The following is a 104100-nucleotide window of genomic DNA, read 5'->3' on the forward strand; positions in this document are numbered from 1 at the left end:
AGAGATTTGGTTCATCCCACTCTGTGGTCTGGTGGTACATGGAATTCCCTGACTAGGTTGGCATTTTCACATGTTAATATGTTTTCCTACCCCGATTTATGACAAAATGTATTGATTATGATGTTGATGTTATGAACGATTTTCCATGGTATCTATTACGGTTATATGTTAGTTATATGATGTATGCTATCTACGGTTCTTGTCATGTTTTTATAAGTATTTGAATGGTTAATGAATGTGATTTCTAAGAGGTGTTATTGCGGCTAGCTAGAGACGTCTTTGAGTCTTCTTAGTGATTATGATATAAATACTATCATTTTATGATCAGATATAGATTCATGACCTATAGCTTACATGTTTGCCATATTTTTGATGAAACGTCTAGTGCATTCTAGGCAGTCTAGGTCAGGTTTCTGATTCAATTTTGAATACATAGCTTTGTCATCATGTAAATTATGATTATGGAACGTTACAAGAACTTCTAGGAAGTGGTCTAGATGTTGGCCTAAAAAGGTGGCACAGATCCTAGGACCACATGATCAGAGTTGGGAATTTAGGCCATAACTACATGAAAGTAGGCCTATGTGTGCGGTTGGAGGCCTATAATCACACCCTTGCCTTTTTGTGCATTAATTTGGGGTGATAGGTTAGTGAAAAATCTTTCCAACTCAAGGGTTGATCACTTGGGGTGGTTGTATAACTCATAAGTGGTCTGTAGTCCCTGTAGGGTGTCAGTTTGTGGTCATTTTGTAGGCCCCACTTTCTTAACTAGAACTTGGAGGTTGGATCATGTCATAGTGACCCTTGTCTCATGTTTACCCTGACAATCTTGTGAAATTTAGGAGGGATGATTACAGACATCATCAATAAATTGTTGATGTGTAACTATAAGGTTAGGTCTAAATAGTCGTAACCTGAAAATGTGGTCCCATAAACAAGAATGACTATAAAATATCCCAAGCCCTCCCATGGATAGAATAAAAAGGGATGCTCATAAAGGATCACCTTGCTGCAACCCCCTTGAAGATTTAAAAGTGTAAGACGAGGAACCATTACCCATAATAAAATAAAAAGGGGAGGCTATAAGAGATCGTACCCATGCAATCCATTGATATGAGAAACCAAAAGTAGTGAGGATAATGAATAAATATTCCCAGTTGAGTCTATCAGAGGCCTTATATAAATCCAATTTAATCATCATTCCTGCACACTTTGAAGACTTCAAATAATGGATGAATTCCCGATTAGTGATGACACCATCCGCAATTTCTCTACTTTCAACAAAGCTTGTCTATTTTGGAGAGATAAAACTTGAAAGTAATGGTTTCAAACATTTCATAATTATTGTCGATTAAATATTATAAATAACGTTACACAATGCGATAGGGTCCTCAGAGAAACCTGATTTAGGTATAAGAATGAAAAAGGTGGAATTAAGGCCCTCCAATATCTCTCGAGTCTGTCACAATTCTTCCACCAATTCATAAATCTCATCTCCTAAGAAATCCCAATAGACTTTAAAAAATTTTGAGGTAAAACTACCAGGTCCTCAGGATTAATTCTTCGACAATTCCATAACAACCATCTCCACTTCATAGAACGAGATTGGTCACATTAAAGCATTGTTCTGCTCCTTATTAACAATTGAAGGGATCAATTTAAGGACTTCAATAATATCAACTTTCTTCTGATAAGAGATATCTAACAAGATATTATGGAAACAAAAAACCAACTCTTTCTCTATATCATTATGCATAATCTTGTGATCCCCAACAACTCCTCTAATAGAGAAAATCCTATTATGATGATAGTGTTGTAACATCGATCTATGAAAAAATTTAGAATTTCTTTCACCCTCCTGAACCCATTGTTCTCTCAATTTATGTTTCCAAAGGAGTTCTTCATTTTTTTGCGTTGCTCCTGTTTATGAAGTCTTAGACCTTCTTCAATAATAAGTTCTTGAGAATGTCCTTCAATAATTATATGTTGTTTTAATTGTTGCATGTTATATTCTAATAAGTTGTTATGTTCAAAAATGTTATCAAAATTACGTTTATTCCAAAATTTAATCCATGCTTTGAAATATTTAAGTTTAAACTGGAGAATGTGCATTTTAGTCATACCTTGTAAAAAAATATTTAACCGCCATTTCTGTAGTTGCGTTACAAAATCTGGCAGCTGTGACCAAAACCCTTCAAATATGAAGGGGCAATTCTTGGGGGATTCCTTTAAATCGACTTCCAAAAGAATCGACCATTGGTCTGATCCAAGAGAAGGTAAAATTATTGCTTCCACAAAAATATCGTTGTGAAAAACCTCTTCATATAGAAGAAAGATATCCAACCTACTACAAATTTGGTTCCATCCACCATGCCTATTATCCTAGGTAGAGTTCCCATTAATGGTGGTAGTATCTACCAACTTTAACTTCTCAATAAAGTGAGCAAAAGAAGTTGATTCAGGATCTAATTTCTAGATACTACCTTTTTTCTCTTTAGGAGATGTGATCAAATTAAAATCTCCAACAACGATCCTCAAAAGATCAATAATATAGTGTTTAGTCGCCAAAAGGTTTCCCAAAAAAAAAAATTATCTCCAGATATGGAGGGGCCATAAACCCTACTTAGAGAGACAATTTTTGTAGAACCAAGATACACTAACCTACCTGATAAAATACAAAAAACTTGTCATCCAATCATGGAAAACCACTTCCAAGGGATTCCATAAAATGCCAAACCCCTGCACTTCCTCTTGAATCAAGGGTTGTAGCATGATGCCCCCTCCAACATTTGTCACCGATGACAAGCAACATTTCCCACCAAACTTTGGTCTCCTACAAAATGACGACAGTTGGGTTCTCCTTCTTTATTTTCTCCCTTGGATATTGTTGTTTCCCTTTATTATTCAATCCCCACAAGTTCCATGTCAAAATCTTTGTGATTGATATTTTTGAGCTGAAGAATAAAAATTTGGGATGGCATTTACTTGGACAAAGTTAACCAACTCCTTGCCTATATTTTGCAATATCTCTTTGTTTGATTTATGACGTTTTTTTTTTTAGTGTTTCATTAAGCCTTTCACCACAATATCTTTCCCTTTCTCTTTCAACTCCTTAAGGGATCATACTTATTATCCTTTGCCAGAGATTTTCGTTGTTGTGTCTTCCCATTAATATAGGTTATGGCCTACTACTCACGATGTTCCTTAGTTAATTTGCCCAAATCATTCCCTGCCCAGTTATTCAACAGATCAGTTAAGACTCATTCTTCATCCAACAATTCTTTTGAGGGTTTCTTGGTCAACATTACTACTTCCTCAATATCAGGTAAATCAAAATAATCAAACGCTTATTCATTAATTGTTCCATCCAAAATATTTCACTTTTATTTTATCTCCCAATGATATCTATTCATGCTCAAACATTGCGGTGTCATCTGAAAGATTTGGATCTTATGCCATTGTCTCAATGGTCAAAAAAGTATTTTTTATCTCCAAATTACAAATATATCAAAGGAGCATGCCCTTGTTGAGTTCTCCTTCGTGTTGTAACCCTATTAAAGCCATCATCTCTAATGGCTCCACCAGAAACTAGGTCCTCCTTTCATAATCGACAATCCTTGACCAAATGGCCATTTTCATGGTAAAATCTACAGCGAAAAGGTACATGCTCATAATTTGAAGTCTAAGACCAAACTTCTCCCTAGTAGTCCAACTCAATATATTCTAGCAAAGGTTGTCAGATATTCATATAAACACATAAGGAGGTATAAAACATGTTCTTTCCCCTATTTTTCACCTCTGAAATTTTTACAAAATGCCCCAAGGAATTTTCCATACCTTCCAAATTTTTTGGAATACAACAATCAACATGAAGCGAGTAAAGTCTTACCCAAACAGATTCTGTAAAAATTTGTCTTTATCTGTGTCAAGAAAAACTTCCCAATAATGGATATAGAGACCGACATTGTTGTAAAATTACAACCCTCCCTCAAAAATCTTGTCTTTATCCTCCAAATTTGTAAAAATAATTGTAAAAAAACCTTTCGAACCAAACCAAAGGTCAATTTCAACCTTGGGCTGCCAAGTCTATTGAATCTGTCATTCCAAATCTTTCTTAGAGGGCCAACCACCCATAAATTTGTAGATGAAAGAATGATCATGCATACGTTTGCAGTGATCCTCCAAAAAGTTACGAGGAATGACAAATCGAGGGTTTTTAGAGGCATTTGGAATGCATTGTCCCCACATACTAGCTTACCATTTATCCCTGAGAATAGACATCTTTAGAGACTTGGTACTACTACTAGGGGAATCACTTCTTCACTAGACTAAACAGATTTACATGTCACTATATTTTGTAAGGAGGGGAGAACTCCCTTGCCTTGATGCTCATCTATACCTGTCACACAACCGAGAGAAAGGAGAAGAAACTACAAGAAAAACATGAGAGAAAAGAGTACAAGGTTCAAGTTGAATACCGCAGATCAATACGTCTTAGACCATTGATTGAAATCCTTCCGTAATGCCCAAAATGTCTAGATGGGCAATGATAATGCTATATTTCATTCCTATATGTTGCATTACATTCCATTTCCTAATCCTTATGTGCATTACTTACCAATTCAAGATGCATTCACACTTAATAATTTGTGTAACAAATATTTGACATGCATCCATTGTTAAACTCTAGGACAATAATTTAGAAACTAAAAATTAAAAATACATTGTCTTGACATGATGACTTTATGGATCCATAGCAAACAAAACACTCTGTATGCAATTGGGCCAAGGATAGACAAAAATTTAGAAGAAAACAAAATTTTAGTTCTGACCAAACTTACACTTAACTTTGGTAATGACTTTTACAAGTATGGTTTTTCTGATTTTAAAAATGATCTTTGAGGTTTCATGTTTTAGCAATACCCTTCTAAACATCAAACTCTGTTTTTTCTCTTATTGTATTTTAACTACATCATCTCTAATTATAATTTGTATTGCTTATGGAGTATAAAACATGTTTAAGACATTTTTTTTGTTCCTTCATTTTGACTTTCTAAACAATCATATTCTATGTTTTGATATGTTGCATTAAATCTTCCTTCGCAAGATATGATATGTATTCACTCTTTGTTTACATTATAACATCCTTTAGAATTATGCCTATAGTAATTGCAGTGTCCTCTTAGTCATGTGTTGAAGTGGACAATTCTTTTTTTTTCAAATTTTTTTGTTCCCTTTTGAAATTTTTAATGGTGCTAACACTATTAGTACACTTTTAACCTTAAAAAAAAAAAAAAATTAAATTTATATTTTCTAATATTTTTAGCAAAATCAAATTAAAAAATATAATTCATTTTATAGTTTTTTCATCCACACATTTTAGAGTATTATTTTCTTTTATCTTATCTCATTTTTATTAGGTGAATATGTATTTTAAAAAACATATGTAATCTTATTAAATATTCATAAAAAAATTTCAAAAACCATTTGTGTCTGTGCCGAGCTATCTTTCTAATAAAAATAATTCATATATTTTTAAGAGATATACTTTATTTTTGGAGGTTATAAATTCAAATCAATAAAAATAAAATATATATGCCTTTACTTTAATAATTTATATACAAATAGTAATTTATCAAAAACACCCTCATACACCAACTTAAATAATAATAATAATAATATTTATTATTATTATTATTAAATATTTCATTTTTATATAAATGCCCATCATTATTATTTAGCTGATCCGATCCCTTTTGACATGGCCTCACAATGGCCACAAGTGCAACACATTGTGACGCAAGCCATGAGACAATACTAACAACCACAGCCAGCCAGATTTGACCTCGAATAAAAGGGAAAATTCAAGACAAACGCTAAAAATTGGATTCAAAATTGATTGAGAAACATCGGAAGGAACGGAAGATAAACTGAAGTCATGCATTACGTCTGCGCTCTCTGGTTTATTATACTTTATCGAAATTTTTAGTCGGTGTACGACTCGTCCGAACTCAGGTAGAAACTAGGTTTCGTACAAGGTCGGGACTCCGGGTGCTGCGATGCCTATATATATAACACATCCGAGAATGAAGAGGCACCAGATACAAAACTCAGAAGAGGCACAAAAAGAAAACATTCAATTTCAGTACATTTTCAGTGCAATGGCGAGGGAGGGAGAAAAGGGACAAGTGAAGCTGTTAGGTGCGACTCTGAGTCCGTTCGTGGTGCGGGTTCGCATAGCACTGGCTCTTAAAGGTATCGATTACGAGTTCATCCAAGAGGATCTGAAAACTAAGAGCGAGCTGCTGCTGCAATCAAACCCTGTTTATAAGCAGATTCCAGTGCTTGTCCACAATGGAAAGCCTGTTTGTGAATCCATGATTATTGTGCAATACATCGAGGAGGCATGGGACAATAAGGCGCCGAATCTTATGCCCAAAGATCCATATGACCGAGCCATTGCTCGCTTTTGGGCTGCGTTTATAGACGATAAGGTAATTTAATTCATTCATTAGAAATCACCTGCATTCATGTCTCATTTTTATTTGGCACTCGTCTCTTGAAAATTTATGTCTTCCAAAATTCCAATTATGTTTTAAATATTTCGTCACCAATATCCTCATGACTGTTATGTGTGCGCTCAGCTCTTTCCATCTACGCGAGCAGCTCTCTTTGGCCAAGGCGAGCAGCTACAGAAAGCAGTGGAATATAGTGTTACAAACTTTCTTTTGATAGAGGAAGCTCTGCGAACCAACCGCTGCTTCGCAGGAAAAGCGTATTTTGGAGGGGATGAGATCGGCTTGATTGACATCGCGTTGGGTGGTATGTCGACGTTTATTAAAGCCCTCGAGAAGGCTACCAATACCATTTTAATAGATCCAAAGAAAATGCCGTTGTTGACCGCATGGATGGACCGATTCTGCAAATCTGATGGAGTGAAAGAAGTGATGCCCGATCCCGTCAAGCACGCGGAATATTTATGCGCTCGGAGAGCCAGTATGATATCTCCACCTACTGCCAATTAGGGCAAACCATGCCTTCCTTATAAAATGAGGACAGAGATCGATAGGTTATATTTAAGATGGGTGTTATTGGTAGTCTTCGGTTTTTGTTTAATTTGGTAAGATTCAGCTCCTGAAATCTTGAAGACTAGCTGTTTTAGTTAATTAGCCTGAATAATGTTTTGCTGAATCTCGCCGGTACTATAGCTAGTATTCCTCTGTTCACTATGCTTTGATTTATTCTGAAAAAGTTTTTGGTGAATCTCTCCGACACTGTAGCTGGCATTACCCTGTTCAATGCGCGTTGATTACCATTGTAACAGAAACCATAATGAAATGCAAGCGTTGCTTTCAATTGCACTTCGTTCTTCAGTTTGCGTTGATTACGAATATAATACAAACTATATTGCAATCGAACGGTTGATAATAGTAATCAGAATGAAATGCAGTCACCCTTTTTTTTGGAAAGATCTTTTACAGCTAGCATAAAAGAGATCTTTCACTGAAGCCACCTAAAAAGAAGGTGACTTTGGTTCTGCTACTGTCTGTTTGTTGCATAAAATCACAAAACATCTACGATACCCATGAGAATGAGAATGATGATAGTGGTGGTAATGCTGGTGAAAATTGTAATAGCTTAATAACATTCTTAGATTTTAAATTAAGTTACATTAAAAAAAATAATAAAGAAAATTATTTATATTATAATTTGTATTTTTAAATTAATTTGTATTATTCAAATTTATATGATACTAAAGGATTATTAAACCAATGAAATCAAATTAGTACTAATAAAATTTATTGAGGTTACCTAATTCGTCTGTATGAGACTTAAGATGTTTGTATTGTGTTGGTTCCACTATATTGTAGCATGTTCATTATTACAATTTTGTCACAACCAAAAACTTAAAACATATATGTTAGTACTTTATTTCATTGCATGTCCACATTAATGCCCCATGTATTGATCCATAAAAGTCAAAGTTTACAACACATCCAACTAATTAGTCTTTGACTCTATAGAATTGCACCTAGTCTCAGTTTATTTTCTAACCTCAACCATGGTTTCTTTGTTTGTAATACCCCCATGTTGATCCAAAAGTTGTAAATGTACTCTATGTGATGATTATGCCACTAAATTGATATGATTTGGTTTGAATTTCATGTTATATATTTGGGTTGCAGAGCCTATGAGGATGAAATGCCATAGAGATTGTAGTGTAATATATAAATAAAAACTAATTAATAAAATATATCACTATTGTAAAAAATGTTAGAGAAAAGAGGAGAGAGGTTACAACTCAAGAAGATGGAACTTAGGGTTGTCAAGCATAAAAGGGGGTACATATACATGTGTTGTGCAAGTTGGGGGGAATGCGAGACTATATGTTGGAAAAATATAAGAGTTTGGAATATTGGCCTCGACACCTTAGTGTTGACAACAGTGTTAAGATTTTGAATTTTGTATTATGCTACAAAATTGTGCCTCTATCATGGATTTGTCACCCTCAAGGGGACCCTACAATCTATTTGTCTTAACCCATCCATGACCAAAGGGAGTGCTGTAACATCTTTCGACCCATTTAAAATGTTACCACTAGGAATTGCACCCCATGTTGCAATTGAAACGCCATAAGGCAGTAGTATAGGAAAGAGTAGCGTAGAAGAAAGAAGATGTTGCACCAAAGGAGCCATCGTGAAAGAATGAAAGGTGAATTATGCTTCCATGGAAGCAGGTCATTGAGGTTTCAAATATATTGATGATAAGAGTGATCAACAGGTAAACACTCCAAAAATGCTAGGAAGATGCATGAAACACACACTTCCAAGGGATGAACCCTCCTGTATCACCAAACTGTCATCAATATATATGTAACCAACATAATATGTTCACATATATAAAAAAAAATTGTTATAGATATTGAATTAGGAAATTGGGGGTGAAAATCCTTTGGTGATTGATATCAGATGGAAAAGCCTCGTGGAAATTGATTGTTCACAAAAAATACCTCCATTCAACTTGGTTGCACAGTGTAGACAGGAAGCTTCATGATATAAAAGCTTCAGCAATTTGGAAACACTACACTAATCTCTTTGGTGACACAACTTAAAATGGTCAAACATATTTAGTTCACTAACTAATCCTCTTCAGATTCAGACTTGGTACTTCTGAGCCACTCAACAAATGGCTTAACATTTTTCCACATTGAAGAGTTATTGCCTTGGGCACCCAAAGTATGGTTATCATACCATTGGAAAACAACATTTTCTAATATGTCATCATCATATAAAACTTTCAGAACCAAAGCAACTTCCTTGATTGCATCTGCATTGGCATGCTTTCAAAAACCATTAATTGCATTCAACAAAAACAACTAGGAATCTTCATTATGAAGATCTTTGGACAAGTTTTGGGTGTCTTAAGATACTGATGAGTGACAAGGGTATCCACTTTCTGAATGAAGTTATTGTTGTGATGCTCGAAGAGTATCAGGTTTATCATCAAAAGAGTATTCTGTATCATCCTCAGCTAAATGGTCCATTGAAGCATTTGATAAAATCTTCGAGAAAACATTGATGAAGTTCTGCAACGCAAATAGAAGCGATTGAGATGTGCACATACCGGTGGTCCTATGGGCATATAGGACGACGTGTAAGAAGTTGATTGGACAAACCCCGTTCAAGATGGTATATGGCATAGATGTTGTAATACCTATGGAATATATTGTGCCCAGCTTGCGGATTGCAGCATTGAATGATATGGCGGACCGCGAGACTATGGAGGAGTGCCTCGCGTAATCGTTGGAGTGAGAAGAATATAGGTTCTTAGCAGGATTTCACTAACAGGTGAAAAAGGAGTGCGAAACGACATGGCATGATCGACACCTTCAAAGTGAATGATTTGGTCTTACTTTATGATAGCAAGTTCACGAAGTCCCCTCGGAAGTTTCAAATGCATTGGTTGGGTCCCTATGTAGTCAAAGAAATTACAGATGGTGGCCTAGTTTAACTCACAAAGTTGAATGGTGAAATATTTCCGGGAAGAGTCAATGGGAGTAGACTAAAGTTATATTAAGGGGATCCTACCCCTGCCCAATGACTCGATGATGGCAGGACAGTATTAGTACTCCAGGCGACTACGAGCGAGTATGGGACTATAAACTACACCGCCCGAAGACTAAGAAAACAAGGTAATGGGGTTGCACGAGGGAAGCCAATAATGTGCCAGGAGAAGCTGCACCAAGAATCTACTATGAAGAGACTAGCATCACAAGATTGGAGATTATGAAGTGGGTCCCTAGGATTGAAGAAGTCGGGTTGTTGAATATGTTAGGGGTACCACACTTTAGCCGAACCACTATCAACACAGTCTCTGTATGCCAATTGCCTACGTTGGTGCATGATGGGTGTCTCTGGCTAGGAGAGCCCGTCACCATCACAGATTTGTTGATCCATTGGATCACAAGGTTGCCTTACATAGGGTTGGATACCACAAAGGAGTTTGGAGGCAAGAGTCAAGAGAAACAAATCGCAGATAAAATGAAGTGCGAGTATGTCCTAGTAAAGAAGTCACGTGGATACTCTATCTGTTCCATCACTGATAGGGTGGTGTAGTTTTCCACCCAAATTTTGGCTTGCAAACTTATGAGAAAGTGTAGCACGGATGAGGTGTCGGAGCTAGTCATTTCATTGGCTACACAGTGTCTTAAGGGGGTGCAGTACAACTGGGTGCAATACCTCTACAAATAATTCTCGTTGAATTGTCGTGAAGCACAGGATGATGACAAGGAATTCCACTATGCCTCGCTACTATTGTTGATTGCCCTCATCGCATGGAGGTTGCGAGAGGACAACCAGTTCCATACACAAGATGATGATATACCATAGACCGTGAAGTTCGCTTCGCTATGGGCAGCGAAGGACCCAGAAAGGGTCATGGAGATGAAAGTATTCTAGGTGCTAGTTGAGATGGACCTTCGCACCGTGATCAACCAGAGGCCAAGGCTATCACCAAGATTGTTTGGGCAATTAGACACCTACGCATAGTTTAAAGAATATTTTCATAATGTATTCATCTATGCGTGGCGATACCCTAAGAAAGTATGGTACAAGTGACCATACCTAGTAACGGATGCATATGTACACTAAGTCGTAGGACAGTGGCCAACTGAATGGAGGCATCCATCAGATCTTAGTGTAGGAACAAGCATGACCGTGGAAAGTTCCTCCATGTAGGCCACAATAGCACAAAATAAAAAGGAAGTTGTGCAGGCTACCACTCGTGAGAAGGTAGTGTAGAAAAAGAGTTGAGCAGGAAGTAGCCCAAGAAAAAGCAGAATAGGAAAAGAAGGAAGTTGTTGCTAATGTAAAAGCTCAAAAGGAGCATGTCGCAAAGGAGGACACACAGGACATTGAGGAGTTTTCTTCTCAACATACTGTAGACAAGGAAGGATCCGAGGAGGAAGGAGGCGGTGGCGGGGAGCAGGGCACTCCCTTTGTATTGTAGAAGCGGATGAAGGAGATCACTTCTGGGTCCCGGAAGAAGCATAAATCCAATAAGCATGCACATGTGATCCTATAGTGCTCACTGAGGGGGACTTGGATGAGATTGGCGACAAGGCCCGCGACACAACGATGGAGCTGTGGAAACAATTTGAGCAACAATACATGCAGACATTGGGGAGTGTGCATAAGGATCTGTGTGAGTTGCATATTCAAACAGGTCGAATTTAGGCGAGTGCGAGAAAAGAGAGCGAGATTCAAGCGACCTTCAACAAACCAACACATCGGTACTAGATACTAACAAGACTCTGGACCTCAGAGTTATTCCACTACCAGAAGGACCACTGCGTCTAGAGGCAAATGAAGAAAATGCCTAGCTTGGACAATTAAAAGATGTGGGTGTCATCTTAGCTGCGCTGGCTATTCAGACCCTCCACGTGCTTCATGAGGGGGTATCAGATGACCTCATGATCAACGAGAAGCACCCACTATCAGTCATTAGTGAGGTCAAGATGAAGAATGAGAATATTTTTGTATAAAAGGCCCAAGAACTAAAAGAAAAGGAAGAATTGGGCACGCAAAGTCAAAACTTGGAGGTAGAAATTACACAGGCATGCCAGATGCTGCTAGAACTTCACATTCAAGAGGATGCAAGAGAAACATTGAAGATTCGGAAGTTGGCTACTACAGTCGCAGAATCGAGGGATGGGATGGACTGAGTAAACTTTGACTTACAAATAAAGATCTCAGAGATGCAGTTGAAATTGCGTCCAACCACTCCACCAGAGGTCCGGGAGCAGCGCGGAGCAGCGATCCGGGAAAGCATGGGCACTTTGGATGTGACAGTCATAGGTCGCACACTGATATTCAAACATGCCATGGAGCTATGGGCGACACTGCAGGAGGATCCAAACCTATAGAAAAATGGCACAGACATCCAGGAGACACAATGACAGTTCGATGAAATGAGGGAAACTGTGCGCACTTTGGCGCTAGACTAGTGCCTCGCACGATTGTAGGAAGGAAAACGCCTACAATCACAAATTGAAGAGTTGCAAAGAAAAGAGGTCGTTTAAAGGCTAGAATATAGCATTGGACATAGGAAGCATGTCATCTTACTCTATCAATCCAGGACAAGTTGAAGACACTCTAGCAGACACAAAGAATGATGCGCTTGGAGATGGAAGGCTCGACTATAGAAAAGCTGGTAGAGGAAGTGCAGCAGGCCGCGGTACAGGTTTCTTCTAACATTGAAGCATTGTAGATCGAGTTCAGTGAACTCTGCAACAAGATAGAGGTTCCAAGTTAGTGACTCGAGGGTGAGTCACCATATTTGTGTTGGGGGCCTGTTAGGATGGGGTCTCTGGGGTCAATTTTGTTGAGTTTTGAGTCATTTTTGTAATATCTTTTTGTAGCGAAGGTAAAGTCTCCACAAAATGTGGAAAGCGGAGCGCGAAGCTAAGTAGAGTCAAAGGGGCTTTAGTCCCTTAGGTGGGTAGGTGATAGAGTTGTTTTGAGACCCGCCCATGGTCCGCGGACCATGGTATCCAGTATGAATTAGCAGTTATTAGAGTCTTTACTTCAAACTCGATCGGAAAGATAGGTTCCTTACCAAAAACGATCTAATAAGGTCAATAGCCAGCAGTGTTGCACCAAGTTGTCTAATAGGCCCATAAGGCCTTAGGAAGCTTTGAAGCCTAGTATCTTCGTTTTTTAGATATTGTCTTAGTTAAAATTACCTTTAGGACTTTGTTTGTGCTTTCCACCTACCCATTTACTTGTGGGTGGTAAGGAGAGATAACTTTGTGTTTGATATGATATATTAGAAGCGTAGAAGAAATTTTATGATAAATGAACTATGATCACCCATCAATTACAAGCTCTTGAGGTAACCCATATAAAACAAACAGTTCGAATAGAAAATTGATAACTACTTCTTTTGTGGCCCTTGAAAGTGCTACGACTTCCAACCATTTGGTTACATAGTCTGTACAAACTAAAATATATGTCTTCTAATTTGAAGGTGGATTAAAGGGACCTAAAAAGTCCATTTCCCATCTTTCAAATGGTTCCAATACAATCTATGGCTGAAGGGGTATTTCATTAGCTTGAATGGGATGACCCATCCTTTGACAATTGTCGCAACTCTAGACATATTTATTTGCATATTTAAATATCGTGGGCCAAAAATAGCCCATCTGTAATAACTTATGTCTAGTCCTTCGATTAGAAAAATGACCTCCACAGGGTTCATCATGACAATCCGTAAGGATGTCATAAATTTCATCTTCTCTAATACATTTGAAAATTTCAAGATCATCCCCTGTGTGAAAGAGGTAACCATACATCCATGAAAATCATGTATTGCATTGGATAATAAGATTCCTTTCTCAGGATGACAAGTGTGATGTGCAATTTTGTAGATGACAAGTAATTTTCAACATTATCATACCATGACATCTTGAAGGTCACAACAAAAAGATGTTCATCCAGGAATTGGTCTTCCATTGGTAGAGGGCCAGCCACATATGGGATTCTTGATAAGAAATATAATACAAGTTTCTCTTTTCCTGGCTAGTCCTTTACAGTAATGTCGAATTCTTGCAATAACAGTAACTAACGAGTTACTCTGCCATAGGTAACAATTTTTTTAGCTAAATACCGAATATTAGAATGAATAGTGTACAAAAAAACTGGATATCATGTCATATAATGAAAAAATATATATTTATAGCTTAAATAATGACCAAAAACTCTTTTTCTCTCATCTTCTTGTAGGGATTCTTATCATCTTCTTGTATGAGAACTGCTCCTATCGCCATGTTTGATGCGTCAGATGATATCTAGAATGGTAGACTACAATTTGGTCCCTGCAACATGGGATTTGTTGAAACCAACTTTTTCAGATATGTGAAAGAAATGTCACATTTATCATTCCACTCAAATTCCACGTCTAGTTAACACATACCATGGTGTTGTAAGTTTTGAAAAATGTGTTATGAAATGACGATAGTAACCAAAATAACCAAGGAAAATAAATACCTTTTCTAGTGTAAGAGAGATAGGGAGTTTAAGAATTACCTCTATCTTAGTTGGGTTTAAGAATTACACCTTATGTCATCATCGTGTGGAATTTTTCATTACTAAGGCACAACCTAGTAGCTAGACATCGTGGAAGAAGATTTTCGATATTATGTAGAGCTTGATCAAAATCATTATTGTAAGGAGTGAAATCATCCATTTATAGTTCAAGCCCTTCATTAATTAAATAAAATAAAAAAAATGTTCAAAATTTCCCTTTAAAAAGTGGTTGGTGCATTACACAACCCAAACGTATGAAAATGTTCCCCATGGAAAGGTGAACATGGTTTAATCTTGATCTTCAAGAGTAATCTAGATTTGATTACACCCATTAAATCCATCGAGGAAAGAAAAATATTTCTATTCAACAAAAGTATCAAGGACTTGGTCTACAAATGGAAGAGGAAAATGATCCTTCTATGTGGCTTTGTTTAGTTCTCTATAATCCACACAAATTCATAATTTTCCATTCTTTTTAGGGACTATGACCATTGGTGAAACCCATTGACTATCAAAAATAGGGTATATAAAATTAACATCCAGAAGTTTTTGAAGCTCTTGTTTCACTATGTCCCTAAGGTGTGGATTTAATATTCTTTGGGTTTGAAAATGAATTGAGCATCTTTCTCAATATAGATACGGTGTGTGCACATATGTGGATAAATTCCCTTCATATTAGAATATTCCCAAGAAATGGCTTGTTTATATTTCTGAAGAAATTGGATTTGTATTTCATGTTGAAGGTCATGAAGACTGGCATTAATATTGAGGGTTTTTCCAGGTTCAATTTCAATGGGGGTTTTATTATAAATTGTGGTCGTAGGTATATGCTCAATGTTCAAATCCTCTAGTGGATATCCTTGGGCTTCATTGTCAAGCATGGATTTTAACATATCACATGTTGGGTTTCCTACAGTGGAAGGCTAGTTAATAAAACCATTAATTATTTCATCCTTAGTTTGTCTTTTAAAGATAATATCTATATCAATAGTAAGGGGAGAATGTAAATTTCCTTCCTGATATTTGTGAGGGAACCATCTAGAATTGTTAGCTGGCATGTTGGGTCTAGTGAGTGGAGATAAAATGAGATTCTTAATAGAAGGTCCCTTGGCGATGGTCATGCTTCCAATTTGACACCCAATGTATGCATATGCAATGGCAAGCCATGGGCTGCCTAATATCAGAGGGTGTCCCTCCAATTTATTTTTAGTGTTGAGGACCCAAAAATCCACTAGATATTCCTAGGAGTCTACAAAAATAGTGATATCATCCAAGGTTCCTTCTAGTTTCACTACAGATTTGTCAGCTAGTTCCAACATGGTTGGACTCAGTTTAAATCTAGTTCTTCTAAGGAGGCCATAGGTTTCAAGTGTTATGATATTTATGGAAGCTCTTAAGTCCACTAAAGTATTTGGGAAGTCATTCCCCTTGATCTAGATGGTGACTACAGGGTTTCCAAAATCATCATATTTGATAAGTATCTGTTTTCCTAAGATAACATTAGAGAGTTTCCAAATAGCATGGACTGTAGGATAATCTTTCGGTTTCCTTCCAAGCTTCTTGACACAATTATTTAATGGTTTTAGCATAGATAGGTAACTCTCTGATAGCCTATTGGAGAGGGATTTTGATACATAAATGTTTTAGTTCCCCTATGATATCCGAATCAGGATATACAAGTGAATTTACTATGGCTACTCTCTCAGGGAACATGGGAGAAACTTCCATAATATTGATAGATTCATGTTGTTTAATCGATTTACTGGATGATTCTGTTTCAGTAATAATTATCGTCAGAAGAGGGTGTTCTGCCAAAGGATGCTCCTTAGAAGGATTTTCATTTTCCTTTTGCTCTTGATTCTTTGGATGGTATTCCAGAAAGATAGTCCTCCCATGTATTAGATGTAACTCATTACATTCCAAAGAGGGAGGACAATAGTCTGGGGTTTCCAAAATTTTTAAAAAATTCATAGGCCTGTTATTCGGGTTCAGATTTAGGATGTGTAGTTAACTAGGGATGTAATGGAGCTGGAGTGTTTGAAGGTAGTTGAAGTGGGGATTGTAATGGTGGTTGTGACTGAGGCAATGTTCCCATCGATTAATTGATCAGTCTAGTGGGGCATTGCCAAATCTGACACCACATTGGCCCGTAAGTAGGTTGATTTAGCCATTGAGGATGGAATGGGTTATTTGGTAAATTCTACCATAATGGTGCAGGATACTATTGATTTGGCCAAAAAGGACCAAGAACTGATTAGTTTTTACAGGTTGATAAAGTATATGGCTAAGGCTACCAGAAAGTACTAGATTGTTGCTGACCCTGCCAAGTTAATCCACAAAATAGTTGTTGAGAAAATTGTCCAGGAAAAAATGTAGAAGGGTCCTGCATCATACCTGGTGGATGGTTCTACCATTATTGTCATTTTTCCACAAAATAAAACAAATCTAGTTCTTCCTCATCTTACTTGAATACAAATTTTAATCCGGGAATCAAGCAAAAATGATCGGTTGAGAAATCTTTGGTACAGATAATGCATATCTCGACTGTGTTCAATGGAAATTATTTACAACTGTGCTTTTTCTAGCAACGAGAAGAAAAGATGGCTAATTCCTGCTCTGCTTCAGCTTGGTTTGGTTTAACCTGTAAAACATCAAACTTTGTTGTAGGTGTACTTAGGATATCAGTTTTAAAATATTCTAAAATATTACGAGTCTCTACTTGTGTAACTCCTCCTCCTGCAACTCTGCTAGATATGCTAAGAGGATCACGAGTTCCAAGCTTAGTTCGTGTACTCCCACGTGAACATCTAATGCAAAATTTTACAATATCATATTACTATTCTTTATAAATATCACCTTGCCCCACTAAATTGAGTGTTTCTATACATTCATATTTCATACCTCTAATTAAGGCAGTTTTCAACACTTCCCTACCTAAAGTGGTATATGGTGATGTTTGTAAATTGTATTGAAATATTTCAATATATACTTCTAAAGTTACATCTTCTTTTGATCTCATCTTGAATATTTCCTCTTTTAAATATCTAGATCGATAATAATCCTGGTATTTATTAAGGAAATATTATTTCATTTGATCCCATCAATTAATAGTACTGCCCCTAATCCCATAAACTATCGTAATGTTGCTCCCTTTAAAGTAGAGGGAAAAAATATTAATTTTGGGGGCTCAGTTGTGTAATCCTACCCTCAACATAAAACATCAAATTCAAACAAAAATGCATCAGGATCTTTAGAGGCCAACGCATACAAAATTGGGAGGTTTTGAAGCGAGATAGTCTCCGTTGGTGAATTATCCTGCAAATCAATGATCAGAAACTCTATGGTCAAGGTTTGTGTCCCTGTTACTAGGTTTTCCATTTGATTAAATATATTCCAATAAACTTCAATAATCCTGTAGTTAAGGGGTGCTAGCTAAAAATGATTGGTATTTTGTCGAGGTTCTAGGCCTTGATTGGGCCTTATAACACTGCTCAAGTCAAGAATTTTGGTTTCTCTTCCTGCAATGGGTGTTGCAGGAGATTTCTCAAAGAAGGCCGAGGATATGGTTCACTTTTCTCACCCCTTCCTTCCGTTAATTTGTAAGAGTTCCCCTCACCCTTGCTAAAATTACCAAGACTCCTATTAGTTTGTAAGATTCTTGGAAGCTCTACTATGATTCTAAAGTTTTATCATGAATCTTCGTGTTAGTTGCGGTAGAAAACTCGGCTACTCGAGGGGAAATAAATCTATAACCCTTCCCGGATACTGTTTCGGGACCTATCGATGCTTTAGAATATGCGTTTTGAATGATCTCGTCTATGAAGGTCGTTCTTTCAAGGTGGACTTGACCTTGGATTTTGGTGTTTTTTGGGGTAGAATTCGGATCTATCTCTACCTGATTCCTAGTCCTAGGTTTATTTCTATTCATACATACTAAACAACTTAAACAAATCAGCTAAGGGTAGGCACCACCACAAGCCTTGTTTTTCACCAAGGTGCGTGTGCATGTTCTTACCTTCCTTATTTAATACCAAACCCTTAGAGATACAACCAATGCTCTCTTTGACAGCTTCCCTGGAAACATCACCAAAATGTTGAGCCATTTAATTGTTCCTGAAAGGATGAACTAGCTACTGCACATTATATTTTTAATCTGAGGTATTGTCTTTCTATATCAAGGTTATCCGCACAATTTATGCAATATAAATGTTAGTATAACTAATAACTATTACCCTAATAGAAAGAGAAATTTCAATGATAAAAGAAGCAACCCATAACAAAATTAATAATTTCTTCTTCTAACTAAACCAGACCATTTCAAGCATCTGGTCCTAGATACTTTATGCAAGAAACAACAAAGAAAAACTAGTAAACATTGAGTTGTTACCTAAGGAAGAAAAACTATAAAATGGGAAAATAACACTATAGAAAGGTATTCAAGCATGCAAATAATAATCCTATGATTATTTCCAACAAACATCAATCCCAATTGTACGAGCTAAAGTAAATCCACTCTCCAACAACTGTAATTTTTATTTATAATAGAACATGCGATATGACAATGACTTAACCAATTGGTAATTACAAATTGGAAATGATTACACAAACAAGTACTTGAAGCGAAATAAAATAATGTAGATTTAATTATAGATATGAAGACAACGTTGCTTCTAGGATTGAGCCCAAATCACCGGAATCAAATTGTCTTGTAAAAGAAACCAACACAACTAATTAACTCTTAATGATAAAATATTTCATTGAATTATAGAGGATTGATTACACTTAATGTATTATCAGGTTCATGACTTATGTGAAAGATATTATAGCTGAACAACCTCTCTCCGAGCTCAATTTGTAGTTTTTATACTATGACTGTAGAAGATAAGAAAATTAAATCTATTTTTGATAGAGAGCAATCCTGAGAATATGAAGATTCTCAAGATGCTCATTTTAAGTTACAAGAAATCTTAATATTTCTAGATGACCAAGACGAAAGCCTATCTTTAACCAATTTACTCCCAACAATAATCGACAACATTAAGCTATCTAATTTTCTATGATCAATCCAAGGAACAACATCAAGCGTCATCTCATCGATAGATTCTTGTTCAAAATAAGGATCCAACTGTGAGTAAATAACACTTTTTTAATCAAGTCAATTCATAAAGGTAATATAATAATATAAATACATTAAATCCTTCTAAAATCCATATTATATAGATTATCATGTCCTAAATGTAGGAAAGACTTAGGAAAATAATACAAGAACTAAGAAATAAGGTAAGGAAATTATAACCATTATGAGGCCCAACAGAGACACTAAAGACACAACAATTGCTAAAAAATCTCAAGAAGTGTTAGTTTGCATAACATTTTTTGGTGTATCTGTGTTGTGTGATGGGTGGAGGAAATGAGAGCTTCACTAGGGGAGAAATACCATACCACGCGCATTCATATTGGGGGATATATATTGAGGAAAAAATGACATAATATATTGAGCATGTATTAGGGGGTAAAGAGTTTTTATATTGGCAGGTATAAAAAATGGCACTCAATGTTAATGAAAAATCCTAAAAGGGTATACAAAATGTTAATGAAAAAATGGATACCTACAATATCTAGTGAAAGTAGGGGCTTTTCTAATTGGGAAGGTGTATTGTGTTAGTATTGGTAGGGGGTTAAATAATGTGATTTTTAGAGGTATTTTCTAATATATAGTCAAATTAGAGGTATTATTTAGTATGCCACGAACACACATGATATGTCAAAGCTTCATTGAGTGAAGACCCCCATGGTGGAGGACAATTTAAAAGAGATCATGCCAAGATGGAGGTGATCATGAAATGGCCAATACCTACTAATGTTTCTCAACTTAGGAGTCTCATTGGGGTGACATAGTACATGAGGAAATTCATAGCCTCATTTTCAGTAGTAGTAACATCACCCCACACCAAAAAAAATACTAGAAAATATTTCTAGTTGGGAAAGGGTCACGAGAGTGCCTTTAAGGAGTTAAAACTTAAATAATAAAATCACTCAAGCACTAGTTTTGACATTACCAAACTTACATTAGCCCTTGGAAGTGGATATATATGCAAGTGAGTGTGTTATGGGAATGATGTTGATGCAGGAAGGCATTTATGCTACCATTCTAAAGTATTTCGTGGAGGAGTTCTTAACTATCCTACCTATGACAAGGAGCTTTATGCCCTGGTGCAAGTTTTGAAGATGTGGAAGCACTATCTGACGGGAAAGGAAATAGTAATCCACACAAATCAATGACCACTACAGTACTTGTAGGCCTAGAGTACGATACAACGTAAGAGAAATTAAAAGTGGATGGGGTTTCCACAATACTTTAATTTAGTGATAGCGTATAAGAATGGAAACAAAAACAGGTTTTCCAACCCATTTCTAAGGAAACGCACATCAAAGATCACAAATTTGGGAAGTTTGGTGCATATAGAGCCATTCAACCATGATTCATACATAGAGACATATTTAGAGTTTGAGGACTTCAAGGAGGTGTTTCCGAAATTGTAGTGTCGAAGTCATGTGCATAATGGTGACAAATTCATTAACTACCATCTCCAAGATGGATTACTCTATAGGCTCAATAAGCTATGTGTTACTAAAGGTCAATGATTATAGATAATTGGAGAGGCTCAAACCTCGCAGGGTTATAGGGCAGTTTGGTGTAGGTAAGATAGTGGAAATATTCACAGGTATGTATATTGGCCCAAGATGCAAGAAAATATAGCTAGGTTAATAGGAGGATGCATGATTTTTTGTACAACCAAGCCTAGTAACAAAAAACATGGTCTCTATCATCCCTTACTTATACCCACTCGTCCATGGGAAATAATTTCCATGGACTTTGTGGGAGGTTTACCAACAACTAGGAAGGGACATGACTACCTATTATGGTAGTTGAAAGGTTTAACAAGATGTGTATTCTGATGCCCTATAAAAATACCATCAGTAGGAAAAAAGTGGTGAATTTGTTCATTGGATAATTTTGGGTACACTTTTGAATACCAAGGAGCACGATTTCATATATGGACACACGATTTCTCAATACATTCTGTACTACATTTTGGAAGAAGATGGAAACTGTGTTGAAGAGATCTACAAATTTTTTTGCTCAGACAAATAGGAAAATAAAAGATTCAATAGGACTTTGGTGCAACTTTTTAGGGGTTAACTAGAGGCAACTAAAGGCTTAGGATAAAAATCTGGTATATATACAACACTCTTACTATAGAGAAGTCGACACTTCTATTGGTAAGTCCCCATTTGAAAATTGTTTTAGATATTTTCCACCATCACCTTTCGATGTTGCATATGGGAAACACAGAGGAATAAGGGAGGATCTTACAGGGGATGCCTTAAGGGTTGAAAATTTTCTAGAAAATATCAGGGAAATCGATATATAGGTAAACGAGACACTACAAAAGTCATAGGAAAAATACAAGGCCTTGCATGATCAACATAGAACAAAGAATTCATTCAAAGTGGGAGACAAAGTATGATTACAGTTGAATAAGGAGAGGCTACAAGGTCCTCTTAATAAAATCAAGCCTTTGTGATATGTTTCCTTTGAGATACAAGAAAATACTCAAACTACCTCCATACATGCGCGTTTACTTAGTTGAGATTATGGAAAATCTGAAGCTCTATGAGCCTTCCATGCTAGATCATAAAGTGGAATAGGTCCTACCTTCTGTACAATATTTGGCACCATATGCTCATGCAGAGTTGGTGGAGCATGTTAACACCCAGGTTGTTCCCTATGACTCCCAAGGGAATACGGCCGGGGTAACCACTAACCAGTCTTTTGATCACTGTTTCTAGCCAAACTGTGATCAGAGAGGGCTCTCTCTTTATGATTTGTATCTGTTTATGATAGGGTTTTAGGCTAGGTGTTATGCACAGGTTTTGTTTATGTTTTGGTTGAAGATTTTCTTTCAGGTCTTGTGATATAATGTTCAAAGAGTCAAATATCATTGGGCAATGGAGTCTATGGCTGCAGGTGTCTAGAAACCTTGAGGTGAACTGGTGAAACTTACAGGGCCATTTGGATACTTCATACAACAAAATTTTTGAGTTATAACACAAACAGGTGAAAACACCAGTGAAAGCAATCAAGAATTTTCACTAAAGTATTTAAGTATTTCCACCAAACTAGGCATGAACAACGGATAGATGTCTCAGGGGCAAAACTTGAATCCCTGGGAATGTCTATCACTGCAAAAGATATAGTTTTAAAGTGCAGCAATTAAGAATTACACTTCATTCACTGTATCTGAAGAAAACATGGATAATAGCTCAGATTGAGTTCAGGGTAATCAGTGATTAAATCCTGGAACTATTCTTCTACTTTGCTATTAAGTGAAAAAACATTTAAACAATAAAAGAGAACAAAAGACTCGAAAACATGTAACACAGAGTTTCAAGAAAGACTTATTGTTTTATGAAACACTCTGGAATCCTGCAACGTTCACCATTCATCACAATGCATCAAGGCACGCCAAGCTTTGGAAATTCCATTCACCCTTTGTATTATTTCTCTGAGAATTTTACAGCAAATGAGATGCCCAAAATGAAAATAACAACAACCCCTCAAGCTTCAGTCAGGGGCGAATATATACTTGCGATTGTTTACAAAATATCTGAGTTCTAAGTTATCTCAGACTTAATATTCTCACCAACTTTTGAGATATTATTATCAGAAATTTATCACAGCATTGAATACAAAATAAAGGCGTCTTGATGTTCTGTCAGAAGATATTTTAGCCTTTGGGATCTGCTGAGTCGGTCGAGATACTTTGATCAAATGCTGGAGAACCCGACTTTATGGCTTGTACGTTGTATTCTGGGTTTGTCACCTGTGATTGTGATTGCTGCTGTGGTGAGTAAATAGCCTTGCTGAGTTGGCTCAGCATCTGTCCTTTCCTTGTGGAGTTATTCACCAAAATTCTGCCTGTGCATGACTGTTCATAAACTGGAGAAAATTAGCGCTACAGGTTCTGGCCTGATAAGATTATCTATGTCAAATTCCTCCATACTTCTTGTGTGGGCAATTGGTGATTTATGATTGCCCCCATAGTCTCATCTGCTTCTGTATACTTAAAGAAATTAGGTGGTGTATCAAACAGGTGATCAATTTCATTCATGATAAAAAACAGGTTATCCACCCTATCATACAAATTTTGCCCTGATGCAGGCCCTGTTTCTGCTGATGTACTGGGTTGTTTTGCAATTTGTGCTGCAACATGGGCATCAACCCTTTTGATGTAATTTTCTAGGGTAAGCAGTCTTCCTACACTGCTTAAAATGCTGGGGAGGCCTCTGTTCTGTAATGCCACGAATCTATCCAGGAATTTGTTGATTTCAGTCTGCATGTCCTGTGTTCTCCTCTCCAGTGTTCCAACTAGGCTTCGTAGTGTCAGGACTCTTTTAACTACTGAGATTGTTTCAGTCCTGTTAGTAATTCCTATTGTGGCCAGCTGAGAGCTTGTCTTGTTATTTAAAATATTGATCATTCTGCTGGCAGCATCTGGCATGTGGCCAAGGCTTGCTCTTGCTCTGTGTATTTCCTTGTTTGCCTTTGTGATGAGTGCTATTTGCTCATCCATAGTCTCAATATACTGCCACTGCTTGGTGATGGATCGACCAATGTTGCCCCAGAGGACTGCTTTCAATTCTGCTGTTACTTTTTCTAGTGCAAGCTCTTTTTCTAGTTCAGCTATTCTCTTTTTTAGAGCTTTTACCTCTCTTTCCTTTGCTGCCTCATTCTGCTTGCTTTTGTCAAATCTTTCATTCACCTTAGTCAAAGACCTTTTGACTTCATCAAGCTCTTTCATTTGGGATTCAAGAACTTGGATCTCAGCTTGCAGCCTCTGCATGTCCAGACTAGGAGTCTGCTCTGTTGTTGGCGTAGTTGTTGCTGTAGATGGTGCTGTAGTTCCTGTCTGCTGAGGAGGAAGAGTAGTTGTTGGAGGAGTTTCTTCAAGATTGATTACTTCCGGAGGGGGCTGGGAAGTTTGGCCCTCTTCTCTCTGTTTCAATGCTGTCTGTAATGCTGCCTTTGCAGCTTCTGATTGTCCTAGCTGCTCCTGAGTCCGAACCAGCTCCTTGTACAGAGATATCATTAGATCTGTGGTATCCTTTTCTAGCCTTTGCTGAGCAACTTCATCTGTTTGAGGATGGATGGTGGCTGGGAGTTTGATTTTCTTTCTTAAGGCAGCCATGTCTTGATCCCTTATCTTTAACAGTTCTTGGATACCTTTAACATCTTTAGGATCATGTCCTATTTCTATAATTACCTCCTCCAAGGACTTGATTCTGTTGTCCTTGGCCTGTGATGATGCTCTCTCCAATTCCAGCTGAGAGGCTGTATTATCAAGGCTGCTCTTCAATTTATAATTTTCCAATGTTTCATCTGCCAATGAGGCATACACCATTTCACCGGTTTGTTTATGCAGTTCGATCTTATCCATAGGGTGTATGTCTTTAGCCATAACCTCCATGTTGGTTCTTAGATAATCCGAGGTAGATTGGGGATGAAGAGCTGTGGGCATGAAATGACTCATGATCATTTTGCCTTCACTTACATCAAAGGCAGACATGAGTCTTTGCTGATTGGTGGGAGCCAAATTCAGCAAATGATTGTACAGCTGTACTTTAATAGGATCACTTCTCTTCTTAATGTCGATAAATTGCTGTTTGATGCTTACTTGTCCTTCTTGTTGCTGGCTGGAGGAACTGACCTCCCCTCCCATAGCTCTATCATGTTCATGCTGGAAAGAACTGGCTGACACTTCTCGGCTGGGTGGGCCCATGCCCATTGCTTGTCTTATTGCTATGTCATCCTCTGGAAAGTCATTTAATCTTTGCCTTTTCTCTCCCTGATCGATGGATGAGGTCAGGGGAGTCTCTCTATCTCTTTTCCTGGTTAAGTCCTCCTTTTGTGGGGTTTGGAGGACCGAGGCATCAAAGGTAGTTTCTGCCCTAGGAGGTACTATATTCTGAGCCTGTTGCTCAGTGGAACTAGGAGTGTCAATCACCCTTTCTTGCTGCAAGGGTTGCTGTTCCTTAAGTGGCACTTCTTCTTGCTGCTGCCCCTGTTCCTGCTGTTCCATCTCTTCTTGCTGTTGCACCAATGTTTCCACTTGCTCTTCTGTTAATGGAGGTGGCTGCTCCACCTGCTTCCCTTTATCTTTGCTTGCTGTTTGTGGTGTTTTCCCGGCAGCTTGCTGCTGTGTTGTTGATGATGTAGTAGCTGCTCCAGGCCGCTTTTTGTATGAGAGGGGAACCTGTCCACAAGTTTCTAAGTCAGCTTCCTTTTGAATGTTTCTAGCTTCTCTTTCTAGAAGCTCTTCAGCAGTTATTTCTTCTTCTAAGGTACCCTCTTCCCAGCTTAATGTATTGGCATACTGTTCAATCTCAGGTTGTCTCTTGTGTGCATAACTACCCAATTTGTATTTTATCCTCCTGAGGGAGACAAAATGATTGGGATCATAGGGTATCCATTCAAAACTAGTTTGCAGTCTGAGGCCTTCCAGGATAGTGTTTGCCTCTTTCCATCCCTCCTCTTTTCTGTTATATAGGAAAGGACCCAGCTGGCTCCTCACCTTTAGCTGTGACTTCTTGTTCTTGCTCTGAAAATGGAGGTAGTCTGAGTTCCCAAACTGTCTGAAATATTCCAAGGCAAAAAGCCTCATGGGGACATACCTTGGCAACCTAAAAGGGGTCAACTCACAGCCATATATTCTGATGACTGTGTGGTTCTGGTAGAGGTACCAGTTACCAATGCTGTAGGATTTATTCAAATGGAGAATTCTTCTCATCTCATCAGTTAGTCTAGGAGGAGGAGCACCATTCAATACTGTCATGACTGGATAAATGAATAAGTCAATAAACTCAGTGTATGTGTAAGGTGATACAGAGGTACGATGGAAAACAGAGGTCCAGAACACAACTGACCTTGGATTTCCCTGGGCATTGAGTTGCTTCAAAGGAAAAGAGAATGTGGCTGGCTGATAAAACAAGAAGAGGTGGTATATGTATGAGGTGTACCTGAATAGTCTTTCCCTCTTCAAGTTCATAAACTGGTCATGGATTTTATCTGCAATGTATGTAGCATAATCATAATGCACAGCTGGGGGCTTACCAGGAGAGAATAGAGACAGCATTGCTGCTATGGTTTCATCCACATCCTCCATTCCCTTAAATCCTAGGGCATAGCTGATCAAATCCACTAACATCCTGCCCAATTCATTCAAGTAATGATACCCAATAGGAAGAGTTCTGACAGATTCAGAGCCTGGTGTTACAAACAGCTGATTGATTTTAATGAGTTGGTCGCTTGACAGCTTGCTCCCTTTCTTTATCAAATTCTGAATATGTAGTGGGGTCAATTGCTTAGCAGTATGGAAGTGCAGCATTTCATTTATACTCTCTGGGGTGATGTGGAACAAAACTAAGCCTGAGGGGCTAATGACAGATCTTCGGCTTGGGTCATAGCATTCTTGGCAGCTGTGTATCAACTCTGGCATAGGATTTACCTGGGGGAGGTTGTAGATTGGCAGGTTTGAGTCCCAAATCCCCAAGATGTCTGCTCCACTCAGGTGTTGGGCTTTCAACTCATTCAGCATCTGGATATTATACTTGGAGCCCATAAGAAACCAGTCCAGCATTTGATAGTCCATATCTCCCAGGGCTTTCCACTCCAATTCCTGGTGAGGGGCATTGAGGGGCTTGATGTTGAGAGCAATGGGAGTCTCCATGATCTTCTTCAAAGTTCAACAATTGTAGGTGGATGGTTTAATGGAAGCAACACAGAATAGAAGTAATTTTCTGTAAAACAGTTTGTATCTCAGGTACCAGAGGAGGAATTTACACAACAGCAGTTGAAATACTGTTTGTTTTAGGAGCAGGGCTTCTCTATGGTCTCACTGTGTCCTCTTTCAGCGGGAGAATTGAGTTTGACAAGAAATTTGCCGGGAATACACAGTGAATGTTGTTTTTGAGCAAAATTGCAGGTATTAAGGCTCGGCCGATGTTTTTGGACTTCACAGTTGCAAATGTGGATGTACAGAGGGAAATGGGCGGTGAAAATATAACTTTTAAGGTCTCCTTAGCCCTCTGAGTGACTTTAATTTCAATAACAGGCGTATGGAGGGCAGCAAGCGGTAAATACCTGTTAATTGACGAACAGAAGTCGCATGGGCGTGCAGGGTTGGAGCTGTGGAGGTCGCCTCGGTCAATCGAGCAGGTTGGCGAAAATTTGGACGTAAACAGCCATGCAGAGCCGAAGTAGCGACAGGAGTGAAAAGTGAGAAAAACACGGTTTTTTGGGTTAATATGGACCTTTTTACCATTTTGGCGCTTTTTAGTGATGACGTCAGCATGACGTCATTGGTGGGCCAAAGTGAGGTGACGTCAGCTGACGTCATCGGGTGACGTGGCAGTACACTGTTGGTCCATGGGGGCGATGAGGTGGCAGCCATGTCAGCGGCCAGGTGGACGAATAACAGGGGCGAGGACGAGCGGATATGACGTGGCGAAGCATTAGTGGAAGACAGATGGCGGTTAGGACCGTAGCGGTTACGGTTAAGGCTAACCGCTACGGTTTCTCGGGGCGGTTTAGGTACGGTCTCAGAACTGTCAGACCCGGCTCCGAGAGCCTTCATCGCGCGACACGTGGAGTGGCCCTGACGTGACGCAACATCACCTTCTCGGGCGGTAAAGGACGGCTGCGGGGGCTGCTCCGATATCATCGTGGATCGTCGGATCTTCGGGCCTTGATCCGACAGTGGGCGGAGCAACAACATGCTCGGGTGATATGTGGGCGGAAAACTTTGGGTTGCGGGTTTTTTTTAATGGTTTTTTCAATGTATTCATAAAATCAAACTGCGCGCTAACCCTTTGGAAATGCACCAGAGGCGGGTTTTTTGACTTTGGGTGATTCTTGCAAAGGTTTTAAGGGGTAAAAGAGGGTTTTCAAGGGTTTTCCAATGCAAATGGTGTTTTGAGGAGCGAGTTGACTTGTAGCAAGGGGGAATGGGATGTGATAGGTTCACCAAGGTGACCAGAGGTCTCTTTGGTTCCTTTTGAAGAGCATATGGCTATAATGCCAAGGGGAGGAGTATTTATAAGATTTTGGGGCTTTATACACCATAGTGTTAATATTATTAGGGGAAGGGTAAGATAAGGGAGCTATATAGTAAAATTAGAGGTTAATATGAATGAAGGGAGCAAATGAAGGGGATCTCACTGGGTTTATCTGAGATTGATTTAGTCTTGAGAGTAGATCAAAATGAAAAGACCTTAGATAAGAATTGTGGCCTCTGAATGAACAAGAACCACCATAAAACCATGATCTATCCATGAATCTCAGCTGAAAAGGGAATGTTAGTAATGAGATGAAAGGGAAAAGGGAGGTTAGTCATGCTCCTTGCTGCAATTTGATGGAGTTAATCCCTTTGTTCATTGACAGATTTTTCCTTGGCAATACATCTTTTGACATATGTGCAATGGTGAAAATACCCTTTCTGCAACCACAACTACTTACCCAGCTATTTTCCTAGCATTTTTTGTTTCTCCTTTGGAGGGTGCACTTGGACTTGCAAACCCTTACTTGCCTTTTCTTTTCTTTGGCTTTTTCTTTATTCTTTTCTATCTACTTCTACCCTTATCTCTTCCAAGGTCCCAGGTTAAGCTGTTGGGAACCTTTACTTCTCTACCTAAACTACTTGTCTGCCAAGATTAAACAGTTTGGACAGACTTCTTTCTCTATTCTATAACTCAAAATTGAAACATGGCATGATCCAGGTTAAACTGTTGAATCATCCACAAAATTGAAATGAGGTCCTCAACATTTGAAACAGATTACACACCTCTTGTTCTCTAGGAAATATGGGATCTTTGTGATATCAAAGCAGAGCATATTTGGACTTTCCTTGGCCAATCATGAAATATGAAACCTATTAGTATAGGTATCCAACAGAGCATACAATTTTGTAGAAGAGTCATAGAACTACAAGATATGGGTAGCATGGCCTTACTCAGATTGGGTTGAAAGGAAAAATTCTAAGAAAAGCTAATAGGTACGCCTAAGAGAAGGTGGAAGAAAGTTTCCTCACCTCATTTAGTAGAATCATTTGGGGACCAAAATCCTCCAAAAATGGGGATGTGTTATCCATAATGTATCATTATATTTTTTTTAATTGATCACAAATATTTTAGGGTGAAAACTTTGAGGAATAATCGCAGAGGACCATTTTTACCCATGAGAACTAGTTTGGAAAATTGGGGTCTCAAACCTTTCAAGAGAATTTTGAGGCATTAAATGATTCTTCTTTGGGATAAAAATTTGTCACTTTAGAATTTCCCCTTATGTTTCCTATTCTACACACAAATACCTTTCGAATGGGGGTTTGAAACCTTTCAGGAGAATTTTGAGGCATTAAATGATTCTTCTTTGGGATAAAAATGTGTCACTTTAGCATTTCCCCTTATTTTTCCTATTCTACACACCTTATGCCATTAGGAAATTGACCTTCCTATTTTCACCAACATAATTCGAGAGGATCCCACATCAACGACCATAAGTCATGGAAAAGGGGCTATCCAAATTATTATGATGAATAAGACTATTGAGGATTCCATATTGTAAATAAGGTTAAAAGTTGAGGTAGCCAAACCTAAGCACGAGTAGGATATCAAGCTATTTTATAACTAGGCCACTAGGAGGAAAAGGGGCTCCAATATTTTCCGTAGATTAGGAAAATATCCATGAGGGATCAGGGATAGAGAGCATAGAATGTATTTTTTACTATATTATACCATGAGCTACAAGCCATACTTCTTTGTACTAGCAATCATTTTCTATTTAGAGAAATACAACAAAGCGACCTCACCTTCGAGCTGGGTTTTTTCCCGAAACAGTTTCCCAGGCTATATCTTGTATCAAATCATGGATTTTGATTTTTTTTCATTTAACTCTATTTTTGCATAATTTTAATTTTCATACATACATAATTAACAATAGTCTACATATCTAAAAATTAAAGAGAAATAAAACTATGAAAATGTAAGCTTTTTTATTTTTAAATATAACTATATCAGATCTGTTATGATGAATTGTCCAGTAGAATATCCACCGTAATTTATGAATCATATAATTATTCTCATTGATCAAATGTTTAGTATTTGGATTCATGTAATAACTTTCAGATAAGTTCAAAATGGATTCTATGTAGTTTGGATTATCAAATATAATCAAAAATCTAGTTGAAGACTCATTGTTCGAAATATTATTGCAACTCGAAACCCTTACCAATTTATATTGATGGAAATGTATGATGAACACTTTCTCATCTCCATTAGTTAACAAATAAATTGAAAAAATAAAATATCTAATGTTATCAAAGATTTTAATTAGAATAAATTCGGTGCGGTATGGTCTAGAAACCTTCAAACTCTGTTGTTACCCATATTTTATGTTCTAACCCTGGAATTAAACCTAGGAAATACATACTTCAATAATAAATTCTTCCTACAATAGATAAAGAAAACCAAAATGGTATGCACTCAACTCAACACAATGCGCACAAACACAACATCATATACAAAGACAATATATTAATTCAAGTTGAAGGGGAAGATTACATATTAATAGTCTTCCTACAGTCTTCCTCTCTTACACATCATTCCCACTCTCAAAAACTCAACATCTTTCACTTTCTCCTGATTATATTGAAAATTATATTAAATGAGCTCTCCAACCCAAACTCAACAAGCTTAATATATTTTTCTAAAAAATTCTTAATATGGCTTAGTCTATCCATTTTCATAGCAGCTAAATGACACTCATCCTATCATCTCTAGCAATAAGTATTCTTTTTTGGATTTATAACTTTAAAAATGTTAGAATTTAAATAAAATTAAGTAAACCAACTTCCTCTAGTAAATAGATTGACCTAATATTATCAATTAGAGGCTTTGATTGGTAGATGCTCCTACATCATACTCATGGGGTAGAAAATAATTATTCATGAGGTCTTCAATATTTGTGCCACACTTGGAAATTTCTACTATGGTCATGCAAGTATCATTTTCTATTAGTTGGTTCCTTAATTTGACCAAATGCTAAAAATATTATTTACCGTTGGTTATCTTAGTTGTCCTTTGATCCAACAATATGTCAATCATGTTAGATCTAAGAATTTTGTGATCCGTAATGTAAACATAAGTCTTCCAGATTAATCACATAGATAGGATTAGGTCGGCGTTTCGAACCAACTAATGTGGTTCATCCTCAGGACATGGTGAGAAATCAATCAATCTAAAGGAATAAATAGCATGGATGCATCATTGTCCAGGGTAAGCCGTTGAAATATAGTCGTTGGTGAATTAGTTAAAAATATTATTAATAAATAGTGTTATGTAGATATTTAAAAATATAACAGTTATGGAAAATATATTATTATTAATTTATTAATTAAAAATATAGTTGTTATGGAAAATATATCATTATTAATATATTAATTTATATGATATTATTAGTTATTGGTTTGACTTGGTTTCATATAGTCGAAAACTACCTAGGAAAATTCAATTCAAAATAAGTTAAAATACCAATAATTTGTTATTCTTTAAAAAGAGGTCTTAGTAATATATTCAAGTTATATTCAATTAATTAAAATCCTTTAAGTAGAAATAAAGTAAAGAAGGATTTTTAGGTTAATAATTAAAGAAGGTTGATGATATTAGGGGTATTTAAATAATAATAATAATAGTAAATAAATGTTCTAGATCCCAAAGGTTTAAAAAGCGGGAAAGCTAAAAATGGGTGGGGGGATTTTAAAAACTAAAAATTATTATTAAAAGCAAATGAAAAAGGAGCAAAATGGGAAAGATGATGGAGCTAGGTGAAACAAGAAGCAAAACAGAAAGGAGAAAGAATCAGGAAGAGAGAGCCAGAATCCAGCTCTTGCTCAATTTCCAACCATCGTCTCTATTCAGATTTTTTGCAAGCCTCTCGATCTGAATCGCTTCCCAAAGTTTCCTATGGTGGAAATGATCAACCCTAGCAATGACCTTGGAATCTTTGATGCAACATGTTGTTTATATTTCTCTTCATGTTTCGCTAGGGCTGAAGTGCGGGATCGATTGTGTATAATATCAGCAGCGTGTTCACTAATTCTTCGTTTAATAGACCTACATGTTTCTCCAAAGGGAATACTGCAAGATCAGGGAACAAGGTAGACCCCTTTCGTGTCCCTAGGGTCAATTGGGTCTTTTACTGACCTAAGAGAATTTTTAATGGTGTTGAGAGGTTTGAACTACGAGGAGATATTACTCTTTCTAAGGATATGGGCAATACTATCCGTGGTTCCTTGGATATACGGTAGATGAACCTTGGAGATAGGATCGGAACGAGCAAGTTTAACTCTTGGTGCATTGCATTCCTTTTGAAAGTCCTTGAGGGTTAGAGATCTACTATATGTTGGAAATAATACTGAGAGGGGGGGTGAATCAGTATTATCAGATCAATCAAACTTTTTCAATGCTCAGAAACATATACGCTACTTCAGTTAGGTGAACCAGCGTGTACACGCTACTGTGACTAAATAAAACAGCGTATAAGAAGAAAACTCATAATTTAGTTAGCTTATTCTTCAGTTAAGTTCATCAGGACATTATTCACCACATTAACAGTAAACAGGTGCAGTATAACAGAACAGATCAAAAGCCACACACATGAACACCAAGATGTAAGGTGGAAACCCAATGTGGGTGAAAACCACCTGCTGCAAGTTGTCTCTATCTTTCTTTAATATGAAACTTCAGTTTACAATCTTTTGTACTGGTGCAGCCTTATACCAGTACGCAGGCTACAACCTGCAGAAGGCTACAACCTTCTCTCGTTCTCCAAACTTCCTTGGAAGGGAGCTCCAACCCCCTTTGCTCTTGTACTAGCCAAGATACTAGTACGTAGGTGCTGACCTACAATCTTCTTTCCTTCAGGTACCACCTTTCATACATTTTCAGACTGGATATTCCTGAAGCACAACATTACAATCTGTAGACCCTAATTCATTCAATTTTCACAACAGATCATTGAAGCATAAAACAACCAAACTTTGAATCACTGAACCACTGAACCCTGTCAATCACCAGTTACCAGAACACAGAGCAGACTACAGAACTCTGCAATATCAGTCAGACCCCACTGTAAACCCAAAATCAAGCTTCAAAAGATATACGCTACTTCAATGAGCAAAACCCGCGTATACACGCGCTTTTACCGAAGCCAACCTGCGTACAGATCTAAAAATAAACTTTCTCAATTTGCAGCTGTACCAGACATCAGTTAGACCCAGAACATAACATTGCGACAATATGCAGATCTAGAAATACGCATAATCAACCATATCATGATAGTGCATTTCAAACCATTAGATCCCGATCTATCCTTAAATCTAGTCTTCCATCAACCGATGTGATCTCTCCTTGGCTTAGATCAAGCAACCCAGAACCTGCATATCAGATCTCTTTCTCTCTTAGATATTCAAGCCTTGTCGAAAGATATTTTTGCCTAATGATCTTCTTCTCCTTATATAGCCTTAGGCCTTGCTCAATACCAAGAGCCAAAACCATAGTAACACAATACCATCAACTTCAAAACTAGGGATCGACACGCCCGTCGAGACACAATGGTCCGAAATCATAGGCACAACTTCCAAGGACTAACCACCATGGACCAAAAGGTACTTTTCCACATACACGCGCTTTTTCTGAATCCAACTAGCGTGTACACGCGACTTGGGCTTAACGAACCTGCGTATATGAACTTCCTTGGCATGCTGTACTAAGATCTGTCTTCTGATTAAGTTGCCATCACCTGTACCAACCTCTGAGCACCTGTACCAACCTCTGAGTGAGTTGCCATCAAGGACAACACTTGAATCATAATGCCAACAATCTCCCCCTTTGGACTTGATGGCAACCACCACACCAAGTCACTCTCCCCCTTTGACATCAAGGGCAAAGGGTTGTGCTCCCCCTGAGGACATGCTGATACCTCTGCTTGGCTGTGCTGCAAAAGATGTTCTTCAACAAGAACCAAGACTTATACACCATAAGGGACCTTCCTATCACCAAAAGACTCAATACATACATCCATACTCCCTACCAAGAGGGGACATAACAGAAACAACCAATTATATTACAGCATTCATCCCAGGCATAGTGGGGAAACCAACATAGGCCGTTACATGACCTTGACACCATAAAAGAGACATCGCAAGAGAGATACATGACATAGAGACAACAGATCTAGACCAAGACTTATGAAAGTCACCAGCAGCATATGATAAACATCTTTTTAGATCAGCAACCAGGATTTCTTTCTGAGATCCTTTTCCTGAAATCAACAACCAAAACATCTGAATGCCAACAATGCTTTATGAGACTTTTAAGCTGCTCCCCCTGAACCTGTGCCTGCTGCACCCCCTGAAACCGTGCCTGAAGAATTCTGACATACCCAATGCTGTTCAGAACTCCAGAGTTTGCCCTTGTTGTTCAGAACTTCATATACGCGATTTCTCTTGCATGAAACAGCGTATGTACGCGGATATAATCTCTGCAACAAGCGTACACCGTACACGCGACTTTCTCAGCATAAATCCGCGTGTATACGCGTATATACCTTTCGTAACTTGCGTATACCAACTTTTCTGTAGAACAGACAAGCTTCAACAGCAGGATGAAGCATCAACTACTCCCAGCTTTTGTCTGAGATGTTCAAAAGTTTCCCTGGGCAGTGGTTTTGTGAGAATATCAGCAACTTGTTCCTTAGAAGGAACATACTCCAACTTGACCTTCTTCTCAAGCACTTGTTCCCGGAGAAAATGGTACTTGATTGGTATGTGCTTGGTCTTTGAGTGCATGACTGGATTCTTTGAAATGCTGATTGCACTAGTATTATCACATAAGATAGAAACTGGTGGAGTGCAAGTGATTTGAAAGTCCTGCAAGGTCTGCATCATCCAAAGAAGTTGTGTGCAACAAGATGCCGCAGCCACATATTCTGCTTCAGCTGTAGATAAGGCAATCGAACTCTGTTTCTTGCTGAACCAAGATACTAATCTGGAACCCATGAAGAAAGCACCACCACTTGTGCTTTTCCTATCATCCACACTTCCAGCCCAATCTGCATCTGTGTAAGCATGAAGAGTGAGATCTGTATTTCTAGGATACCATAAGCCATAGTTTTGGGTCCCTTGAAGATATTTGAAGATTCTTTTGACTGCCTGAAGATGAGTTTCCTTTGGGTTGGCTTGAAATCTTCCAACCATTCCTACAGCATGTGTAATATCTGGTCGAGTACCTGTCAAATAAAGCAAACTCCCAATCATGGATCTATAAGTGGGTTGGTGAACTGCTGCTGATTCATCATTAGCACTGAGGCTGCATCCTGTAACCATGGGTGTACAAACTGGCTTTGACTCTTCCATGCCATACTTCTTCAAGATCTGTTTGAGGTATTTGGTTTGAGACAAGAAGATACCTCCTTCATTTTGTTGGATTTGCAATCCAAGAAAATATGTCAATTCTCCAAGAAGTGACATTTCGAATTCTTTCTGCATAACCAAGGCAAAGTTTTGACTCATAGTCTCTTCATTGCTGCCAAAAATAATATCATCTACATAGACAACAAGAATTAGCAATTTGTTATTTTCAACTTTTATATAGAGATTGCTATCTGCTGATCCTTTTGAAAAGCCTTGTTGGTGAAGATATTTGTCCAACTGATAATACCAAGCCCTTGGAGCTTGTTTGAGTCCATAGAGTGCCTTTTTCAATCTGCATACAAGGTTTGGATCATTCCCAAGAATGAAGCCATCTGGCTACTCAATATATACTTCTTCTTCTAAGTCTCCATTCAGGAAGGCTGATTTCACGTCCATTTGAAATACCTTGAAGTTTTGAAAGCTTGAGAGAGCAAGGAACATTCGGATGGCCTCTAGTCTTGCCACAGGAGCAAAGGTCTCTTCAAAATCTATTCCTTCTTGCTGTGCATACCCTTTACAAACAAGTCTGGCCTTGTTTCTAATTACTTCTCCATTTTCATTTAATTTATTCTTGAAGACCCATTTTGTTCCTATTACATTCTTATCTTTTGGTCTAGGAACTAATTCCCAAGTGTTGTTCTTTTCGATTTGCTCAAGTTCTTCATCCATTGCTTTGACCCAACATTCATCTTTGCATGCCTCTTTCACATTTTGTGGTTCAGTGGAGGAGAGTAGTGCCAAGTAGCTTGAAGCTTCTGCAAGTGTCCTTCTTGTTTGTACTCCTGCTTCTTTCTGCCCCACAATCTGAGTTTCTGGATGATTCTTTTGGACATATCTGGATGGAGTCTTCCCTTCTATTCTTGTCTGCTCCTCTGGTTCTTCTTGAGATTCTTCTTCTTCTTGAGGTTCTTCTTCTTCATTATTTCGCCTTTGAGAGTAACCTTCATCTTCTTCAATGTCTTCATGATGAACTTGCCTAGGAATATATCCCTTCTCATCAACCACTATATCAATACTGTCAACAATTCTGCCAAGTCTTTTATTGTAGCACTTGTATGCTTTGCTATGTGGAGAATAACCAAGAAGAATGCCCTCATCTGCTCTAGGTTCAAGTTTGCCAAGTTGCTCATCAGTATTCTTAATATAACATTTGCTCCCAAAGATTTTGAAATGCTTCACGGAAGGAGTTTTACCACTCCAAAGCTCATGAGGTGTTTGAGTGCTGTTTACTCGGACATTTGTTTTGTTAAGAATAATAACAGCAGCATGTGCAGCTTCACCCCAGAAGGTTGCAGGAGTACCTGATTCATCGAGCATAGCACGAGCCATTTGTTGGATAGTTCTGTTCATTCTTTCCACAACCCCATTTTGCTGAGGAGTTCTAGCTGTAGAGAATTCTCTTCTTATCCCATGTTCATCGCAGAAATCGAAAAATTCATTTGATGTGAACTCCCCACCTCTGTCAGATCTGAGGCACTTAATTTTGTGTCCTGATTCATTTTCAGCCAATGCTTTGAAGGATTTGAATTTTTCGAATGCTTCATCTTTGTGCTTCATAAGCCCTAACCAAACAAACCTTGAGAAATCATCAATGAATAATATCAGATATTCCTCTCCTCGAGGTGTCCTTTTCCTAAATGGACCACATACATCTGTATGGACTAGCTCAAGAGGCAAGCTAGCTGATCCTTCCTTCTCTGGAAAGTTAGTTCTGGTTTGCTTTCCAAACTGACAAGATTTGCATATGGTGTTGTCTGGAATTTTGATATCTGGAAGATCGCGAACTGCCTGATATTTGCATGCTTTCCTTATTTGTGAGAAGCTTAGATGTCCCAACCTTCGATGCCATAACCAGTGCTCTTCATCCTTGCTAAGATAGCATTGTTGTTGTCCTTCTTCAAATATGTACAGATTATTTGGAGTTCTTTTGCCTTTGAGAACTGTTTTACCTGTATCAAGATCATGAACAAGACATCCATTCGATCTGAAAATAACCTCGGTTTTTTGATCACACATCTGGCTGACACTTAGTAGATTATGCTTCAATCCATCAACATATAAAACATTTCCAGCCTTGACCTTTTCTTTCAAAGGAGCAATACCTTTTCCTTTTATAGTTGCAGGAGTATCATTTCCAAAAGAAACTTTCTTTCCCTTTTCTAAAGTAGAATAAGATTCAAGTTTTTCTTTATCACCTGTCATATGTTTCGAACATCCACTGTCAATGTACCATAGATTTTCCTGTCCTTCTGCATAAAAAGCTATCCCACATCTTTCTGTCTGAGGTTCCTTTATTCTCCATTTTTTGGTGCTCGTGGCTTGTTCCTTTTTCTCCTGAAACCTGCTCCTGCATTCAGAGTCTTTATGACCAAAATTATTGCAAATAGAACATTCAACTTCATTTTCAAGAACCGAAAAGTTGTTATAGGTCCTCTTTGTAATCCCTATCATACTTCTTTGTTTTTGAGCTTCCCTAGTCATGATTGTTTTATATGCAACACACTGAGCTGCTTTGTGACCAAAGTTATGGCAAGAAAAGCATTGTCCATTGAAGAAGCTTCTGCGGTTATTGAATCTACCAGCCAACTGATTGTAATTTCTATTTTCATCTATTCTTGAGCCAAACTGAGAAGATTTTACCTGTGGTTGGTTGTAGCTTTTGTTCACCCTTAAGAAGGATTGTCCCTGATAGTTCCTGTTTGTAATTCGTCCCTGCTTTACCTGATTATCTTCATTGTTCTTCTGCTCATTTCTTCTTGCTGCATCAAGATAACTTTTTGAGGTGGATGCTTGAGAGGTTTCTCCATTATAGCCCAAACCTGTCTTGTTTAGAGGAGACCGCTGCACATTGATAATCTCATCCAAAGTTTCAGATCCTTTGACAAACTTAAGATTAATAGCTTTTGTTTTCTCAATTTCTTTTCTGAGACCAACAATTTCACCTTCTAGTTTTTCAAGATGTTTTTCCTTTTCATCAATTTGAAATTGCAAAGTATCAATGATCACACTCTTTTCTTCTATGCATCTCTTGAGTCTAGTAATTTCATTATAGAGATTATCCACATCTACAGCATCCTCATAATCATCATCTTCAAATGCCATTAACAGCTTATATTTATTACCTTGTTCATCTTCATCACTGTTTGATAAGCCATCACTATCTTCATGGGTGTAGTAGCTTTTCTTATTGGCACTTTGTTTCTTGTTCCATCTAGCAGGTTCTTTTCCTTTATCCTTATAGGGACATTTTGCAGCATAATGACCTACTCTTCCACAAGCAAAGCATTTGAAAGGTAGCTTACCTCTGAACCTTCCAGAACCCCTTTGAAGATTTCTGACAAAATTTGATTCTTCTTCCTCTTCTTCTGGAACATGGCTTGCTTCATAGTAATCTTCTTTTCCTGATGCCTTAAAAGCAGCTTCCCTTCTGTCAGATGGACCTCCCTTTCTCATTTCATAAGCAGTTAGAATTCCATGTAGCTGAGACATAGTGAGAACACGGAGATTTTCTTTTTCTTCTATTGCAGATACTTTAGATTCAAACTTGGGGGATAATGATCTTAGAATCTTTTGAACTACTATAGTCTCTTTTATTTCTTCACCCAAATTTTTCATGCAATTAACAATCTCATCTACCCAAAGAAAATAATTAGCCACACTTTCATCATTATACATCTTGAGAGTCTCATATTGAATCCTGAGAGTTTGCAGTTTAGCTTGCTTTACCTGTTCATCTCCTTCATAGCTAGTGATCATTTTGTCCCATATCTCTTTTGCTGATTTGAAGTGCATGACCTTCATGAATTCTGTTTGGGATATACTTCCTAATAGAGTACTGACTGCTTTTGCATTTGTTTCATACTGCTTTTTCTCAGCTGGATCTGTAGGAGTAGCTGAAGGAAAAGCATAGCCTGTTTCTACAATGTTCCAAACTTCTGTACCAAGAGATTGAAGATATGCAGTAACTCTTACCTTCCAATAATTGAAGTTTGTCCCATCAAAAATCGGTGGCCTGATTGATGCTTCTTTCTCGTAGTTGCTCATGATGAATGATCTACCTTCAAGCGATCAAGCTTCTCTGAAGGACCTGCTCTGATACCAATTGTTGGAAATAATACTGAGAGGGGGGGTGAATCAGTATTATCAGATCAATCAAACTTTTTCAATGCTCAGAAACATATACGCTACTTCAGTTAGGTGAACCAGCGTGTACACGCTACTGTGACTAAATAAAACAGCGTATAAGAAGAAAACTCATAATTTAGTTAGCTTATTCTTCAGTTAAGTTCATCAGGACATTATTCACCACATTAACAGTAAACAGGTGCAGTATAATAGAACAGATCAAAAGCCACACACATGAACACCAAGATGTAAGGTGGAAACCCAATGTGGGTGAAAACCACCTGCTGCAAGTTGTCTCTATCTTTCTTTAATATGAAACTTCAGTTTACAATCTTTTGTACTGGTGCAGCCTTATACCAGTACGCAGGCTACAACCTGCAGAAGGCTACAACCTTCTCTCGTTCTCCAAACTTCCTTGGAAGGGAGCTCCAACCCCCTTTGCTCTTGTACTAGCCAAGATACTAGTACGTAGGTGCTGACCTACAATCTTCTTTCCTTCAGGTACCACCTTTCATACATTTTCAGACTGGATATTCCTGAAGCACAACATTACAATCTGTAGACCCTAATTCATTCAATTTTCACAACAGATCATTGAAGCATAAAACAACCAAACTTTGAATCACTGAACCACTGAACCCTGTCAATCACCAGTTACCAGAACACAGAGCAGACTACAGAACTCTGCAATATCAGTCAGACCCCACTGTAAACCCAAAATCAAGCTTCAAAAGATATACGCTACTTCAATGAGCAAAACCCGCGTATACACGCGCTTTTACCGAAGCCAACCTGCGTACAGATCTAAAAATAAACTTTCTCAATTTGCAGCTGTACCAGACATCAGTTAGACCCAGAACATAACATTGCGACAATATGCAGATCTAGAAATACGCATAATCAACCATATCATGATAGTGCATTTCAAACCATTAGATCCCGATCTATCCTTAAATCTAGTCTTCCATCAACCGATGTGATCTCTCCTTGGCTTAGATCAAGCAACCCAGAACCTGCATATCAGATCTCTTTCTCTCTTAGATATTCAAGCCTTGTCGAAAGATATTTTTGCCTAATGATCTTCTTCTCCTTATATAGCCTTAGGCCTTGCTCAATACCAAGAGCCAAAACCATAGTAACACAATACCATCAACTTCAAAACTAGGGATCGACACGCCCGTCGAGACACAATGGTCCGAAATCATAGGCACAACTTCCAAGGACTAACCACCATGGACCAAAAGGTACTTTTCCACATACACACGCTTTTTCTGAATCCAACTAGCGTGTACACGCGACTTGGGCTTAACGAACCTGCGTATATGAACTTCCTTGGCATGCTGTACTAAGATCTGTCTTCTGATTAAGTTGCCATCACCTGTACCAACCTCTGAGCACCTGTACCAACCTCTGAGTGAGTTGCCATCAAGGACAACACTTGAATCATAATGCCAACACTATACCCATTATTTTTAAAAACTTTGAGAAGATGAGATTTCGCTTGCTCACGGTGGCCATCATCAGAGATTCTTAGAGCACGGGTAGCAAGAGTGTTGAGAAACCCAAATTTCTAAGCCTAGAAATGATGAGAATTGGCATGGAGATATTGTTCCGTGTGAGTATTTTTTCAAAAAACTTGGTGACATATGGAACCATCATCCATCCTTGACAGGAGAATGTCAAGAAAGGGAAGACATCCATCCACTTCAACTTCCATGGTGAACTTGATGGAGTCCAATAGAGAATTAAGGTGAGCAAGAAACATATTCAGCTTCTCATGACCATGAGGCCAGATGGCACAAGTATCATCAACAAACCTCTTCCATTTTTTAGGGTGAAATTGAGCTGTGGCTAAGGCCTTGGTCTCAAAATCCTCCCTAAAAAATGGAAGAGGTTTGTTGATGATTCTTGTGTCATCTGGCCTCATGGTGGTGATAAGTTCAATATGTTTCTTGCTCACCTTAATTCTCTATCAGACTCCATCAAGTTCCCCATGGAAGTTGAAGTGGATGGATGTATTCCCTTTCTTGAAACTCTCCTATCAAGGATGGATGATGGTTCCGTCTGTCACCAAGTTTTCCGAAAAAACTCACACAGAACAATATCTCCACGCTAATTCTCATCATTTCCCGGCTCAAAAATTTGGGGTTCTCAGCACTCTTGCTACCTGTGCTCTAAGAATCTCTGATGATTTCCACCTCGAGCAAGAGAAATCTCGTCTTCTCGAAGTTTTTAAAAATAATGGGTATAGCATATCTCTAAGCCTCAAGGCCTTTCAAAAGGCATGCAATGCACCAAGAGTTAAACCTACTCGTTCTAATCCTATCTCCAAGGTTCATCTACCGTATATCCAAGGAACCATGGATAGGATTGCCCATATCCTTAGAAAGAGTAATATCTCCTCGTCGTTCAAACCTCTCAACACCATTAAAAATCCTCTTAGGTCAATAAAAGACCCAATTGACCCTAGGGACATGAAAGGGGTCTACCTTGTTCCCTGCTCCTGCGGTTTTCCCTACATTGGAGAAACAGGTAAGTCTATTAAACGAAGAATCAATGAACATGTTGTTGATTTTAGACACAATTAAACGCGCACTTCAGCCCTAGCTGAACATGCAGAGAAATCTAAACACCATGTTTGCATAGAAGATTCCAGGGTCATTGCTAGGGTTGATCATTTCCACCACAAGAAACTTAGGGAAGTGATTGCGATCGAGAGGCATGCGAAAAATTTGAATAGAGACGATGGTTGGAAATTGAGCAAGAGTTGGATTTCGGCTCTCTCTTCCTAATTCTTTCTCCTTTCATAACACTATTTATTAATAATATTTTTAACTAATTCACCAACGGCTATATTTCAAGGGCTTACCCTGGACAATGATGAATCCATGCTATTTATTCCTTTAGATTGATCGATTTCTCACCTTGTCCTGAGGATGAACCACATTAGTTGGTTCGAAATGTCGACCTAATCCTATCTATGTGATTAATCCGGAAGACTTATGTCTAAAATATTTCAGTCACTTTCTGAATTTATTTTGGTATTGTTTCTTCCATCTTCTAGTCTGATCTTCATCACTTTCAGGGTCATTTCCTATGACACTTTATGTCTCCTTGAAAGAACACATATCTACAAAAATGAAAATTGTAAAATCCCAATATTAATTGGGAGTTGTAACTCATAAGTATTACAAGATTTTTTTCTTAAAATCTTAGATATACCAATTTTTGTAAGTTTTAATTTATTGTATGTCCCTGTAGGAAACTTTTCCTTCCTAAGATACACCATCACTAGGTAACCAAATTCAAAGTCTAGTTGTCTTGTTCTCATATCTACTATTTATTTATACTTGTTGTTGTTCTCTTGTAACTGCTTCTTAACTATTTCCTACAATTCTTGCATGCTTGTTGCAATGTCTTCACCATCAACATTCCTTAATTCTTGTTTTCCCAAATTTGTTAACTCATAAATTTTCTCAGATGCATGGCATATAAAATTTGAAATGGATTCATCCATGTGCTTCTATTGGGTGAATCATTACATGCAAAATCAACCTTAGCAATTACTTAATCTCATTATTTGGGATGGTCCCTTACAAAACTTCTCAAGAAATTTTCTAAGCATTTCTTTACCACCTATATTTTTCCATTAGTGTATGGGTGGTATGTTGAATTGCAATTCAAGTTACGCCCTAGTTTCTTACACAATTTTCTCCAAAAATTGCCTACAAATATTTTATATTTATCTAAAATAATATTTTTAGGAAAACCATGCAACCTTACAATCTCTCTTAAAAAGAATTAGCAACATTAGTTGCATCACTAATATTTGTACAAGCTATGAAATGTGAAATCTTCGAAAATATTTCCACAATACATTAAATAGTATAATTATCAAATTGTGCTTTAGGCAGCCCCAAAACACAATCCATACATACAAAGTCCCATGGTCTACCTAGAATGAGCAATGGCTTATATAGACCTACATTCTGAGTCCTTCCTTTCACATGATGACATACTCTATACCTGTCAAAAAATCAAAAATATTTTACATCAGCTTGCATACCTTGCTAAAAATACAAAACATTCAAGAAATCACTTGTTTTATTTTGTCCAAATAAAATCCCCCAATATGATTTTCCTTTACCAAATTGTCTCTCACTGAGCATTTTGGTATGAAAATATTCTTATATTCAATAAACAATCCCTCTTAAACCATATAACTCAACCATTAAGTTTTATTATTGCTAACAACATTTTCACAGGTTGCATATGTATCCTTAAAAAACTTGCATGACCTATTTACATCTCTTTTAACTCATCAAACCCAAAAAAGTTAACTTGAAATTCATTTAAAGTTAAATTAATTATACTTAATGCATCAACTACCTTGTTTGATGTAGCAATTGTGGGCTTAATAAAAAATGTAAAAATTTTCAGAAATTCTACCCACTTAGCATGTCTTTGATTCAACTTTGGTTGACTTTCAATAAACTACAAAGCATGATTATGAGTATAAAAAATAAACTCCTTGGGCATTAGATAATTTCTCTATTTCATTAAGGCTTGAACTATGGCATAAATTCTTTATCATAAGAGGAATATTTCTATTTTTCTTCATTCAATTTTCCACTAAAATAAGAAATTGGTTTACCCTCCTAACTCAAGAAACTCCAATAACAATTTCACTTGCATCTGTCTCAACTTGAAAAAATCTATTAAAATTTGGAAAGGCCTAGACAATAGTAACAAAATGGGGACTACATGGGTACAACAATATAATAAGGGGGTTGTACTAATAACAATAAGGGGTTACACTAGTAGTATAGGGGCCTAACATGCCCCTCTCCTTCAAAAAGTGTTGTCCTCAACGCTTGAGTAGTTCTTGATGCTTCTGTAGAATATTCTTGTCCTCCCATGTGGAATCTTCAGCGGGTAAGTTCTTCCACTTGATGAGATACTCTGAAATTGATCGATTTTGTAGCTGTCGGGTTCTTGTTTCTGTGACTGCTCCAGGTTCCAATATGATTTTTCCTTCCTCTTCAAGTTCTGGCAATATTGTTTGAATTGGGATCTTCTACAACTTTTGAATGAGTGGCCACACTTCTTCATCCTTCTTCCATTCATCCCTTGCTTCATTTATCCAATCTGGTTGGATAATAGAAATAGCACAAAACAATGCTTCCACATCCTCATCCTTTCTTGAGAGTGCATCTACAACAAAATTTTGCTTCCCTTTTCTATAGATGATGTCAAACTCATAACCCAATATATTTGTGACCCATTTTTTCTATTCTTCTATAGATAATATTTGTTCTAAAAAGTATTTAAGACTATCATGATCCATTTTTACCTTGAAGTGTCTTCCCATTCGGTAAGGTCGCCATTTCTTAAGTGCATGTAGTATTTCCAACATTTCCTTCTCATAAATAGCTTGCTTGAGATGTAGTAGTAAAAATACCCAATCACCTACATCAAAACATTTTTCACTACAATGTTGATCTACCTATTGTTTCATTCGATTTTGCACCAAAGTGGCGTTATCCTTTAAAAGTTGGAGAACTTGTTGTTGATGCTCGATGTGATCTTTCACTGCTTCAACCTTTTTCTTCTTGATATGTCCTTCTATCTTGAGAGTTTGAGGAGTGGTAATTTCTTGCAATGCTTTACAAGATATGGTCGGATTCATTTCTTGATGCTCGATGTGATCTTTCACTTATTGAACATTTTTCTTCTTGATATGTCCTTCTATCTTGATAATTTGAGGAGTGGTAATTCTGGCCAATGCATTACAAGATATGGTTGGATTCATTTCTTCTTTCTCGATGTGATCTTTCATTTCTTGAACCTTTTTCTTCTTGATATGTCCTTCTATCTTGAGAGTTTGAGGAGTGGTAATTCTTGCCAATGCTTTACAAGATATGGTCGGATTCATTTCTTCTTTCTCTGGGGTTGGTTCCTGGTGTATATACTCTTCTTTTGATATTTCTTGATCTTTTTCTTCCTCCTCTTCATAATCTATGTAAAATAATTTCTTCTCAGCACACTTATGACCTTTAGTGCATTTGCTATCACAATTGTAACAAAACCATTTTTCTCTTTTCTCTTCCAATTGTTGTGGTGTAACCCTTGTAGGTTGTGGAAGGCTAGGATAAACAACACTTCCATTATTATAGTTGTGAAGGGTAGACTTCCTTGTTGCCATAATTTTACTTTCCACTATGTAACAAAGCTCTTTTACTCTTTCCAATTGTTGTGGTGTTGCTCTAAAGAAGGTGTCGTTCTTTGTTCCTCATAATGTGCTATCATTTCCTCTGTGAAAATTGACCACGTAACAAGTTGTTTACAAGAACAAAGCCCTTTATACCATAAAAATTGATCCGGTTCTAAATATGAAGATGCAATACATACCTTTTGTAACAGTGGTACACCATGTAGATCAAAATATTGCTCCATCTGAAGTATCCAATTTATCGGATCCTTGCCATCAAACTTCCTCATATCACCTTTTTTTTATTTTAGGAGCTCGATCTTGAAATGACTATAACTCTGTAATTACGATTCTTCCAGTTCTGAAATTGCGACCAACAGTAGCCCTCTATGTCCTCTTTCCAATGCCACTAGTATGATCCAAATTGGATTCTCCAAGGAAGAGTTATTGCAGATCTCCCAAGATGACCTGATTATATACCTTTTCAGAAGAGCAAACTTGTATGAGGTGCCACGTGTCACTGTTTTGACCTTCGGGTCTAAAAAATATACACAGGAAACTACAGTCCGTCCTCTTTCTGTAACTTCTTATGAAATTTCAATCTGATGCTCAAAACAAAAGTTATGATGATTTTCCCAAGGTCACCTGTTTGGAATGTAATTCAGGAGTCTGCAAAAAGACCAACTTCCTCAGATCATATCTCCGAACATATAGCACGAAAAGCTCTAAAATTCGGACCCGAGGTTCAACGCGATTTCTTCTCAAATGGGTTTTTTTGTTCGCTTCCGAAACGTTTCAGAATAAGAGTTATAGCGAAAATTCCACGATGACCTATTTGGAGCAGCGAAATCCTAGAATCCAAAGCTCTGATACCAAATTTTATGGAACCAACTCACAAAAAGATAGAAAAGATAGATGAACGCCTTAGAAATAAGCCTCTTCGAAGGGTCAACCTCCTTTACATTACACAAATGAACAATTCTTTGATGATACAAATGAAAAGACCTCCTTTCTATACATAGGAGTCTAAGGAGTCATAATATAATCAGAGCCGACATAACAATAATAATGTAAGGGCACAATAATAACAATAGTGGGCTTTTATGGGGCACAATAGTAACAATATGGGGACTACATGGGTACAACAATATAATAAGGGGGCTGTACTAATAACAATAAGGGGTTACACTAATAGTATATGGGGCTAACAAAGACTAATTTGAGATGTTTCAAATGGTCCTCCTTTGTTTGACTATATACCAAAATATTATCTAGATAAACTATAACAAACATGTTACTAAATTCCTTGAAAACCTCATGAAAGTGCAATGGGAATTAGTGAGACCAAAAAGAATCACTAAACATTCATAAAATCCATTATTTTGTTTTGAAATTTGTCTTCCACTCAACCCCTTCTCTAATCCTAGTATGATGGAATCCACTCTTTATATTAATTTTAATGAAATTCTTGGCACCACTTAAAAAATCAATTAAATCATTAATGTGTGGAAGTGGAAATATGCAGTTGATTGTTATTTTATTGATGTCTTTGGAATTAATAGACATTCTTCATCCTCCATCCTTATTTGGGTTGAGTATTGTAATAACAACACATGGACTCAAACTTTCCTTGTTGACTAATGCTTCCAATTGGAGATAAATTACTTAGCAAATCATCAATAATAAAATCAGTAAATTCATCCAACATAATAGTTTTAATTTTTTAGGAAAAACATCTAATATTGTGTTAGTAATATTTACCTTGGGTTTACCAAACAACGAAAAATGTAATTCTTCTTTCTTTACTTCTTGTACTAGCTCTTTTCCACTCATTAACAACACACTAGGACAAACTTCTTCCTTTACTCCTTCATCTTGAAAAGGTAACAAGACATGTTTCTAACCATTCTTGTCAAGTGTATAGATGTTCCTCCTACAATCATGAATAAAATTTCTATCATACTACCATTTTCTTCCCAACAAATATGAAATACATCCATGGGAATTATGTCACAGTATACGTCATCCTTATAGCTACCAATCTAGAACTCCATCTTGCACTGTTCATTCACCAAAATTTGATGTCTTTTTTCCAATTGTGATACTTTATAAGGATTAGGGAATGTTATTCTCTTCAAAAATAAATTTTGTAACATCTTAGTAGAAATAAAATCTTTTGTACTAACACTATCAATCATAATTTTTCAACACTTATCATTTCACTTGCATACAGTTCTGAACAGGTTTTTCTTCTTTTATAACTACTTTGCTTCTTTCTTCGATCTGATCAAAAAAATCTTGATCAATAACGATTCTACTGCATTAGTGGTTTCTTTATTTGCTTTTGAATTTACACTTTTTTCTCTCGCTTCTTTCATATGTGCACTTATTTGACTTGTTGGATTACCTTATGGAAATTCGAATGACATATTTCCCAATTTTCCACATATGTAGCATCTAGGCTAATAATCGTTGCCTCTACCTATACCTCTTGGGAAAGATATTCTTCCTCTAGTGTCACGTCCTATTGGTAATAATTAACTACTTAAACTTCCACCTTCCTATATTAAGGATCAAAATGTTCCTTTGCCACTTGGTTGTCTATTTCCGCTTGCACAAATTCTTCGTATACTTTTCTAACTATGTTTTTTTTCTATCTTCATTCCTCCTTTACAAGTAGCTTGATAAGCATCTTCAACCATCCTCGGTGAGACCAACCTTTTCAACATCCTCTTTAATATGACTAGCTCTAATGTTTAATATGTAAAAGTCATCAGTGCATTCCCTTTCTAACATTGATATTTACCTAAGATGTTGCAATTGCTTGAATATGTTTAACTCATAATATTTACGTATGGGATTACCCTCTAATTTAGCCACCATTATATCCCAAATTTTGATCTTGGACTTTCCTTTCATATTTCTATCTACTTGCAGTCCATCCCACCAGAGGGTTGCATGACCTTTCAATCTTTTGCTTGGATAATTTACTCATTTTTCTTCATCAACATCTTCGTAATCAAAATATTTGTCCATTGCATTGATATCATCCATCAATTAATCAATCTTTAAATTACCCTCATATACAAGAACCTCCATCTCTTTTGTATGGAACTCATATTAGTTATCATGTTTGAAATATTTTCCTCTTATGATTCTTCACCTTCTTCTTCACTAGAATATTCTTCTTCTACCTCACTCACATCTCCCACACTAGATCCTATTTTCTTAGCAGTCTCCATCGCCTATAATTTCGACTGAGTGGGCCTCATCTTTGCCTGTGAGGAAACATTCACTACAATCATTCCTCTACATGCTTGTCAAGTTGCTCCTTTGTGAATTTTTTCCATATCTGAGCACTCCTTACTTTGATACCAAAAATGATGCCTTTCAGTCTCCTTCAACTTATTTTTCCCGTAACTCAGATCGCTTCTCTTCAAAATTCTCTTGACATATCTAATTTCTACCGAAAGACTTTGTCTAATATCTGAATCTCTCACTCTATAGTCAAAAATTTGTGTGGAAGTAATGGTGGTCAACCCAAACTTGAATTTTGACATTAATTTCTCTCTATTAAAACATCAACTACCAAACTCACTTGAAGGTAGAAATCCTAATTCCTTGTGCAATTTGGAATCCAAACATCAAGGTAGATTTATTTTTGCTCACATTCTAGAGATCTAAAGTATCTAATTGATCCAAATGTCCCACCCAATCCACATATCCTATGATCTGAACTCCTCCTTTATTCTGTTTATCCTTTTGATCCAAATATGTCTTCCAATCTAGATTATTTGCTTTGATCCAGTATTCATGATCCAACGTAAGATTATAAATTATTGGTAAGTTCAAACCAAATATTTCATAGTCTACATTATCATCTGTAATTTGAAATCTAGTTAATGACTTAACATTAGAACCATTGTTGCAACCAAATACCTCTTGTGAGTCTGAATAGATGGAAATATGTGATGGAAACTTTCACATCTCCATCAATTGAATAATCTTTAAAAAAAAATGTGTTATTGAATGCTTTTGTGTTATAACAAATTTTGTCTATTCCAGTATAGAAACTTGTGATGTGACCAGGATTTGAAGTTTTGATCATGAAATTGAACCTAGGAACTAGTTATCTACATTAATCAATTCTTCCTACAACATATAAATAAATCTAAACTAATCTACACTCAACTGAACATAGTCACCATAAACACAATGAAATATACATGAATGATATATTAAGTCAAGCTAAAGGGGAAGATTACAGATTAAGAGTTTTCATACACTCTTGATCTCTTAAACACCATTTACACTGGAACAAACTTGACATTTATCAGTCTCTCTCATTTACATTGAAATATCTATTACATAGATCTCTCTTAACAAAACTCAATAAAATAAATCTATTTTGTTGAATTATCTAAGGTATTCCTAGTTGACTAAGTCTATACATTTTCATAAATAAATTCCTTCTAAATTAACTACTACCAAAATATCACAATTTAAATAAAACTAAGGAAACCAACTTCCTTTAGTAAGTTACTCCTGCATCACTTCCTCACTATTTGAGTTCTAACTACTCTTAATCTATTAGATCTCCTTCTATTATTGCATCTAACTTTCTTTACTTCATTCCATTTTGGATTTCCTTGTAGAATTCCTTTTGGTCTTCTCCATAGGTATGATATCTTACCAAGAGGTTCTATAGGTATGATATCTTTGAAATACATCCTCCTAATATTATAAAATTCCCACAAATATTGGGTCTAAAAGTTACTCCAACCATAAATATAGGGAATAATATCAAGAACCCTTCGCAATAAAATAAATAGCCACTACTTAAAAGAAAATCTTGTAAGAGAAAAATGAATAGAAAGGTATTAGAATGTTTACATTCAATATTATATCATATTCCTTATTATCAAAAAATCCATTCAAATTCAACTATTAAAATAAATAAATAACAAATCATAATTGATAAGATAGAATAGATTCTCACTAAAATAAATAACATTAGCTTGAAAGATAAATTGAAGCATGAAAACTATACACTAATTATTACATCACATATCAACTATAAAACACCAATTTTTTATATCATGTCATCATTTTTATGGTTGGAAAGAACCTAAGGATCACAATCAAAATCCAATATGGAAATGCACAATACTTATCTCAAACAATATTGTAACCCACATATGTGGAGTTGATCTTTAGAGGTGAAGTGCATAAATCATAGTGTTCAAATAGATAGAGGATATGTCCATATCATATTTATAATTTGTATTCCTATTTATGCTTAGAAGTCATTTGTCAAGGTTGATGGTTATCAAGTAACCCTTATTATTAGCTTATTTTGTAAGGTTGAATTTATTTACTTTTGTAGATAAATAAACACGTTTTATTGCATTACGAAAACTGAGTTACATGGGTAGCATTACGAAAACTGAGTTACATGGGTACATAGAGAAACATGCGCATAGCCTGGGTTGATTACTAATTGAAAACACCCATCAAAATTCTAGTACATAACTACTCATACTACTTTGTTTAGCCACCTAGAAACTAAAAGTTTGAGCCATTACAAAATGATATGACCATCCACAAATGAAACAAACAAAAAAATGAGAACATTAACCATGCATCCACCATCAACTAAGGATTCTAAGCATTAACAACCATCATCCTCTATTGTGAAAAAATGAACATCAAACACATCAACCAAAGACCTCTACTCTTTGTGCATTAGTATTCCCAAAAATAAGCATAAGAAGTAAGGTTGTAATGCACTGTCATTACACTAGGAGAGATTCATCCATACATCAACTAATCTGACATAGGAACAAAGGGTTTTGAAGAGCTACAAAAAGGTGTTGCAATGGGATCTCCTAGAGGGTCCATAAGGTCCCTAAAATCAGAATCTCATAGCAAAGCTCTCTCTATATGAGACAACTGACCATCCAAGTAATTTACCTTAAACTTGATATTTTTTAGAATCCTCTTGATGTCCTCTATGATAGAGAATAGATTGTAGTTTGTTATCTGGTTATTCTTCATAAGTAAACAAAGAAAAGTGTCCATCTATAACTGTGCAACGAAGGAGTGTAGACAAAACCGACCTCATTTTGTGCATTTTACTAGGGTTTAGAAACCCTTTTAATTCATTTTTAAGGATCTTTGAATCTGAGTAATAAGAACATTCCCTAGATTTTTTTTCTTCCAGGAATAAAATGTCCCTGCACACCTCAAGTGGAACTACATTGAAGAAGGATGAAATGGAGCCACCTATAAAATGATGGTTTCCTCGTCCCCCGACATAATTACTACCACCCCGACAACTCATTACTCAGAATTCAGACTCCACTAAAGTCGAATTCGACAATAAAAACACAAGTTCAAAAACCAACCCCTTCTCTGTTGAGTGTAATAAAGTACAAAATACATTGGTGTCCCTCACAAAACACCATGAATAGTAGTGAAGGGATAATGCCTCATACAAACATGACACTCAAAAAGACATGAAAATTAAATTGTACATCAACGTTGAATACACCTAGAAACTAATTGTGAAGCCACAAATGTGGGATAAGGTTGTGGCATACCTCACCTCCTCTATATTGCACCTAATTTATTCACCACCCCATGCCGAGGAATTTATCATGAAGGGACATCCAAGACCAGGCTTGACTACTCGCTCTTACCCTATGCCAGACCCACAACTTCATATGTGAAATGTCCATCCTAGCTACGCACTCCAAATGTTACATTAATTATAGACCGAAGGTAGATAAAGGCAACCCCATCAGGGAAAACACCAGACTTTACTGTATAATCTTCATCCATCCTTTGCAGTAAAAGGTTTATATTATTATGCATGGTGGTGAGCGCCCATGACTAGTCAAAGTTTAAGTTGTCACATGTACATCCCCTATTTACGAGTAAATATGCCACCTGATTGCCACCTCTCTTGATATGATGAACAAGAGTGTAAGCAAACCTAGGTATCAAATAATTTATACTGGAAACCACATTTCCAATCTCCAACTATGTATCGTTTTATTTATTGGTTGACAACGTAATAGTTTTTTAATACATTGAATTACCAATTGTGAATCTCCGTCCACCTGTAATAAGGAATAACCTTCCCTAAAACAAATTCATAAACCTAATTCTACTGCCAAAAATTAGTCCATGTTATTGGTTGGGACCCCAAAATACATGGAAAAATCTCTCAATGGCATGGCATGTTCATCACGGATTATCCCACCACAACCTGAAATTATAGGGTTTCGTTTAACAGCCCCATCAAAATTTAGCTTAATAAAACATTGTGGAGGTGACAAATATGAGTTAGAACTGGTATGACAACAATCCTACACTAGGAGAATATTTTCCATAATACCTATTTCAGATCCTTGAACTTGCCATTTATTAGTATACCATGGAAGTGCAATGATAGTATCTCAAATATTCTTAAGAACCACATCTATAAGTACCATAGAAGATCTATTCCTTGACTAAAAAATACAACAATTTCACTCTTTCCACAATTTCCAAAGAAGAAATCCTAATGCATGCACCCAAGCACAATAAATAATGGGGTTCTTAAATTTATGGCAATACCATTGATCCAATAAGGAATGAATATCCTCCAAAAGTGGTCAATTTAGACCAAAAAGATGATTGATATCCCACATTTGAATAAAGAAATCACATGAGACGAAAATACGATTTTTCATTTCTTCCTCCTTGAAGCATAAAATACATAATGATAGACCCTCAAATCCCTTCCTTCAAAAAAGATTTGAGGTTAGATGGTGACCACAAACAATTAACCATAAAAAGGTAGAGAATTTAAGCCACCACCATCTCTCCCATAGACACTTCAATGTTACCTTCTATTCCAAACTCTAGAAATCAACAATAAATGAATAAGTCTCTTTAACAGAAAATGAACCTCGTAGTTTCTATCCCCATCATTAAACATCATGTCACTGAGATCATTAAGTACTCTAAGCCTCTAAAGTATTATGGAAATCCTCCCAAGGCAGGTCATTTGGAGTTTTGGTCCCATCATTTTCTTTCCACTACTACCAAAGCATATTTTGCTCAGAATGTTTGCAAAAGTATGAAACTTTTACTCCCAAGATTTTGTTAAAAATAGGGAAATATCCCCTACTTTTATATCCCATAATGCATATTTCCTCATGACATCTTTTCAATCTCCTACCCATTTCCAGACACTTGAACCAGGAAGTGTACAGTCCCATCATAATATATCTTCTTGTTGCAGCAAGGGTACATACATCTGCAACCAAATTTTCTTCCACAATTCATGTCCACCTTTAACATAAAGCCACCACATTTTTTCCCAAAAATATTTACTAACCATTTTTGGATCTCCTAACCCCAAATCACTGGTATATTTTGGTAAAATCGACTTATCCCAACCAACAAGGGACCCACACATAGCTTTAATTGCACCTTTCTAATGAAAATCACACCATAACGAGTGAATTTGATTACAAACTATTTTTGGGATAGGCATGACAACCATTTAGTAATTTGGAAATGCCTGCAAGCCAAATTTGGTAAGGACAAATATTCCAAAAAAATTAAGAGCACAAAATGTCCAACTATTAATCTCACAATATGTTTTAAAGAGTAATTCTTCCCAATTGGATATCTGTTTTTGATATAACAAAATGGTATGACAAGGAATTTGGACAGTAAGTAGGCCTTACGAAATCCCAAGATTCTTGTCAAATGTTCCTGGATGACTTCCTTATAATTAAAGAAAAAAACATTGGTTTCATCATTGTTAATTAACGTAACAAAAGAATTCATAAAAATTCTGAATTTGAGAAATTCCTTTCACTTATTTAACTGTGGGCATCCCCAAAGGAACGCCATTATAACAACCCCTAGTTGATTTCCTATGTAAATAAAATAATACCATGGCCATGGGACACATATTCCAAGCTGAATGTTGGGGAAAACACTTTAGTGGGCATCACATGTGATTAATTATTGGCTATGGAAATTGCCAAAGGCATTGGCAAAGGAAAAGTGGCAATAACTGGCATTTATTTATGAAAATAAAGGAAAATAGGAGAAGAGGAAGGTGACGAGACCTGAATTTGCATGCTAAGGAAATTAGAGGAAAAATGAAGGAAAATGAATAAAATAGAGGCCTCAACGGTAAAAATTCTTTTGAGGATCAGTTCACTTCCTTTTTTCATTTTAGCATTCTTCTCTCATAATCCTTCACACTTAGAGCATTCTCGGAGCATGCTTAGATAACCCTCTTATTTAGTTAGATTGGAGAAAGAAGGTGATGGAAAGTAGGAAAGTGCAGGGAACAGTTTGATCAATAGATACAACTGGAATTTTTTACAGGTAGCAGCTTGTATGTGTGATTTCCTTTCTTATTTATGGATGTGCGGTATATGCATGTGATTCTCTAGTTATGTGCTATAATTGGTATGGATATTTTCCTGGAGTGCAAGTGGTTTTAGCCTTGCCTTTCCATTTGATTGATAGCCATGGTGTTGTGGGTTTTCCACCTATTTTTCTGATTGGTTCTCAAGTTCTCGATGGTTATGGCTTCAAACAAATTCTTTGGAAGCCCTAGAATAGTTTGGGTTGAGTTACTAGTTCCTAGAGTCATTGGTTGGGACAAATGCTCTCGAGCTCTTGGTTGGTTGAGTTGGCATTTTCACATATTAATATGAGATATTTTCCTATTGTGATCTATGAGAAAATATTTTGATATGATGTTGATGTTATGGATTATTTTCCATGGTATCTATTTTTGTTATATGTCGGTTATATGTTGGTTATATAATGAATGCTATATACATTTCTTGTCATTTTCTCCTAAGTATTTGAATGGTTATTTAATGACTAGCCTAACAAGGGTAATTATAGCTAGTTAGATAGGGGTTGGAGCCTTCTTGGTGATTCTCACATGAATACTATCATATTATTAGCATATATGCATTCATGACCTATATCTTACATGTTTGACGAAATGTATAGTGTGTTCACGATAGTGTACGTCAAGTTTCTAATTCAAGTTTGAATGTTTATCTTTATCATCATGTAAATTATGATTCCAGAAAGTTATATGAAATTCTTGGGAGTGGTCTGGAGGCTGACCTGAAAAGGTGGCACAGATCCTAGGAACGAACACATAGAACTGGGAATTAAGGCCATAATTGCATGGAAGCAGGCCTATGCATGCAATTCGAGGCCTATAATTGCACCCTTTCATTGTTGTTCATACGAATGGGGTGTTAGGTAACTAAAAAAGGGTTCCACCTAAAGGATTGATCACTTGGGGTGGTAGTCCAACTCCTGAGTGATATGTAGTCCCTTTAAGATGTCATTTTGTGGTCATTTTGTAAGCCTAACTTCCTTAACTAGAAATTGGAGGTCAAGTCATGTCATAGTGACAGTGGTCTCATGTTTACCCTTGTGAGCTTGTGAAATTGGGTAAATTTAGGAGGCCTTGATTACAGGGTGGTGTCAGAGTGAGGTTGTAGCACCATACCTCATGGTGGATGTGATTGTTATGCATGCATGTTAGTTGACAATGTGTTTTCTATGCATGCATTGTGATGGTCATTTTTGTAGTCTTGTGCAATCATGATGTTGATATTGAGATGGTTGATAGGTTGATAGATATATATCATGCTAATCTCGATTGATTATGTATATGAGATAGCCTCCTATAAACTTCAGTAAGGTATGTTTGATTATGTTTATATATGGTTTATCTGACATGGTAAGTTTTTAGGAAGAAGAAGATCAAAGATGATAAGAAAAATGGTGGATTATATTTCACATGACTCTCATTATAGATCAATTGAGAAACATGGGGAAGAGTACTCTCCTAACATAGTAGATACCTTGAGAAGTCTAAAGGTAGAAAATAGAAGTTCCAAGGTAGATAATGAGAGGGTAATTTAATGACAGGAAATGCTTACTAGATCACAAGTAAAGCAAGAAAATGTAAATGCAGTCATCCTTCATAGCAGAAATGCAAATATATGGACAATCGAGAATCCATTATGGACAAGAGGAAAGGACTAATTAGGCATATGGTAACATGTCTCACAGAGGACATAGGTCATACAAGGATGACACAGTCAAAGGTGGCAGATGGATGGATACACTTGACATGAAAAGTAGTGTTTATGTGTTCTATTCTAGTTTGGGATCAAAGAGACATCATTATCATAATTGATATCATCCTTATATGAGGAGTGAGAAGCAGTACTTTCCAGATGAATTTAAGAAATCCAGACCTCCTACCTTTGATGGAGAGTTGAAGAAACCAAAAGATGCAAAATCATGGGTAATTGGGATGAATAAGTTCTTCAAATTGCATTATTATATAGAGAATATGAAATCTAGGATAACTATTTTAAGTCTTAAGGGAAAATCAAATATCTGGTGGGAAGATGTAAAGCGTGTCATAGGCATCAAGACAGAGGACTTGAGGCATGACTTTAAAAGACTCTTCAGCAATAAGCACTTATCTAATAGATATTATGATGGAAAGGATAAGTAGTTATATGAGTTGAAGATAGCTTCTATGATCGACGAAGAGAACACAACTAAGTTTCTGGAGTTGTTGAGGTATGTACCGTATCTTAAGGAAGAGAGGGAAAATGTTCAAAGATTCATTAGTGGATATCCTTTCACATTTAAGGATGTGATTGAGTATGATGAACCTCAGTCATTTGAAGAAGTCATTAGAAAGGTGAAGCACTGTTATGAGTAGTCTAAGAATAAGTATGATCCTCACTGCGGTTGGAAGGGGAACGACAATTTTGAAGGAAAGTGGGATAAAAAGAAACGAAGACCTCAGGATGCAGGTAACAAGGAGAATGTAGCATTGTACAAGAAGCTCAATGTAGTTGACAGAGGATATGGGTCTTATCCTAAGGAGAAGAACAACATTGATTGTAGGAAGCCTTTGCATTGTTAGACTTGTGGTGGAGAATATCACAAGAGAGTTTGTCCATAGCATCAGGATGGCATACATATGATTTATAGTTATCAAGAGGCACAAACAACTTGAGATGTTGGTTAGAGCATTCCTCAGATTTATGCAGTAGTCGATAATAGGAAAGTTGATAATCAAGCATTTTTTATTGAGATGGAAGGTTATATTTGCGATCAAGTTGTTTCTATTTTGATTGACCCTGGATCTAATTATAGTTATATCAGTCTTGACCTCTTGGATAAGTGTTTCTTGAATAAAGAAGTGGATGCAAAGTCTTAGTTAGTGGAGTTGGCTATAGGGACCAAGAAAATAGTTCTTCAGTTGGTGAGATATTGTGCATTTGAGTTGAATGGTATGTCTTCATCATCACATCTAAATGTGCTTCCTTTGGGATCATAAAATATCATTTAAGGCATGGGTTGGTTGTTTATTCACAAGACTAAAGTAGATTGTTATGAGAATGCTATTAAGTGCTTGGATGATGATGGAGTGAGGACATTCTTATACAAAAAGGAGAAGCCTAAATTAGTGAGAATATTGGTTACAACTATGTAAGCAAATTGTAGTTACAGCAAAAGGATGTACATTGTTTGTAGTTCATATTTCCAGTGACAAAGGGAAGGATTTTAAGGATGATGAAGTCTTGAATAGGTATCATGTTCTGCAAGAGTTCCATGATGTATTTTTAGCATAGATTTTAGATTTTCCTCCTCATAAGGAAGTGTACTTTTCTATTGAGTTGATGTCAGGAGCAACATCAACATCAAAGGAACCTTATACGATGAGTTCTCCAGAGTTGGTGGAACTGAATTTTTAATCATAAGGAAATGCTTGATAAAGGATACATAAGTCAAATTATCTCGCCTTAGGGTGCACCAAGTTTGTTTGTGAAGAAGAAGGATAGTACCCTACGGTTGTACATTGATTACAGGTAGTTTGACAAGGTGATAATCAAGAACAAGTATCCTCTACCATGGACTGATTATTTGTTTGATCAACTGAAGGGAGTAGCAGTGTTCTCAAAGATTGACTTGAGATCAGGATATCATTAGGTGCACATCAAGGAAGAAGATATTTACAAGACAACATTCCATACCAGGTATGGCCATTATGAGTTCGTAGTGGTTCCTTTTGGTCTTACTAATGCTTCATCTGCTTTCATGTGTTTGATGAATAATTTGTTCTATTCTTATCTGGACAAGTTTGTGATAATATTTATTGATGATATATTGATATATTCTAAGAATGAGGAAGAGCATGTAGAGAACCTGGAAGCAATGTTAAGATTAGTTAGAGAGCATCAGTTGTATGCCAAGATTAGAAAATGTAGCTTCTATCGGACTAAAGTTCACTACTTTGGGCATGTTGTTTCAAGGGAAGGCATAGCAGTGGACTCAAAAAAGATTAAATCCATCATGGAGTGGTCAAATCCTAGGAATGTGGATGAGGTTATATTATTCATGGGACTAGAAAGTTAGTAGAAGAGGTTCTTTAGGAACTTCTCACGAATTTCCTATCCTATTACATCCTTGAAAAGGAAAGGGAAGAAGTTTTAATGGAATGAGGAGTTTGCAGCTAGTTTTGAGTAGTTGAAGCATTTGCTTACAAATTCTCTAGTCTTGAATATTATACATCCTAAAAAAGAGTGTGTGGTATGTACAAATGATTGCAACAGAAGACTTGGTTGAGTCCTATTGCAAGAAGGACAGTTTGTATGCTATGAGTTAAGGAAGTTGAATAAGCATGAGTAAAACTATGTGACTGATGATCTTGAGTTGGCAACTATCATTTAAGCCTTAAAGATGTGGAGACATTATCTTCTTGGTAGGAGTTTCTTCTTGATGAGTGATCAAATTGGAGTAAGGTATTTATTTATAAAACCCAATCTAAATGTTAGGCAAGCTAGATGGTTGGCTACTCTCAATGAGTTTCACTTCGAGATCAGGTACATTAACGGAAAGGAGAATAGGGTTACATATTCTCTAAGTAGGAGAGTGTAGGTGAATTCTATTTCATCTATGAGTTCATATGGGACACATTTATAAGACTAGGTCTTGTAGGTAGGACAAGATAATGACAGATATTAGTTTTTGAGGCATAGGTTGTAGCAGTAGGGTGAAGGTGATAAGGATGAGAACTATCACCTCATGAGAGATGGCTTGGTCAGATTCAAGAACATGATTTACGTGTCAGATAATAGTGAGTTCAAGAAGCTTATCTTGAGGGAGTTTGATGTCAAGCCATATTTAGGTCAACTGGGATATCAGAAGACTCTGACAGTAGTTAAGAAGTTATATCATTGGCCAAACTTGAAGAAAGAGGTGGCTAAGATTGTTGCAAGTTGTTTGGACTGTTAGCAGGTAAATGAAAAGTGTAAGAATCTAGGTGGTTTATTGCAGCGGATTCCAATTCTAGAGTGGAAATGGGAGGTCATTTACATGGACTTCATCATAGGTTTTCCAAGGACATCAAAGTAGGATGATTCCATTGTAGTTGTCATGGATAAGTTAAGTAAGGTAGCTCACTTCATATCAGTGAAGTCTCTGAATTTAGCTAGCAAGGTAGCGCAAATTTTCTTTAGGGAGATAGTGACATTAGAACGTGTCCCCAAGAATATTATATCAGATAGAGATGTCAAGTTTACTTCTAGGTTTTGGAAGGAGTTGTTTGCAGGCTTGTGGACAGAGTCAACTTTTAGCGCAAACTACCATACATAGACAAATGGACAAACAAAGAGGATCAATGGGATTCTTGAGGACATGTTGAGGATGTATTTCATGCATCGACAGTGGAAGTGGAAAGATTATCTTCCACTGGTAGATTTTTCATATAATAATGGGTATCATGTGTCCTTGAAGATGAGTCTGTTTGAGGTTCTTTCTAGGTGGAGTTGTAATAATCCTATCACCTAGAGTGATCCAATGAACATGGTGTTAATTGAATTGGATATGTTTGCTAAGATAGAAGAGGAAGTGTGGGCTATTAAAAGGAATTTGAAGGTATCTGTAACGAATAAAATATATAAATAATATAAATACAATGTAAAAGATAATAATCATAAATAATAGTTAGTTAAGCTAGTAATTAGGTTGAAGAGGCATGTCTAATAGGACATGACTCTTCATGAAGGGACACTTGCGTGGTATATAAACAAGCCTCTTGTTCTCATTGTAATTCATTCATTCTTATTCATTTTATTTCATATAATATTTATATCCTTAATGGATAATTTGATATTCCAAGTCTTTTGGAGTAATTAATCTTAAGAAGGAACTTTGTTCGCTTCATGTGGTATCAGAGCCACGTTTGGCTGATCACCAGGCCTTTGGCTATCAACCTTGTTGTTGTCATAATTGAAGCGTTTTGCCACACATTGGGAGATTTTCCATTTTTTTGGTAAATAAATTAAAAAAAGTAAAAAAAAAAAAACAAAACAGATACAAAATCTCATACCAAGTATATTTAAAACTTTTTACGTGGAGAAGCCCATGGTTTTAAAAACAACCCATGGTAATTGCCCATCGTATTTTAAAAATTTAAAAGGAAAAAAAAAACAAAAACAAAAAACAAAAGGAATACGTTTTACTTTTTACGTGGAAAACATTTTAACAGAGGTTTTAAAAACAACCCATGGTAATAGCCCATGGTATTTTAAAAGTTAAAAAAAAAAAACAAGGATACAAAAGCTCTTACGTGAAAGGTAAATATTACTTTTTACAAGAGGTTTTAAAAACAACCCATGGTATTTTAAAAGTTAAAGAGAAAAAGGGATACAAAAGATCTTACATGAAAGGTAAATATTACTTTTTACAGAGGTTTTAAAAACAACCCATGGTAATAGCCCATGGTATTTTAAAAGTTAAAGAAAAAACAGGGATACAAAAGCTCTTACGTGAAAGATAAATAATACTTTCTACTTAAAAAGTATTGTGAACATCGTGACCGTGTCATATGAAAAGACGTGACCTTTATATTTATTAAGTGTGGTGACATCATAAAAGTTTATATTAAGTGTGACTTTTATATTAAGTGGGGTGACATTAAAAGTTATCAAGGGAGTAATTAAGTATATAAAAAAGGGACCAATTTATTAATTAAAAAAAAAGGGAAGTGAAACTATTATTATTATAAGATAATAAAGTTATTTTGAAAAGGGGTCTTAATATAAAGAAATACATACATATATAGAAGGCAACAATATAAAGGAGTATTTTTTTTAATAAAAAGGTATTCAAGTTTTTAACAATCCACATTAAGGGAGAATATTGGAAATATATATATAAAGGGAGATAAAATAAGTTAAAAATAAAATAAAAAATATTTCGATACAAAGTTAAAATGATGAAGGAAGAAAGGTTTTCCTATAATGGTCTTTCAGTTACAGATCATAGAGTAATTACATTAAAAGGAAACATCCGAGGAAGAGAAATTAATGTCGCCATCAACCCAAGCAATGATAAAAATTATATCAACAACAACTTGGCAAATCAACTATTAATTCCAGAGCTAAGCATTAGTGTAAAGAAAAATATTTTTGACCAAAACAAGTATAAAATTAGTGATCTACAAGTGACAATAGGTCATTATGACTACATATCTCAATTTCATGTTGTAAGGATGGATAGAAACACTGACATCATACTCGGTCAACCCTGGTTTAAGGATTTGGGTACATTCATGTTAAACATAGAGAAACAAGTTTTGACATTTCCTTATAAAGGGAAGATGGTCATGTTTCGAGACATAACAAGTAAATCAAAATCAATAAAATCTTCATTAGAAGACCTTAAGGATATCTCAGATTTGATGTTTCAAGATAACGAAAAAACTATATCAAAGAAGCAAAAAGAGCTTGAAGAAGTCATCTACAGCAGAGACAAAGAAATTTCGAGCCTAAGAGATCACCAGGAAAAGCTACTCGAACAAGTCAAGAAGACTAAAGTCTCAAAGAAAGAACTCAAGGAGCACTTATCAAAACAAGAAGAGGAAACTTTGCATTTAAAGAACCTTAATAAAAATTTATTAGAACAAATCAAAGATCTAAAAGATGAAAAATTTAAAATTCAAAACACTGAAAATAAGGTTGATAAATCAAAAACCAAAGAACTTTTACGTCTGAGAAACCATAATCAAAGTCTGCTCAATCAAACTAAGAAACTTAAGGAGGATAAGAAAGCATTAAAAGATAAGTTGGAACAAGTCACTCAAGAAGAAGTATCAAAATCTCCAGTTACAACAATTCAAGTTGAAAATAAGGGAACGAATACCGATCCAGTGAATATGACAACTCAAGAAGACAAATCAGTTGAAGAAACGACACGCTTAGATGTTGCAGTTCAGACAATGGACATCCCAAGTGAATGTTCCATAACCAATTCAAAAACATCTTCACCAAAAGAAAATCTAAAAACTTTATATCGACATCCGAATCACGAGAGTAGACAAATCAACCAAGCTACGTATCAGGACCATTCAAACCAAAGACAACAAATTAATGTTTCAGAGAATAATGACATAACATCCATCCAGTCTTACACTGACAAGTCGTTACAAAATTCCAGTGATCAGAATACTATACAGAAGATTAATCTGGCATGGTCTGATCCCTTCTCAGTGCGACAATTCTATTTGTCACTAAGAAGATCATATCAGCTTGTATCGACAAAGATGACTGTTCCAAGAGAGAAAGACTTTCAAAGCCGAAAAAGAGATCAAGCCTTTTTTCATCGACAAGCTTTGAGGACAAAGCTCTTTGAGGAAGGAGGCAATGTAACGAATAAAATATATAAATAATATAAATATAATGTAAAAGATAATAATCATAAATAATAGTTAGTTAAGCTAGTAATTAGGTTGAAGAGGCATGTCTAATAGGACATGACTCTTCATGAAGAGACACTTGCGTGGTATATAAGCAAGCCTCTTGTTCTCATTGTAATTCATTCATTCTTATTCATTTTATTTAATATAATATTTATATCCTTAATGGATAATTTGATATTCCAAGTCTTTCGGAGTAATTAATCTTAAGAAGGAACTTTGTTCGCTTCAATATCACAAGACAAATAAAAGATTTATACATATCAACACAGGGCATTCAAGGAGTTTCATGTTAAGGAGCATGTGTACTTGCGCATCAAGCCGATGAGCAGCGCCTTGGGGATTGGATCATGTGCCAAGCTAGCACCTTCGTATTACAGGATTTTTGAGATCCTTGAGAGGATTAGACTAGTGGCCTATAGACTTGCACTGCCTCCGATAGTGAAAATCCATGATGTTTTCCATGTTTCATTGCTTAAGAGATATGTGAAGGATATTGATCATGTGATTGACTGGTATGTATTGGAAGTGGAACCAGCGGGAGAATTCCAACTAGAACCATAATGCATATTGCAATAGAAACAACTCATGCTCCGGAACTAAGAAATCGATCAAGTTAAAGTGAAACAAAAGCACTTTGGGCTCCATGAAGCTACATGGGAGATAACTAACCAGACGTTGGATTTATATACTTCATTATTTGTTGGTTCAAGTAAATGATATTTTGGTATATATATATATATATATATATATATATATATATATATATATATATATATATATATATATATATATATATATATATATATATATATATGGGATACATTTATAAGATTAGGTCTTGTAGGTAGGACAACATAATGACAGATATTAGTATTTGAGGCATAGGTTGTAGCAGTAGGGTGAAGGTGATAGGATGAGAAGTATCACCTCATGAGAGATGGCTTGGACAGATTCAAGAACATGATTTATGTGTCAGATAACAATGAGTTCGAGAAGCTTATATTGAGGGAGTTTGATGTCAAGCCATATTTAGGTCAACTGGGATATCAGAATACTCTGACAGCAGTTAAGAAGTTATATCATTGGCCAAACTTTAAGAAAGAGGTGGCTAAGATTGTTGCGAGTTGTTTGGACTGTTAGCAGGTAAATGAGAAGTGTAAGAATCCAGGTGGTTTATTACAGTGGATTCCAATTCTAGAGTGGAAATGGGAGGTCATTTACATGGACTTCATTATAGTTTTTCCGAGGACATCAAAGTAGGATGATTCCATCGTATTTGTGGTGGATAAGTTAAGTAAGGTAGCTCACTTCATATCAGTGAAGTCTATGAATTTAGCTAGCAAGGTAGCACAAATTTTCTTTAGGGAGATAGTGACATTAGAATGTGTCCCCAAGAATATTATATCAGATAGAGATGTCAAGTTTACTTCTAGGTTTGGAAGGAGTTGTTTACAAGCTTGCGGACAGAGTCAACTTTTAGCGCAAATTACCATACATAAACAAATGGACAAACAAAAAGGATCAATGGGATTCTTGAGGACATGTTGAGGATGTATTTCATTCATCGACAGTGGAAGTGGAAAGAGTATCTTCCACTAGTAGATTTTTCATATAATAATGGGTATCATGTGTCCTTGAAGATGAGTCTGTTTGAGGTTCTTTATAGGTGGAGTTGTAATAATCCTATCACCTAGAGTGATCCAATGAACATGGTGTTGATTGAATTGGATATATTTGCTGAGATAGAAGAGGAAGTGTGGGCTATTAAGAGGAATTTGAAGGTATCACAAGACAAATCGAAGATTTATACATATCAACACAAGGCATTCAAGGAGTTTCATGTTAGGGAGCATGTGTACTTGTGCATCAAGCCGATGAGCAGCTCCTTGGGGATTGGATCATGTGCCAAGCTAGCACCTTCGTATTACAGGATTTTTGAGATCCTTGAGAGGATTGGACTAATGGCCTATAGACTTGCACTGCCTCCGATAGTGAAATTCCATGATGTTTTCCATGTTTCATTGCTTAAGAGATATGTGAAGGATATTGATCATGTGATTGACTGGTATGTATTGGAGGTGGAACCACAGGGAGAATTCCAACTACAACCACAATGCATATTGCAGTAGAAACAACTCATGCTCCGGAACTGAGAATTCGATCAATTTAAAGTGAAACAAAAGCACTTTGGGCTCCATGAAGCTACATGGGAGATAACTAACCAAATGTTGGACTTATATACTTCATTATTTGTTGGTTCAAGTAAATGATATTTGGCAATGGGTTATGTTATGAAGATCCAATAAGCAGTATGTTTGTTTTGTCTTTCAGCAGGATGTCATTGTAAATATTGCATCGAGTTGGGTCATAAAGCTCCATGGGCAGTTTGTTTTGTTTTTCAGTGGTTTGTTGGTCATATTTGTCATCGAAGACCGACAATGGTGTTTCCCTAAGAGGGATGGGTTTGTAACAACCCCTCGTTGCTTTCCTATGTAAATAAAATAAGACCAAGGTCATGGGACACATATCCCAAGTTGAATGTTGGGATAAACACTTTAGTGGGCATCAGTTGTAATTAATTAATAGATATGGAAATTAGCAAAGACATTGGCAAAGGAAAAGCGACAATAATTGGCATTTATTTATGAAAATAATGGAGAATAGGATAAAAGGAATGTGAAGAGACACAAATTTGCATGCTAAGGCAATTAGAGGAAAAAATGAGGGAAAATGAAGAAAATAGAGGGCTCAATGATAAAAAGGCTTCTGAGGATGAGTTCACAACCTTTTTCAGTCTATCTTGGCTCTCTCATACTCCTGCACACTTAGAGAATTCTTGGAGTATGCTTGGAGCACCCTAGTATTCACTTGGACTGGAGAAAGAAGGTGAAGGAAAGCAGGAAAGCACAAGGGAAAAACTCAATCAACGGTTACAACTGGATTGTTTTGTAGGTAAAAAGTTGCATGTGTGATTTCCTTGTTGATTTCTGGATGCATTATATATGCATGTGATTCTTAGGTTATGTGTTGTCTTTGGTTTTAGTCTTTCCTTTCCATTTATTAGATAACCATGGTGTTGTCGGTTTTTCACTTGTTTTTCTGAATGGTGCTTACATTTTTTATGGCTATGGGTTGGAACAAATTCTCTAGAAGCTCTAGAACAACTTGGGTTGAGTTACTAGTTCCTCAAGCCGTTAGTTTGGACAAATTCTCTAGAGTCCTTGGTGGACTCAGTTACTAGTCCATAGAGCTTTATATGGAACAAATGCTCTATAGCCTGGGAAATTTGTGGGTTGATTTACTAGTTCCTTGACCCCTGGAAAACTTGGGTAGTGACCAATCTGGTTGATGTTAGTGATTTCCAGATCGTAGAGGTAGAATCAATATGGTTGAGGGTTGAGGTGGTTTGTCCTAGGGAAGCCCTGGTTTGGTTTTTCTTTGGTTCATTCCATGAGATCACACATTTATGCTTAGAATATAGCGCAGGTGTGATTGGCTAAAAGAGAGATTTGGTTCATCCCAATCGATGGTCAGGTGGTACATGGAAGTCCCTGATTGGGTTGGCATTTTCACATGTTGATATATTTTCCTACTCTGATTTATGACAAAATGTATTGATTATGATGTTGATGTTATGAATTATTTTCCATGGTATCCATTATGGTTATATGTTAGTTATATGATGTATGTTATCTATGGTTCTTGTCATGTTTTGATAAGTATTTGAATGGTTAATGAATGCAAGTTCTAAGAGGTGTTATTGCAGCTAGCTAGAGAAGTCTTGGAGTCTTCTTGGTGATTATGAGATGAATACTATCAGTTTATGATCAGATCTAGATTCATGACCTATAGCTTACATGTTTCCCATATTTTTAATGAAATTTCTAGTGTGTTCTAGGCAGTCTAGGTCAGGTTTATAATTCACTTTTGAATACTTAGCTTTGCCATCATGTAAATTATGATTATGGAATGTTACAATAACTTCTGGGAAGTGGTCTATATGTTGGCCTGAAAAGGTGGCACAGGTCTTAGGACCACATGATCGAAGTTGGGAATTTAGGCCATAACCGCATGTAAGCAGGCCTATGTGTGCAGTTGGAGGCCTATAATCACACCCTTTCCTTGTTGTGCATGAAGTTGAGGTGATATGTTAGTGAAAAATGTTTCCAACTCAGGGGTTGATCACTTGGCGTGGTTGTGTAACTCATAAGTGGTCTATAGTCCCTGTAGAGTGTCGGTTTGTGGTCATTTTGTAGGCCCCACTTTCTTAACTAGAACTTGGAGGTTGGGTCATGTCATAGTGATCCTTGTCTCATGTTTACCCCCACGATCTTGTGAAATTGGGTAAATTTGGGAGGGGTGGTTATAGACATCATCAATAAACTGTTGATGTGTAATTGTAAGGTTAGCTCTAAACAATCGTAACCCAAAAATGTGACCCCATAAACAAAAATGACTATAAAATATCCCAAGCCCTCCCATGGACAGAATGAAAAGGGATGGTCATAAAGGATCACCTTGCTGCAACCCCCTTGAAGATTTAAAAGCGTAAGACGAGGAACCATTACCCATAATAAAATAAAAAGAGGAGGTTATAAGAGATCGTACCCATGCAATCCATTGATCTGAGAAACCAAAAGCAGTGAGGATAATGAATAAATATTCCCAATTGAGTCTATCATAGGCCTTATATAAATCCAATTTAATCATCATGCCTAGACACTTTGAAGACTTCAAAGAATGGATGAATTCCCGAGTAGTGATGATACCATCCGCAATTTCTCTACTTTCAACAAAGCTTGTCTGTTTTGGAGAGATAAAACTTGAAAGTAATGGTTTCAAACATTTCATAATTATTGTCGATTAAATATTATAAATAACGTTACACAATGCGATAGGTCTAAATCTGATAGGGTCCTCAGAGAAACCTAATTTAGGTATAAGAGTGAAAATGGTGGAATTAAGGCCCTCACATATCTCCCAAGTCTGTCACAATTCTTCCACCAGTTCATAAATCTCATCTCCTGAGAAATCCCAATAGACTTTAAAAAATTTTGAGGTTAAACTGTCAGGTCCTCAGGATTAATTCTTCGACAATTCCATAACAACCATCTCCACTTCACGAAACAAGATTGGTCACATTAATGCATTGTTCTGCTTCTTATTAACAATTGAAGGGATCAATTTAAGGACTTCAATAATATCGACTTTCTTCTTATAAGAGATATCTAATAAGATATTATGGAAATAAAAAACCAACTCTTTCTCTATATCATTATGCATAATCTTGTGATCCCCAACAACTACTCTAATAGAGAAAATCCTATTATGATGATAGTGTTGTAACACTGATCTATGAAAAAATTTAGAATTTCTTTCACCCTCCTAAACCCATTCTACTCTCAATTTATGTTTCCAAAGGAGTTCTTCATTTTTTAGCAGTGCTCTTGTTTATGAAGTGTTAGACCTTCTTCAATAATAAGTTCTTGAGAAAGTCCTTCAAGAATTATATGTTGTTTTAATTGTGGTGTCTTCTATTCTAATAAGTTGTTATGTTCAAAAATGTTATCAAAATTATGTTTATTCCAAAATTTAATCCATGCTTTGAAATGTTTAGGTTTAAGTTGGAGAGCGTGCATTTTAGTCCTACCTTGTACAAAAATCTTTAACCACCATTTATGTAGTTGCGTTACAAAACCTGGAAGATGTAACCAAAACCCTTCAAATCTGAAGGGGAAATTCTTAGGGGATTCCTTTAAATCGACTTCCAAAAGAATCAACCATTGGTCTGATCCAAGAGAAGGTAAAATTATTGCTTCCACAAAAATATCATTGTGCAAAACCTCTTCATATAGAAGAAAGAAATCCAACCTACTACAAATTTGGTTCGATCCACCATGCCTATTATTCTAGGTAGAATTCCCATTGATGGTGGGGGTATCTACCAACTTTACCTGCTCAATAAAGTGAGCAAAAGAAGTTGATTCAGGATCTAATTTCTAGATACTACCTTTTTTCTCTTTAGGAGATGTGATCAAATTAAAATCTCCAACTACAATAAACAAGAGATCAATAATATAGTGTTTAGTCGCCAAAAGCTTTCCCAAAAAGAAAATTATCTCCAGATATGGAGGGACCATAAACCCTACTTAGAGAGACAATTTCGGTAAAACCAAGATACACGAACATACATGATAAAATATAAGGACTTGCCATCCAATCCTGGACAACCACTTCCAAGGGATTCCATAAAACGCCAAACCCCTGCACTTCCTTTTGCATCAAGGGTCATAGCGTGATGCCCCCTCCAACATTTGTCACTGATGACAAGCAACGTTTCCCACCAAACTTTGGTCTCCTGCAAAATGACGATAGTTGGTTTCTCCTTCTTTATTTTCTCCCTAAGATATTGTTGTTTCCCTTTACTATTTAATCCCCACAAGTTCCATGTCAGAATCTTCATGATTGATATTTTTGAGCTTAAGAATAGAACTTTGGGATGGCATCTACTTGGACAGAGTTAACCAACTACTTGCCTATATTTTGCAACATCTCTTTGTTTGATTTATGACATTTTTTTTTAGTGTTTCATTAAGCCTTTCACCACAATATCATTCCCTTTATCTTTCAACTCCTTAAGGGATCACACTTCTTGTCCTTTTCCAAAGGATTGTCATTGTTGGGTCTTCCAATTAATATAGGCTATGGTCTACTACTCACAATTTTCCTTAGTTAATTCGCCCAAATTATTCCTTACCCAGTTATTCGACACATCAGTTAAGACTCGTTCTTCACCCAACATTCTTTTGAGGCTTTCTTGGTCAACATTATTACTTCCTCAATATCAAGTAAATCAAAATAATCAAACTCTTATTCATTAACCATTCCATCCTAAATATTTCACTTTTAATTTATCTCCCAATGATATCTATTCATGCTCAGACATTGGGGTGTCATCTGAAAGATTTGGATCTTATGCCATTGTCTCAAGGGTCAAAAAAGTATTTTTTATCTCAAAATTGCAAAGATATCAGAGGAGCACGCCCTTGTTGAGTTCTCCTTCGTGTTATAGCCCTAGTAAAGCCATCATCTCCAATGGCTCCACCAGCAACTTGGTCCTGCTTTGGATAATCGATAATCCTTGACCAAATGGCCATTTTCAAGAAAAGCTTTTGTTAAAAAATCGTCTTTATCTGGGTCAAGAAAAGCTTCCCAATAATGGATATGGAAACCGACATTGTTGTAAAAGTACAACCCTCCCATCATAAATCTTGTCTTTATCCTCCAAATCTGTAAAAATAATTGTAAAAAAACCTTTCGAACCCAACCAAAGGTCAATTTCAACCTTGGGCTGCCAAGTCTGTTGAATCCATCATTCCAAATCTTTCTCAAAGGAACAACCACCCATAAATTTGTAGATGTAAGAATGATCATGCATACATTTGCAGTGATCCTCCAAACACTTAGGAGGAATGAAAAATCAAGGGTTTTTAGAGGCATTTGGAATGCATTGTCCCCACATACTAGCTTACCATTTATTGCCAAGAATAGACGTCTTCATAGACCTGGTACTGCTACTAGGGGAATCACTTCTTCACTAGACTAAATAGATTTATGTGTCACTATATTTTGTAAGGAGGGGAGAACTCCCTTGCCTTGATGCTCATCTAAACCTGTCTCACAATCGAGAGAAAGGAGAAGAGACTACAAGAAAAACACTAGAGAAAAGAGTACAAGGTTCAAGTTGAATACCGCAGATCAATATGTCTTAGACCATAGATTGAAATCCTCTCATAATGCCCAAAATGTCTAGATGGGCAATGATAATGCTATATTTCATTCCTATATGTTCCATTACATTCCATTTCCTAATACTTATGTGCATTACTTACCAATTCAAGATGCATTCACACTTAATAATTTGTGTAACAACTATTTGACATGCATCCATTGTTAAACTCTAGGACAATAATTTAGAAACTACAAATTAACCATACATTGTCTTGACATAATGACATTATGAATCAATAGTAACCAAGACACTCTATATGCAATTGGGCCAAGGATAGACAAAAATTTACAAGAAAACAATTTTTTTGTTCTTACCACAAAACTTACACTTAACTTTGGTAATTACTTTTACAAGTATTGTTTTTCTGATTTTAAAAATGATCTTTGAGGTTTCATATTTTAGCAATACCCTTCTAAACATCAAACTCTATTTTTTCTCTTATTGTATTTTAACTACACCATCTCTAATTATAATTTGTATTGCTTATGGAGTATAAAAACAAGTTTAAGACAATTTTTTTTCTTCCTTCATTTTGACTTTCTAATCAATCATATTCTATATTTTGATATGTTTCATTAAATCTTCCTTCGCAAGATATGATATGTATTCACTCATTGTTTACATTATAACATCCTTTGGAATTATGCCTATATGTATTCACTCTTTGTTTACATTATAACATCCTTTGGAATTATGCCTATAGTAATTGCAGTGTCTTTTCAGTCATGTGTTCTCTTAGTCATGTGTTGGAGTGGACTATTCTTTTCCTTTCAAATTTTTTTGTTCCCTTTTGAAATTTTTAATGGTGCTCACACTATTAGTATACTTTTAACCTTAAATAATTTTGTTTTCTTTCATATTTTCTAATGTTTTTAGCAAAATCAAATTAGAAAATATAATTTAGTTTTTAGTTTTTTCATCATTATATTTTCGAGTATTATTTTCTCTTTTCTGATCTCATTTTTATTAGGTCAATATGTATTTTAAAAAATATATGTAATCTTGTTGAATTTAAGCTAGAAAAGGGACAAGTGAAGCTGGGAGGGAGAAAAGGGACAAGTGAAGCTGTTAGGTGCGACTCTGAGTCCGTTCGTGGTGCGGTTTCGCATAGCACTCGCTCTTAAAGGTATCGATTACGAGTTCATCCAAGAGGATCTGAAAACTATGAAAACTAAGAGCGAGCTGCTGCTGCAATCAAACCCTGTTTATAAGCAGATTCCAGTGCTTGTGCACAATGGAAAGCCTGTTTGTGAATCCATGATTATTGTGCAATACATCGAGGAGGCATGGGACATTAAGGAGCCGAATCTTATGCCCAAAGATCCATATGACTGAGCCATTGCTCGCTTTTGGGCTGCGTTTATAGACGATAAGGTAATTTAATTCATTCATTAGAAATCACCTGCATTCATGTCTCATTTTTATTTGGCATTCGTCTCTTGAAAATTTATGTCTTCCAAAATTCCAATTATGTTTTAAATATTTCGTCACCAATATCCTCAGCTCTTTCCAATTATGTGTGCGCTCAGCTCTTTCCATCTATGCGAGCAGCTTTCTTTGGCCAAGGCGAGCAGCTACAGAAAGCAGTGGAAGATAGTGTTACAAACTTTCTTTTGATAGAGGAAGCTCTGCGAACCAACCGCTGCTTCGCAGGAAAAGCGTATTTTGGAGGGGATGAGATCGGCTTGATTGACATCGCGTTGGGTGGTATGTCGACGTTTATTAAAGCCCTCGAGAAGGCTACCAATACCATTTTAATAGATCCAAAGAAAATGCCGTTGTTGACCGCATGGATGGACCGATTCTGCAAATCTGATGGAGTGAAAGAAGTGATGACGGGATTGACATCGCGTTGGGTGGTATGTCGACGTTTATTAAAGCCCTCGAGAAGGCTACCAATACCATTTTAATAGATCCAAAGAAAATGCCGTTGTTGACCGCATGGATGGACCGATTCTGCAAATCTGATGGAGTGAAAGAAGTGATGCCCGATCCCGTCAAGCACGCGGAATATTTATGCGCTCGGAGAGCCAGTATGATATCTCCACCTACTGCCAATTAGGGCAAACCATGCCTTCCTTATAAAATAAGGACAGAGATAGATAGATTATATTTAAGATGGGTGTTATTGGTAGTCTTTGGTTTTTGATTAATTTGGTGAGATTCAGCTCCTGAAATCTTGAAGACTAGCTGCTTTAGTTAATTAGCCTGAATAATGTTTTGGTGAATCTCGCCGGTACTATAGCTAGCATTCCTCTGTTAAATATGCTTTGATTTATTCTGAAAAAGTTTTTGGTGAATCTCTCCGACACCGTAGCTGGCATTACCCTGTTCAATGTGCGTTGATTACCATTGTAACAGAAACCATAATGAAATGCAAGCGTAGCTTTCAATTGCCCTTCGTTCTTCAGTTTGCGTTGATTACGAATATAATACAAACCATATTGCAATCGAACGGTTGATAATAGTAATCAGAATGTGACTTAAAAGAGATCATTCACTGAAGCCACTTAAAAAGAAGGTGACTTTGGTTCTGCTACTGTCTGTTTGTTGCATAAAATCACGAAACATCTACGATACCCATGAGAATGAGAATAATGATAGTGGTGGTATTGCTCGTGAAAAGTTGTAATAGCTTAATAACATTCTTAGACTTTAAATTAATTTACATAAAGAAAAATAATAAAGAAAATTATTTATATTATAATTTATATTTTTAAATTAATTTGTATTATTCAAATTTATATGATACAAAATGATTATTAAACAATGAAATCAAATCAGTACTAATAAAATTTATTGAGGTTACCTAATTTGTCTTTATGGGACTTAGAATGTTTGTATTGCGTTGGTTCAACTATATTGTAGCATGTTCATTATTACAATTTTGTCACAACCAAAAACGTAATACATATATGTTATGTTAGTAGTTTATTTCGTTGCATGTCCACATTAATGCCCCATGTATTGATCCATAAAAGTCAAAGTTTACAACACATCCAACTAATTAGTCTTTGACTCTATAGAATTGCACCTATTCTCAGTTTATTTTCTAAACTCAACCATGGTCTCTTTGTTTGTAATACCCCCATGTTGATCCAAAAGTTGTAAATGTAAATGTGCTCTATGTGATGATTATGCCACTAGACTAATATGATTTGGTTTGGATTTCATGTTATATATTTGGGTTAATATGATTTGGTTTGAATTTCATGTTATATATTTGGGTTAATATGATTTGGTTTGAATTTCATGTTATATATTTGGGTTGCAGAGCCTATGAGGATGAAATGCCATAGAGATTGTAGTGTAATATATAAATAAAAACTAATTAATAAAATATATCACTATTGTAAAAAATGTTAGAGAAAAGAGGAGAGAGGTTACAACTCAAGAAGATGGAACTTAGGGTTGTCAAGCATAAAAGGGGGTACATTTACATGTGTTGTGCAAGTTGGGGGGAATGCGAGACTATATGTTGGAAAAATATAAGAGTTTGGAATATTGGCCTGGACACCTTAGTGTTGACAACAGCCTCAAGATTTTGAATTTTGTATTATGCTACAAAATTGTGCCTCTATCATGGATTTGTCACCCTCAAGGGGACCCTACAATCTATTTGTCTTAACCCATCCATGACCAAAGGGAGTGTTGTAACATCTTTTGACCCATTTAAAATGTTACCACTAGGAATTGCACCCCATGTTGCAATTGAAACGCCATAAGGCAGTAGTATAGGAAAGAGTAGCGTAGAAGAAAGAAGATGTTGCACCAAAGGAGCCATCGTGAAAGAATGAAAGGTGAATTATGCTTCCATGGAAGCAGGTCATTAAGGTTTCAAATGTATTGATGATAAGAGTGATGAACAGGTACACTCCAAAAATGCTAGGAAGATGCATGGAAGACACAGTTCCAGGGGATGAAACCTCATGTATCACTAAACAGTCATCAATATATATATAACCAACATAATATGTTCACATATATAAAAAAAAATTGTTATAGATATTGAATTAGGTAATTGGGGGTGAAAATCCTTTGGTGATTGATATCAGATGGAAAAATTTGGTGGAAATTGATTGTTCACAAAAAATACCACCATTCAACTTGGTTGCATAGTGTAGACAGGAAGCTTCATGACATAAAAGCTTCAGCAATTTGGAACCACTACACTAATCTCTTTGGTGATACAACTTAAAATGGTCAAACATATTTAGTTCACTAACTAATCCTCTTAAGATTCAGACTCCGTACTTTTGAGCCACCCAATAAATGGTTTAACATTTTTCCACATTAAAGAGTTATTGCCTTGGGCACCCAAAGTATGGTTATCATACCATTGGAAAACAACATTTTCTAATATGTCATCATCATATAAAGCTTTCAAAACCAAAGCAATTTCCTTGATTGCATCTGTATTGGCATTCTTTCAAAAACCGTTAATTGCATTCAACAAAAACAACTGGGAATCTTCATTATGAAGATCTTTGGACAAGTTTTGGGTGTCTTAAGATACTGATGAGTGACAACGGTATCCACTTTCTGAATGAAGTTATTGTCGTGATGCTCGAAGAGTATCATGTTTATCATCAAAAGAGTATTCTGTATCATCCTCAGCCAAATGGTCCGTTGAAGCGTTTGATAAAATCTTCGAGAAAACATTGATGAAGTTCTGCAACGCAAATAGAAGCGATTGAGATGTGCACATACCGGTGGTCCTATGGGCATATAGGACGACGTGTAAGAAGTTGATTGGACAAACCCTGTTCAAGATGGTATATGGCATAGATGTTGTAATGCCTGTGGAATATATTGTGCCCAGCTTGCGGATTGCAGCATTGAATGATATGGCGGACCGCGAGACTATGGAGGAGTGCCTCGCGTAATCGTTGGAGTGAGAAGAATATAGGTTCTTAGCAGGATTTCACTAACAGGTGAAAAAGGAGTGCGAAACGACATGGCATGATCGACACCTTCAAAGTGAATGATTTGGTCTTACTTTATGATAGCAAGTTCACGAAGTCCCCTAGGAAGTTTCAAATGCATTGGTTGGGGCCCTATGTAGTCAAAGAAATTACAGATGGTGGCCCAGTTTAACTCGCAAAGTTGAATGGGGAAATATTTTCGGGAAGAGTCAATGGGAGTAGACTGAAGTTATATCAAGGGGATCCTGCCCCTTCCCAATGACTGTATGACGGTAGGACAGTATTAGTACTCTAGGCGACTACAAGGGAGTATGGGACTATAAACTACACTGCTTGAAGACTAAGAAAACGAAGTAATGGGGCTGCATGAGGCAAGCCAATAATGTGCCAGGAGAAGTTGCACCAAGAAGGCTACACCATAGAGGATCGTGTCATGCAGATGAGTCAAAAAATAGTCGTTGGATGCACTATAGCTGATTGGATAGCAAAAATCCTGTTAGGAGGAGCGGATTGGATTCATTTATGGCGCAAATATTTGGCAATATGTCGCCAAAGATGCATTTATTTGTAGAAATTGGAGGGAAAGGTCATATTTGAATTCAAAATTACCTATAAATCTGACATGTTGGCCTGCAGTAGAACACTTTGCCTACTGGAAATTATTTTTAAGGTATGTTGTCTAAAATTTATGAACCGAGAAGATTGGGAGGTACTTATGTCACAGTCGGAATTCACAAATTTACCTGAGTGGAACCGTGAGCTCATCTTCGAGAAAATGTATGCAACTAATCTTGCAGAAGCTCAAGTTCTGATGTCGTAGTCTCTCAAGCCGTTGCCCATGAAGTCACGTCGATGGAAGCTACACCGTTTGTGCCTACGGTGCCGAGGTCGCCTAGGCCTAAACCATCCGCTACCAAGGAAAAACAGAAGAAACCATAGGATGTACCGGTGAGGTAGTCACCAAGGAAGAACCCTGCTGAGGTTCGACAGAAAGGGAAGATGGATAAGGCCAAACAACCATTTGAAGCCCTGGATCTAGATGAAGAGGAGCTTCGCGGAGGGGTTGAAGATTTGGATGTTGAGGAGGGCGAGCCTATCACTGGGCTCCCGAAGTATATCCCTCCACAAAAGGGAAAAGCAAAGGTCTCGAAAGATACTAATTCTAGAAAATTTATGTTCTTGATGCCGCTATTACGGGAGAAATTTCCGTTTGAAGGCGCACAGTTAGGATTCATACCTGCACTAAAAATGGAGGATTAGGATCTCCCTGACCACGATAAATTTCCACATTAGCAACATTAGTTGCATCACTAATATTTGTACAAGCTATTAAATGTGAAATCTTTGAAAATATTTCCACAATACGTTAAATAGTATAATTATCAAATTGTGCTTTAGGCAACCCCAAAACACAATCCATACATACAAAGACCCATGGTCTAACTAGAATCAACAATGGCTTATATAGACCTACATTCTGAGTCCCTCCTTTTGCATGATGACATACTCTGTACCTGTCAAAAAATATTTTACATCAGCTTGCATACCTTGCTAAAAATAAAAAACATTCGAGAAATCAGTTGTTTTATCTTGTCTGAATAAAATCCCCCAATATCATTTTCCTTTACCAAATTGTCTCTCACTGAGCATTTTGGTATGAAAATATTCTTATCTTTAATAAACAATCCCTCTTAAACCATATAACTCAACCATTATGTTTTATTATTGCTAACAACATTTTCAGGGGTTGCATATTTATCCTTAAAACACTTGCATGACCTATTTACATCTCTTTTAACTCATTAAACCCAAAAAAGTTAACTTGAAATTCATTTAAAGTTAAATTAATTATACTTAATGCATCAACTACCTTGTTTGATGTAGCAATTGTGGGCTTAATAAAAAATGTAAAATTTTGTAGAAATTCTACCCACTTGGCATGTCTTTGATTCAACTTTGGTTGACTTTTGTTAAACTACAAAGCATGATTATGAGTATACAAATTAAACTCCTTGGGCATTAGATAATTTCCCTATTTCATTAAGGCTTGAACTATGGCATAAATTCTTTATCATAATAGGAATATTTCTATTTTTCTTCATTCAATTTTCCACTAAAATAAGAAATTGGTTTTCCCTCCTAACTCAAGCAACTCCAATAACAATTTCGCTTGCATTTGTCTCAACTTGAAAAAATCTATTAAAATTTGGGAAGGCCTGGACAAGTTGTTCCATTATGTTTTTCTTTAACAATATGAAATTGTGTTTAGCTATTATAGGCAATTTGAATGGTTGTTTGCCTTCCTTCATTGTATTTATAATATGAGATCAAATTCTACTAAATTTTATAATAAAATATATATAAAATATTCCTAAGCCATGAAATATTCTCACCCCAAAGACATTTTCCGTAACAATCCAATTAATGATAGATTTAACTTTATCTTGATCCCTTTGCAAACCATCTTCGGATATAACAAAACCCAAGTATACCAATTTATTCTTCACAAAATTGAATTTCCTCAAATTAATGAATAATTTCTCTCATTATAAGGTATTTAAGACTAATTTGAGATGTTTCAAATGGTCCCCTTTCGTTTGACTAGATACCAAAATATTATCTAGATAAACTATAACAAACATGTTAGTAAATGCCTTGAAAACCTCATGAAAGTGCAATGGGCATTAGTGAGACCAAAAGGAATCACTAACCATTCATAAAATCCATTATTTTGTTTTGAAATTTGTCTTCCACTCAACCCCTTCTCTAATCCTAGTATGATGGCATCCACGCTTTATATTAATTTTAATGAAATTTTTGGCTCCACTTTAAAAAGCAATTAAATCATTAATGTGTGAAAGTCGAAATATGTAGTTTATTGTTATTTTATTGATGGATTTGGAATTAATACACATTCTCCATCCTCCATCCTTATTTGGACTAAGTATTGGAAGAACAACACATGGACTCAAACGTTCCTTGTTGACTAATGCTTCCAATTGGAGGTAAATTACTTAGGAAATAATCAACAATAATATCAGTAAATTCATCCAACATAATAGTTTTAATTTTTTAGGAAAAATATCTAATATTGTGTTAGTAATATTACCTTGGGTTTACCAAACAAAGAAAAATGTAATTCTTCTTTCTTTACTTCTTGCAGTAGCTATTTTCCACTCATTAACAACACACTAGGAAAAACTTCTTCTATTACTCCTTCATATTGCAAAGGTAGCAAGACATGTTTCTAACCATTCTTGTCAAGTGTATAGGTGTTCCTCCTACAACTATGAATAATATTTCTATCATACTACCATTTTCTTCCCAACAAATATGAAATACATCCATGGGAATTATGTCATAGTATACGTCATCCTTATAGCTACCCATCTAGAACTCCATCTTGCATTGTTCATTCACCAAAATTTGATGTATTTTTTCCAATTGTGATACTTTATATTATGGAATGTTATTCTCTTCAAAAATAAATTTTGTTACATCTTAGTAGAAACAAAATTATTTTTACTAACACTATCAATCATAATTTTTCAACACTTATCATTTCACTTGCATACAGTTCTGAACAAGTTTTTCTTCTTTTCCAACTACTTTGCTTCTTTCTTCATTCTTATCAAAACAAAATTCTTGATCAATAATGATTCTCCTGCTTTAGTGGTTTCTTTATTTGCTGTTGAATTTACACTTTTTTCTGTTGCTTCTTTCACATGTGCACTTATTTGACTTGTTGGATTACCTTATGGACATTCTAATGACATATTTCCCAATTTTCCACATATGTAGCATCTAGGCTAATAATCGTTGCCTCTACCTATGCCTCTTGGGAAAGGTATTCTTCCTCTAGTGTCACGTCCTATTGTTAATAATTGACTACTTGAACTTCCACCTTCCTCTATTAAGGATTGAAATGTTCCTTTGCCACTTTGTTGTCTATTTCCCCTTGCACAAATTCTTCGTCTACTTTTCTAACTACGTTTTCTTGCTATCTTCATTTCTCCTTTAAAAGTAGCTTGATGAGCATCTTCAACCATCCTCGGTGAGACCAACCTTTTCAACATCCTCTTCAATATGACTAGCTCTAATGTTTAATATGTAAAAATCATCAGTGCATTCCCTTTCTAACATTGATATTTATCTAATATGTTGCAATTGCTTGTGTTAGTGTCAGTCTTGTTAGCCTGTCACCTGAATCAAATGTGCTTTTACTATGCTTGTTAGGGTGTCAAGTCAAATTTTTGTCATTTCAGTAAATCTTCAAATAACAATTTGGTCATTGGTTGTTGTGTCTAAGTCACTCCTTCTCCCTTCACTCACTCATGGTCTTCATCACTCATCATGGTCATTGTCTTCTTCGAGGTATCATATCTTCATTTAAGTGTCTTAGGTCATGAAATTGTTAAATTCCTCATTTTAGGTCATGGTATAGGGTTTCACTCCATGTGTCATCATGATACCATAGGTCAAAACAAAAGCATGTCCATCATGTAATCCAGTGGGTAAAGGGAGTTAGCAGCTTAGGGAAAGCAAAATAAAGGTAAAGGTAATGTTTTATTTCAAATAAGATAATGTTGCAGTACACTGCCTCGCCTCATTATTTCTCATAGGGACATGTTTGCTTCAAAATATGTTTCCAACCAAATGGAGAAGGATTTTACAAAAGTGAACGAGGTTTGTATCCATTATACATGAAGTATCAAAAACCTCCTTCATTTTATGCACAGGGGTTATGATTTTAAAGAAAGTCCCAAAATACACTTGCTACGGGAGAGTTGCTGCAGTTCTCGATAGCTTGACTTGAAGAAAGTTTTTAGGGGTTTGGAACAAGTGTTGGCAGTGATTAAGGCCTCTATAGTGTATCAGACATCACAAGCTTTCCAATGGTACCTTCAGATCATGATTTGGATTAGTGAAAGGCATCCGAAAGTGTTTTTTACGTTGGAGCTGCTCTTTTGTTAGAGACACCCTAGGTTTTGGAGTGACCTTGGGAAAATCAATTTTTCTACCTGATGGAGTGTCCAAATTGCATGTTGGAGGAGTCTATCTTATAGCAGAGTTCAAGAGCGTTCCGACGAGCTATCAAACTCTCAATTTGTAGTAGTTCAAGTCCCCGAAAAGTGGTTTGGAGGAATGGCGCTGCACTTAGGAACACTGCATTGTGCTTGGAGGCCTGGCGCTGCGCTCAGGAACACTGCGTTATGCTTGGGATAGAGTAACTTAAATTGCCTGAAACTCAACCAAACTCAATTTTTAAGCTTTGTCACTTGTTTTATTTCAATCCTAAGCTGAGCTACAAGTAAGTACAGCACTTTACTTACCTTTTTAATTTTCAAAATTAATTCATGCAAAGCTTTCTTCAATTAGGGTTTTTTATTGAATTTCTCATGCAAAAAAGATAGGGTTGATGATGGCCATTTTCCTTTCTTTTTTAACATGTAAAATCTTACCCTACACCTTTATACATGTTTGATATGCCATGTAAACCACTCAATCAACCTCAAAACATAAATTTACCTCACTAAGATTGAAACCCTAGTTCATTCCTAGGGGTTTTGGGCACTTTCCCTAAAAGCTCTGCTTTTTCCCTTTTACAAGCACATTGTTCCTTCCTTTTACAAGCACATTGTTCCTTCATTTCTCTTCCACTCATTTTCATAAGTTTTCCATAATCCATATCCACCTCTTTCAAACCTCCTTTACCATTTTATCAACTCCACCTACCCATCGTTTCATTTTTCACTCATCCCTCACTGTTTTTCCCCTTTCCTATCATCTAGGGTTTCAAAAATGAAATGAGATTGCTTCACCAAGCCATCACCAAGACACATCATCATAGCCTATGGAAGTAGGTTTATCAAACAAATCAGAGGAGGTTCCCAAGGCACCTAGACTTGAGGTTACCAAAACATACGAGAGATGAAAAGGACTTGTGTTTGTTTCTCATGGTGAGAAAGTGGCCAAGCCTTCTTCATTAACAAAACAGGAATCGGAAGCAAAGGATAAAGACACAATTTAAATTGAGTTTGAGTTTATTGATTTAGAGGCGGAAGGTCAGACTTCAATCATGCAACAGACAATCAAAGAGAAGGAATATCAAATCAAGGAGCTAACAATCACTATGGAAAGAGAAAAATATGTCATATCATTCCTTGAACAGGAGAATAGTCAGCTCAAAGAAAAGGATTTTATCATGAAAGAGGAAAAGGCCAAGAACAAGGGGCCTAAAGAAGGCATTGCAAGAAGAGGAAGAACACATTCTCTTAAATGAAGACCTAGACCTAGAGGATAGGATTGCTCTTAAGGTCAATCAAGGCAAGGAGTATCGGCTCAACAGGGTGAATCAACAATTGGAGAAGCTGCTTGAGAAGGCACACAGGGATAATCAATTGCTCATACATATGGTGCACCACTACCAAGCTCAAAACATGATCGCCAATGCCAAGGTTAAGCAGCATGAAAACAAGCTTAAGAATCCAAAAAAGACCAAAAGGATGGGGGAAACTTAGAGATGCTTGCTGAAGCATCTATGAAGGTTTAACAAACATATTTTTACACATTCCCTCCAATTTTGAGCAAATTATGAGTATTTTGAGTTTTTTGAGAATTTTTGGGCTAAATTCAGGAAATCAGCTGCTCCATTTTCCTCAGGCCTCCATTTGAGGAAAGGTATACATTTTTGAAATCTCTTTCCATCCTCTAAAAACCCATTTCCTCAAATTTTTCAGAGGTGACTCAGTTTCGGAGAAAAATGCAAAAAAGTGGCAAAAAACTAGCATTCTAGACCATTTTTTGATAGGGGTTGCGCTTCTGGAGTGACCTTGGGCGAATGGATTTTTGAAGGCCTTCCCATGGTCCAAATTCATAAATTCAAATTGTTCTAGAAACTAGACTTGAAGGGCTAGTTGACCATTCTCTCATTTTTTTATTTTGACCCTTTGAAGGCACCTCACAATCAGCACAAAGTTTGCGTTGCGCTTGTGCACTTTTCTGTGTTTTAATTTGTAAATTTCATTGTGTAAAGTTTCTAGATTCTAGATTGACTTAGTCAAAGTCAAGATTCTCTATGTAATGGTACTCTTTTCGAGGCTAGGTGATGTAGACATGAATAAATGTACATCATAGGTTGTTTTTTTTGTTTATTAGGCCTCATAAAAGAAGCAAACTCTCCATGAAGTGTTTGAGTTTCACCTTCTCACTCTCACCTATTGGTTGAGAGGATATTGGAGTTAGCTCCTCCACCAAGTAATTTGACTCTTGAAGGTGGGAAAGTGGTCTAGGAGAGTCTATATGTATGATTTCTCTTTCAAAGAGAAGGGTTGAACTTTTTGTGAAAGACGTTGGCATGTAATCATCTTTTCAGCTAATACAGAGACATGTTGAAGCTATTTTCAAGGAACTCTAGCCCAGTGAGTTCATGGTGTCTGTTCTTCATTTTATTTATATTTTAATGGTTGAGATATCTTCATCCACATGATATCTCTTCTTTATATGGATTCCTTTCGGTGAAATATGCAGAATTCTTGTTTTTTAAGCTCTGTTATCTGGGTTTCATAGTTATGCTTATGTCTTCCTGAGCTAATGAAATAATGTTTACTTATGCTTATTAGTTTCTTCTAAACTTTCTCTTCTATACTACATGTTCAGTCAATTTAATGTCTTAAATTGCTAACATAAATTATTGACCGGGGTTAGTAAACTGATGAAATGTGGTGCACAATATGTGCTTAGTTAACCTTGTTTCTTACTTTGTTGAGTATGCTTTTATGTTGTTTTGGGGTTTTGTTTCTTATGCCTAAGGAAATTAATCTAAGAAATGAAATTTATGCTTCTAGACGAAATGTTTAAATCTTAATGGACAAAATCTAATGAATTTAAATTAAAGAAAACATAATCTAGGAAAGCATAAAGAAAGCATGTAAAAGAAAACATGTAAAAACTTGCAATGACGGTGTAATATAATGTTTTTAAGCAATCAATTTCGGAAGGGTTACCTTCTTGAAATGCTGAACATGAGATAACACAATAGATAAGAAATTTAATCTAAAAAGCATGAGAAAGGAAACTAAATCAATGTTTGTTCTAAATGCCTCAAGCAATCAATTTTGGAAGAACTACATTCTTGAAATGCTCTACATAAGATTAAACAATGAATGTAAAACTTAATCCTAAGAAAGCATTGTAAAAACATGTAAAGGAAAACTAAGATCACTATATGCTCCAATGCTTCAAACACAATCCAATTTTGGAAAAGAGAAAATTCATTTCATGAGATACTTTGATTAACATAAGATTACACAGTAATTAAGAAAGTAATAAATCTTAATCTATGAAAGCAAATAAATCTTAATCTATGAAAAACAAATAAATCTCACATATTGTAGATGGCCAATCCAAAAGTATGAGGATGGAAAGTTGATAAGCTCCAAATGCAAGCCTTCTTCTTTATTCAAAACATGAGAAATTCCCCAACTTTACACATAAAAATGATAGGAGAAAACTTCCCCTATTTATACAAAAAGATGAGAAGCTACCTCATTAATGAAAGTCCATGCATCTCTCCCTATATATTTAGAGTTACAATCAAAATAGGAACTTCTTAGAGTTTCAATACAAATAGGAAATGAAACACATATCCTTATGATCCCATGATCTTCTCCACTCAAATTCGAATTTGGTTTTGGGAGGCCACATAAGGGTCTTTCAAAATTTTCATTTTGACCTACACATGTCAACAATCTCATCCCATTTGTTCGATATAAGCATATGCACATTATTTTCTAATTTTTAACCCTAAATTCATTTAAAAATGCTAAGAATTAATAAAGTTTGGAAAAACATAAATGTGATCCAATAATGATAATGGTAAGGTAAATATAATGAAATACAGTTGGAGTGAAAGTGACAATATGGAAATATAAGTGAAAATGTAATGGAAGTGAATGACAATTTCAAGGCCCAACATACCCCCCAACTGAAGCTATTGCATGTCCTCAGGCAATCTATTACATTAATTATTTTTTATCCTTGAGCTTTGACTTAACTTTGCATGATATAATTTGATAACTTCATACTTCTGCAAAGTCTTTTAGTTGAATTGCAACATGGTTGGTTCTTGTGTTACAACCATATTTTGTTGTTGCATTCATTTTTTATCGTTGAACTTTGCCTAATGATAATTTGATTATTGTTGCAAAGTGTATATTTATTGGACTGCATCATAGTTGGTTATTGTGTGACAACCATGATTGTGTTTGTATCCTATTATCTTTTCAGTACTTTTGAAAATCCTTTGTATGCTCATAACAATAATGTAATAGTTAATATATTTTGAAAGTATGTGAGCTTTTGAATGTGATATGAATACGGAAAAATATGAATATGAATGTATCTCCCCCCTCCCCCCAAACTGATGATACTGGCAATTTTACGAGAAGAGGAAGAGAAATGTTTTTTTTTTCCAAAAATTATCATTCTAGATTTTCAAGGAATTTTATGGTAAAATGTTAGAAAATGACATACCTTAACTTACCCTTTAGAAATGGATGAGCTGCATGTGTGGTGGCTGTAAAATTTTGATCATAATCTTCTTCAAGTGGCTGGACAAGTCATGGAGAAAAGAGTCAAGATGACTTTTTATTGCTTTTATTAAAACTTGTTGAATCTGCTGCGGAATGGTGTTGATTTTTCTGCTACCATCTGATTCCGCAGTTGTTATTTGTTTCTGCAGCTGTTGTTGGATACTGCAACTGTTAGCTGATTCTGTAGCTGCATGTCTTCTACATTTGCTCCAAAATGTTGAAAATGATAGTCTTCATGTCTTCAAAACTCATTGGCACAATTCCAGCTATGTGAATAGATGTTCTGATGTCGAACATAGCAGGAAATTGTTGACTTAATGGCCATACGAGAACTCTCATCATTAATTACAATGAGAGTCAAGATGCACAAACACATCTTGCTAAGTATGAATAATTTTGTTGTTGTCGAGTACCTAAAATATCCGATGAACAAGGGACATTGATGTATTCCCATTGTTCGTCGGCATGAGGACTTGCCATTAAGGCATGCAAGCCTCAAGGTGTTTTTGCAAGGATTTTAGACTCAAAGGACTATGGACTCAATAATTTGCATTGAAGTGGGTTTTAATTGCGAAATGAAAAGGATAGGAAAAGGAAAATGAAAATGAGAGATGACAATGGAAAATAATAATGACAATGGGAAATAAGCATGAAAGTAAGCTTCTTGCTTTTATTTGTGGAGTAGACAGAAAGTGTATGTGAATGAAGGAAAATGAACAACTGACTCTTGCTGGGAAAAATAATTGTGGCTTGATTCGAAGTTCTTGGTTGGATTTATAATTCAAAAGGGAGGAAGAGTAATGGTTTTGATGAATATGGACATGGACTTGTTCTTAAGTTTCTCATGAAATCGGTCCTTTGAAGACCAATTGTGTGCACAATTAGTTTCCTTCAATGATCATTCAATCATCCCAAACCTGCAAAAAAAAACTTGACATAAAGAACATAAGTGTGTTCAAAAAGAAATGGCCAATTTACTTTTTGATTCTTATGCAAAATTTAAATGTCAAATGAAACAGATTAAGGAAAATTCAGTGCAATTCATGATATTGATAACAATCCATTTTTAAGAAATAACCATGAAAAATAATTCAACTCCCTATTGTCAGATGACTTCATGCGATGTGCTCAGCAAAATGATTGGCATCTCAAAGATTCGCTATGTCCTGCAAGTTAAAACTTCATATAAAAATACACAGGAACAATATTATAATTTTTAATGCCAAATGTTCAGAAATCATCTAAATAATCTTCCAATTATTTTGCAAGCCATTATTCAATCTGTCAAATTGAATTGTTTTGAATGATTCCTCTAAATGTAAAATCTTCCTTCGAATTATTCCTCTTCCGCTCATATCATCGCCAGCCATATATTGATTTCTATTGACCGAGTTGATTCAGTCGATGAAGCAGAAGTAGATCTGGTTGATGAAGCAAATGTTTGAGCAATCGTTTCAACAGTTGTTTAGCTAGAACCAGAGAGAAAGGCAGGAAAGGCAGTCCCATCAAATCCAGTTGGAAATGAGACGGTTGAATAACCACCACAAGCATCAAGGCAAGTAGCAAGGGTGGTAACACTTACACAACTTCCTGATTCAGCTATTCTACTAGATTCCTAAGCTTGCCTTAAATATTCTAGTTCTTCTGGCATTACCTACTGGTACGCTTGAAGCTCAAAACATGCTCTAATTCTACTAAGTGTACCAAGAAAGAGCTTCTACAAGGCCTGGCGGGCGTAGAAGTATATACGCTATAGGGAAAATTGTGGAATTCATTTTCTGTCAATATTTAGTACTCCCATAAAACTCTGCAGCTCGGTGATAGTGTCGTGAACTAGCAAGATCATAAAGAACCTTCCTGTGGAATTCGAATAGCTAGATATGAGTTTTTTTAAATCATTCCTCAATCACCCATTTAGCCCATTCCTTGATTTGTTGCGTAGAACCTATTCAAACATAAAAACGGTTGCATCGGTATGCGCTTGAAGCATTGATAGTTGTTCCATTTGGACTGATGATCGCAGAGATCTCCTTCACTGCCAGTGAATTCCGTTTTTGTCTTTGCAATCCGTTTTTCCTTCACGCAATCACCAAACAGGGTCTCAAAGAACCACGATTTTCTCCCAACAGTTAGGAATCCAAGGAAACGGTTTTTGAGATATTAGATTCACCCGTTCGGGAAAAAACCCACGTCCCAGCTTTTTCAAATTCGCCCTGGTTTGCTCAGAAATATCATTTTAAAACTGACGTTTTTATAGAGGTTGCATTTCTCTCAAGAGGGCCGCATTCGCTTCTTGATAGACTCCTTGATTGACTGCTTTGTTGTTCAGCTCAGGTGAACATCACATTGTTTTCTTTGGTATTGACCTGCACCCAGACTTTCTGATTTTGATTTGATCATTCCACGCCTCACTCTCTGCCTTGTGTTGTGTGTATTTGAACTGAATCGGGCTGACCTATCACTCCTATATAATGGACAGTGTTGGCAAGCTCTTTCTACCATGCCACCTCTTGTCTCCTCAGTCACAGTGTTCCTCAAAGAATGGATAGTGGCATTCTCTGCTACATGAAAGGTTGGAACGACATCAACATACCCTTGAACGTGCGACTACAACATAAGCACAAAAGAATGACCGCAATTTGCAATTACAAAGAGAGCAAGCAGAGAAAAAAAGGTTAGCCGAATTTTTGAATATAGTTATCTCGAAGAAGAAGACTGCGCGCGCTCCGTGACGGCTCTAAACCCCTGCTGAACTGGGCGTGGCCAATCCGTTTGCTTGACAGATCGGATCAGAGAACCAGGAACAGTTCTGAATCAGATTATCGGGATTGATCAGATTTGATGCATGGGGCTTTCGCCCTGATCACAGCTTTCTCCGAATGGCGAAAGAGGGCGAGCCCCTGCCTTCAGACTTAGATGCCTTCCGAGCCCTGGTTGCTGCATCAGAAAAGCGACCGATCCCGCTCTCGCAACAAAAGTTTGTGAAAAAGCTGGACAGCATTCCCTCGGTGTCTCTACCGGCAGAAGAAGCATGCAAAACAGCGTTAAATCTAGCTGAAAGGGGTCTAATAGGCCAGTTCACAGGGCTATGGCCATCCCCAAAGGCAGTAGATGAATGGGTCAATCGAAATTGGATCCCGCTGGTCAAGGAAGATATAAAAAGTCATTTTGTAGGCAACGGGTTTTTTGTATTCGTGTTTGATAGCGAAGAAGATCGAAGCTTGATCTTCAGAAATGGTCCCTATTTTATGGGGCCACGAGGGTTATACTTGAACAAATGGCATCCGGATTTTGATCCTGCTCAAGACGTTCCCACAGCGGTTCCAGTTTGGGTGCGCCTTCCACATCTCCCTCTCCATTGCTGGAGTCAGAGCTCGCTGAAATCCATCGGCAATGCCCTAGGCAGATATATAGATCAGGCTCCGAGAAAGGACCAGTTCTCTTGCGCACGCATCTGCGTGGAAGTCGACCTAGAGGTCGGGCTCCCCGAAGCTATCAAGCTAACAGTGGCCGACTGGTCGCACATCCAGGAACTAGACTATGAACAGTTGCCTTTTAAATGCCGGCACTGCCACGAATACGGGCATTTTGTAAGGTACTGCAAAAAAAAATGGAGGAAACAGCAGAAAAAGAAAAAGGTGATCAATGGAAGCAAGCAAAGAGAACAGCGAGCAGCAGGCAGAACAATAAAAACAAAACAAAAGAGACAGCGAACAAATCAGGGCTTGAAGACACAAATAACCAAAACAGTGGAAGTAGAGAAGCTGAAAGCAGTGCTGGAGACAAAAATCCCTTCGAATCCCTCACTCCTCCGGAAGATCTACCAGAGGCTGAACCAGAAGATCCACCGCAGAAGAACAACGAAGATATACAAGAACCAGGTAATATTCCAAATCCGAATCCCAGCATCACTCCCTCTCCTTCTTATGCAGACATAATAAAACAAAAAAAGAAGAACCAAGAATATGCGGGTTCATCTGATGAAGAGATACTCGAAAGGCCACTAAAAAAAGTGGGTAGAAGAACAAACAGGGAAACCAGAGAAGAAGAATCAGAAAGGCAGAAAACCCTAGGCAGTCAAGCCACCATAGAAATGTCCATCGGGAGAAACACAAGACCAAGGGCTTCCAAGCCAGGAGGCCCCCCTTCATCAAGTGGTAAATGATGCAGTTGATCTCCTGGAACTGTAGGGGGCTAGGTAATCCCAATAAGGCAGAGGCTATCAAGGACTTACTGAAAATGGAAACCGCAGACATCCTAATGCTCCAGGAGACCAAGATAGAAGGGGAAGCCCTTCTAAACACTAGCATGCTGAAATGGAAATATGACTCAGGAAAGACTGTCAGTGCAAGGGGATCGGCCGGTGGAATAGGCACGTTTTGGTCAAAAAGCTCATTCACCTTGGAACGATCCACAGAGACCCAACATTGGATCCACACAGATCTGCGACACACTGTAAGCAATCTCTCCTTGGCTCTATTTAATTTGTATGTTCCTGTCCACTATGAAGAAAAGAGAGAGTGTTGGAGGACACTAATGGACTATTTAGAACAGATCAACCCTACAAACATAGTCATTGGAGGGGATCTGAATATCATTCTAAACCCCAAAGAAAAAAGAGGAGGGATTTATTCTAGAGACCCCTTCGTCAACACTGTGGGCAATCTGATTTTACAGTGGGACTTAGTTGACTTCAAACCTATAAAAGGCAAATACACCTGGTCCAACAACAGATCAGGAGAAAATCAAATCTCAGCTAGGCTGGACAGGTTTCTCATCAGCAGTACATTAATGCTGGACAATAGAATGGTTTTCTCCAAGATCCTCCCCAAGCTTACATCGGATCACAAGCCAGTTCTACTTTGTATTAAAAAAGAAGAAGATCTCGGCCCTCTTCCTTTTCGCTTCAGCCCTCTCTGGGCAGGCAGAGACGGATTCTATGAAACTGTTCAAACGGCCTGGAGGATAGCTGTTTACGGATCCCCAAGTTATGTGTGGGAACAAAAAATAAAAAACACCAAAAAAGCTCTGAAAGATTGGATAAAAAAATCTTTGCAAACCCCAACTAGCCAAAGGAAGGAAGCAGTTCTTCAGCTGGAAAGAGTCCAATTCGAAATGGAGGAGAAAGATCCCTCTCCCACAGATTTAGACATAGAAAAAACTGCCCAAAGGAAAGCATATTGTTGTTTCAGAACTGAAGAAGAATATTGGCGTTTAAAGTCCAGAAGTTAGTGGCTCAAATCTGGAGACAGGAACACCAAATACTTTCATAGACAGTGCAGGGCACGAGTTTCCCGCAATCACATAGCAGAGATAACTAGCACAACCGGACAGGTGTATAATGGATTTTCACAAATCAAAGAAGCAGCGATCACTCACTTTCAGAATCTTTTAAGTGCGGAAAGAAATGGAAATGAGGAGGACGCAGAGGAGTTTCTCTCAACCATCCCAAACCTAGTCAATGAGGAGGACAACGATTCTCTGTTGAGCCCAGTCACGGAAGAGGAGATAACCAATGTAGTTTGGTCCATGGAACCGGATAAAGCTCCAGGACCCGATGGGTTCTCAGCTCACTTCTACAGAATCTGTTGGGAAATCATCAAAAACGACCTATTCAGAATGGTAAGAGGAATCTTGAGGAAGGAAAAAGTAGGCGGAGGAATAAACTCTACCTTCCTAGCCTTAATTCCCAAGGAAACAAACCCAAGGACCTTTGACAGATATAGGCCGATTTCTCTCTGCAACTTATCTTATAAGATTGTGGCCAAGCTGCTGGCCAACAGAATCAAGCCTCTCCTCCCAAAGCTCATCTCTCAGGCACAAGGAGGATTCGTAAGAGGCAGACAAATTCTGGACAATGTCATCCAGATTCAAGAAGCCCTCCATTCCAGCCTAACCTGGAAAGAACAAGGTATGATCATTAAATTGGATATGTGCAATGCCTTTGATCGTGTTAATCGCTCCTTTTTGTTCAGGGTTCTAGCAGCTTTTGGCTTTAAACAGGATTTCATAAACCTTATCAAGGCTTGTACAGAAAACGTTTGGATCGCCCCAATGGTGAACGGCAGACCAACGGAATTTTTTCAAGCAACCAGGGGATTGAGGCAGGGCTGCCCTCTTTCGCCCTTCCTATACATCTTGATGGCAGACGTTCTAAGTCGTAAGCTAACCCAAGAGAAACAAGTCGATACCATTCCAGGGATAAGGATAGTCCAAGGCATAGCCCCGATGAATCATGCACTATTCGCAGATGATTCAATTCTGCTGGGGGGCGCATCCATAAGAATTGCAAACGCTTTTAAAACCATTCTTCAACAGTACTGCAACATCACCGGTGCATTAGTCAGCGAAAGGAAAAGTGCAATATACAGTTGGAATATCGATCAGCACGCTACAGACAGAATTGCCAACGTTCTGGGGTTCAAAGGATATGCCCTGTGGGAGAAAATCAAATATCTCGGCTTACCATTGACGAGGGGCTCCAATCGAAATCAGCTGTGGGAAGAAGTGATATCTAAATACAAAAATAAGATAACAGCGTGGGGCGGAGTTTGGCTCACCACCGGAGGCAAACTCACCCTCATCTAATCCGTGCTCTCTGCCCTGCCCACGTATCAAGCCTCGCTGCTGCTGGCTCCAAAACAAATCACTGACCAAATTTCCAGCATCATTCGAAACTTCCTCTGGAGCGGAGGGAAAGGTAACAAAGATCGCTTCCATCTCATCAAATGGGAGACAGTGAAACGCCCAATAGCTGAAGCTGGACTTCAGATCCGCGATCCCCAACATGCAAATCTGGCATTGGGAGGCAAACTCCTGTGGCAATTAATCACAGAGCCTTCGCACCCAATCAGTCAGCTGCTGAACCTCAAGTATTTACAAAAGCAACCAATCTCATCTTTCAATCCAGCGCAATCCCCAAGAGGAACGCAGGCCTGGCGATTGTGTTGCAGAGGGATCGAATTCTTCCGAAACCATTTATACAAAATCCCTGGGAATGGAAAAAATTCGCTACTATGGAAAGAACGAATCATGAATCACTCCCCTCTCTCAACCATCAACGAAATAGCAGAGTTGAGAGCCTGGCTAATCTCAAAAGGAGTAAGGAAAATTGAGGATATAGCAGAGTGGGACCTCAATGGCAACTGGCAGCGTTGGACATTGCCAATCATCCCAACCCACTTAAAAGAACAGTCAAAAATTCTGTTAGAGGCAATAACAGATTTTACACCTGTGCATAAGGAAGAGGAAGATCAATGGGGATGGGGAAAAACATGAGAGTATACGGTCAAACAAGGCTACTTTCAAATGCAAGGAAAACAGGAGTCACAGTACCCGAAATCAGTTTGGAAACAGATATGGGAAAACTTCAGCATCCCCAAGATTAACTTCTTCAGTTGGACCTTATTCCACAATAAAATCTTGACCGGAGACAATTTGTGCAAAAGAAACTTTGCAGGCCCGCATCGTTGTGCCCTCTGCAAGAACGCTTCAGAAACTGCAGTCCATTTGTTTATTGACTGTGAGTATGCACAGAAAGTGTGGAACAGCTTCTTAATAGGGCTGAATGTGAGTCCCCCAACACGCTGTCAGATCACGGAATTGTTTTTGACATGGAAAACTTGGTACCCCCACAGCATCAACGAAAAATCTCTTTGGCACAAGTTATGGACTGCTACACCGAAATATGTATGCTGGAAGTTGTGGCTCTCTAGGAATGAAGCTGTCTTCAACCAAAAAGACATAAATGCAGAAGCAGTAGCAAGGCAGGCCAAGGATCTCCTCTTAGAAACTCTGAGACAAACTAGTGTCAAAGACAGCGACCTCAGAAATGAAGAAAAGACGTGGTTGGAAGGCTATACACCCATGCCAATTACACATGCCATCATCCGCCCAAACCACAAGGAAAACTGGCAGTGCAGAGACAACTCGGACAATTTTCAGAATTGGTGGAAGTCACAAGGTAAATGCACAATCTTCTTCGATGGGGCTTCGAAGGGAAATCCAGGCAGGTCAGGAGCAGGGGGAGTCATTTACTTTCAGAATGGCAGAAAAGAGGAATTCAATTGGGGACTTGGGCTAAAAACCAACAATCAAGCGGAAGCACTCAGTCTATTAAAAGCTTGTCAACTGACCAGAAAAGGAAACGCAAATGAAATTATAGTTTTTGGAGATTCAGAACTGCTGATAAGGTCTCTAATACACAAGAAAAGCCTCAAAGATCCAGTTCTAAACAAGCAGCTAGCAAGAGTAAACAGATTAATGAAGGAATTCTCATCAGCACAGCTCTTCCATATCCTCAGAGATTTAAACACTGAAGCAGACAGGTTAGCAAATGCAGGATGCAATCTTGAAAAAAGTATGATCAGCATAAATGCAGAGACACCGAAAATGGCAATCATTCCTTAGGAGTACTAGAAAAACAGAGAAAAACTATGAAAGTGATTTGTAATTCTTGCTTGGCTTTGGCCTCAAATAAATAAAAATACTCACTTCAGTTAAAAAAAAAAAAAATAGGTTAGCCGAAACAATGGATGTTGAAATAAGGCGACGAGCAACAGGGAAACAGGGCAATTTGCGGGCCCCTGCTTTGAACACTGCAATTTATCCTTTGGCCAGAGAGTGGTTGGCAACCTATTTCACTTCTGCTTCTGTTAAGATAGTCTTCCACAACAAATTTTTCTTCAATCAATTTCTAATTATTTTTTTCAATTTTAATTTTTAAATTGACTGATCTGATTTTCTGATCTTCTAGGTCACAACGAGGCGCAGAAAGAGAGCATACTAGTCAGATTTGTCAAATTTATTTATGCATTTCAAAAAAAAAATCATATTTTCACATACAAATTTTATTTTTGATGGCAATAAAAAAGACAAAGTGACTCTTACTGTGTCACTGGAATTTATTCAAAATGAATCAACATTGATTTTTTATTTTATTTTATTTTTTTATATGTATATTTTTTATTTATTTATTTACTTATTTTTAATAGGAAAAAAAAAAATATATATATATATATATATATATATATTTGATCCTCTAGATCACACAAAGCATAGGAGGAGAGCATACTTGAGAAATTATTAAGTGATCGTTTTTTTTTTTTAGATGTAAGAAATATGGTCTCATAATTACACTTCCCCATCAATGGCACCAAAATGTTCAATCAATTTAATGTCTTAAATTGCTAACATAAATTATCGACCGGGGTTAGTAAACTGATGAAGTGTGGTGCACAATATGTGCTTAGTTAACCTTGTTTCTTACTTCGTTGAATATGATTTTATGTTGTTTTGGGGTTTTATTTCTTATGCCTAAGGAAATTAATCTAAGAAATGAAAGTTATGCTTCTAGATAAAATCTTTAAATGTTAATGGACAAAATCTAATGAATTTAAATGAAAGAAAACATGATCTAGGAAAGCATAAAGAAAGCATGTAAAAGAAAACATGTAAAAACTTGCAATGACTGTGTAAGATAATGTTTTTAAGCAATCAATTTCGGAAGGGTTACCTTCTTGAAATGCTAAACATGAGATAACACAATAGATAAGAAATTTAATCTAAACAGAATGATAAAAGCACGAGAGAGGAAACTAAATCACTCTCTATTCTAAATGCCTCAACCAATCAATTTTGGAAGAACTAACTTCTTGAAATGCTCTTCATAAGATTAAACTGTGAATGTAAAACTTAATCCTAACAAAGCATTGTAAAAACATGTAAAGGAAAACTAAGATCACTGTATGCTCCAATGCTTCAAACACAATCCAATTTTGGAAAAGAGAAAATTCTTTCCTTGAGATGCTTTGATTAGCATAAGATTACATAGTAATTAAGAAAATAATAAATCTTAATCTATAAAAGCAAATAAATCTTAATCTATGAAAACAAATAAATACCACACATTGTAGATGGTCAATCCAAAAGTATGAGGATGGAAAGTTGAGAAGCTCAAAATGAAAGCCTTCTTCTTTATTCAAAACATGAACAATTCCCTAACTTTACACATAAAAATGATAGGAGAAAACTTCCCCTATTTATACAAAAAGATGAGAAGCTACCTCATTAATGAGAGTCCATGAATCTCTCCCTATATCTCTAGAGTTACAATCAAAATAGGAAATGATAAGACACATGCCTTCTTAGAGTTTCAATACAAATAGGAAATGAGACACATGTCCTTATAATCCCATGATCTTCTCCACTCAAATTCGAATTTGGTTTTGGGAGGCCACATAAGAGTCTTTTAGAAGCTTCTTTTTGACCTACACATGTCAACAATCTCATCCCACTTTTTCGGTAGAAGCATATGCACATTATTTTCTAATTTTTAACCATAAATTCATTTAAAATTGCTAAGAATTAATAAAATTTGGAAAAATAGAAATGTTACCCAATAATGATAATGGTAAGGTAAATGTAATGAAATGGAGGTAAACGTAATTAAATAGAGGTGGAGTGAAAGTGACAATATGGAAATATAAGTGAAAATATAATGGAAGTGAATGACAATTTCAAGGCCCAACACTACACTGACAATATTCCAAATACACCATGGCTTCTAATATCTAGTTCCTTCTCATATTTGCTCCTATACTCCTACAACCTAGACCTATTTGTGGCTCTAAACCTTAAGTTCAGCAAACCCTAAAACCTAAATTTTCACAAACAAATACATATATCTAGCCTAAAACTCATTTTCTTTAAAGTCATATCAGTGATAAGAGACTTAGAGAGATCCCTCTCATGCTCAGTAGGGCTAGCTACTGAGCTGAAGTGGTTTGAGGTTACCCTTCTCGATTTCCTTTTTAGTCGAGGAGATTGTAAGGACTAAAAGCTTGAATATGTTTAACTCGTAATATTTACATATGGACATACCCTTGAATTTAGCCACCATTATATGACAAATTTTGATCTTAGACTTTCCTTTTGTCTTTCTATCTACTTCCACTCCATCCCACCATAGGGTTGCATGACCTTTCAATATTTTGCTTTCATAATTTACTCTTTTTTCTTCATCAACATCTTCGTAATCAAAATATTTTTCCATTGCATTAATATCATCCATCAGTTGATCAATTTTTAAATTACCCTCATATACAAGAACCTCCATCTCTTTGGTCTGGAACTCATATTAGTTATCATGTTTGACATATTTTCCTCTTATGATCCTTCACCTTATTCTTCACTAGAATATTCTTCTTCTACCTCACTCACATCTCCCACACTAGATCCTATTTTCTTAGCAGTTTCCATCACCTATAAGTTCGATTGAGTGGGTCTCATCTTTGCTTGTGAGGCAACATTCACTACAATCATTCCTCTACATGCTTGTCAAGTTGCTCCTTTGTGACGTTTTTCCATATCTTAGCACTCCTTACTTTGATACCAAAAATGATGCCCTTCAATCTCCTTCAACTTATTTTTCCTGTAACTCGGATCGATTCTCTTCGAAATTCCCTTGACATATCGAAATCTCTCACTCTATAGTCGAAAATTTGTGTGGAAGTAATGGTGGTCAACCCGAACTTTAATTTTGACATTAATTTCTCTCTATTAAAACATCAACTACCAAACTCACTTGAAGGTAGAAATCCTAATTCCTTGTGCAATTTGGAATCCAAAGATGAAGGTAGATTTATTTTTGCTCACAGTCCAGAGATTTAAAGTATCTAATTGATCCAAATATCCCAGCCAATCCAAATATCCTGTGATCTGAACTCCTCCTCTAATCCATTTATCCTTCTAATCCAAATATGTCTTCCAATCTGGATTATTTTCTTTGATCCAGGATTCATGATCCAACTTAAGATTATAAATTATTGGTAAGTTCAAACCAAATACTTCATAGTCTAGATTATCATCTGCAATTTGAAATCTAGTTAATGACTTAACATTAGAACCATTGTTGCAACCAAATACCTCTTGTGAGTCTGAATAAATGGAAATATGTGCTGGAAACTTTCACGTCTCCATCAATTGAATAATCTTAAAAAAATATGTCTTATCGAATGCTTTTGTGTTATAATAAATTTTTCTAGTCCAGTATAGAAACTTGTGATGTGACCAGGATTTGAAGTTTTGATCATGAAATTGAAACTAGGAACTAGTTATCTACATTAATCAATTCTTCCTACAACATATAAATAAATCTACACTGATCCACACTAAACTAAACACAGTCAGCATAAGCACAATGAAATATACACAAATGATATATTAAGCCAAGTTAAAGGAGAAGATTACAGATTAAGAGTTTGCATACACTCTTGCTCTCTTAAACACCATTTACACTGGAACAAACTTGACATTTCTCAATCTCTCTCATTTACATTGAAATATATATTACATAGATCTCTCTTAACCAAACTCAATAAAATCAATCTATTTTGTTGAATTATCTAAGGGATTCCTAGTTGACTAAGTCTATACATTTTCATAATATATTCCTTCTAAATTAACTACTACCAAAATATCACAATTTAAATAAAACTAAGGAAACCAACTTCCTTTAGTAAGTTATTTCTGCAACACTTCCTCACTATTTGAGTTCTAACTACTCTTAATCTATTAGATCTTCTTCTATTATTGCATCTAACTTTCTTTACTTCGTTCCATTTTGGATTTCCTTGTAGAATTCCTTTTGGTCTTCTCCATAGGTATGATGTCTTACCATGAGGTTCTATAGGTATGATATCTTTGAAATACATCCTCCTAACATTATAAAATTCCCACAAATGTTGGGTCTAAAAGTGATTCCAACCATAAATACAGGTAATAACATGAAGAACCCTTGTCAATAAAATAAATAATCACTAGTTAAAAGAAAATATTATAAGGAGGTGGTTCTGAGAAAACCTGCGGCAAGGAGCTCCATGGCGACGGCATGTACTCACGATTTCGTCAGGGTGTACGCCGCCCATCCCACGGGAAAGATAGAGCTCCCCCACTGGATCGATCCTGCTCAATACGATCCCGAACGGTATCATGACAGCGCAGCTTCTATGGCACATAAGATTTTTCTGAGAAATGGAATCGGTTTCGGTCCTTTCCGCAGGATCTATGGTGGCAGTCAGAGAAATGGGGATTGCCCACCTCATCTCTGTAAGAGCAGGGGTTCGGCACACCATGCATTGCAGCAACCGGAGGAAATAAACATTATCGAGATGGATCCCAATGGAGCGCAGGTCAGATCTCGCAGGAGGCTCTGCGGATCTATGAGCAGCGCTACTGGGATTCCCGGGCACCACGGTATATTCGTAAAGGACTGCGCATGCAGATATCCTTTTGTGCAGAGGACTTCCGGTAAGATGAGACCGAAACCTGATGGCGGCAGATCGGGGCCCAAATTCTTCAGATCTGCGGGGTTTGTGCTTAGATCCGGCCTGGATCTACACGATCAGGCCAATACTCAAGAACAGTCAGAATCCAGGAACCAGATCAGTGGCAAAAAGCAAAGATCTGGCAGAGGGTTGGTGGATCTAGGCATGCACAAGGAAAAACGCCCCAATACGAGGCCAGATCCAGAAGATGGTTTACAGACGGAACAGGTAACAACAACTCCTTTTCAGATTTTTGTTAAATCCCCTGTAGGAAAAACCTGTTTAGTATGGGTAAGTGCAGATAGCTCTGTTTCGCAGCTAAAGCAGCAAATTTATGCATCCACTGGCTATCCTGGCCAGACCCAACACTTAGTCAGTGGCAGATGGTCCCTACAGGACAACAGAACCCTGGGAAGTTACAAGATCAGTCCAGGAGAAACCATTGTGTTGAATCTCAAGCTGAGAGGAGGGGCACCATCTCAGGGACAGCCAAGCAGTTCAGGAGGGGACAAGGGGAAAACAGCACCCCAGCACAAACCTAAGGGAGCGTCATCCTACAAAAACATTCTCCAAGGCAACAGAGAATCAGGATCCTCCCCAGATCAAGGTGGATATTCACCCCGGCCTTATATAGTTGACCAACTAGGACAAACTCCAGCCTTTAATATTGAGGCCACAGGGCTTGACGATTATGTTAAGTCTTATGAAACACAAGCTCTAATATGTCGTTTCAACAGCTTCTGGCCAAAACCAATGGACCTATTCCATTGGATCTTTACCAATTGGACCATGAAATGCAACATTCATCTATGTTCCAAAGGGTTTTTCATAGTCAGATTCACATCTCAGGAGGTAAGAGACACCATCATCAGTGTTGGGCCCTGGTTCTGGGGAACTGCGGGGCTATTCATGACCCCATGGTTCAAAGACTTTGACCCAAATAAAATGACTGTCTCAAAAGTGCCGGTTTGGGTACGCCTTCATAACCTTCCCCTTCATTTTTGGAGTGAAAGAGTTTTGGAAGGAATCAGGAATAGCATAGGGAAATACATCAAAACAGATCTAGAAAGGATTGACGAAAGGATTTTCACTTTCGCACGCATCTGTGTGGAAGTAGATCTAAGTAAAGGGCTGCCAGATAACATAAGGCTGATCTACAAACAACAAGATTGGCTGCAAGTACTAGACTAGAAAATACCGCCTTCAGATGTAGGATGTGCAGACAAACAGGACACTTGCAAAGCACATGTCCAGAAGCCAAGAAAGTTAACAGTAAAAGAAAGCAGAAAGGGAAGCAGAGGAAAGGATGGAAATTCACCCCTGTCGACTCAGAGGAGGAAGAATCAGAAGCAGAAGAAGAAGATACCCCCACGGAGAATGCTGAGGTACCCCGAGCAACGGGAACCCAGAAGGAAAATACATCAGAAAACAAGACATCTCAGTCCCATCCAAATCAGGCAGAGAAGACAATCGAAGATCAGAGCATGGGAGGGATTAAACGACTTCACCAATCAGATACTTCAGATTCAGACTAGGAACTAGGCCTGCAGAGAGCAGAAACACAGTTAGTCATAGCCTCGATCGAGCCCACACAAGGAGAGTGGCGCAAGGTCGAAAAGAAAAAGGGAAGGAAAACCTGAAGACCAATTTCGGTTTTCCCCTTTTTTTTCCCATCTTCCCTCTTCTTCTCTCTCTTTTTTTTTTTTTCTTCTTTTTCATTTTGGCACGCTAGTAGTGTATTATTGTGAAGAGTGCGAAAGCACTTGAGCCCAATGGGCAGCTTATGGAAATGCTTAATGCATCTGCAATTGTAACTTTTCATTTTTTAATAAAAGGTTACAGATTTTTCCACTGGAAAAAAAAAAGAAAATATTATAAGAAAAAAATGAATAGAAAGGTATTAGAATGTTTACATTGAATATTATATCATATTCCTTATTATCAAAAAATCCATTCAAATTCAACTATTAAAATAAATAAATAACAAATCATAACCAATAACATAGAAGAGATTCTTATTAAAATAAATAACATTAGCTTGAAAGATAAATTGAACCATGAAAACTATACCCTAATTATTACATCACATATCAACTATAAACCACCAATTTTTTATATCATGTCATCATTTTTATGGTTGTTAAGAACCTAAGGATCACAATCAAAATGCAAAATGGAAATGCACAATACTTATCTCAAACAATATTGTAACCCACATATGTGGAGTTGATCTTTACAGGTGAAGTGCATAAATCATAGTGTTCAAATAGATAGAGAATATGTCCGTATCATATTTCTAATTTGTATTCCTATTTATACTTAGAATTCATTTGTCAAGGTTGATGGTTACGAAGTAACCCTTATTATTAGCTTATTTTATAAGGTTGAATTTATTTATTTTTGTAGATAAATAAACACGTTCTATTGCATTATGAAAACTGAGTTACATGGGTACATAGAGAAACATGGGCATAGCCTGGGCTTGATTGCTAACTGAAAACACCCATCAAAATTCCAGTACATAATTACTCAGACTACTTTGTTTAGCCACCTAGAAACTAAAAGTTTGAGCCATTACAAAATGATAGGACCATCCACAAATGAAACAAATATAAAAGTGATAACAGTAACCATGCATCCACCATCAACTAAGTAGACTAAGCATTAACAACCATCAACCTCTATTGTGAAAAAATGAGCACGAAACACATCAACCAAAGACCTATACCCTTTGTGCATTAGTATTCCCAAAAATAAGCATAAGAAGTAAGGTTGGAATGCATTGTCATTAAACTAGGAGTGATTCATCCATACATGAACTAATATGATGTAGGAACAAAGGGTTTTGAAGAGCTACAAAATGGTGTTGCAATGGGATCTCCTAGAGGGTCCACAAGGTCCCCAAAATCAAAATCTCATAGCAAATATCTCTCTATATGAGACAAATGACCATCCAATAATTTACTTTAAAACTAATATTTTTTAGAATCCTCTTGATGTCCTCTATGATAGAAAATATATTGTAGTTGGTTATCTGGTTATTCAACATAACTAAACAAAGAAAAGTATCCATCTATAACCATGCAACGAAGAAGTGTAGACAAAACTAACCTCATTTTGTGCATTTTACTAGGGTCTAGAAACCCTTTTAATTCGCTTTTAAGGATCTTTGAATCTGAGTAATAAGAACATTCTCTATATTTTTTTCTTCCAGGAATAAAATATCCCTGCATACCTCCAGTGGAACTACATTGAAGAAGGATGAAATGGAGCCACCTATAAAATGATGGTTTCCTCATCCCCCAACATAATTACTACCACCCCGACAACTCATTATTTGGAATTCAGACTCCACTAAAGTTGAATTCGACAATAAAAGCACCAGTTCAAAAACCAACCCCTTCTTCATTGAGTGTAATAAAGTACAAAATACGTGGGTGTCCCTCACAAAACACCATGAATAGTAGCGAAGGGATAATGCCTCATACAAACACCACACTCAAAAAGACATGAAAAATGAACTGTACATCATCATTGAATTCACCTAGAAACTAATTGTGAAGCCACAAATGTGGGATAAGGTTGTGGCATACCTCACCTCCACTGTATTGCACCTAATTTCTTCACCACCCCATGCCAGGGAATTTAACATGAAGGGACATCCAAGACCAGGCTTGACTACTCACTCTTACCCTTTGCCAGACTCACAACTTCATATGTGAAATGTCCACCCTTGCCACGCACTCCAAATGTTACATTAATTATAGACCGAAGGTAGATAAAGGCAACTCCATCAGGGAAAACACCAGACTTTACTGTATAATCTTCATCCATCCTTTGCAGTAAAAGGTTTATATTATTATGCATGGTGGTGAGCGTCCATGACTAGTCAAGGTTAAGTTGTCACATGTACATCCCCTATTTGCGAGTAAATATGCCACCTGATTTCCACCTCGCTTGATATGATGAACAAGAGCGTAAGAAAACCTAGGTATCAAATCATTTATACTGGAAACCACATTTCTAGTCTCCAACTACGTATCGTTTTATTTACTGGTTGACAATGTAATAGTTTTTTAATACATTGAATTACCAATTGTGAATCTCTGTCCACCTGC

The 104100-nt window shown here is 36.7% G+C and overlaps 2 protein-coding genes and 1 pseudogene across 2 annotated transcripts; all 3 read left to right on the forward strand.

Moving 5' to 3' along the window:
• Positions 1-6111: 6111 nt before the first annotated feature.
• Positions 6112-7322, forward strand: LOC149204761 (glutathione S-transferase U18-like). The gene is made up of 2 exons (XM_089393363.1): positions 6112-6494; positions 6645-7322. Exons 1-2 carry the CDS (start codon positions 6162-6164, stop codon positions 7023-7025), a joined length of 714 nt encoding a protein of 237 aa, XP_089249489.1. The 5' UTR covers positions 6112-6161; the 3' UTR covers positions 7026-7322.
• A 2364-nt stretch (positions 7323-9686) lies between these two features.
• On the forward strand, positions 9687-74316 carry LOC149204762 (glutathione S-transferase U18-like; annotated as a pseudogene).
• Positions 74317-93965: 19649 nt separating this feature from the next.
• Positions 93966-95066, forward strand: LOC149204763 (uncharacterized). The gene has a single exon (XM_089397206.1). It carries the CDS (start codon positions 93966-93968, stop codon positions 95064-95066), a length of 1101 nt encoding a protein of 366 aa, XP_089253332.1.
• The last annotated feature ends 9034 nt before the right edge of the window (positions 95067-104100 follow it).

This window comes from Pinus tabuliformis, chromosome 1_2, assembly GCF_031772625.1.
Source record: "Pinus tabuliformis cultivar Carrire ecotype Pingquan chromosome 1_2, CPIR1, whole genome shotgun sequence".
In the NCBI taxonomy this organism is placed as follows: Eukaryota; Viridiplantae; Streptophyta; class Pinopsida; order Pinales; family Pinaceae; genus Pinus; species Pinus tabuliformis.

Coding starts and splice junctions, on each gene's coding strand:
- LOC149204761 (XM_089393363.1), top strand. CDS start 6,162: ATGGCGAGGGAGGGAGAAAAGGGACAAGTGAAGCTGTTAGGTGCGACT. Junction 6,495..6,644: donor CTGCGTTTATAGACGATAAG/GTAATTTAATTC, acceptor GTGTGCGCTCAG/CTCTTTCCATCTACGCGAGC.
- LOC149204763 (XM_089397206.1), top strand. CDS start 93,966: ATGCAAGGAAAACAGGAGTCACAGTACCCGAAATCAGTTTGGAAACAG.